The sequence below is a fragment of the Drosophila ficusphila genome, unplaced genomic scaffold (genome assembly GCF_018152265.1).
Source record: "Drosophila ficusphila isolate 14025-0441.05 unplaced genomic scaffold, ASM1815226v1 contig_470, whole genome shotgun sequence".
Lineage (NCBI taxonomy): Eukaryota > Metazoa > Arthropoda > Insecta > Diptera > Drosophilidae > Drosophila > Drosophila ficusphila.
Genome location: NW_025064389.1, coordinates 3,087,377 through 3,231,555, shown reverse-complemented (window position 1 = coordinate 3,231,555; position 144,179 = coordinate 3,087,377). Strand labels below are relative to the sequence as shown.

The 144,179-nt window shown below is 40.3% G+C and overlaps 3 protein-coding genes across 5 annotated transcripts; 1 reads left to right on the top strand and 2 right to left on the bottom strand.

Annotated features, from left to right (window-relative positions):
• The first annotated feature begins 47,827 nt into the window (after positions 1-47,827).
• LOC108094846 (transcription elongation factor 1 homolog) lies at positions 47,828-51,018 on the top strand. The gene is made up of 2 exons (XM_017195653.2): positions 47,828-48,002; positions 50,752-51,018. The coding sequence occupies exons 1-2, from the start codon at positions 47,887-47,889 to the stop codon at positions 50,882-50,884; spliced, it is 249 nt and encodes an 82-aa protein (XP_017051142.1). The 5' UTR covers positions 47,828-47,886; the 3' UTR covers positions 50,885-51,018.
• A 6,070-nt stretch (positions 51,019-57,088) lies between these two features.
• Positions 57,089-76,962, bottom strand: LOC122320359. Its single transcript, XM_043208552.1, has 4 exons — positions 76,823-76,962; positions 74,452-75,151; positions 58,857-63,422; positions 57,089-57,169 (listed from the first exon to the last, which is right to left on the bottom strand). Exons 1-4 carry the CDS (start codon positions 76,960-76,962, stop codon positions 57,089-57,091), a joined length of 5,487 nt encoding a protein of 1,828 aa, XP_043064487.1.
• Positions 76,963-86,559: 9,597 nt separating this feature from the next.
• LOC108086354 (DEAD-box helicase Dbp80) lies at positions 86,560-133,063 on the bottom strand. 3 transcript variants are annotated; one of them, XM_043208478.1, is made up of 11 exons: positions 132,907-133,062; positions 132,743-132,849; positions 120,163-120,294; positions 119,883-120,078; positions 110,992-111,106; positions 110,757-110,934; positions 109,091-109,192; positions 100,047-100,182; positions 91,619-91,781; positions 91,444-91,557; positions 86,560-86,737 (listed from the first exon to the last, which is right to left on the bottom strand). In XM_043208478.1, exons 1-11 carry the CDS (start codon positions 132,955-132,957, stop codon positions 86,598-86,600), a joined length of 1,434 nt encoding a protein of 477 aa, XP_043064413.1. In that variant the 5' UTR covers positions 132,958-133,062; the 3' UTR covers positions 86,560-86,597. The 3 variants fall into 3 exon arrangements, 2 of the variants coding, with proteins under 2 accessions (XP_043064413.1, XP_043064414.1); XM_043208479.1 differs by having other exon boundaries at positions 132,910-133,062; XR_006245621.1 differs by lacking the exons at positions 86,560-86,737; positions 91,444-91,557; positions 91,619-91,781 and adding exons at positions 93,877-94,380; positions 94,449-94,797 and having other exon boundaries at positions 132,907-133,063.
• Between the last annotated feature and the right edge of the window lie 11,116 nt (positions 133,064-144,179).

The following is a 144,179-nucleotide window of genomic DNA, read 5'->3' as shown; positions in this document are numbered from 1 at the left end:
AGCCTGTTATGACTGATTCTGATAAAACAATACTATTTTGTTTAACATCATGCGTATGTTACAATTATTTTCCACTTCTTGTTGCTCGCGTCGCGCGCCGCGTGACGCATGACGCGTGCTGAAAATGATTAAATTTCTCTTGATCTAATGAAGACCCCACCTTAATTTTTTTTTACTGCTTATTAAGCGAAACATAGGGATAATAAATTAATTTTTTTCAATCAAATAAGCTGTGGGGATCGGCATTGAAATGTCGATATAATAATTAATTTGTTACTAATTCTTATAAATAAAAAATTTAATTAAAAAATAAAATTACTTTTTGAAAGCTGAATTCTTGAACTAAATAATAAAAAAAAATTGTAACGATACGATTAATAGAACAAGAGATAATTTATTTAACGTGTTCAAGGATATTAAGAATATTAATGGTTGTTTAATATTGTCAAAAATCATAACTTTATAAAAAAAAAATTTTAAGCAAAATACCGATACACGTGTCTTTTTATTTTGCTTCCTACACTTGGAAAAAAATTTTCACAAAAATCGGAATTGTGACGCAAAAAAAGGTGTACGATTTGTAAAAGAATGTCCCATATGTATATATGTTTATATAGAGTGAGAGTGCGAATCCGGGTACCGTCGTCGGCTCAGTGGAGTATTTTTACCCCCCCTCCTCCTTGTCCCTTGCTCTTGCCACGTAACCTGATACGTTGGGATCTTGGGCTCGACGAGGAGTAGCTACAACGTTGCAGAAAAAAGCACAAACTTGAAATTCGCTGACCTAGAAAACCAAATAAGTCGACAAAATAAAAAAAGGAACTTACAACATTTTAAATACTTATTATTTTTTCCCAATAAACTTAATAATCACTTTGCCCCATGGTTGCCACATCTTAAAAACAAACACACACATACACTAATATTGTCTGTCTTACAGATTCTCAACTTAATACAACAACAACACAAACATCAGTAATTATTATTACACATCCACACTTATATTTACCACTATATTTTCTCCCTATACCCAAATTTTTCCCGAACCAATTTCGTATTACACAAAAGAATTCTTTTAAAGCACAAGATATTTACCAATACCTTTAAATTTAAATAATCTAATATAGGTACTTGTATTAAATATTTTATTTATTAATTTTAATTGCGCAAATACGTAGTCTTTCACCTAATGTCAAGGAAAACCATAGTAGAAAAGACCAAAACCAGACTAGGTCTCAGGATTAGCACCAGCCTACCTGAAATTAGGGAGGAAGAAATTTTGATCATGGATTCGGGTAACGCATCGGGGGGTTCTAGAACCACTAGCACCACCAATAGTGCCGTTAACAATCTAGGGAATGCTTTCACGATCCTAAATACTTCAACTACCACCACCCTGAATACTACATACTTTGAACCCCACTGACATTCTCGCCTTTGTTAAACAGTTGCCTACTTTTGAGGAAACACCAGGTACCCTCCAGAAATTCATCGTGAGCGTTGAGGAAATAATCATGTTAATAAGGGGTACTGCCCAAACCCCGTACGGACAGTTACTACTAAGAACCTTGAGGAACAAGATAATAGGTAAAGCGGACGAAACCTTAGACAACTTAGACAAAATAATAGATTCAACTCAGACCGTAATAGACCTTACCAGAAAGATTCGTATCAGGGCAACCAAAGTGGTAGAAGTGATTATTCTGCTAATACCTATGGGCGAGATTCTCGTGGAAATTCTTATTCCTCAACTAACCCGTTCCGTCAGGGCTCGAACCAAAGCCAGAATCGCCCCAATAATTACAGACTAAATAATGACAACAGAGCAATATATAACTCTGATCAAAGAAATAACTCTGATCGTAATCGTAACAGCAGTTCGCAAAGGTTGGCTTCCATCCTTAACAACATTGATGACACAGCAAATTTTCAACAAGAAGCCTCGACCGACAAGTCGGTTACATAAATAAAAAAACTCATGGTCTATCTCTTTCTTATATAGTTATCACCTTATCTAATTCTCCGAAACCATTAAAATTCCTGGTGGATACCGGTTCCACCTATTCTTTCGTCGACCCAAACCTTATTCCGCAAAGTGCTTTACAAGAATTAGAAAATAATGTCCGGATCACAACAGTCCTAGAGAGCTATTCACTGACCTTAAGAGCTACTTTGCCCATACCTGTAGAATTTAAAGAATATGGCGTAATACAGTTACTACTTTTCAAATTCCACCCATACTTTGATGGTCTGTTTGGAATGGATTTCTTGACGGACCGAAAGGCAAAAATTAACATTAAAAACCTTAAACTTGAAACCCCGTTCACATCAATTAATATAATAACAGAAGTTAATAGAGGAACCGACGAACTCTTTATCCAACCCCAAAGTAAAACCATCATAAAGCTACCAGTTAACCTAAGTAAAGACGACTTTCTCTGTAACCCTTTGGAGATAGACAACAATCTTCTTGTTTCTGGGGGACTCTACACTGCAACAGATGGCAATAGCTTCCTAGAAATAACTAACAGTTCCGAGAGTGGGAGGATCTTATATCTCGACCACCCACTAAGCGTAGAGCCATATAACAAGGAATGCTATTATCAAATAAACGGGGTAACACTCAACCCGAGTTACGAACAAATTAGGGGAAACCTTAGCGAGCACATCGCCACCAATCATTTAAATGCCGAGGAAAAACAAGGCTTGCTCAAAGTTTGTAAAAAATTTCAGGATTTATTTTTCGACGACGCGACACCTCTCACATTCTCCAACACGGTTAAACACTCTATCCCGACTACCGATAATATCCCTGTTCACGCAAAGACGTATAGATACCCATACATACATAAAGAGAAGGTCAGAAAGCAAATATCTAAAATGCTCGATCAGAATATAATAAGAAACAGCTGTTCTCCTTGGGACTCCCCTGTTTGGGTAGTTCCAAAAAAATCAGCAACCCCCGACCAAAAAAAGTGGAGACTGGTTATAGACTTCAGGAAACTGAATGACAAAACCGTCACGGACAGGTACCCAATCCCTATTATTAACGACATTCTCGACGACATTGGCAGAGCAAAATGTTTCTCGACCTTAGATTTAGCCAGCGGGTTCCACCAGATCCAGATGGACCCCAGAGACGTGGCCAAAACAGCTTTTTCAGTAGAAAACGGACACTACGAATTTACAAGAATGCCGTTTGGGCTAAAGAATGCCCCAGCCACATTCCAAAGGGTTATGGACAATGTACTGGGAGAACGATATAATTATATTCTCTGCCTCCCTCCAAAAGCACTTAATAGACATAAACTCCGTGTTTCAGAAATTACGTAAAGCTAATTTAAAAATCCAAATTACCAAGTCAAATTTCTTAAGGAAGGAAATTGACTTTCTAGGACACGTGATAACCCAGGACGGTATAAAACCAAACCCTGATAAAATAGCAGCAGTAAAAAATTTCCCATGCCCCAAAACGACTAAACAGATAAAATCCTTTTTAGGCCTATTGGGGTATTATAGGAAATTTATAAAAGATTTTGCTAAAATTACGAAACCTATTTCCCGACAGCTTAAGGGTAACAAATCCGTCATTATAGATGCAGAATTTATGGAAGCGTTTGAAATTTGCAAACAACCCTATTTCCAACACCCGAATTTCCAAAAACCATTTACTCTTACTACAGATGCAAGTAACTTTGCCATAGGAGCCGTTCTTTCGCATGGCCCGACGGGTCCGACAGACCAATTTGTTTCGCACGCAGAACTTTAAATGAAGCTGAAACCCGGTATTCGACAATAGAAAAGGAGATGTTGGCGATAATCTGGGCGGTTAAGTACTTTCGTCCATATCTGTATGGCAATAGGTTCAAAATTATTACCGACCATAAACCTTTAGTATGGCTGCAAAACTTCAAGGGCCAAAAGCCGAAACTACTCCGTTGGAAACTAACCCTTTCTGAATACGACTACGACATTGTTTACAAAAAGGGCTCGCAAAATGTGATCGCAGATGCCTTGAGTAGAATCGAACCGAACACACTCGTCAACGACGGTGACCCAGAAGTTTTAACCGAGATTTCATTAGCCAAGAAGCCGCTTAACACATTCAACTCACAGGTTATATTCAAAATCGGCCAGACCCCTTCGGTTACAGTAAGCACCCCATTCAAAAATAGAACACGGACACGTGTTACAGAACCATTTTTCACCGAACAAGACCTTGGCCGTTCACTCGACCGACGAAGTTTTCAAGGTAATACAAGAAGCTTACTCGAAATATTTCGCAGACTCCCTTCTGTACAAGATTTACAGATGTCTTACTGTTCTACACGAACCTGTTGACGCTGACGAAACTAATAGTCTAATAAGAACACACCACTCTAACAACAACCATAGAGGAGTAGAAGAGATGTACCAACATCTAAAAAGGGAAATTTATGTACCTCAACTAAAATCTCTAATCTCGCAAGCAACCCAAAATTGTGAAATCTGCCTTACGCTTAAGAACGATAGGTGCCCCCAGAAACCACCATGTGTATTACCGGAAATTCCAAACAGACCCTTAGATATTTTGCACACGGACATTTATACTATAAATAATAATTACAACTTATCAATTATAGATAAATTCTCTAAATTCGCTCAAGCATACCCGCAAACCAACAGAAATTCTATCCTCGTTATTAAAGCCTTTAAAACTTTCTTTTGCCAATTTGGTATACCAAAAAAGTTAATACTTGACCAGGGGGCCGAGTTCTCTGGAGCCGTTTATAAAGACTTCCTAGCACAATATGAAATAGAACTTCATGTTACATCCTTCCAGCAATCGAGTAGTAACTCGACGGTGGAACGTTTACATTCTACTTTAACCGAAATCTATAGCATAATTCTGAGTAAGAGGAAGGAATCAAAACTAACGTTGGAACACGACGAAATACTTTCTGAAACAATAATAGCCTACAACAATGCGATCCACTCTAGTACTAATTTAACCCCATTCGAACTTTTTAGCGGCCGTACTCACATTTTTGAGAAAACAATTAAATTCGATAATGAACACGACTATTTATTAAAGTTAAACGAATTCCAAGCTACACTTTACCCTACTTTGAAAAGACACATGGAAGATACAACAAGAAAACGAATAGACCGCCTGAGCGAAACCAGGGCAGACCCCACTGACCTACCGGCTGGTACTTCTATTTTTCGCAAGGAAAACAGGAGAAATAAAATTACACCCCGGTTTAGCAAACACAAGGTTTTACAAGATGAGGGGGTAACATTACGCACGATAAAACGTCAGAAGCTACACAAACAAAAAGTTAGAAGGGCCATAATACAAACAAATTACACATGAATATAATTTTGAGACTTGGTCATTCACACTCACAATGTAATTTTACAGATTAACCTTGGGGACAACTCAACGGCTCGTTAGTGAAACCTTGGATAAAGATCAACCTCTTATTAAAATCAACTTGGGAACAGCGAGAGTGGTAAAATCCTTTAAAATTTTTAAGCATATTATTCATCTGAGCAACTATGAAGAATCCGCAGCTAAAATACATGAGGTGGTAGGAAACGTACCCAACGAACATGGTTTCAAAGAACTAAAACTTACCCTACATAAAAAATTATCTCAAGTTCAACAGAGGATAAACTCCTTACTTCCGAACAATGGAAGTAGTAGGCCCAGAAGATGACTTATAAACGGATTAGGCCACATAGTAAAAATAGTTTCGGGAAACATGGACGCAAATGACGAAGCAAAGATATATAAGGATCTTGAAATCTTATACGAGAATTCAGAAATAAACAATATTTTTAAAAATGAAACACTTATAAGGTTTGAAGAAAAACCTAAACATATTAACGAGGAACAGGAACTTATAGGCAACTTTATGAATTCCTACCAGAACAAAATCTTTAAACAAATGGATGAGGAGCGTAAAAACATTCAGCTTATTCAATATATAGACAGAATTAACTTCAACATAGACCTTCTTTACAATCACATAAACAATATTGCTGAAAGCCTACTATTTGCCAAATTAAAAATAGTTCCGAAATACTTGCTAAATTCGGTCGAGTTGGAAAAAATTTGAATTTTCCTAGCAGATCAAAAAGTAGAAGTTCACTTAGAACATGAAATATATAATGTGCTTTCATTAGAATCCACTACTGTTAACAAAACACTCATATTTAACATAAAAGTTCCGATACTGTCTTAACAATCCTACAATTTGTATCGCCTCATTGTATTACCGATTAACAAAACTATGTATGTAAGCCTACCAAATGTTATTATTAAAAATGACGTAGAGATTAGGATTATAGATACACCTTGCATAAAAGTGGGTAGTACACATGTTTGCGAAACTCCTTTAACATCGAATATCACAGAGTGCCTCTACAACCTTCTGGACGACAAGAAGGCAACCTGCGAAACAATAAAAAAGGGACAACAACCACAAAGGGATTGATGGTGATCCTTAACGTGGACAACTTAAACATCTCCTCTAACTGCATCTCGAGCAGAATCTTTAGCGGGTCTATGCTTATAAAATACGATAACTGTTCCATTTCCGCTAATGGGACTAAATACGTAGAAGCCACACTACAAGCTAAGGGGGGAGGAGTTACCGCTGATGTCTTACAGATGACATCACCTCCACCCAAGCCCCCTCGGGCAATGTCCCACTAACAGGCGGTGCCGTTCAACCCGGACATCGAACCACCGACTCAGCAGACTCCCGATGTCCAAACATATAAACAACTGGGCCACAGGCATCCGGCCCAAAATGCTGACCTAGGCTGTTTCGCAAACACAGCATATGTACCCCACTCTAAAGCTAGCTCTCATTTGTATTCAGTTCTAAACAAAAGATCAGTCTTATAACGACACTTGAAGGAAGAAGTTGAATTTATTTAATCCACTTAAACTCAAAACCCAGCCACATCTGGACTATCGACATAATTGTACCAGCCACCTCCGGACCACCGACTATAATTCGCGCTCTCTCTCTCCATATTGTCAGCGACGGTGCTAAGCGGGGTAGGCGACAAATGCATTTCCCCTCTTCCTGGCTCTGCCTCACCCCAACTGCCCACATGCCTGGCCACGGTTACCAGCACAGTGACGTCATTAGCAACCGTAAATGCAATGACAACAACAACATCAGTTTCGTCTACATGCCCGATATAGTCGAGCGTTTTACCTGCAGTCTCAGCGAATTTATCAACTGCAGCTAGCGCAGCACCGTCAGATGCTTTAATTAAAAAGCAAGGTTCGTCCATACAGACTGGCATGGATCGCTACATAAACAATAAAAGAAAACTAAGCCCACAGGGCACGAAAATGGGTAACGTCGCAAAAATCAATCGGGCTTTCCCAAGCCAAGAAACTGTGCAAAACTCTAATACTGCAAATAGATTTGAACTTTTGGCTGACACGTCCGATGAAATCCCCTCTACAGTTTTGGATACGGACAAAAAAAAACCGAGGCCGCCTTCGCTTTACATTCGAGAGAAAAACTCCAACAACCTCGTTAATATAATAATCGATCTGATTGGTAAAGATAGCTTTCACGTAATCCCCTTGACTAAAGGAGACATACATGAAACAAAGGTCCAAGTCAAAAGCGAAGAAAGCTTTAGAAAACTGACGGAGCTCCTAGACGCCAAGAAAAAGAACTTCTATACCTACCAGCTAAAAATTAGTAAAGGTCAACAAGTTGTTATAAAAGGAATCGAACCAGACGTTAGCACTGCTGAAGTCGAACAGGCACTAAAAGATAAAGGTTTTAACGTAAAAACAGTCTCAAACATACGTAACCGAAACAAACAACCACAACCTCTCTTTAAAGTGGAACTTGCACCTGACTCTAAGCCGCTAAAGAAAAACGAAGTCCATCCCATCTACAATCTCCAGTTTTTAATGCATCGCAGAATCACGGTTGAAGAGCCGCATAAACGCAATGGCCCAGTCCAGTGCGCAAATTGTCAGGAATACGGACACACCAAATCTTACTGCACACTCCGCTCTGTATGCGTTGCCTTCCGAAGGCTGCATACCTCTGCTAAGTGTGAATTAAAAAATGAGCCAAATAGCAAAAAGTGTAGTAACTGCGGAGGAGGCCACACAGCAAACTACAGGGGCTGTCCAGTATACAAGGAGTATATACTATAAATAAAAACGTAAGTTTTGCAAGCGTTATAAAATCGGGTCATGCGAGCCCCGCTTAAAATGTCCAACCACAACCTACAGTCTCTCACCAACAGGCAGAGCACACAGAAAATAGAATGGAAACGTACTCCGCTTGCAACAAAGTATGGATGAATTCATTTCATTTATGCGAACGACCATGAAAAGTATGTTGACAAATCAGAATATTTTGATTCAGATGCTCCAAACACCTTATCAAAATCATCAGTGACTCCCCTGCGCATTACACTGTGGAATGCCAACGGTGTTTCACGGCAAAAACTTGAGCTAGCACAATTTATGAATGACAATGAAATCGACGTAATGTTACTTGCAGAAACCCACCTTACCAACAAATACATTTTCCAAATCCGAGGGTATATGTTTTACAATACCGATCATCCTGATGGAAAGGCCCACGGAGGCACTGGAGTCCTGATTAAAAACCACATCAAGCACCACTTTCACAACACGTTTGCTACTAACTACCTGCAAGCCACATCTATCAACATACAGTTGGGTTGTCACGATCTAGCTCTAGCAGCGGTATACTGTCCTCCTGGATTCACGATATCCGAAGCCCAGTTTATTGACTACTTCAACTCACTAGGCAAATACTTCATAGCAGCAGGAGACTATAACGCCAAGCCTACGCAGTGGGGATCTCACCTCGTGACGCCGAAAGATAGACAACTGTATTATGCAATTATAAATCCTAGCAACAAACTTGACTGCATTTCCCCTGGATCACCTCCACACTGGCCTAGCGACCCCAAAAAACTGCCAGACTTGATAGACTTCGCAGTCACAAAAAACATCCCACGGAATCTGGTTAGCGCCAGTTCTCTTTCGGATCTATCATCAGATCACTCGCCTGTACTTTTTAGCCTAAACCAACAGCCAGTTAGTAATGACAACCCCGTCATGTTAACCTCTAAAAGCACAAACTGGCTCAAATTCAAAAAATACGTAAGTTCGCACATTGAACTTACACCACAGCTAACCGGCGAAGATGACATCAACAGAACCGTAAGCATGCTAGAGTCAGTCTTGGCTTCAGCGGCTCGAATCGCAACACCATCAAGGCAAAACACAACACATAACAAAAAGCATACAAATGCAGAAATAAAACAGCTAGTCCTAGCACAGTGTCGCTCCCGCCGTGTATGGCAATCTCTTCGATCGCCATCTGCAAAGCAACAGCTAAAAGAAGCTTCACGCAGACTCACCAAGGCACTACCACAAGAAGAAGACAGATCCCAACATCGCTATATAGAACAACTATCTCCATTCAGCTCAAAATTCCCACAATGGAAAGCCCACTCAACACTGAGCCCTCCAACAGTAACGGTTACGCCAATAAGGACCCCTGCAGGCTGCTGGGCCCGAAGCGACAAAGACAGAGCCGACACATTCTCTGACCACCTTAAAAATGTGTTCCAGCTAAACCCAGCAACAAGCGTGCGTAATATAAGATCGCAAACTGAAGACGACTTTCCTATTGCCGAACCAATTGTATTTCGACCATGCGAAGTCATAAAAATTATAAAAGTGCAGATACAACTGAGAAAATCTTTAGGCTGTGATCTAATAACCTCAAAAATGCTTATAGAACTCCCACTATGCGCTGTTGGTACCATATGCCAGCTGTTCAACGCGATGACAAGACTGGGCTGCTTTCCAAAGAGGTGGAAAAAGTCAATCATCATAATGATACCAAAACCAGGAAAAGACCACACCCTCGCCTCCTCATACAGACCGATAAGTTTACTTTCGTGTCTATCAAACCTTCTAACCCGAAACATACCATACCTCAGAAGACATAATATTATCCCAGCATATCAATTCGACTTTCGCGAAAAACATGGAACTATCGAACAGGTGAACCGCATAACTTCAGAAATTCGAAGTGCATTTGAAAATAGGGAATACTGCACTGCGGTATTCTTGGACGTCTCCCAAGCATTCGACAGAGTATGGCTTGACGGCCTAATGCAAAAAATCAAAATAATGCTCCCTAATAACACGCATGATTTCTTGAAGTCATATCTCTACAACAGGCTATTTGTGTTGAGATGCAATACTTCCATGTCAACTGAACGTAACATCGAAGCAGGAGTTCCTCAAGGCAGCGTTCTCGGGCCAACTTTATACCTACTCTACACTTCTGATATTCCTACGATCAGACCACTGACTATGTCTACGTTTGCCGACGACACCGCGATCCTCAGCCGATTTAGATGTCCACAGGTACATTGGAGCGCGAGCGCCAGGAGCGAGAGAAGCGGGTCAGTGGAGGGTACATAAGGGGCGATCACCGTTACCGGGTCACCAACACCACCTCAAAAAGCTTTTACCGGTAACGGGACCCCGAACGAAGAAAGGAGGGAGAGGACGAAAACCAAGGTGTCGTCGGAGGCGACGGATAGAAGTTCGGTCTTTCCAAAATTTTCCTCAAGATGATCGGACGTCAACAACACCGCCAGCTACAGCAGCAACAACGGCAGCAGCAGCCGCAGCAGCAACAACGGCAGCAACAGCAACAACAGCAGCCGCAGCAGCAACAACAGCAGCAGCGACAGCAGCAGCAGCGACAGCAGCAGCAGCTGCGCAAGCGCAAGGTCGGCGCGGAAGGCCGCGGCCGGCGGCAACAGCCAGGGGCGAAGTGGAGGCGTTGGTGCTCGTCGTCAGCACTCCAGCTACTGGCGTCGCCGTTAGTGTCGCGGTCCCCGTCGCCGGCCTGGCGCGACGTGTCGGAGAGGGAGATGTCCTCCGACGAGGAGGTCGAAGGCGGCCCCACCGGCGAGATGGAGACGGTGGAGTTGTCGTCGACGGAGGAGGAGAGCGACGGAGGTGGTGAGACGGTGACCCCCGTGGTCTCCTCAGATGAGGAGGGCACCCGGTGGGCCAACCAGGCCCGGAGGGGTTACCGTCAGGTGAGGCGGGTGGTAGACGAGGAGGGTTATATCCCGTTCGGGTCGGCGGCTTCGTCGGAGAGGCCGGAGAAGGAAGAGGACATCGAGGCCCGCCGACGAGCCACGATCGGCAGGATGGTGGAGCGGCAGATGGAGTGGGTGGCTGCCGTGAGGGAGTGGAGGAGGAAGGTTCAGCAAGCGGAGGATGAGGAGGCCGCGCTGTGGACACCGCACCTCCGCTGGCAGCGCCCTCGCAGCCACCGTTGCCACCCAAGTCGCCGCCGAGGACGCCGACACCACCACCGCCGCCGAGGCCGCCGGAGACGCCGACGCCACCACCACCACCACCACCGCCGTCGATGAAGAGGACACAGCCGAGGACGCCAACGCTATCACCACTACCGCCGCCGAGGACGCAGACACCGCCACCACCACCACCGCCGAGGAAGAGGACGCCGCCGCTGCCGCCAAGGACGCCCACGCGCCCACGCCGCCGAGGAGGCCGACGCCACCGTCGCAGCCGAGGACGCCGCCGCCACGTCCGCGGCTGCAGAGGCAGGCGTTGTGCCCGGTGGCAGCACCGCCCAAACGACCCATGGAGTCTCTGGAGGACAGACGATGATTTGGTAAAGCGAGTTTAGCGAGAAAAATTAAAACTCAAAACGTACCTGGGAGTCCATGGCAAAATCCAGACCAGAGCGGGGAGCCGCGGCGAAGGGGAAGGGAAAGGGGTGGGACGACGGCCGGGCATGTTGGTCTGCCGGGAGGCGCTAGCCAGGGTCAGCGCCCCGGCGCATACATCTGTGGAAGGCTTCCGCGGCTCCACCCGGCTCGATGTGGCTAAAAAGGAGGGGTTAAGTGGTAAAAGAAATCGTAAAATGTAAACAAAACCACGAGGCCAGCGGAAATTGGGAATGGGGTCGCCACGATAACGGCGGTCGATCGATAGTGCGATCGATGGGAGCAAAAAAAATACTGGAAACATCGCTGGCCGGTCACGCTAATTATGACTGCAGCCCTGAGGAGTGGCAACGCCACGATCGATCGATAGGAATTATCGATTGTGCGCGGGAAATACTACGCGGGAGACTTTTTCGAATTGGAAAACGAGGGTCGGAGGAAGTCGCACGCTGGGAGTTTTCGACGGTCAAGATGCCCTAATCAAGAGCCCAACGACGGGAAGTCTACATAAGCTGAGACTTAGGTGCTGAGATTGGAGGAGCTCTCAGCCGTGGCGAGAGGAGGTCGACGAGGAGTGGCAGCGGCCACAAGGATCAAGGAAGGATTTGTGCGCAAGGAGCCATGGGGGTCAAGTTGTCACAGTCGAGATGCTGAACGACCAGGTAGGGTCTAATCGGCTGAGACTGGCCGGCTGAGATCCAAGGCCCTTGGCCGCATTCAGAAGGTGGAGGTCGATGTGGGAAGAAAGCAATTCGAGGACGTTTTCCCCAGGATATTCCGGAGCCCGAAGCTTTTTAAAGTTTCCGAAGGAAGGGGGAGATGTAAGGAGTTGTAAAACTCCTTACAATTTTGAGTGCAGGGGAGCTGCATGGCAACAGCGGGATGCGCTGTGTGCGGTGGGAAAAAGGGAAATACCAGTGAGTCTGCGGACTTCGGACCCGCGCAAAGTGGAGAGACCGTGAACTAACGGTACCGTTCTGGACTTTGTACCCGTATAACGGTGAAGTCCTGGACTTTGTACCCGTATAACGGTGAAGTCGGCGGACTTTGGACCAGCACGAAGAGGAATGACCGTGAACTAACGGGACTGGTCCTGCACTTTGGACCCGATCACGCCACTTGTCCTGCACTTTGGACCCGATCACGCCACCGAGGAAGGGAAATTGCGGGACCAGGATAAAAGGAGGACGCGCGCACACTTCTGGACAGTCAAGTGAAAGTCGTGCGAGTGACCGTGTCAACGCGAGTAAAGCCCAAGTGAACAATAAGTGCCAGGATATCCGGAATCAAGATCGCCGAGTCGAGAAGCCCAACGACGGTTACGTCTACATAAGCTGAGATTGCCAAGCTGAGATCCCGAGGGTACAGGGTAAGTTGTAGGGTGCGTCTACGATTCTCGAAAACTTCGATATTGGTGGAGTCCGAGTAAGTGGATGTTGTGCGAAAGGTACCCAGCGTCGGTTCGCATGAGAGATTGAGAACCTGCTGAGGGCCAGCTGACGAGAATCCGAGGGAGTTGTGCGAAAGGTGCCCGGAGTCGGTCCAGACGAGAGTGAGGACCTGCCGAGGCCAAGCCGACGAAATCCCGACCGACTTCAGGGTGGAGCGTAGAGTGTTGACTGCAGCAACGCTGCTTAGCCCTCCAGTAAGGTTTTCTGCTCAACATCCGCCAAGTTGTGAGAGAATCGTAGCGAACCTAGTACGCGACCGGTGCCCGAAAGACTCGGCAAGGCAGGAACTCTTGACAGACGCACCCGTCCTAGCATGCCCAGATTTTACTGAGAAAATGACTCTTCAAACCGATGCTAGTAATTACGGACTAGGCAGTGTTTTAACCTAGACCATCAACGGACAGGAACGAGTGATAGCCTACGTGAGCCCTAATCTAGACGCGGCCGAGCTTAACTACTCCCCAATGGAAAAGGAATGTTTGGCAATCGTCTGGGAATTCGCAAGCTCAGATGTTATTTCGAAGGTTATTGTTTCAACGTAATCACCGATCATTTAGCGCTTAAATGGCTGAACCATATAGAGAACCCCACGGGAAGAATAGCCAGATGGGCGCTAGACCTTCAACAATATCAATACGATGTCCAATACCGCCGGGGAAAATGCAACGTAGTCGCCGACGCTTTGTCTCGGCAGCCGCTGGAGAAACTCCAACGGATTACGACCAGCAACCAGCGGTGCAAGTGGATTCAACGCAAACTACAGGACATCAAGGATAACCCACAGAAGTTTCCGGATTACGTCATCGAAAACGGAGAACTGTATCGCCACTTAGGACATCGTCCCGACGACCAGGACTACATACCCTGGAAGCTATGTGTACCAGGCGAGCATCGCCAACGAATTTTACAAGAATGCTACGACGCGCCCACGGCAGGCCACTTGGGGGTACGGAAGACCATTCTCCGTATCTCCCAGAAATACTACTGGCCTGGCATGTTCCGCGACGTCGGAGCATATGTACGAAAATGTGTCTTGTGCCAAAAGTTTAAAGCAGACCAACGAAGACAAGCCGGCATGATGCTCACGAGACAGGTAGAGGAACCATTTGCAGTACTATGTGCAGACTTCGTAGGCCCGCTGCCCCGTTCCAAGCAAGGAAACAAGATGTTACTTGTTTTCTTCGATGCGTTCACTAAATGGATTGAACTGATCCCTCTACGCAAAGCAACCTCGGCGTCTCTGATTTGAGCCTTCCGTGAGCGAGTCCTAGGTCACTTTGGAGCACCGAAGAAAATGGTGTGCGATAATGGCACCCAATTTACTAACAAAGCATTTCGAACATTTCTATCAGGTCCTCGCGAAAACCCCACCGAAAGGGCGAACCGTACGATCAAGACGATGATCACGCAGTATCTAGGCGACCAGCAAAACACATGGAACACTCTCATCCCCGAAATCACTCTTGCATTGAACTCTAGTGTCTCCGACTCGACAGGATACAGCCCGGCATTCCTGCTACAAGGCAGAGAACCGCGGTTACCCAAAGCTTGGTACGACCAAGTCACCCCGGGAACGGGAACCGTTCCACAGACGCCCACACAGAGAGCCGACCACTTACGAGAAATCTATCGTCCAGGGGAACATACAGAGAGCGAGCAAGGATCAGGGTAGTCAGTACAATCTCCGCCGCAGGGAATGGCGTCCGGTCCTAGGATCTTTTGTTTTGGTGCGACAGCACCACCTTTCAAAGGCTTCCGAGGGATTCGCGGCCAAGTATGCGCCGAAGTTTGATGGACCATATAAAGTTGTGGCTTTCACCTCTCCCAATATCGTTCGGTTACGCCTCCCCGGCGAACGAAAGGGGCGGTTAGCCAATATCGCAGATTTGAAAGCTTTCCATTCTCCCTCCTTTACAGGAATCAGCGAATCCGAAGATGACAACGACGAAGACGCAAGCGGCCCGTGCCTACCTATTCCAGCCGAAGAAAATGAGGCGACGACGCCAAGTATCAACGGGGGGTGATTATAAGCATAAACCAACAAACTATTGTTAGCTTTAAGACTTCATTCACTGATAGGAAATCTGTTAGCTGCTGCCCGACCTTAGGATTATTTTTCGCATACATATCTAATATATAAAATTCTCGTGCCACAGTTTTTGTGACCTTACTCCTCCGGAACGGCTATACCGATTCTCATGAAATTTTGTGAGCGTATTGAGTAAGTCTGACAATTACCCAACGTCTATTTTTCATCCTCTTAAATCGTGTTCGACATACCAAAAATCGCATATAAAGTGAGTTTCTACCTCATCACACTGACAAAAACACTTTACCATAGCATTTGAAATCAATTTAAACTGGGGCAAAAATCCTTCATCATTAAGTAAAATCATTAATTCTATTTATGAGTGTTTTGTCCAGTGAGCTATGCCAAGAAAACGCAAAGCGGGTACTTTGAGCCGTGATACAAGTAAATCTCGATACATGCGAAATAGAAGATCCGAAAGAATAGCGCAATTGCATCAAGAAGAGCCAGAAGATACACGAACTGAACGCAATGAAGTCAGAGAAGAGCCAGAAGTTGCACGAGCTGAACGCAATGAAGTCAGAAGATTAGAACAACGACAACCACGCCGTTTCACAGTCAATAGACGCAGAACAAATGACCAACAACGACAACAGGTACATCGAGCATTTATATATGATTCATTACTGTCTCACGTGTTCCTGAAGTCGATTCGAACATTTAATTCATGCTTTCAAATGACATCGTTCGGAGCAACAATTAATGATATATAACTATAAGTAATAAAGTATAATAACTTAAAAATAATGTTTGCTGTTTGTTATTTTTATATTCCCTCGTGGCTTACAGCGCTCCAGATGACTTTATAATACATAAGTCTAGAACTGAGTAATTTTTGTACAGAAATTATAAAGTCATCTGGTGGCAAAACGACGTTTGCCGGGTCAGCTATATAGATATTCATATCTTAAGCTAGATAGGGCTCTGTTTTGGAATATTCAGCAGGAAACTATCATGGACCAAGCAAGCATTGTCGACCTATGCAGCAGCAGCGAGAGCGACCCGACTCCACCACATGCTCCGTCACCCAAACCCCGTCTCCGGCGCGAGGCACGGCGCAACCGGACGAGGCCACCTTCGGCCCGGTCATCCAACGGGTCGGATGCAGATCGCGAAAGCGCGAACGCCAGCCCTCCTCACCGCGATGGGGAAATTCCGCATCCTCGCCGTCCTGCCACACCACGCTATGCCCCTCGCCCGGAGGCATATGTTGCGGATGACAGCGACGACGAGTGGGCCAGCGGACCACGCGACCCATGGAGCGACGATGAAACCCGCTACGAAGGCGGTTCGCCTCGGTTTTTGCGACAAACCACTGCACATTGGGCGGAAACGCCGATTTTTTGGCATAAATTCCAATTTTAGAGATACTGGGCTCAAATTTTGCATATATACTTGAACTATTTTTGTCGAATTTCGTATTTTGTTGTTTTTGATATTTGACCACGCCTATGCCCGCCGCCCACATCAACAGTGGCCATATGTCCATTTTTACTTACTTTTTTCATAAACTAAAGTTTTTCATAAATAGAACTACAACTTTTACTAAATATGCTTCCATTAGTTATTAAATGTAATATTTTTAACATTTTTTTTAAATTCCATATTTTTTTTCTAACAAAATTTTTTTTTATAATTCTACATCTAAATCAAAATTAAACATATTTTTAAATTCAAAATCGTATTCCATATTGCCTACTTCGTCAAATGTCGGTGATTCCAAGAGCTCAATAACTTTTTTCGGTAGAGCTTGTATCCTGGAGTTTCTGTGTAAAGAGATTCCGGATAGATACGGATCAGAAGAATCCAGAGCTCTGTGGAAAACGTCTGTCAAATTATTTATTCTACTGTTTTCTCTAGCATGAAATATAAATTTTATCGCACAGCCAATCAAATGTAGCGTCAATACTGCGTCCCCTGCCCAGCCACACATCCAACAAATCGGATTGACGAATGTTGAGTTGTCCTAAAACTATTCAAATATTTTTAATTTGCGCAAGTATGTGCAAAAGGTGTTAACTTTATTTCAATATACATAATAACACATACAACCTCATTTGCAGTTCACGTAATACGACGTAATATCATTAGTTCTAGTCCACAAAACACAGGGTTTGGGGTTATGTTCCATATAAAACATGTATATATAAATCAACTAAATATAACATCCCTGCAGTTCTGGCTGTCACCTGGTGTCTCGTGGCATTCAAGCAATCAATGTGTAGGAAAGGAAAAGGGATATTCCTAAGTTTCCCTCTCTTTCTAACTCTTATACAGTCGAATCCCGATAATTCGTACCCCGCTAAATCGAAAATCGCGATAATTCGTAAAAAATTCTGTTCCCTTGAAAAAAACTCCCTTGAAAAAAGTCTCGATAAATCGAATTCCCGTCTAATTCGTAAAAAATGTGATCCCCTTGCCATTTCGAATTATCGGGACTCGACTGTAATACGATTTCGTTGCTTGCACCCGACAGCGGCCCGACTCCAAATTTGTCTTCTATTCTTTCGTTTTTCTAATTGCACTGTTGTCATTCTCCGTTAGAAACAAAAAATTGGTTACCGATGGAAAATACGGCTGAGGGGCGCTCGACTTATGTATACTCTTTTGATGTTCTTCAAATATTAAATATAATATATAATATATTATATATATTCAACATTATATAAATTATTAAACCAAGATAACCATAACACAACATTGATTGCAAATATAGATATAATATAACTCGCGTGTCATTTATGGTCGGTTATACCCAAAAAAGAAGGGTATACTAAAACGGTGAAAAATAAAATTTAACTGCTCATTCTTTTGCGTTGTGCGTTGACAATTAGTTGTGAAATTATGTACTTAATTTGCGCAACGGGCAGCGGAATTGTTTATGTAACTGTCGTTAAGATATAAGATAAGACAAAAATATTATGTCTTTTACTACAAACTAATTTAAATCTTTTTAGGATTCAGCCTTCATGTACGATAAATTCGTTTGAAAGGTAAGTTTGTTTTAAATTAAAAAAAGTAATACATATATAATATGTAATAATAAAAATATTTTTGTACCATAGATGGGCGCAAAACAGCCGTTGTCCTGCAAATATTCCACATAAATGGTAAACAAAAACTTTTTAATTTCATATTATTTATGTACTTATCTCTTATGTTACAAAATAAGATTTATTAATAAAATAAAAAAAAATAAATATATAAATATTGTTTTTCATATGAATTTGGGGATGACATTTTAGATATTGGCATAGATGATTTCACTAAGGGTATCCTCGCAAAAGCCATCGATGACAACATCGCATCCACGCCATCTACGATATCATCGATGTCTTATACGAATTTTCTCCATACAAAACTCGTATAAGCCATCGATGTCTCGTTCGATGACTCGGACAAAATGGTCATCGAGAGCGACATGCATGTCAAATCCTAGAATGCCATACAAGAGCTTTCTATGAAATGGCATCAGTTCGACACCAGGTGCTACGGACACTGGCATCGGTGGGTCGTCGTCCATGTTCTATTTTCCATACATAAGATTCAAAATATGCACTGTGTTTTAATAATTATAAATTAACAAACGTTGGCCACGTGAAAGAGAAAAAGTTTGGAACACATAACATAGAACAATCACCTGACTTTAAATGGCTACCAAAAAGCCACGGATGGCAATAAAAATATTTTAAAAATATTTTTATAATGGGGCAACATTTTCTTGACGGAATAAAAAAAAAAAGGGGAAATTTAACCAAATAATTTTGGACTTTATGCCAAAAAATCGGCGTTTCCGCCCAATGTGCACGGTATGCCCCATCCCCGTAGGCATACGTCCAGGACAACAGCGACGACAGCAACGGGCCACGGAACGACGACGAGGGAGCCAGCGATGGACGCGACACGCCGAGCGACGCCGGGGTCGGCTACGGAGGCGTTCCACACCAATTCTTCGAGCACATCGAAAGGTACGTCACCCGACACAGCCACTGGATCCAGTTGCTCCAGGTCCACTACACCTCGTGCTGGATCCGGATGCCCTTTCGGCCAACAGAGGATCCGATTATAGAACCTCCAAGCTCACCGGAGCCTAACCTCGCGCTCGTGGGCCCCGACCCTAGCGACGTCGACGATGCCCTGGACCCGACGGCCCCGCAGAGCACCACACTCAGCACTGGGCAATCAACCACCGGCCAGGCTCGTCAGCCAGAGTACGCATAGGCCGCTCCAAACGACGCCTTGGACCTAATGACCCCGTCGTGGACCAGTCCCCGCACTGCATCGCCCACTGGGTAATCAACCACCAGCCGGCTCGTCTGCCAGAGTACGCATACGCCGCTCCTGACGTCGCCTTGGACCTAACGACCCCGTCGTAGACCAGTCTCAGCACTGCGTCGCCCACTGGGCACTCAACCACCGGCCAGGCTCGTCAGCCCGAGCGCGTTCACTCCGCTCCTGACGATGCCCTGGACCCGACGGACCCGCCGAGCACCGCTTTCAGCGCTGTGCTGCGCCAGGACCACTGAACCATCGACATGGTTGGCCAGTCAGAGTACGCATACGCCACTCCTGACGCGGCCCGGGACTTGAAGCCAGCCACAAAAAACCCCCAAGCCGCCTACGGCTCCACAGTTTGTGTCGAAGAACCGGACGACCATGACACCTTTCCCTTGGGAAGCGCCCACGCCACTTGCAATCGGATACCGGTCGCTCTCAGGATGCTGCGAGTAGAGGCCACTTATGCCGCTCACGACGCTGCTCGCCAGCTGAACCATGCGGAATCATCGGACACGGCCAGTGGGAGGGGTGGACTTGTGACACGCCGGATGGGAGAATCCCCATCGACATTGCAGACATCATCCAAGCCCGAGCGCTACAAGCCAGGTCCCGACAGCGGTACTGACTCCAACGCCCAGAGGGAAACTACCGGGTCACCAGCCGCACAAACGGCTCCATTTCCATCCTTTTCGCACGCTGACGGTTGACACGTTGCCAAATCGCGTCGCTTTCAAAAACCGCCACGTTGACAGCCTGGTCAGAGGATCGAGATGGTAACTCGATCTCTTCCTCTCCGGACAGCCGTAGCGAGCAGACGTGCGCTCCGCAACTCGGCTTCTCTTCTGCCCCGGTCCGCCGCAGGGAGCAGACGAAAGCTCCACGACCAGGTAAAACCAAATCACGTGTCTCGAGAACCAACGCGCGTCGCGCATTACAGCCACCGCGGCTTAATCAAACATACATTATACACACGATACAGCCACCGCGGCTTAACAAACAGACATCGGTGCAGCAGCAGGGAAATAAGGCAGGACCGGATCAAATGAAGTTATATATTGTGATCATTTAATTCCAGTGCGTATTTAATTTCGTAGACTTCATAGAAACTAACCCTAACCCTAACCTCTCCGATCCCTACTAGTAGTTAGTGATCCCTCAGGCGTGGCTACGACCATTCCTGGTTAACACAGAGAACGTCGGCGTGCCCCTGTTGGATTTACATCCCGTTCCCGTGCCCGTAGCTAGTATTCCTGAGCCCTCCCAGACACACTCACGCTTTCCTACTCTTACCTACCAAGCATAGCTTCGGTACAGCCAGGTGTCTCACAGGCACGTGGGAGCTCCCCTCCCGCTCCCTTCTCCGGTAGCTTACGGCGCATAGCCCGCTAGAGGGTACGCAGTGTGCCCAAAGCCGGAGTACCATTGATCCAAAACCCGCGCTCGACAATTCCTTTCATAAACAAGTTGCCCTGTAAATTACAAATTTCTTGTAAGGATCTCTGGCACGACTGAGGTCTATCCCGGCCTAAGAAGCATCGTTACAATGTTTGTTTTGTTTATGTTGTCCGACTGCGGGGATTGGGGAGAACTCGACTGACCCAGGGCACGTGGCGGATATGCTGAGCTTTCTTCCGTTAATATTGGCTGTTAATGATGGTTGCGCAAGTATCCCACGATTAGGGTTCTGCTGACCGATGGCTTGTGACGGATGTGTTGCAGACTTTGCAGAGTTTGCGGAATTGGCTGGGTGCATTTCTGGTGTTAATGCACTTAGCCGCATTTCGAGGTCAGCGTTGTTGTTAAGTTTGGCTGAGTGCATTTCTGGTGTTAATGCCCTTAGCCACATTTTGATGTCAGCATTGTTGTTAACTCCTCCCCCTTTAAGCGCGGACGTCCTCGGACGCAATGTAGAAGCGTTTTCGCGTTCCATTTCTTGGTGTTTCGCCTTTCTGTACTTCTGGACCCTCTTGTGCCTCTGTGCTGGATTTGAACGATCGATTTTAAAGCTATTGAGAAGGATGGTGCCAGTAACTATCTCCTGATGGCTTGGTATGTGTTGATTGTCGTGGCTTTGCAGTGTGGTTTTGCGTTCTGAAGAAGCGGGGCTATGCAGGAGTCGTTATTAAGATTAATGATATTATTTTTATTACAAATTGTCTTATCGCTAAATGGTTCACATTCTTGTATTATAGCGTATATGGTTTTGTTGCACATTATTATATTTTCATATTTGATGTCATTTATTACATTTTTCTGTTTAACTGCTTTAATTATCATGGAATTACATGGTTTTGTTCCTACTAAGGGTATGTTTACCATATAGAGCATATTATTTCCGGTTGTTGTTATCTTTATTTTCGCAAATTCAAGTAGTTCTTCTATATTGATAAACATTCCTTCTTCGTTACTTAATATTTCTTCTATTTTATTTACTTCGATTTCTGATAATATGATTGAGTTTACAGTATTAGTTTTTGCCCAGCTTATTGCATTTATAAGATTGTTCAGATCATTTTTAAATAGTTGAAGTCTATACTTTAATATTGATACAAAATTTTCTTTAATATCTTTGTCGTCTAGAGTATGTTTTAATATTGCGTTCGTTACGCGACTTATTTCATTTATTCCTGCAGTTCATTTTTTATTGATTATTACTTGTCGATTATTATTTTCCAATTGTTCGTTCAATTTTGCTATTAGAATTTCATGATCATTTCTGTCCGGTGTACCGGCCAGCCATTTCCATGCTGTTCCTAAAGCATTGATGGATCTAACTTTTCTGTTGCTCGGTCTTAGCCTACGTAAATCATTTTTAATTATATTTAATTCATATTCTAGATATGGGAATAATTGGTGTGAATGGCTAACATTCTTTAATGATTCCTCTAATTTTGAGGTCATTTCTTCGTATTCCTTTATATCAAAAACATGGATTATTCTGCATGTGCTTTCCTGTATTGCGGCGATTCCAGTTTTTATTGGGATTAATTGTGAGTGTGAGTAGTCTAATACGGTTGCCAATCCGTAGCATAGTGGCAAAAAGAACCTGTGGAAAAAATTACGTTTTTATATTATTTTTGTGGACAATTCTTCCTGATTGTGTTTTTACTGTTGTGTTGTTATCTTTTGCTACTATTTCTTTTCGATATCTAGGAGTTATTTTGGAACCTAGCCTTTGGTCAATTTTAATTTATATTGTATCGCCTTCCTCGTATTTTCTTATAGGGTCTCGCTTTTGATTGTGAGATCTTCTTCCTGTTTTTTGCTGATACTATTGCTAACCTGATTTCTGAGACGTTCGAGTTCTATAGGGTTAGAATTAAATTGATTACCAAAGAATATTTCTATGGGTTTCTTTTTCAAAGTTGAGTGAATTGAATGGTTATATTCTTTCACCGCTTTGAAAATCAAATCTTCGAAAGTGGCTTTAGCTTCGTCTCGTTTGAGACATCTTAAAATTTCGGATATTGTTTCTATGAGCACGGACATGCTCTTTAATGATGATCTCGTTCTGGTCAGATTCTAGAGGAATATCCTCTACTTGGATTTGCGTATATCTTACTTTATAACTACTGAAATGAAAAGGGTAAATATTTTGGATTTTTCCCATTATTCTTTCGGAGGTAAGCAAACCGTTTACAATTTTTGGGTCAAGTCTTTCTTTTAAGATTTGTATGAGATCTTCTTCAGAGTATTCACTCTTCTTGACAGTATGTCGATGATACTGTGGAAAGGGTAATTCGAATTCGTAAGATTCTTTGTCTGAAGCCAGTAATAATAATTTGTTCTTGAATACGTTAATTGGAACACTAACACAAGTATCAGATTGTGCGAGGAACTCTCTTCACTATGAATTGAGGCTGTGGTGCTATTTATTTGAACACCTGGAGGATTTCTAGATAGGGCATCTGCTACTACGTTAGAAGTTCCAGGCTTGTAACGGAGTTCATGATTGTATTCTTCGAGGTAGCTTTTCCACCTTTTGAGTTTACCATTATGATTCTTGTTGCTTAACGCAAAAGTTAATGGTTGATGATCAGTGAATATAATAACTTTGGAAGTACCGTAAAGGTACATGCGTAGACTTTGAAGAGCCCACACTATGGCCAACATTTCTTTTTCATTCGTGGCATAGTTCTCTTCGGTGCTAGTTAGTGTACGTGAAATAAAAGTAATTGGTCTGCCGTTTTGTTCAAGAACCGCGCCTATTGCGTAGTTTGAAGCATCTGTTGTGAGCTTGAATTCTTTCGTGAAGTCTGGGTATGCAAGTATAACATCTTGCGAAACTAAAGTATTCTTAATTTTTTTTAAATGCGTTTTTACAATTCTGATCGAAACTATATTTACTTTATGAGAGATATTTTTTGAGGAACGACCATTTTCTCCCCTGAGTAGGTTTGTAAGTGGCTTTGCTAATTTCGCGTAGTCGCGGATGAAGCGTCTGTAATAACTTGATAACCCTAGAAAGGATCTCAAATCCTTTAAGGTATTTGGTAACGGAAAATTATTGATGGCTTTGACTTTTTCCTTATTGGTTTTTACACCATTATTAGAAATAGTAAAGCCGAGGAAATCGACTTCTTCTCTGAAAAACTCGCACTTATCGATTTGTACTTTCATATTGGCTAATGCGAGAGTGGAGAATACTTTATCCAGGTCCTGGATGTGTTCAGCTTCCGATTTGCTAAAAATTATTATATCGTCGATATAGACATAGCATCTCGTTCCAATATGTTCCCGTAGGATATCATCGAGAGCTCTTTGGAAAATCGATGGCGAATTCTTTAAGCCAAACGGTAGTCTGGTGAATTCGAACTATAACAAGTCTGTATTTCTTTTCACCAGATGCATCTGTTTTTTTTGGGTACTATCCATACCGGGGCATTATAAGGTGACCGTGAAGGTCTTATTATGCCATCATCGAGTAACTAATTAATTTGTCTCTCGACCTCTGGTCTAAAGGAGGCTGGGTATGGATAATTTTTTCTATGAGCTAGTAAATCTGTGTTTGTTCTAATTTGCCCTTGTACGGCAGTGGTGTATGTTAATTTTTCGTCTGGTTCCGTAAATAGATCTGAATGTTTTTTTACTATTTGATTGAGCACGTCTTTCTGAGATACTGTCATATGCTCTGTTCGAATTTTAATGTGGTTTACTGTCTGGGTCGCCATTTGTTTTATTTTTACCCTATGATTACCATTTACGATGAGAATATCGTTTTTTACATCAATTACCGCATCGAGATTTTTAAGTGTATCGTTACCCAAGATGCCATGAAATGTTTTAAGGGTAGGTAATAAGAAGAATTTAATTGGATGATCGGGACGATTGAATAAACTAAGGTGAGTGTGGTGGGTAACCTTTGTTTGCCCTCCGACAGAATTTGCAAAAAATGGCTTCTCATTCGGTTTCGGATCTTTACTAAATTTGGCTGGATGTAATTTTGATTAGAGCCTGTGTCAACTAGAAATTTGAACATTTTTCCGTCCCTCGTAGCACAATCAAAGTAGGGTAACGAAGAACTATTTAATCTAAAAAATGAATATCAGAAGTATCGACTGGCTCTAAAGCATGCCCTTCCTTGGTCTGATCGTCCTCTTCATATGGATTAATTGCTCCATTCTGTTCCCAAGCTTCATAATAGTCTTGTTCGGAGTTTTCTTCAGTATATGGGGACACATAGTCATTATCCGCGTATTGTTCGGCTTCTCCAGTGGATACATGGAATTGCCTTTGGTGTTTGAGAGGCCGGTTTGCCTGTGACTGCGGCGGTGGTCGTTTGCCCGCGGAGTTATTGTTTGGACGATTCATATAATTTATACGATTCGACCGAATGGAAGGATCTACGTCCATTGGTACTGGTTTAGGCTCTTGCTTTGGTCCAGTTGGCCGAAGAGGTGGAACCTGGCTGGTGGCGTGAAATGGACGTGGGGTCTGGTATGAACTTTGTCCCATTTGTGGTTGCTGCCTATATGGTTGATACAAATGTGGTGGAGTAGGCTGACTCATGGTGGGCTTGCCATTTGGATGATAATAGAGTCTAGGTTCGAAGTTCTTCCACTGGTTTTTTTTGGTTATTTTATGGTTGCTGTGTTTGTTATAGGCAGGGCTAACAGAGTTATGTTCTTAAAAATGTAAAAATATGTATGGATTTATGGACGAAATATGGACGAAAAAGTTGACAAATATGGAAAAAAGTGGATAAATATAGACGAAAAAAGGGATAAATATAGGTATAAAAATGGATAAACGTAAACGATTATATTGATCATATTAACTTTTTATGACAATGAACAATTAGAAATCGCTACAAACAAAAGTGCGCCGTTTGTCTAAAATATCATTGCAGAACAATATGACATGTTGTGTCAGATTAGTAAAAATAAAACTACGGCGTTTGTCACTCAATATGTGTTTATAATATAAATTTATAATATAATCATATTATGATGAAAATGAACGCTCAATTGTTACATTCGATGATACATATTTTGATTGATTAACGACGCAACGATGTTGTGTTTTTTTTTGTTTAAGGCAAACGACAGAAATTTCATAATATTTGAGCCAAACATATCTTTCTATAGGTTTTCAGACACTTAAATGCTCAAAATATGGATTTATTCAAGTGATTGTGTAAAATATGGATTTATAGGAAAAAAGGCGAAAATATGGAAATAAATATTTTTTCATTTAAAAACATAACTCTGTTAGCCCTGGTTATAGGTTTTAAAATAAATCAAATTAATTTTTTAATTAAAACGAAAAATTTAATTAATTAAATTTAAAAACATAGGTTTTTCTAAATACTGAAAACTGAATGAGCTTATTATTGCACATATTGCATTTGGCAAATTAAAACATTCAGTTTTACTCGGAAAAAAAGAACAAAAAACTAGAAATATAACGGGACATCTCATGGAATAGACTATGAGGTCTGCACACACAGTGTGACGTCGGCATTGCACTTCGACTCTCTCTCTCTCTCGCAGCAGCGTTGTTAAGGCGACAGCTAAAACTAACAGAGAGTTGTGCCCGTGCAAGATTCTTCGTGTCGCTGCTACGCACACAAGCAAGGGTGCCGATCACTGACAAATACATACATTTCTAACAGCGTGTTTTGATGCTTAAATTTGGAACTATGGCACTGTATTTTTTCCGGCACGACGCAATATCCGGTTAAATTTTTCAATTTTCTTGAAAAATTTCATTCTTATAAGCGGTTTGTCGCTAAAAGCGGAAACGCTCTAAGCGGAGGCCCTTTCATATAACTTTGTATGGGGACCAACCAAACCATCGAGTTTTCGACGCACAACCCGGACGGACACTATAAGCGGAGTCGTTATAACAGGATTCTACTGTATTAGATATTTTAGTGCTTATTGGTAAAGATTGTCTTGGTGGTAGACTTGAGGGGTGGTTGCCTAGATCTGGGAGCAAACATGTTTCTATGTTCTTGATTTTCGAGTAATGTGTAGAGATGCAAGGCGTGACTTAAATCTCTTGGTTCTTTAATGCCAAGATGTCTTGGTAAATCACCGTTGAGACCCCTCACAAAGATATCTAGAGCTTTTCCGTGATAGACGCTTGTTAGCGCTCTAATTGCTTCCGGAGACTCCTCCGCTGCTCCGATCTGATTTAAGATCAGTGACAGATTGTGATAAACTGCCTGATAAAATTCGTGTATGGTCAAATATCCCTGCTTCAATGAAGACATCTGATACTCAAGAGTCTTCAAGTCTCTTTTGTCTGCGTAGTGTGCTGTAAGGCACTTTGAAATGGCCAAGCGGAATAGTACAGTTCAATCGCGAGGAACAGATTTTATTCCTTATAAATCGCACTCACGTCGTGGCTTTCATAAAGGCACTGGTAGCGAGTTACACTGTGTGGCTATTTTAGGCACTGGTACGTGACGCGAAAAATGTCCTGATTTTTTTCTATTCCCTTGGTCCCTGTTCGGGCGCCAATTAACCAAATCCTTTTTATTGAGGTCTAAAAATGAACTGACTTATAACAATGGTAAGACTTAAGAATGAAGACACGCTGCCACCGCTGCTGCTGCCGTCGCTGCTGCCGTCGCTGCTGCTGTTGGTGCCGCTGCTGCCGCTGTTGCTGTCGTCGCTGCTGCCGATCCCTTGTTGGTGATGGTTGCGCAAGTGTCCCACGATCGATGTTCTGCTGACCCAGGGCACGTGGCGGATATGCTGAGCTTTCTTCCGTTAATATTGGCTGTTAATGATGGTTGCGCAAGTATCCCACGATTAGGGTTCTGGTGACCGATGGCATGTGACGGATGTGTTGCAGACTTTGCAGAGTTTGCGGAATTGGCTGGGTGCATTTCTGGTGTTAATGCACTTAGCCGCATTTCGAGGTCAGCGTTGTTGTTAAGTTTGGCTGAGTGCATTTCTGGTGTTAATGCCCTTAGCCACATTTTGATGTCAGCATTGTTGTTAACTTATATATTGTAACGAACTGTTTTTGTTGCTTTTTATGCTCCCCACTGGATTGTGCGGCTAGCTCAGTAATAGTTGTTGTTCGTCCCACCAAATTTATATGTTGTGATTGCCCCACCAGTGAATAAGAAGACAACGTTGATTTCTTGACTTCAAACTTGTTTATTGACTTCCAAAACTGACAATTTAATATACTGCTCGCCTCGGTATGATTCCCTCGATGCCTCCTCCTGCTTTGATGCCCTCTCCAGTGCTCCCGCTCGATCGTTGCCGTTGATGTCGGGTGTTTCACGTGATGGAGTCGAACTATCTGGGCTCCACCCTAGTCCCTACTACTCCGTGCTGGGGCTGTTCAATCCTGGGCTCTCGGGGTTTCGCTGCTCCAGGACTCTGGCAGACACAGCAGGGTTCTCGACGTGCACGCCTTTAACACCTTTCGCGGCTTGTCGCTCCAGAACGCACGGATCACGAACTGGTAGACTCTACAGTATGCGTCTGGTTCTTGACTTTTCCTCACCGAGGACACGTTTACTCGATTAAGGACTCGTATGTGTGGACTTAGTCAGGACCCGCTAGGCAATACGCCGGGCTCAATGTCTCCAACTAGGGGTCGTCACAGGCGCCTAATTCGAGTTGTCTGCTGCCTAAAGGACCTCAGCTACCTGTGTCTCAATTCGGAGACTTGCAACTTACAGTCCCGAACGTCTCGACGTAGCAATCTTGCTCCTTGTAGACTCCTTGCGTGGGATCCTTGCGTCCTTCGTCCGCGCCGTTGATCCTTTCTCCTCTTGTTCTTCGTGTTCGTCCTCGCTTGAATCCTTGCTTATATCCTTGCTTGACTTCTCGCTGCCTGATGTATACTTGTGTTTCACTTCTATTTGACTGATCCCGGCTGAACTGCGGGCCCCGCTTATATAGGGCCCCCTTGTCCCGTTAATCCTCGGCGTCTCCTTTTCATCCGGGTCCAAGGTCCAGCGGCGATCCCGTTACTTCTTCGGCTGGACCGAGTCCAAGGTCCACCGTGATCCCGTTACTTCTTCAGTTGGATCGCGTGACCGGGTCCAAGGTCCACCGCGATCCCGTTACTCCTTTGGCTGGATCGCGTGACCGGGTCCAAGGTCCACCGCGGCCACGCTATCCTTTTATCCAGCCCGTGATTATTTGTGGGGAGTTATCCAACTCCTCACATTCCCCCTTACTTCGGAAAGGAAAACGAAGCTCGTACCTCCGCTCCGGCTGTCTCCTCCTGTTTCCTTCGTCGCCGATGTATCCCTCGTAGATCCAGATGCACAGAATTTTCCCCGAGACATTTTTCCCGTAAGCTTTCCCTCGTAGCCTTTCCTCACGCAGACGCTTACCTCGTAGACGTTTTCTTCGTAGACTCTCCACTCGTAGATTTTCTCCTCGTAGACGTTTCCCTCGTAGACGTTTCCCTCGTAGAAGTTTCCCTCGTAGACGTTTCCCTAGTAGACGTTCCCCTAGTAGACGTTTCCCTCGTATACGTTTCCCTCGTAGACGTTTCCCTCGTAGACGTTTTCCTCGTAGACGTTCCCCTGACTTAAACTTCAATTTTGAATTTGCGCGCCTTCTTGATGTAACTCCAATTTGAATTTGCGCGCCTTCGTGTCTATCCTCCGCAGATTTGAATTTTCGCGCCTTCCCGATTATCCTCTGCAGATTTTTGCCTTCCCGACAATCTTCTGCCGATTTGAATTTTCGCGCCTTCCCGACTATCCTCTGGTCACACTGTCAGCTGGTTGATCTGTTTCCACCTGCACACATCAAGTGCAGGGTTGCCACTTGATCGGGGTGAATTAGTGCAGTGTTGCCCAACGCATACCGATATTTCCAATTTTGCACCAATCGATTGCACTTCTAATGGAAACCGATCGCCCCTTATCTAGGCTCCCCCATCCCCGATATGCAATGGATATGCAAATTCGGCCAGTTGTTGTTTTGTTTACGTTATTTTCCTTCGACTCCATTTATTCTGGAAGCAGCTCGCAGCCATGCCCTTTCTTGTCCTTGACAATGTGTCAATGCCCTCCTTGACCACGGGTCAATGCCCTCCTTGACGACTTCGGTGCCCTCCTTCAGATGATAAGTCTGTCGGCTGCTCCTGGCTAGGTGTTTCTCTGTCGGCTCCGGCGTACACTTGACGCCGACACGGATTGCCATCGCCACATCACTCCTGTGTACCATGTATTCCTTAATCTCCAAACGGCCTGGCCTGAAACTTACAGACTTTGGCATATGCCCGACGCTAAACCCGTGTATGCGGTCGACTTTGGCATTTGTCCGACGCTAAGATGATCCTGCTGGCCTAGCCTTACAGACTCTGACTTATGCCCGACACTGAAACTGCCCATGCGGTTGACTCTGGCCTTCATCCGACGCTAAGACTACTTGCCTCCCATACCATTTTCCTTTTGCGTATTTCTTAGTTTTGATTGGATCGCGCCGCCTTCTCGTCCGGTCCGGCGTCTTCTGCCTGTTGTTGTTGTTTAAGCCCGCTTATGTGCACTGTTCGCTCCTTTTGTGTTTTCTGGTGGCGTATTTTGCAAATCACTGGCGATGTGAAGTCCGTGACCTGGTACGGCCCGTCGTATCTTGGTGCCAGCTTTGCAGCGAACCCTTCGACAGCCTTAGATAAATGGTGTTCTCGGGCCCACACTATGTCTCCCACCTTGGGCTTCCACTCTCTCCGCCTCAGGTTGTAGTGCCTGCTTTGGTCCTGGGCAGCCTTCTCCAAATTCCGACGCACGACTTCGAACTACTCCCGCAGCTTCTTTGCATTCTCTTCTGGCGTTTCTGCCGCCTTTCCTGTCCCTATGGTTTCTTTGTCGTACAGGCTGTTTGGTAGACGTGGCTCCCGCCCTTGCGTGAGAAATGCTGGGGAGTAGCCCGCCGAGTCTGACACGCTCGAGTTGACTGCTAGCATAATTTCCGGCCATTTTTCGTCCCAGCCTCTTTGGTCCTGCCCCGTGATCTGTGCTATCATTGTCTTCACCGTTCTATTCGCCCGTTCTGTGGGATTTTCTTGAGGCGTATAGGGTGCAGTGAATTGTTGCCTAACACCCATTTCTTCTAAGAACTTCTTGAAAGCCTTACTTGTGAACTGCACTCCGTTGTCCGTTATCAGCACCTTTGGCACTCCGTATCTGGCTATGATTCTTTCTCTAAATGCCTTTTTTAACGAAACCGCTGTCGCGCTGCGCAGAGGAACGAGTTCCGTCCACTTGGAGAATCTGTCGATCAGCACCAACACCATTTGATTTCCGTGCTTTGATCTTGGTAGCGGTCCCACAAAGTCAGCACACACTGTAGCCCAAAATTCCTCCGGGACCTGTGTTAGCATTTTCCCTGCGGCCTGGAGTTGACTTGGCTTATATTTTAGGCATGTTTCACATTTTCGCACGTGTTTCCTGGCGTCTCTATGCATGCCTGGCCAGTAGTATCGGGCTGCTAGGCGTGCTATTGTTTTCCGAGTGCCACACCGCAACACCGACTCTCGCTTGTTGAGCGGCACACACAGCTTCCAGGCTACTACGTCCTCGTTGCCAGCTCGATGTGGTATGTGTCTGTACAGGGATTCGCCTTCCACCACGTAGTCCGGGAATTTTGTCCAGTCTCCACTGTCGGCTGCTCCCTCCTTAGCTATTCTCACCGTTTCTTGTAATGGTTGTCTGGATAGAGCAATGGCTACCACGTTCATCTGGCCTTTCCGATAGCTGACCTCAAAGTCGTATTGCTGCAACTCCAGGGCCCACCTTGCTATCCTTCCGGACGGGCTCTCTATGCTGTTTAACCATTTCAATGCCATGTGATCAGCTACCACCTTAAAGTGGTATCCCTCGAGGTATGGCTTCAGCTTTCGTATGGCCCAGACGATGGCTAAACACTCCTTTTCCGTGGTGGAGTAGTTCTTCTCTGCTCCGTTCAGGGTTCGCCCCTATTCCGTAGTCACTCGCGTCTGTCTGTAGAGTGAATGGCTTTCCAAAATCTGGGCATGCCAACACCGGATCCGCCACCAATCTCCTCTTCACTTCTTCGAATGCTTCTTGATGTTCCTGTGTCCACACCCATTTTGTGCCTTTACGGAGTAGGTTGTTTAGTGGATTCACTATTCTTGCGAAATCTGGCACGAATCGACGGTACCACGAAGCCACTCCCAGATTCTGCCTTAGTTCTTTTGTTGTCGCTGGCGGTTCTAGCTCGGCTATGGCTGCTACTTTTTCGGGGTCTGTCCCTATCCCTTGGCTTGTTACTCGGTGTCCTAGGTACAGCAACTCTTGTCTGAAGAACTGGCATTTCTCCGGATTTATTCTTAGATTTGCTTCCCTCAGTCGTTTGAACACTTCTCGTAGATTTTTCTTGTGCTCCTCCAAAGTCCTACCGATCACGATGATGTCGTCCTGGTATGCAAATGCGTGAGGTGACATTTCTGGACCGATCACCTGATCCAACGCCCTTTGGAAGGTTGCCGATGCTGAGTGTAATCCCAAAGGCATCACTTTCCACTGGAAGAGTCCTTTTCCGGGTACTGTGAACGCCGTGAATTGTCTACTTGACTCTTCCAACGGGATCTGCCAATAGCCGTCCTTCAGATCTAGACTGCTGATGAACTTGGCCTCCCGGAGTTGGTCTAAAATGTAGTTTTGATGGAATTTGCGTTTATTTGTCGGAAGTCGACACATAGTCTCCATTTTCCGGTCTTCTTCCTGACCATGACTCTGTGTCTCGAGTGTTCTATGCATCCCATTTTCAGCAGTTCATCCACCTTCTCGTTTATTTCGCCTTGGATCTTCGGATTCTTTGGGTAGTATCTTTGTTTGATTGGTTTATCGTCCTTCATGGTTATACTGTGTTCTGCTATGTTGGAGGTTCCCGACATTCCTTGAAAACCTTTTAGCTCTGGTTTCAAAAAGCTCTTGATGTCTTTCTCCTCGATTTCGCTTGCAACCACTGCCACTGACAATTTCTCTTCCAGCCACCCGTTGAGTATCAGCAAACTCATGTCCAGTCTCTTGTTTCCGAATTCGACCGTGGCCTCGAGCCGCGATAATATCTCGCTGCACCTTCCGTCTACCAACCTAACTTGTCGTCTTGTTTCCTCGATCCTCCCTACTTCAGCCAGCCTTTTCGCCAACTCCTCGCTAATAAAGCTTGCTGTGGCTCCTGTATCTATGGTGGCCTTGAATTTCTGCTGTCCGATGGCCACTATTGCTGATAGCTGCTGTTCCTCCTCGATCAGTTCGCCCGTTAGTTTGGAGAGGCGGAGGTCTGCGATCCCTGCTCGCCTCTCTGCGGCGAGGATCGCTGGCCGTTTCCCATGTTTTGGCAGCACTCTACGCTTCGTATGCCCACCTTACCGCAGACCCAGCAGAAAAGTAGTCGCTGCTGTCGGCACCCTCGCGCCCAGTGTCCGTGTCCTCCGCATCTTCTGCAGGCCTCTTGCGGGTTCCTGCCGTTCCGTTGACTTTGCTGTCTCTGATTCGGATTCGGTGGTCTCCATTGTGTATTCGGCGGCTGGGCTCGTGGGCTTGCGATCTGTGGCGTCCAATGGCCTCTTGTGGACGTCGCCGGAGCATCAGATTCCTCACATCTTCTGCAGGTGACTTGTGCTTGAGACTGTCCTTTGTTCCTGCTGAATTTGTTTTCCTGCACAAACGCCTCTCGCTCCTTTTCGAGTTCCTCGTATTCGTCTGCCAGGATCATCAGCGACTCCAGATCGTCAATTTTATATGTTCTTAGGGAGATCCTAAGGTCTGGGGTGCAGTTTTCTTTTATCACTTCGAGGGCTTCTTTCGTAGAGTATCCGAGTGGCCTCATCAACGTTTGCATGTCGACCATGTAGTCTTTGAATGATTCTCCGAAGGCTTGTTTTCTCTGCTTCACTCGGTCCGCCAACTTGGTAAAGAAACCCCTCGGCAGGAAGTATGTCTGGAAACTTTCGTTGAACTCGCTCCACGTTTTCCAGTGTTTGTTGTTTGAGATGAACCATTTCAATGCCTTCCCCTGTAGGATCTCCGGCATAGCTCGCGGAACCATGTTCAAATTCAAGCCGTAAGTGTTTGCGGACCACTCTACTTTTTCCAAGAATTCTAGTGGCTTTTCCGTTCCGTCGAACTTGAATGACCATTCTCTGACCTGTTTCGCGATCTTTGCGTAGTCTGGCAGGTTTGGCCTTGGAGTCCCTTGTTCTTCTCTCGTTCTTCCGGTTCTTTTGCTTCTGCCCGACTCCTTCATGCTATCAAAATCCAGGCTAGCAATTAATTGCTCGGGCTCTTGGTTTGATATTTTGAAGGATGGCGCTGGCTTCTGACTATATGTAGCTTCCAGGCTTATCCATATTTTGGCCATTTCTGGGTCGTTTTCCGTTTCATCATAGTATGCGGCTAGTGCTTTTCGCTTATCCTCGGATCTGCCTTCTAGCTTGATGTTCAGTTTCGCCGCCACTCTTGTGAAATTCTCGGACTTCAGCAGGTATATCCAGCTCTTCCCCATCTCTGATGCTTCTGTTCACTTGATAGGACAATCACGTTGGGCGCCAGATGTAACGAACTGTTTTTGTTGCTTTTTATGCTCGCTACAGGATTGTGCGGCTAGCTTAGTAATAGTTGTTGTTCGTCCCACCAAATGTATATGTTGTGATTGCCCCACCAGTGAATAAGAAGACAACGTTGATTTCTTGACTTCAAACTTGTTTATTGACTTCCAAAACTGACAATTTAATATACTGCTCGCCTCGGTATGATTCCCTCGATGCCTCCTCCTGCTTTGATGCCCTCTCCAGTGCTCCCGCTCGATCGTTGCCGTTGATGTCGGGTGTTTCACGTGATGGAGTCGAACTATCTGGGCTCCACCCTAGTCCCTACTACTCCGTGCTGGGGCTGTTCAATCCTGGGCTCTCGGGGTTTCGCTGCTCCAGGACTCTGGCAGACACAGCAGGGTTCTCGACGTGCACGCCTTTAACACCCTTCGCGGCTTGTCGCTCCAGAACGCACGGATCACGAACTGGTAGACTCTACAGTATGCGTCTGGTTCTTGACTTTTCCCCACCGAGGACACGTTTACTCGATTAAGGACTCGTATGTGTAGACTTAGTCAGGACCCGCTAGGCAATACGCCGGGCTCAATGTCTCCAACTAGGGGTCGTCACAGGCGCCTAATTCGAGTTGTCTGCTGCCTAAAGGACCTCAGCTACCTGTGTCTCAATTCGGAGACTTGCAACTTACAGTCCCGAACGTCTCGACGTAGCAATCTTGCTCCTTGTAGACTCCTTGCGTGGGATCCTTGCGTCCTTCGTCCGCGCCGTTGATCCTTTCTCCTCTTGTTCTTCGTGTTCGTCCTCGCTTGAATCCTTGCTTGTATCCTTGCTTGACTTCTCGCTGCCTGGTGTATACTTGTGTTTCACTTCTATTTGACTGATCCCGGTTGAACTGCGGGCCCCGCTTATATAGGGCCCCCTGGTCCCGTTAATCCTCGGCGTCTCCTTTTTATCCGGGTCCAAGGTCCAGCGGCGATCCCTTTACTTCTTCGGTTGGCTGGATCGCGTGACCGGGTCCAAGGTCCACCGCGACCACGCTATCCTTTTATCCAGCCCGTGATTATTTGTGGGGAGTTATCCAACTCCTCACAATATGAACATGGTCGAGGCGACGACGTCTCGCGAGGAGCTGACTTAGTTGGTCAGTCCTTCGGAACGGTGGCTTGCAAGGAAGTTGCAATTGCATCGGGATGGGGGACTGGCGAACTAAGGAGAAGCTAAGGAAGTGGGAGGCTTGTCCAGATTACTGGCCAATTGCTCCCGATCGCACAATTAAATTATGAAAATGGTTGAGGCGACGAGCTGGCCTAGTTTCCGGTCACTCTGAACGGTGGCTTGTAGACGAATGCAATTGCATCGGAAACTAGAGATCAGCTGAGGAAGTGGGAGGCTTGTCCAGAAATATTCTGGACAATTGCTCCCTGGTCGCAGTATCAAGTTATTGAGCTGTGATACAAATATAGTCTGTGATAAATAGGCTCATTTGCTTTGAAGTTTTTGTTTGTCACAATAATTTATTTATTTATACATATATTTTTTATTTTAGTTGTCTGTCTGAATTCGAGGTCGGATTCCTGGGTTTTTCTTCCTCCTGTGGGTTTCCAATTTCTAGTCGGTTTACAACTAAATTGGTACTCGTGGCCCGTGGAACCACACGCGATGCACGAGTCCCTCGATTTGCGATGGAAACTGCAGATGAGGAGGAAGACCAACAGCAGTCCAGAAGCAGCTGGAGTCCTTAACTGGCAGCTATCACTTAAAGTGATAGCTAGACCAGTTGACGAGCGGCTGCGAGAGGGGCGGATTTTTGAAGATTTTTGGAGTGAATCTATGTAGGCGTACAATGGTCGGAAGTCCTCCGGCGACAAATAATTCCATCTCCCCACGGTAGACCTGGATGATAAATAGGAAAAAAGAGATTAGTTATCTGGTGGCTCGAAGAGTTTAAAAGTTAGTGGTGATTGTTGGTTATTATTATTTATTATAGGAGTTATGTTTTTGGTCGTTTCATAATTTATTTATTTATTTATTCTGTTATTTAATATTCTGTTATTGATTTCATTACTTATTTTGCCATTGGTTTATTATTTATTTTGATATTTATTTACTTATTTATTTATTTATTGTTTATTTATTTCGTACAAATTTATTTATTTATTGCAATTATTTATTAGTAAATTTTGTTGGTTATATTTCGCGTAATATACAATTGTGTTGTTGTGGTATTAGGTATTACAAAATTTATATAATTAAATATGCCAAGAGAAACAAATGCTGGGGATAGGCACGACCACGAGTTAAGGTCGATGGGTCCTCCTGGAGGAGATGAAGACGCGCTTTGGTCTACGGACGTAGAGGGTGCTGCAGGGGGAGAGCGCGTGTCGATGGCTGGAGGATTGCCGAGGACGCCGGTGGAGCGGTTTCGGGAACGGATCAACCTCCCGAATCCCGTCGAGCCAAGGCAGCTCGATTTTGCCAACTTCGGTTTGGAGGAGAAGTCCGCGGCGAACTTGGCGGTCGCGCAGGCGGCGGAAACATATAGGAAAGCGCAGGAGGCTGGAGTCAGGCAGTCGTTGAGAGAGGAAATCCGAAGCGGTTTCCTGGAAATGATGAAGCTCTTCAACGATGCGATCAGGCCAGCAAATCCTCTGCCTCCTCCCAGCAACAGCCACCAGCAGCAGAAGCGTCAGCCCAGCAGAAACATGGCACGACTCAAAGGCCGCACAAATAATCCATCCAATAAAATATTTTGCCATGTTGCAAAATAGCTATCAGTTGCATCAGATAGTGCAAAATTCCGGGTCAGATTTGATTTTATATGAATAGAGAGCTACTGTTCGTACAATTCTACTCCGACTACTGTCGTTAAAGTCTTATCAGTCAAGTATCTCTGAGTCCATAGAACATTAAACACTCCAAACAAAAAAAAACAGGAATTCAAATTCAAATTCAAATTAATTATCAAGTAATGTTGAAAATAATAAAAATGTATACAAAAACAAATTTTCGGGAGAAAATTAACTGGATTAATTCATACCTGGCTCGAAAGAGCCAATAGAAAAAAAAAAAATTGTTATCAGGCAGGCTCCGGTTTTCACTTTTTTTTTCGTTTTCGTTTTTGGGCGAAAACGTACGTTTTCGTTTTAGGTGCTCCGGTTTTCACAAACTTTTTGTCATCGTTTCATTATCGGAACGGTTCATTTTTTCATCGTTCCTCACTGTTCAAACAACTGAAATTAATCATATTTATTTATAAAAGCTTATTTAACTTTTCTTTAAAAATATTTTAGCTTCGTTTTCATTATATAAGAATTTTTAAGTGGTTGTTTTGTTCCACTACAAGTACGGCAGCATTGACGATAACTTTTGGCAATAGATTTATCGGCCCCTCAGCAAAACGAAAGTTGTTGTTGCCGACGGCAAATATTTTATGTATGAAATCAAGATGGGGTCAGAAAATAATTATTTAAAAAATAAATACGAATTAGATTGACCTACTGATGATGTGAAATGAACATCAATAGATCAAGGAATTAACTATTTTTTTCCTTTTGCAATTAAGAACCGATTTAATGTAGAAAAAGGCATTTACTTTTCATTTCGACAAAAAAAACTTGCCCGTTTTTGAAAACGAAAAATCTTGTGAAAGTGAAAACGGGAGCACCAATTTTCGTTTTTGAAAACGAAAACGAGAGAATCTTGTGAAAGTGAAAACCGGAGCCTGCCTGTATAACCAGGAAAGCAATGAGCAATTCATAAGTTATCCTGAACTCTAAGGAGTCTGGATCAATAAAAAAAATATCAAACGCAATATAAACATGACTCATTATGAAATGATAAGAAAAATATCAAACGCAATATAAACATGACTCATTATGACAATATACAGTGGCGGATTTACGGGGGTGGTTTTAGGGGTTCAAACCCCTACCAAAAAGCCCCGCAGAGCGGTAAAAATGAATTGAAACTATTCGTTTTTTTCGTATACGTATTTTTTTTCAATCGAAAATATTGAATATGAGTTACATATGTAAATAATTTTAAACTAATGGTAACTTGAGCATTTGCTCTTGTTGCGTGGCTTCGCATCATTACGAAGTCAAATGTTATAAGATGGTCATCTTGTTGGGCCGTTTGTTTCCATCGATGCTGCAGGGGGCGGATAGCCTTCCGCACTCTATTCGTCCTACTTCCATTGTTGGTGTAGTCGGCGGCCTGGCTACCACACTTCGCTCCCTCGTAGGGAGGGAAGGCCTTTTGGACTCAGGCGGCGCCGGTGCTGGTCCTCGCACAGGCTGGTAATTTAAACAAAATTTTTTTTATTCAACTTTTCGATGCCGTTTTTAATTTGCAGCTTCACATATTTTTTGTATTTTCACTTATACATGACGGAGGGGTCTTGTTTCCTTGAAGATTTATACCGTTGTATGACATTTTGCGAGCGAAGCGAGTCTCAGTGCGTGCGTTCTCTTCAAAAATTACAATCCAAAAGACTTTTTAACTACGATTTGACACCATCGTTATCCCTTTTTCTCAACACAACACTGAGCCACACTGACGACTGCATATACAGTCGTCTCACTCTTCTACTATCGAGCAATTTACAAGGATTCACCTTGCAACACTAAGCCATTCGCTTAAACAGTTGCGAGAGCAATTTAATAATTAACTACGCTCCGACACGGCCACTCCTGACCACTTACACGTCCTCGTGTAATCACCATTAATCACCAATTTTTTAATTTTACAAACTTTACTTCATTGTTAGTTTCATTAACAAATTACTTAACTCAAAACATGACATTTAACCATTTTCAACTCCATTATTCTATTTCAGTTTACTTTTGGTATTACAGACTAATTAATTAACTTACTTAATTATTTTAGTTTTCTTTTTATACTTTCAATCTTTATTTTTAACCTTTTCGAACAGGTACCGCCACATAGCATCGACGGTTTCACATTACATCTCACCAGTGCCACACTGGTCACACCACACGCTAATGCCACATTAGCCAATACAGTCTGTTTCAACTGTTTTTTCATCAGTGCCACACTGATCTCAACACGCTAATGCCACATTAGCCAATACAGTCTGTTTCAACTGTTTTCTCATCAGTGCCACACTGATCTCAACGGTCTTTTTCACCCGTATTACATTCTACTAGTGCCACACTAGTCTCCACCAGTGCCACATTGGTCATCACGGTCTTCACCCGCTACATCAACTGAATTCAAATCATCTTCGTCGATATCCAGCTCGCTGGGTACCTGTCCATCCGGCATTTTTCGTAAACTCTCGTGAGGATATTTATACTGCCTCTTACTTGTGATAGACTTTAGTTTATACCGAGCACCGTCTAAGACTTCCGTTACGACGAAAGGTCTACGAAATTTCGGATCTAACTTGGTTTGCTGTCGTTCACTATTTTTTATTAAGACGTAATCTAAACCTGACAACTTTTGCTTTACCCTTGCAAATCTTTTTTTCATATTGTGCTGCGCATTGCATTTTCTTATCAGCTTCCGATCTTTGTTTATCTATCTCCTCTTCCTCACAAATGGGAACTCGACCTAATGGCCGTGAGCACTTGCCAATTAATAACTCCAATGGACTGGATTTTGTAACTCGATTGACAGTACAATTTAACGCTAACTGCACTTCACCTAAAGCATCCTGCCAAGACCGTTCACTAGATTCTACCACAGTCAACAAATTTTTCAAAGTACTAATGACTTTTTCGACCTAACCATTGGAACGACTAGCACCAGTTGCTATTAGGTGACACTGAATTTTCACTAGAGTTACAGAAGTCCATAAATTTACTACCCGTAAAGCTTCGTCCCTGATCAGCTATCAACCGAGTGGGCACACCGAACAAAGCAATCGAGGATTTTAACGCGTCTATACAACTACTTGAATCAAGTCTGAACGTATGATACAGATGAACATATTTTGTGTACCCATCTATCTGCACTACGATGTATTCCTTACGGTCATTTTTGTCACTAAATTTGCCGGTGATATCTATGTGCAACGTGTGCCATGGTATACTAATCTTTGATATCGAATGTAATTCGGCTTGAATTTTTCCCGATGCCGACTTTGTCACTCTGCAAGTTATACAATTTTAAATAAATTATCGAACATACTTCGACATTCCCTCGAACCAGTAATGGTCGTACACCTTATCAAGAGTTTTTTTTTTAATAATTGTATTGATTGATTTTTCTCTGTGCCATACAATTCTGTTTCTAAAGTATTAAAGTTATATTCGGTGTCAGGTACGACACAGGCGTTAACTGTTTTATCTTTCACTAACTCTACCCCATTACTTGACACTACTGCCGAATATCCCTGGGCCAAGATTTCACGCCCAATTACCATTTCGATTTTCATACAAGCGTCATCGACTACGTGAAACATTATTTCGATACACTTTCCATTAATTATTACGTTACTTAAAATTTGTATTGTACTCACTAGGTAAGCATTGACGTAATTAAATCTCTTTCCACTCAGCTTAGGCGCTAGACTCTCTTTAACCTAGGAGCACTCAGCTCCGGAATCAAAAGTATACACGAATTTCTCACCTAGATGGAGCATGGATGCTTTTGGTTCTTTCACTATACAAATCTCTATTCGCTTAGGGATGCGTGTTCCCCGATCCAGATCCTTCTCCAGCAGCTCTCTTAGGACACTTGGTTGCGATATGCCCTATTTCGTGACAACGGTAACAAGTGATGTGTGTCTTAGTGCGCTGGGCCATTCCTTGATCCGCTCCACGTTTTTCTTCAGATGATGGCTGCTTCTTCATTCGGCATTCCGCTTTTTTGTGTCCAAGTTGACCACAGGAGTGACAAGTAATTTCAAATGACTTAAAGCGTTTAGCACTTGGTTCCTCGTGCGAGTAGTTGCATCGTTTTGAGTCCAACGCATACACTTGTAACTCAGATTGCAACTCGCGTCTGTTGTGAATCCTAGCTGTGTACGCAACTCGATGCAATCGATGGTCATGACTTGCCAAATGTCTAAGTACTACCGATGCCGCAATCTCTTCTTTGTCAATATCACGCCATTTTGTGACGAGTGACGTAGTTTTACGGCTCGCATAAACGGCGACACTCTCACTGTCATTTGGTCGACTATTCAGCAAGTTTAAAATTGTTGCTGCTGGCGTCTCGGTATTTTCAAATCGTTGCTCAAACAATTGTCTAAATTGAGGCCACGTGATTCCGGCATAACACACCTGCGACAACCACTGTGATGCACTTCCTTCTAGAGACTTCGTTAAGGCCAAAATTAATGCACTACCTTGCAGCGAGGTCTCGCTCAAAATAATGTCTACGGTCGCGCACCACTGCACTGCATCGGCTCCGACTATATCTGCATTAAATTTTGGTAACACAATGTCGACCTTTTGTAGGGGCTCGCCAGACGTAGCTCGCAGCGCTCCAGCAAGTTGTAGAAAATTTTAGTTCTGCTGCTCTAGCAAAACGCGAAATTGTTCTTCTAAAGTTATAGATCGGGAGTTAGATCCCACTTCTGATGACGGAGGGGTCTTGTTTCCTTGAAGATTTATACCGTTGTATGACATTTTGCGAGCGAAGCGAGTCTCAGTGCGTGCGTTCTCTTCAAAAATTACAATCCAAAAGACTTTTTAACTACGATTTGACACCATCGTTATCCCTTTTTCTCAACACAACACTGAGCCACACTGACGACTGCATATACAGTCGTCTCACTCTTCTACTATCGAGCAATTTACAAGGATTCACCTTGCAACACTAAGCCATTCGCTTAAACAGTTGAGAGAGCAATTTAATAATTAACTACGCTCCGACACGGCCAATCCTGACCACTTACACGTCCTCGTGTAATCACCATTAATCACCAATTTTTTAATTTTACAAACTTTACTTCATTGTTAGTTTCATTAACAAATTACTTAACTCAAAACATGACATTTAACCATTTTCAACTCCATTATTCTATTTCAGTTTACTTTTGGTATTACAGACTAATTAATTAACTTACTTAATTATTTTAGTTTTCTTTTTATACTTTCAATCTTTATTTTTAACCTTTTCGAACAGGTACCGCCACATAGCATCGACGGTTTCACATTACATCTCACCAGTGCCACACTGGTCACAACACGCTAATGCCACATTAGCCAATACAGTCTGTTTCAACTGTTTTTTCATCAGTGCCACACTGATCTCAACACGCTAATGCCACATTAGCCAATACAGTCTGTTTCAACTGTTTTCTCATCAGTGCCACACTGATCTCAACGGTCTTTTTCACCCGTATTACATTCTACTAGTGCCACACTAGTCTCCACCAGTGCCACATTGGTCATCACGGTCTTCACCCGCTACATCAACTGAATTCAAATCATCTTCGTCGATATCCAGCTCGCTGGGTACCTGTCCATCCGGCATTTTTCGTAAACTCTCGTGAGGATATTTATACTGCCTCTTACTTGTGATAGACTTTAGTTTATACCGAGCACCGTCTAAGACTTCCGTTACGACGAAAGGTCCACGAAATTTCGGATCTAACTTGGTTTGCTGTCGTTCACTATTTTTTATTAAGACGTAATCTAAACCTGACAACTTTTGCTTTACCCTTGCAAATCTTTTTTTTTCATATTGTGCTGCGCATTGCATTTTCTTATCAGCTTCCGATCTTTGTTTATCTATCTCCTCTTCCTCACAAATGGGAACTCGACCTAATGGTCGTGAGCACTTGCCAATTAATAACTCCAATGGACTGGATTTTGTAACTCGATTGACAGTACAATTTAACGCTAACTGCACTTCACCTAAAGCATCCTGCCAAGACCGTTCACTAGATTCTACCACAGTCAACAAATTTTTCAAAGTACTAATGACTTTTTCGACCTAACCATTGGAACGACTAGCACCAGTTGCTATTAGGTGACACTGAATTTTCACTAGAGTTACAGAAGTCCATAAATTTACTACCCGTAAAGCTTCGTCCCTGATCAGCTATCAACCGAGTGGGCACACCGAACAAAGCAATCGAGGATTTTAACGCGTCTATACAACTACTTGAATCAAGTCTAAACGTATGATACAGATGAACATATTTTGTGTACCCATCAATCTGCACTACGATGTATTCCTTACGGTCATTTTTGTCACTAAATTTGCCGGTGATATCTATGTGCAACGTGCGCCATGGTATACTAATCTTTGATATCGAATGTAATTCGGCTTGAATTTTTCCCGATGCCGACTTTGTCACTCTGCAAGTTATACAATTTTAAATAAATTATCGAACATACTTCGACATTCCCTCGAACCAGTAATGGTCGTACACCTTATCAAGAGTTTTTTTTTTAATAATTGTATTGATAAATTTTTTTCTGTGCCATACAACTCTGTTTCTAAAGTATTAAAGTTATATTCGGTGTCAGGTACGACACAGGCGTTAACTGTTTTATCTTTCACTAACTCTACCCCATTACTTGACACTACTGCCGAATATCCCTGGGCCAAGATTTCACGCCCAATTACCATTTCGATTTTCATACAAGCGTCATCGACTACGTGAAACATTATTTCGATACACTTTCCATTAATCATTACGTTACTTAAAATTTGTATTGTACTCACTAGGTAAGCATTAACGTAATTAAATCTCTTTCCACTCAGCTTAGGCGCTAGACTCTCTTTAACCTAGGAGCACTCAGCTCCGGAATCAAAAGTATACACGAATTTCTCACCTAGATGGAGCATGGATGCTTTTGGTTCTTTCACTATACAAATCTCTATTCGCTTAGGGATGCGTGTTCCCCGATCCAGATCCTTCTCCAGCAGCTCTCTTAGGACACTTGGTTGCGATATGCCCTATTTCGTGACAACGGTAACAAGTGATGTGTGTCTTAGTGCGCTGGGCCATTCCTTGATCCGCTCCACGTTTTTCTTCAGATGATGGCTGCTTCTTCATTCGGCATTCCGCTTTTTTGTGTCCAAGTTGACCACAGGAGTGACAAGTAATTTCAAATGACTTAAAGCGTTTAGCACTTGGTTCCTCGTGCGAGTAGTTGCATCGTTTTGAGTCCAACGCATACACTTGTAACTCAGATTGCAACTCGCGTCTGTTGTGAATCCTAGCTGTGTACGCAACTCGATGCAATCGATGGTCATGACTTGCCAAATGTCTAAGTACTACCGATGCCGCAATCTCTTCTTTGTCAATATCACGCCATTTTGTGACGAGTGACGTAGTTTTACGGCTCGCATAAACGGCGACACTCTCACTGTCATTTGGTCGACTATTCAGCAAGTTTAAAATTGTTGCTGCTGGCGTCTCGGTATTTTCAAATCGTTGCTCAAACAATTGTCTAAATTGAGGCCACGTGATTCCGGCATAACACACCTGCGACAACCACTGTGATGCACTTCCTTCTAGAGACTTCGTTAAGGCCAAAATTAATGCACTACCTTGCAGCGAGGTCTCGCTCAAAATAATGTCTACGGTCGCGCACCACTGCACTGCATCGGCTCCGGCTATATCTGCATTAAATTTTGGTAACACAATGTCGACCTTTTGTAGGGGCTCGCCAGACGTAGCTCGCAGCGCTCCAGCAAGTTGTAGAAAATTTTGGTTCTGCTGCTCTAGCAAAACGCGAAATTGTTCTTCTAAAGTTATAGATCGGGAGTTAGATCCCACTTCTGATGACGGAGGGGTCTAGTTTCCTTGAAGATTTATACCGTTGTATGACATTTTGCGAGCGAAGCGAGTCTCAGTGCGTGCGTTCTCTTCAAAAATTACAATCCAAAAGACTTTTTAACTACGATTTGACACCATCGTTATCCCTTTTTCTCAACACAACACTGAGCCACACTGACGACTGCATATACAGTCGTCTTACTCTTCTACTATCGAGCAATTTACAAGGATTCACCTTGCAACACTAAGCCATTCGCTTAAACAGTTGAGCGAGCAATTTAATAATTAACTACGCTCCGACATACATATATATTTCTTTTTTCTTTTAATCGCACTTTTTATTTCCACATATTTCACTTGATGTCGTTCCAAAATTTTACAGATTAGGTCACGGTCGCCATGTTATAAGTTTTCGAAGCCGCCAAGTAATAAGTTGGTTAATTCAGTTTATTGAGTTGACTTAGTGTATTTGAATATTAGAACCGAAGTTGGAGCGCGACAGGTCTTAGTGTATGAACATCCGATATAGCTCTCCTCTTGGGCATTTGTCCAAAGTATCGACATGCCCTCGGCTGCGCTGTCGGAGACGCCGGCAGCGGAGCAGCCGGCGCTTATGTATTATTATATACACTGCGTATTTGGCAAGCGCGCAGTATAGAGAGTGAGAGAGAGTATTATGCTTACATATTATCAGCTCGGTCGCGCATGCTAGGCATGCCGACTCGGCACTTGGGTTGCGCATGTCAAACATGCAGACTAAGCACATTGGGCTCCCCGTGGCATTCTTGTGTGAGTTCGATAAGTTCCCACTTGAGTTGTTGGGAACGTTTTGATTATGCTACTCTGCACATTTGGCTTATGTATTAACTTGGAATGTTAAGTGCGCAACATTGTAATTGAATATAGCTGGTACAGAGGGTACCCAATATGTGAGCTTTAGACATCTGCATAAGTGGCAAAAAACCCACATTCAAATGCACAATGCTTAAAATGAGTTGAGTGAATTTGAGAGCGAAGCCAACATGGAGTGAAAGGGTTGGCTCTCTTTCACCTACTCATTTGCACAAAGAGCAGGTAGAAGGAAACGAATTGAGTGAATTGAGAACGTTGAAAACAGAGACGTTTCATTCGAATGATTCGAGTTGCAAATGTAAATAAAGGAAATAAACACAAATTAAATGCAGTGAATTTTCTTCGAGTCCGAATAGGCTTTATATTTATGGTTTTTTATTTTATTTATTTCTAAATTAACAATAACTTACAACTAATTTAAATTGGAATGCAAAAACATTATTTTGTTAATATTTTCCGAATTAGTGGCTATTTGACAAGGATATGCTGTAATTATTCTGTAAAAATTTCTTGCGTTTGAAAATGTACGTTCCCCGATGCCGCGCTGCTCGCTGGAATGCAAAATTTTTTGACTTTGTGCTGCAGTTCTCAAAAAAGGAATGTACAGAAATCCTAAGCAAGAACTCGAATGATTCGAGTATTCAAGGTATAGCCAAATCTCTCATTTCACTTTTGGTTTCGTTCATTCACTCTCATTACGTTTGACGTCTCAAATTAAGAGAGGAAAACAGGCTTGCACTCATACAATGTCATTTCATTTGCATCATTCCACTCACTCCATTCTATTCGATTCGAATGTATTCATTTAGACGTATGTTATGAATGTAATCATGCAGACGTCTAGTGAGCATACTACAATGGCAGCCACCAATGCCTATATTTTACACAGATGTATCCAAACAGAGAACGAAAGCAAAAAAAAAACTACTCGCACTCCCAGACTTTCGCGAAACACTAGCCGCAGGGCTGGTGACATATAAAAACAAAAACTTACCGGGTCGTCCAATCAATACAAACAATGCATCTTCACCGCGATGGGCAAATCAGTCTCCAACCTCTCAGTCAGGACGAACAATAAGGGAACGGGAAAAGCAGTCTCCACTCTCTTATCGACCTTTTCAGCATGAGCTCAAACATGGTCAAAAATCAAAGCATCCAATATCGGACTTGCGGTTTGACCAGCTAAACCATTACCCACATTGGTTGGATCGAAACAGTGGAAAAAGATGTTGCAAGCACTGTAAAACTTCACAAACGCAATGCATATGCACGAAATGCAATCTGCATTTATGCTGCACAGCGAATAAAAACTGTTTTGTAGAATACCATAAGAAAAAATAAAATAAATCTTCATTATCGAAAATGTTTTTTTTTTCACTCAAAGCCACAAGCTTGCCTTCAGGCCCGCTTACCTTTTTTCCCAGCTTACAGGTGAACCAAAATTTTTATGTTATTTCTAAGCACAAATTTGAGCTTAGAAGCATTCATTCACTTAAAAAAAAATTATTTGGAAACTTTTTTTCTTCTATTTTGGAAAGTAGTCTTAAAGGGTTAAAGTTTTAAGCGACAAGAATGTTAAGTGGAAATGGTGTGTAAGGTATTAAAATAAGTAAGCACTTCGTTGTTATCTTAACGCTAGCATTCAAATTTTTTGTTTAGGTATTACATTATAGATTTGTGTTCAAAAGCTACTTTCTGTAAAGAAAATGGGAAGAAGGAAGTCGAAAAGGAAACCGCCACCGAAAAGAAAGAATATTGAACCACTTGATCAACAATTTAATTGCCCATTTTGCAACCATGAAAAGTCATGTGAAGTGAAAATGTAAGCAAAAGGCCTGTTCCTAAATTAGTTTTTTTTTTATATCTGCGAAATTGTTTACAAGTGCAGTCCACGTTAAAAACAGCTTAAAAAAATAAAGTAAAATATGCAAATGATGTGTTTTTTTCTAACATTTCGAAATCCGTTGGCGGAAAGTGAAAATTGTGCACCGTTCTTTTGTTATTAACATTTAAAGATGCGATTGGTAGTACTGAAACGCAGGGACTTTAACCGCTTCTTTCTTTGCATCGTTTACTCTAAAAAATAGGAAAACATAAATTTTCATAAGCTAAGATATAATTATAAAGGCACGATTTTAGTTTCCGGGGCGCCAAGATTTGGTAAAATTGCGCTTTAGCGGCTTTTGCTAAAAATGGTCTAGGAATTTTTTTTTTTTTTTTAATGGATACCTTGGGGCCTAAACATTAATAAAAAAGTGGCGGAAAGCTTAAATTTTAATTATTTATGTGTTAAAATTGCAATTATTACTGCCGCGAGGCAACCCGTTTTAGAACATTGCCATGTTTTTCTAGCGAAAAAATTTACCGTTGAGAATGTGTTGTGGATGAAGAGTGCTGCAATTGTGTGAAAATTTAAAAACAAAAGAAATTTAACAATTTTACCATGTCAGGCACTGCCAATTTTACTACTGAACGCTGTAAAGGTTGCGAAATGACTCAGAGTGATTTTATAGTACTGAGTGAATACCCAGAAAAGCTATGGCCAGTTGCTTTTTTGCTATTTTTACAAATAAATACTTAGAAATCAAGCTTTCCGCCACTTTTTTATTAATGTTTAGGCCCCAAGGTATCCATTAAAAAAAAAAAAAAAATTCCTAGACCATTTTTAGCAAAAGCCGCTAAAGCGCAATTTTACCCAAGATTTGAGGACATATTTTGGGTAATTGGCCCAAAATAAATACTTTTTAAGGGGGGGTAAGGTCAAATCATGCGAAAAAAGCCATGTTTTTGTGATTTTTTTTCCTGACGACACAGTTAAAATTTAGTTATTCAACCAACGGTACATTAAAGTATGACATTAGAAGAATGTTTTATCAAATTTTTACAAAAAAATATTAAAAAATATGGTAATGGTAGCAATTGTCCGGACGTGTAGCCAAAAAAAGTTGAATTGCGGTGCCCCTCATAACTCGGTGCTGGATCATCTTAAATCAAAAAATGAAAGTTCATTTGTTAGATAATAGTTATCCCCAGGTAACGCTGTGAAGGTTTTTTGAAAATTGCAATTTTTTTTATTTTTTCGAAGACTTTGAAGTGAAAAACACAATTTTTTGGGAAAAAATCGGTAAATTTTTCATTGCGAAATCAAAATTATGAACAAAAAAAAAAAAACTCGACAGCGTTGCCTCGTAAAATATGTACAGAAATAGTGTTTAAAATTTCAAAAGGATCGGTGCAGTAGTTTTGAAGTTATGAGGGGCACCGACTTTGAAAATAGCGTGTTCGGCAAAATCGATTCAAAGTATTTTTATACGTGAAAATACGCCCAAATACGGTTGTTTAAAACGCTGTAACTCCGTTAGTTTGACTTTAATTGACTCAAAATTTTTACACAATGTTCTCGACATATTAATCATTCAGAAAAAAAAAAAAAAAAATTTAAAACCTTACCCCCCCCTTAATAAAATTTTTTCCCCAGTGTAACGGCCGCACTATAAGCCGATATTTATGGCTCGATATCTCGTAAACGGTGCGAGAAATCGAAAAATTTTATTTAATAAAAAGTGTTTATTTTGGGCCAATTACCCAAAATATGTCCTCAAATCTTGGCGCCCCGGAAACTAAAATCTCCCCATTATAAATAATAATTATTATAATTTTGGTAAAGTTGCGCTTTAGCGGCTTTTGCTAAAAATGGGCTAGGAATTTTTTTCTTTTTTTTAAGGGATACCTTGGGGCCTAAACATTAATAAAAAATCAAAATTTTGACTATTCCTCCTGTCATTACCTGTTTGTATCTTTCCTTTAGGTAATGCTTTTGGTTTTTTGTATGTATTTTTGATAATTTTCATCAGAGATAACTTCCTCACCGCCAGACACTTTTTAAATAGACCTTCAGCAGATCTTCTACAGATCGAAGGAACCCAATATTTTTTTTTAAATATTAACTCCTAAAATTAAATTCTCTAACTTTTCATATATTACATGCACATATTCAATAAAAAGCCTCTCCAGGAAAAATTAAAAAAAAAAACAACAAATTTTTTTGCCCTTACAACTGGATATAACATGACATTAAAAAGTTTGTTACGGTTACAGATTTAAAACGTTTTGTTTCTATAAAGATCGGTTTATTATATAATATTGCTGCCATAGAATGAGAACTTCGACTTAACTGTATGTATACTGTTCAGTGCTGACGCTGGTAGAATCAAACCAACAATATGAAAATATGAATAAAGAACTTTAAACTTTTAATAGGCACTATGTGTCCAAATATGTTGATATAACATTTTGTGGTACTTCCTTAACCTGCAAAATTCTATGGCAGCCCAGTTTGGGTGGTACAGCATTTTAAATTGCTGTCTTGGATTGAATCCAAGGGATACTTATGCAGAGAGACTTTTTCTCGCCCACGTTTTCGCCCTGTAACAAACTTCAACAGAATGTAATTAAGAGTGGAGAGTGGACAAAAAAATAGGTTAAGTTCTCGGAATAATTAGAGCTAAACCAGAAAGCTTAATTTTTATTAAATTTGTGTTGATTAATACCATTTTTATTTAATATTGCAGGGACAAAGGCAGGAACACAGCGAAAATAACCTGTAGAGTGTGCTTGGAAGACTTTCAAACTGGAATTAACTTTCTTTCAGAGCCTATCGACGTTTACAATGACTGGGTAGATGCTTGTGAAACAGCAAATTAAATTAAAATATGCAGTTTATTTTGTAATTTAAATATAAAAATTTATATATAAACTACTGTTAGTGCTTTGTAAGTCTATAAAACAAACAAAACTTAACTATACATAAAATAAAAGAAAATGACGATACCACAGTATTTTTGTCCATAGATTTCAGAGTTAGGCCCAAAGGGACATATTGAAGAGTTGTATATAAGTTAACAATGCAACGGTGATCAAAGATAAGAGCACGACGACGGACGGCGCATGAAGTTATACGAAGGACGCTCGTCGACGGCTGTGATCTGTGCGAGTTAGGGTTACGATTAAGCTCTCCTTCTCTTACGTTTATTAGTTCTGAGCTGACAGCCGAAGAATAAAGGCATCTCTTGTAAATCATGTGTGCTATTTTTTCTAATCACCGTTGGAGTAATAGCTGGAGCCACGACCCGGTTACCAGCTTACAGGAAGAGGATCAACAGCATCATCGTCACTGATCGTGGCCACCACCTGGTCTAGATCGGTGCTCTGCGTCTTTTTACGAGTGCAGAGTCAACTACCAAGTGGCCGGCCGTTGTGGGCAGCAACTTGCCGCAGCGGTTACATCGGAACTAACACTTCCGTGAGCAGCACGTGCCACGGTGGAAACCATCTGCAAGAGCTGAGCAGGTGGAGAATATTGTGGGCAAACACGCTGCCACAATATTAATAACCGTATCTGGCGCCCAACCGAGTCGAAGACCCCGACGAAATCTCGAAAACACGACGAAAAACAAAATCATCATCTTAAAACTGGTACCCCAGATGGGACTGTTCTGGACCGCACAGAAGACTGCGAAAGAGAAGGAAAACTTTCTTAGATTCATGTAAGTGAAACCTTTTTATGAATTGCCAGAAAAAGTTTAAAGAAACGATAGTAAGATAACATATTTAAATTTGTGTTATTTCTTAACAAACATTTAATTTTTGAAAACAGTGTCGGCAGTAAAGTCAAGAAGTTAGAGTGATTTATTTTTTTGTGGGTCTAGTGTTTTTTTTCGAATCAGTAAAATCAATTTCGCGAACGAAGAGGACGGTAAATAGATAAGCGCCTAGCTTGGCGACGGTTCAATATTTTTTGAGACGATTGTATGAGCGATTCAGAGTCTGAAGACTTGGTTGTTCGGCTGAGTTACCTCGCCTTATCTGAAGAGGCCGCTGAACGAATAGTACAGACAAAACAAAGTATGGATCCACAACAACTACAGGCAATCATAAACGCAGCAGTTTCGGCCGCATTACATGTGCAGAAACAGGAGTTTGAAGAGAAATTGAGGGAAGTCACTGATAAGTTTAGCGCTGCGACACTATCTGCTCCTGATATTGCACTATACGTGCCTGTTGCTGTATCCGGTAATGTGCCTTGTGACGAAGGCCTTGATGCGGTAAAATCATTGCCAGAGTTTGATGGCTCACAGGGAAAATATGTTTCTTGGCGGCAGGCAGCACTAGCATCATATGAGCTGTTCAGACGGTTTGACAGGAGTTCAAAGCACTATCAGCCTGTTCTCATAATTCGTAACAAGATTAGGGGATCTGCTGATTCTATCCTTTCATCCTTTAATACTGTTCTCAATTTTGATGCTATTATAAGCCACCTTGACTTTACCTATTCCGATATGCGTCCATTATACTTGCTGGAGCAAGAGCTCACAACACTAAGGCAGGGGCAGATGTCTATCACACAGTTTTATGAGGAGGTTGAGAAGAAACTAACACTTCTAACAAATAAGACAACTATGACATATGATACTGACCATGCCCGATATATGAATGATAAATATAGAGCTGATGCCCTACGTGTATTTGTTTCCGGGCTAAAGAGAAATTTAACCGATGTGCTCTTTGCGGCTCAGCCTAGGGACTTGCCATCAGCCTCGGCAATGGCACAGGAAATAGAGGCAAACCACGAGAGGCATGCCTTTGCCACACAATATGCCAGGTCTGTAGAGGAGAAACATCTTAGACAGGTCCAGAGTCGCCCATTACAGAAGACACCCGAATCCAACCACGAACAGATACTAAAAAAGGGGTGGAAAAATCCATATTTTACAAGGGATCAAGGTCAACGAACCGTTGTTGATAATAGATCATTAGAGAAGAAGGACGTAGATCCAAAATTGTCGATGTTCCGTCAATCGACAAATTTTCAGCGTTCTCAGGGTTCTTCCGCGCTGCAGGCACTGGATGCTTAGAACAGTTTAGACATGAAAGACCGATAAACTCTCAAATGTTGTCTGACTTTAGGCGTCAAAGAGTAAATCATCTGTTTGAAGAAAAAAGGATGGTCAAACCGAGGTTTATTATAATCAGATTGCTAGTGATGCGGTAGATGACATAGACGGTGAAGAAAAAACGGACTATGAAAGTGATGCCGTGCATTTTTTAGGGGATCTTCCCTGCTTCCGTTCATCCAACGAACAGTAGCGGGGGAACCACGAAAGTTCCTAGTTGACACGGGGGCCTCTAAAAGTCGCTTCATGGGTTTGAAAAAATAGAACAGAAATGCCAGTTTTATCTTTTTGGTGTAGAAAGCCCTTTCTTCCTATTACCCGGACTTAAAAATTTTGACGGCATAATTGGCCTTGACCTGTTAGCGCAAGTAGGAGCGACCATTGATCTTAAAAGCAATTCTATTAGATTTAATGGGGGACGTGAGGATCTGTACTTTTAAAAATGCTCTCAGGTCAACTTTACGAAAAACGGACTATGAAAGTGATGCCGTGCATTTTTTAGGGGATCTTCCCTGCTTCCGTTCATCCAACGAACAGTAGCGGGGGAACCACGAAAGTTCCTAGTTGACACGGGGGCCTCTAAAAGTCGCTTCATGGGTTTGAAAAAATAGAACAGAAATGCCAGTTTTATCTTTTTGGTGTAGAAAGCCCTTTCTTCCTATTACCCGGACTTAAAAATTTTGACGGCATAATTGGCCTTGACCTGTTAGCGCAAGTAGGAGCGACCATTGATCTTAAAAGCAATTCTATTAGATTTAATGGGGGACGTGAGGATCTGTACTTTTAAAAATGCTCTCAGGTCAACTTTACGAAGATTGAGGGTATTGTCGTGCCCCCGACAGTGCAAGAAAATTTTCAACAGATTATGTCTTAATACTCAGGGGCCTTTGCTGACTCAAATAAGAAGTTGCCGCTCAACATAAATGTTGTAGCGACTATTCGGACAGAGGATAATGAGCCAGTATATTCCAAGCTGTACCCGTTTCCGATGGGTGCTGCCGATTTTGTCAACCAGGAGATCAAAGACTTACTAAGAAATGGAATTATTCGACCATCTCGGTCTCCCTACAACAACCCTACATGGGTTGTAGGTAAAAAGGCTCCGACGCTTCGGGATCACTTAATAAACGCTTAGTAGTCGATTTTAGAAAATTAAATTTGAAAAATATCGCCGATAGATACCCAATGCTCAGTATAAATATGATACTGTCGAATCTGGGAAAGGCCAAATTTTTCACTACCCTCGATCTTAAGTCCGGATACCACCAGATAGAACTTGTGGAATTGGACAGGGAGAAAACTTCTTTTTCGGTCAACGGAGGCAAGTACGAATTCTGCCGGTTACCTTTCGGACTAAAGAATGCCTCAAGCATTTTTCAAAGGGCAATAGACGACGTCCTCCGGGAGAAAATAGGAAGGATCTGTTACGTCTATGTGGATGACGTTATTGTCTTTTCAGAAACTGAAGGAGCTCATGTTGGTTTTAAAGAGCCTGCAGGACGCCAACATGCGCGTATCCAGGCAAAAGTCACATTTTTTTAAAGAAACAAGCACCAGTTAAGCGCATTTGACAAGCTAAGAAACATTCTTGCTTCAGAGGACGTTATTCTTCATTATCCAGATTTTACGCGACCATTTGATTTGACAACTGATGCTTCATCCTTTGGCATAGGTGCAGTCTTGTCTCAGGGAAATAGGCCTATAACGATGATTTCCAGAACGTTGAAAGATAGGGAATTAAATTATGCCACGAACGAAAGGGAGTTACTGGCAATTGTATGGGCCTTGGATAGTCATCGACACTACCTCTATGAGAAAAGTGACATAAACATATTTACGGACCATCAGCCTTTTATATTTGCGGTCTCTGATAAGAATCCTAATTCAAAACTCAAGCGTTGGAAGGCCCGCATTGAAGAAAGTGGTGCAAAGGTCATGTATAAGCCAGGTAAAGAAAACTGTGTGGCGGACGCTTTGTCGCGACAAGGTATTAACATTTTGCAAAGTTCAGCGGAGTCGGATCGAGCCACTATTCACAGTGAAGAGTCATCAAGACTTGTCATTGAGGCCACGGAAAAGCCACTTAACTGTTTTCAAAACCAGATCGTATTGGAGGAGGCGTCCTCGTCAAATAAGCGACTATTTATAGTGTTTGGTACTAAGACTCGTCATCAAATTGATTTTTCTGATTGGGAGACATTAGTGGACTTAGTGAAAGACATGGTAACGCCCAACGTCGTGAACGCCATACATTGTAAGCTTCCAGTCTTGCCCTGTATTCGGCTCTTCCCGGCCACTAAATTTTGGTATTGTAAGTCTTGGGTGGCGGACGTTACCAAACCGGACGAGCAAAAAGAAATACTAGTTGTGGAGCATAACAGGGCTAACAGAGCTGCCCAGGAGAATATAAAAAAAGTGCTGCTCGACTATTATTTTCCAAAGATGGGCAAAATAGCGGCTGAAATCGTTCTAAACTGCAGGATTTGTCAGAAGGCAAAATATAATAGGCAACCATTAAAGCAGGAATTAGGAATTCCCCAATACCATCGCGGGTGGGAGAGATGTTACACATGGACATTTTCTCAACAGGGGGAAAGTACTTTCTCACTGCTGTCGATAAATTCAGCAAGTTTGCGGTGGTCCAGCCAATAGCATCGCGTGCCATATTAGATGTGAAAATCCCAATCCTTCAACTGGTGAATTTTTTTCTCTAATGTTAGATCAATTTACTGCGATAATGAGGCATCGTTTAACTCCGAAACTATACGATCCATGCTGAAAAATCAGTACGATATCGATATAGCAACTGCCCCACCTTTACACAGTACGTCAAATGGACAGGTGGAAAATAGACGATGTCACGCAGTTATTCCTTCAGGCGACTATAGAGTACAACAGGTCATTTCACTCTGTCATTAATAGAAAACTTGTTGAGATCATCCATGCTAGTGCTGACTTTGCCCCGGATATAATTATGAACCTTAAAAAGGCACAGCAGGAGCAGTTAAATCGCAACAATTCAGCTCGACAGAATAGGGTATTTAACGTAGGTGAGAAAGTTTTAGTAAAAACCAACAAGAGATTGGAAGATAAGCTTACGCCTTTGTATGTCGAGAACAGGGTCGATGCTGATATTGGGACAACGGTCCTAATTAATGGGAGGGTGGTCCACAAGGACAATATTCGATAAGGGCCACTAAAAAATATTGTTTTCTAGGCTTCCTGTACCAAATTGTGGAAGGTACCCAAAACTCTGATAACTTCCAAAGGTAGAGTCTTACCATCGATTTTGAATTGCAGGCTCAGAAGAAAGCTCACACAACCGTAGTCAATTATTTTAATTGTAAATAACTTATCTGATTTCACTATTTCAAAAGTAAATGTTGTAAATCATAGTATACACTTATGTGCTAAAGGCGATTCAAAAGGGTGTTTCACAAAGGCTAACTTGCTGCCTAATGTGGCTAAGATAAAAAAAACTAGCTAGTAAGAAATTATTGAATATTGTAGAATTAATATTTAGTTTGTAAGGTAAATAATACGAATCTTTTCCAATCGCACACAAATGCCAGCTGCAGCAGCGTTAAACTGCTTTGCGTTCTGCGTATTGATAAAGATAGAGATTTATCAGGCGGCGAAGCAGTGCCTCGATAGTGGTGACTCAAATCCTTGCTAACATGGATATGGCCGAGGACGTCCATGTTTTAAAAAGAAGAGTAGTTAACAATGCAACGGTGATCTAAGATAAGAGCACGACGACGGACGGCGTATGAAGTTATACGAAGGACGCTCGTCGACGGCTGTGATCCGTGCGAGTTAGGGTTACGAATAAGCTCTCCTTCTCTTACGTTTATTAGTTCTGAGCTGACAGCCGAAGAATAAAGACATCTTATGTAAATCGTGTGTGCTATTTTTTCTAATCACCGTTGGAGTAATAGCTGGAGCCACGACCCGGCTACCAGTTTACAGGAAGAGGATCAGCAGCATCATCGTCACTGATCGTGGCCACGTCCTGGTCTAGATCGGTGCTCTGCATCTTTTTACAAGTGCAGAGTAAACTACCAAGTGACCGGCCGTTGTGGGCAGCAACTTCCCGCAGCGGTTACAACTAACATTTCCGTGAGCAGCACGGTGGAAACCTCCTGCAAGAGCTGTGCAGGTGGAGAATATTGTGGGCAAACACGCTGCCACAATATTAAACACGCTGCCACAATATTATCTTATACACTTGTCCCTCGCTTAACACGGACTCTTTTAGCACGAACTCGGTCTTACACGGTTACGAATTTGCTCCCATCCCCCTTTGAACACGCTAAAAACCTCGTTCTTACACGATTGCAAAATATCGATAATGAAATGACAGATTTTTTTTTGATAACGAGACACCAAAAAAGAAAACATGTTAAAACAAACTCGCCACCAAATGGATTTCAAATTTGATATGATAGAAACATATGATCTTATTTTTTAACATTTTTAAGTTTCTTTAAAGTTTAACCTGCTAATTAATTACATAAAGCAACTTTTTTAATTTAATACCAACTTTTAATTTTGAAAATATAAATGTTATGCATTTATTAAAGGCATATACGTAATAACTTTTGGTTTATTTTGAACCAATGTATGAAACTTTAATAAAAACATATTAAATATGAACAATAAAAAATTTTTATTGCTATGAACTTTGAATTTTGAGAACGTAACCCCTATTTTGTACTGAATGCATGTTTCGCTTAATACGAGGATTTCTAGGAACGTAACCCCCGTGCTAAGCGAGGGCCAAGTGTACTGATTTTTTTTTGGTTAGCAACAAAGACAAATATTCCTGCTCCGACTGCCCAAAGGCGGAGCCGAAGACAAGCTCATGCATATTAGTCAAAAGGAACCATAGCATTTTCTTGTTTAGAAATTCAAGGCACATAGCCTGAAACCACAGCAAACTTGAATCGGATTGGTTTTTAAAGCCCCCAAAAACTAGAAAGACTCGGTCAAGAACTATAGTCTCGGAAGAGTACTCATACTTTAACCATAGATACATAGATACACTAAAAACTTAGGCAACCTGAGTTTTTAAGCTGAAAATGTGCTACCTTAGAATACCATACGCCAGATAAACCTAAACTATTTGATCTGCAGATTTGCAGAAGGATGTGTTGAGTTAGCGAGCTTTTTCACTAACTATTTTTTGGCAAGATAACACAAAGATTTTATTTGGGTTTTATAAGGTGTATTTGATTAGATCGAAGGGAAATTATAACAAGTTTTATTTCAATTATTTCACTTATGTTTATTAAGTACAATAGAGTTTATTTAGCGGCACAAGGGCGGCGACAAAATAATACGAAATTATGCGCAGACAAACCCGAATTGGTTTGAGCGTTAAATGCAACGATCTAGCAACGATCTTGATAACGACGACAACTATTAACGACTGTTAGCTAACAACGACTTAGCGACGACTGATAAAGACTATTTTTGGCAATGCCGATGCAATGCAGCTGCATGAGCTTAACGAAGAAGTGCGAGATGATAAATGATAAGCAAAGAACAAGCGATGGTTAAGAGAATTGCCTCGCAGGGCAAGCGAATTTAAGAGAGTTTGCCTCGCAGGGCAGTTACAATAGTTTTTAGTTATGATGTTAAGAAAACAAAAAGGGATGCTATTTAAGTTGTTTGGGCTGGACCAAACATTCTCCCCCCGTTGGAAGGCCAGGGCTTTCAACATCATCCTTCGTAGGCAAAGGGCACAATTTGGCGACAGCTCTCTTGGTGGTTCCTGTTGCAGTCTTCAGGACAGCGACTCGACAGATTTCATCCTTTCCCTTTATCAGCTCTAGCACACGAGCTAATGGCCATTTAAGTGGTGGTAGATTTTCATCCTTAATTAGGACGACATCGTTGACTTGCAGACTGGGTTGAGGAGAACGCCACTTGGATCTCTGCTGAAGGAGCGTCAGGTATTCTTCACGCCAGCGTTTCCAAAAGGTTTCCTGCAAATAAGACATTTTCTGCCAACGATCAAGTCGGTTGACATTTAGGTTAGAGAGATCTGGTTCGCAGAAACTGGTAGCAGGACCGCCAGTTAAAAAATGTGCCGGAGTCAGGACATCAAGGTCTGCTGGATCCTCTGATAGGGGCAGCAGCGGTCTAGAGTTGATGATGGCTGAGATCATGCAAATGATGGTGCGCAACTCATCAAATCCTAGTGTGGATTGCGAAATAGTCCGATAAAGATGATGCTTGGCTGTCTTAACTGAGGCCTCCCACAGGCCTCCAAAGTGAGGCGATCTGGGTGGAATGAATTTCCATTCGATGGAGTCAGCTAGACAGAAGCTCTCGATTGCCTTCAAATGGTCCTCAGCTAGGAATAAACGACGAAGTTCGGCAAGCTCGTTCTTGGCTCCAGTAAAGTTGGTAGCATTATCAGACCAAATGCATTTGGGACGACCTCTTGTTGCAATGAAGCGTCTGAGGGCTGCCAAGAATGTTGGTGTGGATAAATCAGCCACTAGTTCCATGTGAACTGCTTTGGTTGCAAAGCATATAAAAATGCATATGTAGCATTTCAACGGCTGGCGTTTTCGTCCTTCAGGCTTATACATGAATGGGCCGCAGTAGTCCACTCCAGTGATAGTGAAAGCCTTGCAAGAATCCACGCGATCCTTTGGCAGGTCTGCCATAACATGCTGAAGTGTACGCGGCCGAGCACGACAGCAGCGAATGCACTTGGTGACCACAGCAGCGACTGTTCTTCTCCCCCCGATGGGCCAATAGTGGAGTCTGATTCTGGCCAGCAACGTCCGAGGTCCTGCGTGAAGGCTTTCTTCGTGGAAGTGCTTGATGATAGCCGAAGTAATTGGATGCTTCCTGGGCAGGATCATGGGATGTCGAGAGTCAAAGGGCAGGCTTGAGTTCGACAGTCTACCTCCGACTCGTAGAAGACCAAAATCATCAACAAATGGAGACAGCGATGACAAGCAGTTCGATGGCTTCAGGACATGGTTGGCCTGAATTGCTTTTAAGTCAGCCCACATGGTAGCTCGCTGCACCGCTCGAACTAGGAGGCGTGTACCATTCTGTAAATCTGAAACAGTCAGAGTGGGTGATCTAAGTCGAAACAAGAATTTGTGTATGTATGCGAAAATTCGCTGCATAGCAGGAAATGAATTTTCAAACTTGCACGTAGATGTCAGATCAATCGGTGATGTCAAAACCAAGCACGTTGACTTGCGCAGCTCCAGTAAGCACTGCTCTTGGGCAGGGGATGGCGGCCAGCTGGATCGCGGTAGCAGCAAGAACGAAGGTCCATGAAACCAGAGATCGGATGCGTTCAATTCCATGGGCAAGGCTCCTCTGGATATGATATCAGCAGGATTTAGTGTAGTGGGTATGTGACGCCATTCCATTCCGCTAGACAGTCTTTGGATGGATGCTACTCTGTTAGCAACGAAAGTTGTGAATCGGGATGACTCACTATTCAGCCAAGCTAGGACTACGGTTGAATCGCACCAGCAGAAGTATGGACCTGAAAATATATCCATTTTTTGAAGCTCGCTCAGAAGATTGGCCAACAGAAGCGCTCCGCACAGTTCAAGCTTCGGAATTGACAGAGTTTTTAAGGGTGCTACTCGAGACTTGGCGCACAATAGTTGAGCATTGGATTTGTCAGCAGATCTGGATACAATATACACGCATGCTCCATAGGCAGACATGCTAGCATCGCAAAAACCATGGATTTCGATTGATCCCTTTGGTAATAGTACGTATCTGGGAAATGTCGTCCTTTCTACGCTGCGAAACTGAAGGCATATACTGGACCAGGTTGAGCTTAAAGATTCGGGCAAGCTTTCATCCCAGTGTAGCTTCTCCTTCCAAAGCTCCTGTAGGAAGATTTTGGCTTTGGTTATGACCGGGCTTATGAGGCCAAGCGGGTCATAAAATCGAGATATTGTCGAGAGCACAGAACGTTTGTTTGGCTTGGTCGTGGAATGCGTAGGCAAGTACGAGAAAAGAAGGACATCTGATGCAGGATCCCAAGCCAATCCGAGAGTTTTGGTTATGTCGCTTCCATCATGAAACTTCAGAAACGATTCTTTCTCATCTTCTGGAACATTTTCGAGAACGACTGGGACATTAGAGCACCACTTTCGAAGCATGAAGTGACCTTTCGCTAGCAAGTCCTTTGTTTGCTGAAGAATCTCCTCGACTTCTTCAATGGAACTGCCTCCCGTGATCAAGTCATCAACATAGAAATCACGTCTGACGATTTGAGATCCTACAGGGTACTTCGACTGCTCATCCATGGCCAACTGATGCATCGCTCGAACTGATAGAAAAGCGCCGGGTTTGGTACCGTATGTTACGGTGTCCAACTTGTAGATGCTGATGTCATCCTGATCAGAACCGCGCCAAAGAATGCATTGCAAATAGCTGTCTGACTTGGCTATTCGAACACAGCGATACATTTTTCCAATATCTCCAGTGAGAGCAACTGCAAAGGTACGAAAACGGATTAGAATATTGAAGAGCTTAGCCTGTATGGTAGGTCCTGCCATCAACACGTCATTCAGCGAAATTCCAGATGATGAAGCTGCTGATCCATCAAATACGACACGTAGTTTGGTGGTCGTGCTATCTTCCTTAAAGACGCAATGATGCGGGAGGAAGAATCTGCAGTGCATTCTATCATCCGGAGGTACAAGCGACATATGGTTGAGTTCCAGATACTCCTTTATAAAGTTCGAGTATTGTTCCTTGACATAAGGACGGCGTTCCAGTTTCCGCTCCAAGCTGAGAAAACGGCGAAATGCTTGCTGGTATGACTCTCCAAGTCCATCGATTTTTCCGGTTTTCGGTAGCTGAACTTCGTATTCACCAGTGGGTAGTCGCAAGAAGGTGTTTTGGAAATGTTCCTCGCATTCCGTTTCTTCTTTGGTGAATTTCGAGCTTTCCAAAGGACAGGATTCTAACTCCCAAAATCGCTGCAGAAGATCATCAATTCCATCTTCAGGCTCTGGCATCTTATCTGAAATAGATTGAGAGGCAACGAGAGTGTGGCAAGTTTGTGCCGTGCCACCAGAGACAACCCATCCAAGTCGAGTTTTCTGCAGAGTAGGAAGATGGGGGCCAAGCTTGATTTGTCCGATACATAACAAATCATAGAACAAACTTCCTCCTATGAGAAGGTCAATTCTCTTCGATTTGTTGAATTCCGGGTCAGCCAATGGTAGATTCGATGGGATATTCCATGGCGATGAGTCGAAATTGAAGTCAGGCTGGTCGTTGACAATGGAGGATGCAACCACGGCTTCAATACTTGCAGAGTAGTTGGTAGAGTTGGATGATAAATTCAGCTGGACAGCATATCCTGTAGTTTTGAAGCTAGAATCTCCAAGACCAGATACAGCAGCAGCAGATTTAATCCTTTTGAGCTGAAGAAGGTGTACGAATCTAGATGTTACAATGTGAACTTGCGAACCTGAGTCGAGTATGGCACGACAAGGTATTGGACTACCAGCTCTGTTTTTAATAAAAACATTAGCAGTTGCCCAGAGCACAAAGTTGCAAAGTTGAGGTCCTTCGAAAGAGGAAGAAGCTGAGTCAGAGGGCAGCGTGCAAGCGAGTGAGTACTGATTGGAAGAACCTTGAGCTATATTAGCTGGGGCCGGCGCAGGCTGAGTTGGCGGTAGCATTGCAGACGACGTTGAAAATGGTGCGTCTCCCAAATGAAGCAATGTGTGATGCTTGGATCCACATTTCCTGCAGCCGCTAGAATTGCACGAGCGCAATTGATGCCCGTCTTTAAGGCAATTTATGCACAGGGACATCTTCTTCACTTCCTTCAGCCTTAGTGCTGGGGAAAGATTTCCAAATCTCGTGCATGTATATATGGAGTGGCCACTATCGCTGCAGAATCGGCATCGTGATGGACTGGTAGCTAGTAGGGCCTTGTTCGAACGATTTTGCCTTCCAGATGAGTGGCTGGATGAATGGGTAGCCATGGCAAGCTCCACATTCTCTAAAGTCTGGCAACGTCTCTCCAGGAACTTCGAAAACTCCTCCCACGATGGTATTTTATCAACCGAGCACGACTCCTCCCACTTGGCTTGGGTAGGTGGATCCAGCTTTTGCACCAAGGCTTGAACAATGAAGCAATTTGCAATTTGCTCTTGATCGCCTAATGCCTGAAGAGCCCGCATGTGACTGATAAGCCTATCAGAAAGTTCTCTCAACTTGCCAACTGACCCAGCTTCGATCGTCTTTAGGCCAAAGATTTGTGCAACATGTGCCTGAAAAACAATGCGTTTATTATTAAATCTGTTATTTAATAATTCAAGAGCGATACGGTAGTTGCTGTCAGAGATTTCCAGTGATTTTATGGTGTCGAGGGCCGCATCCTTGAGGCAGGAGCGCAGGTGCTGCAGTTTTTCGATATTCGAGAGTCCAGGATCCTTGTCGATGATCGTCGAAAACATGGCATGAAAATCGGCCCATTGTGTGTAGCCGCCACTAAATGTTGGAAGTTTAAGATCCGGCAATCGAGATTTTTGAGTTACGAAAATCGAATGGGACGAAAATGGATCTTCCGCGCGAAATGTTGAAGATAAAGGCACAGTCGAATTGCGTTTACGAATTTCTGCACGGATGCGAACTTTAAGGGTGGCTATAAGCTCTTCGAAATTATCGCGTAATGGGCTACCGATTTCATTATAGTCTTCCTTTTCTAAGTTGTCATGAGCCAGGCAAAAACAATCACTTAGTTTGTTCACAAGGTCTTCTCGCACACTAAGATCATTGTCACACATGCCTCTAAGCATTTCCACTGTTAATTGCTTATTTATTGTTTCAGCACGTTGCCAAATTGATTCGGCTTTAAGCTTAAAAAAGGTGGCTTGAGTTTGTGGCGAAAGGGTTTTGTCTTCAACCGACATGTTTCACTTAAGGCAAGACACCCTGTATAGAACCAAACGAACGTAGCACAAAAGGAGAAAAAGAACACGCGATAATACCGCAAGCGCGACTTGCACAGAGGGCAAAATGTCACTCGGCCAACGACCTCCGAATTACACCGAATTACAAGTTGCAAGACTTGTATTAATTTATAATTAATTCACTTCGAATGTTTGTGATTATCTCGCCGGGGCCTCCAAAATGTTGAGTTAGCGAGCTTTTTCACTAACTATTTTTTGGCAAGATAACACAAAGATTTTATTTGGGTTTTATAAGGTGTATTTGATTAGATCGAAGGGAAATTATAACAAGTTTTATTTCAATTATTTCACTTATGTTTATTAAGTACAATAGAGTTTATTTAGCGGCACAAGGGCGGCGACAAAATAATACGAAATTATGCGCAGACAAACCCGAATTGGTTTGAGCGTTAAATGCAACGATCTAGCAACGATCTTGATAACGACGACAACTATTAACGACTGTTAGCTAACAACGACTTAGCGACGACTGATAAAGACTATTTTTGGCAATGCCGATGCAATGCAGCTGCATGAGCTTAACGAAGAAGTGCGAGATGATAAATGATAAGCAAAGAACAAGCGATGGTTAAGAGAATTGCCTCGCAGGGCAAGCGAATTTAAGAGAGTTTGCCTCGCAGGGCAGTTACAATAGTTTTTAGTTATGATGTTAAGAAAACAAAAAGGGATGCTATTTAAGTTGTTTGGGCTGGACCAAACAGGATGCTATGCATAAAAGTGCAAACCAAGGGGCAAGAACTGCCAACTACCGATCCTCGAAGCCATCTGCAGGACCCCTGTTCAAAAGAGTCAAATCTGAAATTAAGGAGGGCTTGTAGAAATACAATACGGTTTTAAACTTTAAAAGAGGTCTTTAATTCTTCCGAATTTTAGAAATTGTGTACAAGTGCGGTCCACGGTAAAACCAGAGCTAAAGCAAAGTAAAATACGCAAGTGACGTTTTTTTTTTTATAAAATACGCAACCTGTTGCCGGAAAGGGAACATTTATCACCCTTTTATTATAACTGAGATATTTGGTTATCTATAAACAGACAGGCTTACCTGTCTTGATTTATTTATATATCTCCCTTCCGCATTTTTCTCTTTATAATTTTGCGGGTATGTACAAAGCGTTACAAAGCTTTTATCTGACAATACTACAAACTACAAAACGACGCTATGCACGATTAGGATAATGCGTTTAACAGTTATAGACGTGTAAACATGGATTAATCATGGAGAGAACAACGCAGAAATTCGACGTAAATTGATTACGTACGACAATATCAAGCGAAAACGTTAGTGGTCGAAGGCCGAGGAATCAACTCGAACAAAGGCCGAGCCCGGAATTGACGGCCAGAAAGTGTTTTCTTTGTGTTTGGTGGGATTGGAGGGGAGTCATCCACTATGATCTGCTCCAATATGGCCACGCTTCATTCTACCATCTACTACTAACAAGCTACTAAGAAGCGCCCAGAATTGCCCAACAGGAAGGGTTTAGTGTTCCACCAGGACAACGCCAGACCACACATTTTATCGCATCCACATTTGCTTTTTATCGAATTTACCATAAAGCCCGGAAATAGGCTTGTGAAAAGTGGATGATCGAGTTCTTCGCAAATAAGGAGGGGGCTTGTACGAGGTATTATGTAGTTGTCGTCTAGATGAAAACAGATTATAAAACAAAACAGCGCAAATTTGAAGTAAATGATGTAAATTGAAGTAAACCCTCTGCAAGTATATACAAAACTTGTTACTATAGTGTTGTGATGACTGCTACTGTGGTCATCGACTCGACAATTGATCCGTGAGAAAGTTAATAATAATAATTTGGAGTTGGTAGCTTTTAGGTCAGTTAATAGATTTAAAAGAAATTTTGTTACATTTGTATTTGTAATTTTCATTTGATGGGAAGTGATATAAGATAATTAATAGGGGTGTTTAAATTTGATGTGAAATTTTACATAACCGTAAAAAATTTGTGGGTGTTAGCGACCTTTCCAATTGAATATTTGGTGTTTTTGCCGGCTCAAGGTCTAGGTGAATTAAAAACACAATTTAAGTTTTTAAACCAATATATTTCGGCTGCTCCTCGGCAACCGTCTTCAGGGAAATTTTTGACACGTCTGCGTAACCGTAAAAAAGATAATAATAGATCGGAGTTGGTAGCAGTAAGGTCAGTTAATAGATTTGATGGCGGGGTAAGACCGAATGGGTTAGCTCTAATGTTTTGGTAGTGTCGGCAGGTATCCAGCAGATGCTTAACGGAAAGTTCTTCTCCGCAGTTAGGGCAGTTTGGCCGACCTTCCCCATTAAGGATGTGCTTATGTGTGAGATTAGTATGTCCGGTTTTTAATCGAGTAAGAATGGCACATTCCCTTCGGTTGATCGAAGCATGGACCTTGATGTCTTTCTTGTCAGGGTTAAATAGTTTATACCACTGCAGTGGTTAATCGACGACCAGTCTTCCAATTCGACATTTAGCAAAATGTTTTTGACGTTTTTCCAGATGTCCTGTTGTACTCCAGGCATGATTGTATGGCACGGAGCCCGTCCGGCTTTGCTGCTTTGTCGGCCAACTCGTTCCCAATTATTCCTATATGAGCCGGGACCCATAATAGTTAATTTTGGCTTTGTTTTTGTTGCAGAGGTGATGAATTTCAGATAAAAGGTTATTATTATTGCAGAATTTTCGTACTCCTTGCAGGGTGGACAGACTATCACTGCAGATTGTATAGTTACTTTAAGTTCGAGAGCAAATCTTATTGCCTTTATAATAGCTACTGCTTCCGCAGTAATAACTGAGGTGAGGTAGTTGACCCCATGAGACAGTTAATCCGTTTAGGTTAACTACTGCAAAGGGCGTTGTGGCGCCGGACTTTGAACCATCGGTGTAAAGCCATTTCCTATCGGAGTATTTATGGGTAACTTCTTCAAATACAATAGCTGCTTAAACGTTGTGATTGGAGTCCTTGATTTTTGGAAATTTTGGAGTGTAGTGTCAATGGCGGAGGAGTGTAATTTCCACGGAGGGGATGGAATGACTTTGTTTCAATGATAGACGATCCTATGCTGTGTTTCTTTATAAAGGTTATACATCTTCGTATCGTGGATTGGACTTTAAACTTTTTACGGTGTTTTAAGGCCACTTCGTAGTCCTTCAGCAGAATGGAGTTTTATGAGCACATAAGTTTTGGAATTAATTTGAAGGTAGTTTGCGCAACTCTGTCTTTAATATCCGGTAATCCTGCTTCGGCAAGGATGCATTTACTTAGGGTAGTTGGGAATGCGCCAATGCTGCGCCTGACTGCAGCATGGTAAGGGGGTAAGATTTTGCTTAAGTTGGATGGCGCGCACCAGCCGTAGATGGGGAGGCCGTTATCAATTGTGGACAGCAACAAAGCTCTTGTCGCTTGTATTAGTGTGGTCCGGTGGATGAGAGATCGCTTAGATGTTAAGAATTTAATAATGTTAAGTCTATTAATAAGTTTAATCTCAAGTTCGCTACAGTGTTGTTTAAATGGGAGTCGTTTATCAATTGTCAGGCCAAGTATTTTAAGAGAAGAAACTCGTTCCATATCTATGTTATAGAACGATAATGGTGGGTATGTACAGTGCTGTTTTTTACAAATATGAAAAACCGCACCGGAGGTGTTACCCAAGATTTGGATTTCATTAAGGACATTTTTAGTATTCTTACATTTGCTAAAAAATATGGCATCGTCTGCATAAATTGACAGTTTAGTTTGCTTGTGTCTTAATATTATGTTATTTAAGGACTGGAAGGCGATCATGAACAATAATACCACAGAGAGGGGCGATCCTTGTGGGATGCCATTGTGGAGAATATAGAATTTAGACAGAGTGTGGTTAACTCTTACTCGAATAGAGCGGTTAATCATGAAAGCCTTCGCTAAGTTAAAGGTCTTTTGACCTACCCTCCACCGGGAAAGATCGAAAGCCCTTTCAAAATCAGTTGCCAATACGGTAACATGATTTTTGGTTGAAAGGGCATCCGATGCGTAATGGATGCAGAAGGGAATCAAGAGTGCTATGCTGTTGTTTAAAAGCTGTTTGGTGGCGGCTGATAAGTTTTTGTTTAGTAATAAATCACATTAACCTTTTGGCTAACATTTTTTCTAGGGTCTTGCTTAAACATGGGAGTAAAGAAATGGGTCTAAATTATGTTATTTCGTGTGTTGGCTTGATAGGTTTTAAGATAGGAATAATTGTAGCAGATTTCCACACATGAGGGTAGGTACCCCTAGCGAGCATAGCGTTGAATATTTCTAATATGCGGTATTTAGCTTCGGTGGGTCACTGTTTGAGCATTGAGTATGAAATTCGGTCTATACGGGGTGTTTTCCCTTTTTGCATACTGAAGGGCATATTCAAGCTCACTAAGAGTAAAATTGGAGTCAAGGTCTTTAAAAGCGGTCGGCAAATTGGTGGGTATGTATTCTCGAAAAAGAATTTTTTGTCTACGGGTCTTGTATTGGTGGGAGAATTTGTCGTCCTTAGAGTAATCCGACCAAAAGTTTCCAAATGCATCGAAAATGTCTGCGGAGTGATGGAGATCTTCGTTGTTGTATTTGATTGTCCTGAGGTTATTTGGGAAATTACCTATTAAGCGATTAAGGTCAGGCCAAGTTTTCTTAGTAGATGATAGAGGGGTCATATTGGAGGTATGTAAATCTTTCAAAGGATTTCCGTTTTGCTTTTTTCGAAATGTATTTAAAAAGAGCATTAGCTTTTCTGTAATAAATTAGGGCAGCGGTGCTCTGAGTTTGTTTGTTGGCGTGCCAAAGAGATTGTTTTGCTTGCCTTAGATCTTGCAGAGTTTTGCTCCACCAAGGAATATTTCTCGGATGTAGGGAGGGTTTGGTTTCTGGAATTGCTACATTAGCTGAGGCTTCGATTCCTTTTATTATTTTGGCGGCAAACAGACTAAGGTCGTATGTTACAGGGAAATTAAAGTTAACTTTGCATTGGGCGCGATTCAGATCCCAATTTGCTTTATCAATTTTGAATTTAGGGGATGGCAGTATGTTTATGGAATTAGTTCGAAATTGAATCTTTGTCTTTAAAGGATAGTGATCGCTTCCGTATAGAGAGTCTTTTACTTACCACTCACCGAAGGGGAGCAACGATGCGGAGGCTAATGTTAGATCGATAGCCGTGAAAGAGTTGTGAGTGGAATGATGGGTAGCGGAGCCGTCATTGAGGAGAATTAAAGATGATTTGTTTATGACTTCTTCTATTTGAAGCCCTCTAGAGTTGTGCCAAGATGATCCCCACAATGGACTCCAAGCATTAAAATCGCCCACATATAGAATAGGCTTGCTTGAGAGATCTACTATTTGAAGAATTTTGTTGGCAGCTACTAATTGAGATGGAGGTATATATGTATTAAAAATGCAGATTTTGGGTTGGGCTAGGATTTCAATTCCTAAAGAGCAGGTATTGCTGTTGATTGGTAAGGGCTTGTGAGTATGCTAACACCGTGTTTGGCATAGGTATTAGAGCTAAAGTTATAAAAATATCCAATAAATTGCTTGGGGTAAGCAATATTCGTTAGGTTGGCATTAATATGTGTAATTCGTGGTAATTGTTAAAATAACCATTCATGTTCCATTGTACGAGTGTAATGGCCATAAGTGGGAAGAGAGAGTGGATGTTATTTGGATTAGTTTTGGATTGACGAAACTATGAATCATTTAAATTAATATTGTGTGAAATTGATGTTCAGCGTGGATTTCTTGTAAGAGTGCATGTGATGCAGAAGATAAGTTGTACTTGTTATTTTGGCTGTTGAGGGATTGTGGTGATAGGGGACTGGAGAATCGGGGAAGGAAAAGGAGAAGAGGAAGGGAAAGGGGTTTTTTTCGGGGCTTCAACGGTGGAAGCCATTTTGATTTTGTCATTTTTGTTTTCGTTTGTGAAGTTTTGGCTACGGAAGAGTATGAGGCGGTATTAACCGAGTTATGTGTTGTTGTTTTGAATATTGTTTTGGCCTCACACATTTTCTGACTGTTTTTATTTTGAGTATATTTTGTTCTTGGTACTTCGGGCATTGTCGGAAAAAGGCCGAATGTTCGCCAGAGCAATTGGCACAGCAGATTTTCGTGCATTTGTTAGGGGAACAGTGTGGTAGGGCACATTCGGAGCAAAGTGGGATGTTTATGCATTTTTTGGTTGTGTGACCGAGGAGTTGGCAAGACTTGCATCTCATGGAGCTTGGTATGTACTCGCAAACTTTAACAGAGTGCCAAAAAATTTCGATTTTGGATGGAAGGTTCACGTCTGCACGCGACGAGAGATAGATGAAGACTGAGCTAAGATATAATTACAAATAACTAGTAAGCCCGGCAAACTCTGTTTCGCCACCAGAGGGCGACAGTTTTATTTAAAATTTCGTTTGGTGTTTAAAAGATTAAGAAATTTTTTTTTTTTTATATATTATATTAGGTTATTTAGTAATGACATACTGGTTTTTACATTCTAATTTCGAGCTTCGCTTGTGAAGTCAAATATAATCGTATCTGGCAATGCTGTATATTGTTTGAAAGTTATTGGCATCACCTTTAAAATGACATATAATTTGTTTACATGAGCTTCCACCTTAAAATTACAATCGATTGAAATGGAGTTTACAAACGCAGAAATTCGGGCAATTTTGAAATTTTATTTCGCACAGGGAAAAACTGCTGCGGAATCTCACAGACATATTATTGCTGTCTTAGGAGATAACAAACTTTCGATTCAAACCGCTGAAACACCCAAGCCTTCCGGACGACCAGTGACCGTTGATACGGATAAAATCATGGAAATAGTGGATCGAGATCGTCATGTGACTATTAGAACCATCGCAGAGGAGCTGCAACTAAGCACGGAAACCGTCCATAGGCATTTAAAGTCGAAAAATGTAACAACAAATCTCGATGTATGGGTGCCTTATGAGTTATCCCAAAGAAAAACCTTTTCGACCGTGTATCAATCTGCGAATCTTTGTAGCACCGTAATAAACTCGACTCATTTCTGGATTGGTTAGTCTCTGGTGATGAAGAATGGATCACATATGACAACATAAAGCGTAAAAGATCCTGGTCGAAGCACGATGAGTCGTCTCAAACGTTGGCAAAGCCAGGACTGACGGCGGAGAATGTGTTGCTGAGTGTATGGTGGGATATCAGAGGTATTATCCATTATAAAGTGTTGCCCTATGGCCAAACCATTGATTCTGACCTCTACTGTGAACAACTGGAGCGATTGTAGATTGCACTTGAACAGAAGCGGCCAGCCATGGTGAATCGTAAGGGCGTTGTGTTCCATAATGGCAACGCCAGGCCCCATACATCTTTGGTGACGCGTCACAAACTACGGGAGCTTGGCATCCACCTTATAGTCCGGACATTGCCCCAAGCGATTACCATCTGTTTTTGGCCATGCAAAATTTTTTCGGTGGACAAAAATTGAGTTTAAGGGAGGATTGTGAAAATCGAATCGCCGAGTTTTTTGCCAGTAGGGACAAGGAATTCTTTAGGAGAGGCATATACAAGTTACCATCAAAATAACAGAAAATCATCAAAGACAACGGTACATATAGCACTTAAATCGGACAATGCTAACTATGTTAAAATCGTCGTCAAAAATCAATATAGAAACCGTTATGCCATTACCAAACAACCTAATATATAAATAATGAAAAAAATTATAACATGGATTTTTTTTATAACCCTTGAATCGAGAATCTAGCGGGAAATAAAATTAGAACATCGTTGTTTTTCATCAGACTAGCAAAATGTTTGGAATATTGAGTTTTCTAACTGCTCTTGAATTGCATATTAAATTTCATCAAAATCGGACAACTATATCATATAGCTGCCATACGAACAATAGTCGAAAATATGGAAAATTAAAAAAAAAAATCGTCATAGTTTCAATGTTGTTTAGCCCTTATGCATTTTTATCAACATATTTGATGACTGCAAGGGTATGTAAGCTTCAGGTTGCCGAAGCTAGCTTCCTTTCTTGTTTTAGATATTGTTTCTGGGTCCATTTCTATTTGATGAAATCCCTTTGCCAAATCGATATTTGTAAAGTATTGGCATTTTCCTAGCTTACCAAGGATTTCGTCCATGTTCGATATTGGATATCTGTCAGGAATCGTTATTTCATTTAGTTTCCTATAATCAACTACTACTCTATACTTAATTTTAACAGAGGCATCCGTTTTTTTTGGGAACGACCCAGGCAGGACTATGGTATGGTGAATTACTTTCCCTAATTAATAACTTATTAAGCATTTCCTGCACTTGGTTTTCGACTTCAATTTCATGCGCTTGAGCAAGTAGGGGAGAGTGGGGTAATGTCGTCAGTGGGGCAGTGTCGTCACTCGCTATTATTTTAAAAAATATAAGGGCTACCAACCCAATTTTTTTAGCGTAAGTGTATTGCACTATTCCTACATTACCGACGGAGTTTGGTAGAATTATAGGTTATGTATAATTATTTATTCATCAGAAAGTGTTTCGGAGCCTCAAAAGTAATTTTTCTCCGGCGCAGAACTATTTTTCTTCCAAGTAAATTTTCGATCAAAGAAGTATAAAGGTAAGTTATTATTGTTGAGAAATGTTTGGCAAACACGAGAAAGTAGGTTGTGTAACAGCTGATTCGAGTTTCGATTTGTTATTCATGTTTTTATCAAAAAATGTCGCGTGGGGCATTGTCGTCACTCAATGGGTGGGGCAAAGTCGTCACTGTATTATCTCAGACTGAAAAACAAACTCGTATCAATTTATTATTGTTTTGTGATTGTTTATGTAAAGTATTAAATATAAAATATAATTTCTTCAAAATGTTCTTCAAACAAAAATAAAATTCTAAAAAAAGAGGTCGCCCAAAGAAAAATCTTTAAGAAATTCAGATTTTTGCTTTTTATCCTGCACTTAGATCTGAATGTGTCAAATTTTTGCAAAAAATATAGTGTTCCACTTTTTTATATGTATGAATATCAATAAATGTGTTTTTGACAAGTTGAAATAGTTTTGTGCACATGGGTACCTATATTTGCATTCATTATTCTATGTGACGACTTTGCCCCAGGGGGGTGACGACTTTGCCCCACGATTTTTCAATTTTCCAATTTTGTCTTCTTTCAGATAACAGTTTCGTATTAATAAACAAATGAGAGGATGTCCAAAATACTTACTGCATTTTATAGCCAGATCTTTTCCGAATCCAACCATGTATATTACATGATAAAAATAAATTATTTTATCAACAAATTTGGCAATTGAAAAAAAAGTGACGACAATGCCCCACTCTCCCCTACTGTTTTGATTAAATTGGGGAGTTATTATTATTGTGTTTAGTACATGTTTAATGGTATTTGTAAATGTTAGTTTATCTCCTTCTTCATATTGAAGATTTTTGAAATTATTTAATAAACTTTTTAATTTTAAAGTTTCCTCCTGATTCAAGTAATCTGACCGAAACAATACAAAATCTTTTTTTATTGATTCCTGAGCTGAATTTTTCTTATTTTGAAGTAATTAATTTGTATATTTTATCAAAAAGGGTTACTGTGTTTTTTTCGAAGTTATTTGAAAAACTCTGTACATAAAATGGTTAATTTGTTTTAAAAATACTATTGCTGGGTAACATAATCAAGTTGTTCAACGTGATAGGACCATTTGATGTCAAAACGTCACATTTAGTATTTTGAATAGGAAGACGAAATATATTTTTATTGATCATATTTATTGTGGATCCCGTGTCGATAAGGCATTTTTATGTGCCACCTTTGTATGATATTTCTATGTACTGGTTGTATATGTTGTTGCCCTTCATGAATCAACGCATAGTACTGATTGTGGTCATAATACTTGGACAATCCGTGAGGGTTTTCACGGAATTGAAAATGATTTAAATTTTGACTTGCGGTGTAGCAGCCTAGCTGGGGATTTTCCGTCACGAAAGAAGACGCAAAGACAATTCGAAATCAATGCAATTTATTGCGCGGGCGCAGCCAACGTAGACGAGAGATTATCAACGACTCACTCACACGAGCAGTGCCAAATTCTGACGACGTTACAAGCTTATCATTATCAGAGCAACAGTAAGAGTAATTTAATTTACGAGCTAGGCTTAGAGTACAAGAACTTCATTGGACTTCAATTTTTCTCTACTTCAGTTTTTTCTCTTTACTTATAATTATGTATTTATAATTTATTATTCCAAATTTGACTGCTCCAACATTCCGGCCCCGTTGAAGGCTTCCGGCACTTTAACATTTTCGTTGCTAATTGGCAGCAACGCCAATTTATGAATTGCTCGCCTAATTACGCCTCCTTTGGTTTTTATGTCGGCCACCCTCACTCGCTTGTCTTCGCCGAGTGATGTCGCCACGACGCGTCCTGTTAACCACCGTTGAGGAGGTAGATTGTCCTCGTGTACGAGGACCAAGCTGCCGACTTCCAAATTGGTGCCTACTGTGCACCACTTGCTGCGCTGCTGCAGGCTGGCCAGGTAGTCCTTGGACCAGGTTTGCCAAAACTGCTGCTTGAGTGCAGACAGCATTCGCCACCGCTTCAAATACTCGAAGCTGGCCTTTCTGCATACTCCGTCTGTGCTGGATTCTGGCGGCAGCGTAAGAAGAGGCTGGCCGATCAAAAGATGCCCTGGAGTTAGTGCCTCTCCATCGTTGGGGTCGTTGCCAGGCGACGCGATTGGACGCGAGTTGAGCAGCGCCTCGACTTCGACCAGATGCGTGCTGAGCTCGTCTGCTGTGAGTCTGGCATTGCCGACTCCTCGGAGCAACCGATGCTTGGCTGCCTTGACTGCTGCTTCCCACAGTCCGCCGAAGTGTGGTGACCTCGGAGGAACGAAACACCACTCGACGCCTCTCTGCGCCGCGTATGATGTCAGCTGGCCTTGGTTCCGACGAAACGCTGTTTGCAGCTCCTCCAGGACTTTGCTCGCTCCCACGAAGTTGGTCGCGTTGTCGCTGTATATTTTCTCCGGAAGACCCCTCCGTCCGACGAACCTTTTAAATACAGATAAAAAACTGTCAGTAGAAAGATCGACAACGAGTTCCAGGTGAACAGCCTTTGACGAAAAACACACGAAAACAGCCACATAGGTCTTGATTGGAGGTTTTCCTCGGAGTTTTAACGAGACATAAAATGGACCGCAGAAATCTACCCCACAAATCAAGAAAGGACGAGCTTGTCTAACCCGATCGGCTGGCAAATTGCCCATTATTTGGCCAAGAAGTACAGGCTTATAACGAAAACAGTGGACGCAGTCTCGAACAATTTTTGTGCACGCCTCTCGAGCATTAATTAGCCAAATCTGCTGCCTCAAAAGCGAGACCATCACTTTAGCGCCTGCATGATAATGCCTGTGGTGTAAATTGTGAAGGAACAACTTAACGAATTGTTATTTTTGAGAGAGCATTAAGGGAAATTTGGCATCATACGGGATTGATGCATTCAACAGTCTGCCTCCAACACGAATTAATCGAAATGCCACCCCATCTAGCTCGAATGTGTGTATGAAGGGATTTAAGCGTTGAAACTGTGGGGCCCATACTTGCGATTTCTCCAACTTTAAAAATTCCGACCCTAACTCAAGTCCTTGAACTATTTGCACAAGCCTTAGGAATGACAATCTTAATTCCCTTGCGGAAATTACCGATTCGCATAGATCCTTTTTCTTTTTAGTAAAACGATGTACATATGCCATAATGCGGAGTAATTTGTCGAATGACGAACATCTTTCTATAAGACCAAGGAAAACGTTTGGTTCACTTGTCGCAACGGAATGCACTGTAGCACTTTTCTTGTTCTCTGACAGCTTCAATTCCAAAGAAACATCAATCTGGTGAAGGTGGGGCCACTCGATGTAACTGCGTAGTAAAAAATCTGGCCCATTTTCCCACAGAGAACATTTCAAGCCGTCCACATCTGTTCCACGCGACACTAAGTCAGCTGGATTCTCAGTTGTAGGAACATGACGCCAAACTGCATTTTCTGATAGCTCTTGGATTTCAGAAACTCTGTTTGCGACGAACGTTGCGAGTGTGGATGGATCCCTTTTAAGCCAATAAAGTGTGACTTGAGAATCTGACCAAAAATTAATGCTTTCAATCTCCAAAGAGTCAAGCAATGGGGCTAACTGAGCCCAGAGCTTTACAAGCAGGTGCGCTGCACATAGCTCGAGCCTTGGAATGGATTTCGTCTTGAGAGGCGACACTCGCGATTTGGCGCTTAACAACCTAGATAAACTTTTTGTCCCAACACTTGTGCGGACATATATACAACAGCCATAAGCTTCACTTGAAGCATCAGCGAAACCGTGGATTTGAACAGATTCATATGCTGGCAGACAGATGTATCGAGGTATTGAGATCTTGTTTAATTCCAGCAAATTCTGCTTAAACTTGTTCCAACTGGTAAGCAGACTCATAGGGACCGATTCATCCCAATCCAATTTTTGTCGCCATAGTTCTTGCAACAAAATCTTGGCCTTAGTTATTAAAGGACACAGTAATCCTAAGGGATCAAATAGGCGAGCTGTGACAGACAAAATGTTACGCTTTGTTGGTGGTAATGAATCAAATGACTTATCTAGGCTATAATGAAACACATCACTTCGCGGATCCCATTTCATACCAAGAGTTTTGACGGATGTAGAATGGTCAAGCGTCAGAGACTTTTCCGGCCCTGTATCTGCCAGAAGGCTGGAATGATTGGTGGCCCATTTGGCCAGATCGAAGCCCCCATATTTCAAAACCTCAGTTACTTCTCTACGAATAATTTTTAACTCTTCTAAACTATCAGCTCCTGTGATCATGTCGTCAACATAGAAATCACTTGCGATAACCTGAGATGCAATCGGGTGTGATTCCGAATAGATCTTTGATAATTCAATTAGACAACGAATCGCCAAAAAAGGAGCTGATGCTGTTCCATAAGTAACAGTGTTTAGCCGATAAGTTTGAAGTTGGTCTGTGCCTTTCTCTCTCCACAAAATAAGTTGGAAGTCCCGATCATCTTCGGCGACGACAACTTGCCGATACATTTTTGAGATGTCAGCTGTTAAAGCATACTTCTTTAATCGAAACTATCCCTCTGAATAGTTGGTCCCACCATTAACGTCTCATTTAACGAGACCGAAGTTGACGTCTTACTTGACGCGTCGAACACAACTCTCAACTTCGTGGTGCTACTTTCAGGTCTCAGGACACATTGATGCGGAATGTAGTAATGGTGTCCTGGAGGAGGTATCGAAAGCAATGACATATGTATGACCAAGGGTAAGATACTCTCTCATGAATTCTTGGTACATATCATGCAAACTGGCGTCACGGTTAAGTTTGCGCTCCAACGCAAGAAATCTGCGCTTTGCTGTTTCGAAAGACAGCCCTAGCACATTCGAATTCATTTTAAATGGTAGCTTTACCTCAAACCGACCCGAGGCAAGTCTTTTTACCGTCTCCTTGAAGTGTTGCTCACAAGCAACTTGTTCAGCTGTATAGACAGCCTTCGAACTCTCTGTGACTTGTTCCAAATTCCAAAATCGTTCAACTAGAGAGTCGAGAGAACCGATATCATCGTTAACAGTGACGCTACAAACTTGAGCATTATTCAACTCTTGCTGAGTGTACTTCCCAGAAACAATCCACCCCAGTAAAGTTTTCTGAATTGATGGGTGGTGGGAACCTAACTTTATTTGGCCTACGCTTAAAAGTTCGAAAAATATTTCTGCGCCAATTAGCAGGTCCACCTTTGCAGGCTTATAAAAGCGAGGGTCTGCCAACTCAATGTTTGCTGGTATACTCCATTGCGCACAGTTCACCTCATGGTCTGGTTGGTATGTCGAAATCGATTTTAAGACCCAAAAATCAGATCCAAAACTATGAGCATTGATCCTAGAATGTATCGATGTGTGGACCTTATGTCGTACTACCGATTCACTATTTCCTACAGTGGTAACGTTTAAGTATGACTCTTCTCTTTTTAAACGCAGACGTTGTGCTAGATCCTCAGCCATAAAGTTTATTTGCGAACCCGAATCTAAAAGAGCTCTTGCTAACTGAAGTTGCCCAAACCTATCTCGTACCTTTACTATCGCAGTAGCAAGAATGACTTGGTCATTGCTCGCGACATGACTTGAATAGGCTTGATTTTGCTGGCCGGCAGCTACTGCGTTGCTCTGAGAGCGCACTTGCGGCACTGATCCAGGAACAGTTGGCTGATGCTCTACATCGTAGCGGTGAAGAAGCGTGTTATGTGGTGTTGAACAAACACGACACTTTGCAGCCTTGCATTTCTTAACTGGATGTCCTTGACGTAGACAATTAATGCACAAACGGTGGTGCTTAACGAAATTAAAACGCTGAATTACCGGGAGAGCAACAAAAGCTTGACAACTGCCTAAACTGTGGTCCGACGCTGAGCAATATTGACATTTTGTCTCAGTCCGTCGTTCTGTCTTTGTGCATGAAAAAGAAGATCTTGAACATCCCTTATTTGCTCCCTGGCTGGTCTTTCCCTTGTTCCTTGTGGATTCCTCAGCAACTAAATGCTGATACCGACGATTTAGCTGAACCACGCAATCGGACCATGTTGGCAAAGTATCGTAATCTAACTGTTCTTCAAAGCGCGATTTCGTACCGTGATCTACTTTGGACATTGCTATGTGAATCAACATGGCGTTATTTATTTCCTTCTCGCTCCCCAAAGACTGTAATGACGCATACAGAGCTGACATTTCATCGATTAGAGACCTTAAACTGGAAGCCGATGGTTTTAGTGCAGGAGGGATTTCAAATAATTGTGACACTGTATCAAAAAAGATCAGACATTTGTTATCATAAACACTTTTTAAACTATCCAATGCCTTTTCGTAATTACTCTCCGAAATTTGAAAAGCCTTAACTGTTCCTAGGGCACCATCAGTTAGACAAGAAAGCAAGTGATTAAACTTCTCGACATTTGTTAAAGATGTATCATTACGCACCAAGCTTTCAAAAAGACTTATAAAGTTTTTAAATTCCGCATGTTTTCCACTAAATTTAGGCAGATTTACTTTTGGCAAATTTGATATCGGACGATGATGATTGTTATCCGCCTGATTGACTTTTTTTAGAATCGTTAACTTGCATTGCAGACCGGTATAATGATTTTGTGATAACACACATATCCTCAACTGACACTCTTAAATCGTTACTTGGATTAATTAAATCGATGTCTGACTGGATTTCCAATAATTTTTCACAATAAGTTTCAAGCAGTTCCATTCGGTATTCGATTTGAACTTTATCGAAGGAGATAGTTCTGTCCTCGAATGCCGTTCTCATACGCCTAATATCAGCCATAACCCTATTGTGTTTTTGCATAGCTGCGAGAAGTTTTTGGCTAGTTTTAGAAGTTCCTTCCTTCACAATTAATTCCTTATCTTTGTCACTCATTTTGAAATTATTAGAATTTATTATTTATTTTCCAAATTTATTTATTAATTATATGCCTCTCACAAAGGCTAAACTGCAATATTTTGCCGAAGGACAACGTTGAAGCAGAATAAAGTAATTTATTTTGGTCACCTAAGGGTTAAAGAATGCGAAATAATTGTATATGTATGTACTTGCAGGTATAACCTCTGCAGCCAACGCCAAAATTAAAACGATAAAAATTTATTCGACAACGCAAAATAGGGCGAAAGATTCCCGCGAATTATTGTAGATCACACAGGGGTTAAAGATGCCAAATAATTGTGTATGTATGTATGTACTCGCAGGTATAACCTCTGCAGCCAACGCCAAAATTAAAACGATAAAATTTTATTCGACAACGCAAAATTGTGTAAAAGCTTCCCGCGAATTGTTGTGGATCACATAAGGGTTAAATATGCCCACAAAACACAGCCAAAACGCACCAATTTTTGATTTTAATTTATTAAAAACGTGTATATAAGTGGCTCATATAAGGGTTAACAATTGTGATACACTGCGTCGAATTCCAACGGGTTCTATTTATTTAAGCGAAAATTCTCCAAAGTGCAAATGTATGTATGTATATGCGCAACTCTAACTTGTACTGCTCTTTATTTGCAAGTACATGCAAACCGCTATGTAAACGTTTCAAAAAACTGTTCTGCGAATCGGGAATCAGAGAGAGAACACAAAACCGTTTATTTGTCTCAACTTTTAAAAATTTTCGCACTTGATTTTTTATTAAAGGCAGTTCACATAGAATAATGGGTATTTTAAGCTTTTATAATTTTCTGAGTGCCAAAAATTAATACAAGTTGCTGGAGTGGGCAACGTATACATGCAACAAAAATGTTCGACAATTAATGTTTGGCACTGAATACCTGGTTGTTTGGCATGTTTGGCACAAACTTTCCTTTTTTATGGTCGAGTCCAACGCTGCACCGAATCCGCCAGCTAGGTTATTCACTCACACTGAGAAAAATGAACGAGTGCGGAGACGACGAAAATGCACTATATGTTCTATTTTCTGTGGTGATTTTCCACGAAAATGCTAACCGAAGTCCCTGCTCGGGCGCCAATGGACAATCCGTGAGGGTTTTCACGGAATTGAAAATGATTTAAATTTTGACTTGCGGTGTAGCAGCCTAGCTGGGGATTTTCCGTCACGAAAGAAGACGCAAAGACAATTCGAAATCAATGCAATTTATTGCGCGGGCGCAGCCAACGTAGACGAGAGATTATCAACGACTCACTCACACGAGCAGTGCCAAATTCTGACGAAGTTACAAGCTTATCATTATAAGAGTAAGAGTAAGAGTAATTTAATTTACGAGCTAGGCTTAGAGTACAAGAACTTCATTGGACTTCAATTTTTCTCTACTTCAGTTTTTTCTCTTTACTTATAATTATGTATTTATAATTTATTATTCCAAATTTGACTGCTCCAACAATACTGTTGTTTATAATAACTAAGTTTACATGCGCGTCTTGAAATCTCGATTTCTCAATAGAGATTTTGGTTTGCTAACTGTCCGATGGTCTTAGTCGTTTGTTAACCGGTAAGTTAGTATTTTTAGATGTGGGTGGTTGTTGTTGTTGGGGGTGTATGCTGTTTGAGGACTTTGAGTTTTATTCGAAATTTGTTTGAAGGGGTTTTTGTGAGTAATTGGTTGTGTGTTCATATGTTTATGAATCTGCTGTGTATAGGTGGGTCTAAATGATTGCATGTATTGATTAAAATTAGGTTGGAATGGCTGAGAGTATTGTGGGTAACTTGGTCTATATTGGTATTGGGTATTTGTATTGAATTTGTGTGGTTTAGAATTCTGAGTAGGGTAACCATTTTTAGTACAGTTTTCCGGACTTTTATTTAATTCAATATTAATATGTTCTTCGTATATTCCCTCATTCGGTAACTTCCTAATCAGTATTTTATTGGAATCTTTTATCGCCTGTACATAAATATGAAAATTTGGTTGGTTACCTTCTAAATGCAATTTCCGCTTCTTCGCAGAATGCTCTCAGATTTCCTTTATAAGGTGTCTCCCTGAAGTTCTCCAGTAGCTTGTAGTTAAGTGCTTAGGCTTAAATTCATCAATCAGTCTAGATCGTAGGGTAGGCCAATCTTCTATATTCGGGAGGCCCAATGATCGTGTCACGTGTCCGTCTAAGTTCCTTTTGATGGCTCCAAGTAGAATTCTCTGTTGTCGAACATCATTGGTTTATTACATAGAAATTACATAGTCAACTCTGCTGAATAAGGTGAAGAGGGTTTCTGGATCACCCTAATTGGCATGATGTCTTTTAGTTGCCGACGAGCTTCAGCAAGGTTGTTGTTGTTTAGCGCCACGATTTGGGGTGTGGCGATAGTTGGTTGCGACATTTTTTTGTAAAGTTCTAATTTCGTTGTTACAGTAAAAATAAAAATTTTGTTTTATTTTTATTTCACTTATTAAAGTTTTGTTTAACTTAATTTTCTTAAAATTTTATGTTATTATTTTTATATTTATATTTTTTTTTTTAACTGTTAGTTGCCTTTGGACTTATTGTGTTGTATTTTTAAAATATATTCTTCCACTTTTTGTTGGACAACCGAATTGGAATTGTAATCCAAGTTTTTAAATGTGTCGCGTAATTTTGAGAACTGAATTATAAAATTTAATTTATTTTCCACTCGAGGTTCTGTTTTTCGGATACTTTTTGTATCCTACCGACTACGCCAGTAAAATTGTTTTTATTTAAATGAGTCGAACTAATATCCCGTCAGTTGACTAAGGACAACGCCAAGGAGAATGAACGAGGATTTGGTTTACGTCTTTATTCGATTGATCTCAGCTTGAGACTAATTTCTTATTATAAAAATCTTACTTGTGCTGCCCTTTGTTTACAAAAGTTTGGGAGCGAAGTCGCCCGCTTGGGATATTGATTGTATACAATAATTTGAGCGTAAGAGTGCCACTTAGGGTTCGGCACTTTGTGATTGCAAGAACTGTTTATGTTATTGAAGAGCGGTCATCGCCTGCTCTGGATGTGGATTGTTTACATTGATTGAGTGTGGGATCGCCTACGCTGCATATTCTTATTTCTTGACTTCAAAGACAATAGGTGGAAAAATATATCTGAGCCCGCCATCAGCAGAATGTAGTTTTAAATCATGATCTTCTCTTATTCCGTCGTTAGTGGTGTATGTTAAGATGTAGAAAAGGTCCGTTTAACCTTATACTTTTGAAAAGATCCCGTAACTGGAGAAGCGCAGCAGTAGTAGTCGTCGTATGAAGTTTTGAAACGAATACATATTGGGTTGGCAAGAAAGTCATGTCGTTTTTTTCAATATTTTCAAAGATGATTTATTTATAGCAGGACTTATAATTAATCAATTATGTATTGGCCGTTTTGTTCGACCACTAATGACCATCTCTCGGGCGCAGCTGCATAATTTCGCGCTTGAAGAACTTTTGGTCTTTTCCAGCAAAGAATCGAGACAAATGGTTTTCGATAGCCTCATCTGAATCAAAGTTTTTACCATTCAAAGAGTTTTGAAGAGAGCGAAACAAATGGTAATCTGAAGGTGCTAAGTCCGGACTATAAGGTGGATGTGGTAGCACTTCCCAATTCAGCTCCGTTAATTTTTGCCGAGTGACCAAAGATGTGTGGGGCCTAACGTTGTCATGGTGAAAGACTATACCCTTGCGTTTAGCTAGTGCCGGCTCCTTTTCTTTAATTTTTTCCGCCAAATTGAATAGCTGGCGACAGTACACATCTGAATTGATGGTTTCATTCCGTCCCAGCAGCTCAAAGTGCACTACACCCTTCCAATTCCACCAAACAGACAGCACAACTTTCCTCTGATGGATATCGGCCTTTGATGTGGCTTGGGCTGGCTCATCTTTCTTGCTTCATGATCTTTTTCGTTGGACATTATTTTAAACAACCCACTTTTCGTCGCCAGTAATGATCCGCTTCAAAAAAGGATCGTTTTTAATCCGTTGCAGTAGAGAATAGCAGATGTTGATACGCTTAGTTAAGTGAATTTCCTTTAAGTTATGCGGAACCCAAACATCGAGCTTGCTTACGTAGCCAAGTTTCTTCAAATGGTTTTCAACCGTTGTACGCGACACTTTGAGCTTCTCTGACATCTCCCGCGTTGAATAACGCCGGTTTTCATCCAGCAAAGCCTGAATTTGTTCGTCAAAAACGGCCGATGGTCGACCAGAACGTGGGGCGTCTTTAACTCCAAAATCTCCAAGCCTGAATTTGGCAAACCAGCGCTGACATTGGCGATCACTCATGGCATCTTTACCATATGCTCACTTTGGTCCTCCATGTTTAGTTTGCTATAGCTTCCACAAATGTTATCGAATAATTACCAAATTTTCGTGGATAGTACCTAAGACAATGAGCTTTAAAAATATACTAAAAAGTGTGACCCTGGTGCTCGATTAGTCGTAAATAAATTAGATTAAAAACGATTACTAAAAAAAATGACGACTTTCTTGCCAACCCAATATAAAAATTTAAATTATCTAAACTCAAAAAGGTGGGGGGCTTACGAAGATTCTGCTCCAAAAAAATGCTCAAAAAATTCCAGATCAAAATTTAAAAACTTACAAGAGTTAGAGGCCCTTACATGGAGCACATGTCGAGCATCGTTCTTTTAAAGCCACAACTTTAAACGCGATTTTCTCAAAACCACGTTTTTTGACCTTACGGTAGTGACTGAAAGCGTTGGGAAAAACCAATCGTCATCAAATTTTGTAAAATGTTCTCAATTGTTTTTTCTAATAAACGAACTACGATCAGCATATTGAAAATTGTTTTTATACCCTTGCAGAGCAAAGGGTATTATAATTTTGGCCAGAAGTTTGCAACGCAGTGAAGGAGACACCTCAGACCCCATAAAGTATATATATTCTTGATCAGCATCACCTTCTGAATCGAAATACGTCTGTACGTCTGTCCGTCTGTCCGTTTCTGCCCAAACTAGTCTCTCAGTTTTGAAGCTATCTTGCTGAAACTTTCCCAAAAGTTGTGTAGTTATTGCACGCAGTATATAAGTCGGAACGAGCCGGATCGGCCGACTATATCGGATAGCTCCCATACGAGAGATTGAAAAAAAAAAATCTCACTCCGTTGTTTTTAATCAGATCGACTTGAATTCTTCAAGATGGCGCTTTCTAACTACTATTAAATTTCGGGTTAAATTTGTTCAAAATCGGATAACTCTATCATATAGCTGCCATAGGAGAGATCGAAAAATATATATAGAATTAATGAAAATAAATTGATAACATCGTTGTTTTTTATCGTACGAGCATGATTTTTTGAATATCAAGTTTTTAAACAACTCTTATATTGAGAAAAAAATTTCATAAAAAACGGACAACTATATCTTATAGCTGCCATAGGAAAGATCGAAAAATCTATATTGAAATAACGAAAATAAATTTATAACATCGTTGTTTTTTATCAGGCAAGTATGGTTTTTGGAATATAGAGTTTTCTTACGATTCTTGAATTACGAATTAAATTTGATCAAAATCGGACAACTATATCATATAGCTCCCATATGATAGTCGAAAATATGGAAAATGAATAGAAAAATCGTCATAGCTTCAATGTTGTTAGGCTTTATGCATTTTGTTCAACGTATTTGAGATCTGCAAGGGTATATAAGCTTCGGCTTGCCGAAGCTAGCTTCCTTTCTTGTTTTTTTTTAATAATAAATTTAAAGCAAGAAAGGAAGATAGCTTCGGCAAGCCCAAGCTTATATACCCTTGCAGTCATCAAATATGTCAAACAAAATACATAAAGGCTAAACAACATCGAAGCTATGAAAATTTTTCCTTTAATTTTCCATATTTTCGACTAAAGATCATATGGCAGCTATATGATATATTTGTCCGATTTTTATCAAATTTAATTCGTAATTCAATAGTCGTTAGAAAACTTTATGTTCCAAAAATCATGCTCATCTGATGAAAAATAAATTTCTATATAGATTTTTTGATCTTTCCTATGGCAGCTATAAGATATAGTGGCCCGATTTCTATGAAACTTTTTTCTCATTTTAAGAGTCATTAAAAATTTTGATATTCAAAAAATCATCTCGTGGGATAAAAAACAACGATGTTATCAATTTATTTCCAATAATTCTATATATATTTTTCGATCTCTCCTATGGCAGCTATATGATAGAGTTATCCGATTTTGATAAAATTTAATCCGAAATGCAATAGTAGTTAGAAAACGTCATCTTGAAGAAATCAAGAAGAAGAAATCAAAAACAACGGCGTGAGAACTTTTCATTTCATTCTCTCGTTTGGGAACTATCCGATATAGTCGGCCGATCCGGCCCGTTCGGACTTATATACTGCGTGCAATAACTACACATTTAAAATTTTCTACATTGTATCTGCATTGTACTGCCTCTCTGCAGCTCCTAAATCCATTAATAACATTTTTTTTTAGCACAAAATCAGGCCTAAAATAAAAAAAAATAAGTTTTTCCTCCTCTCCTTTTTATTTTTGTATCGATTTGTAATATTTTCTTTTTCTCGTTTTCTTAAAATCTACCTTCTTCACTCCTCCTGGGAGCATAGGGAGGATTCATTAATCTTTGGTTTTCGATCGTACTGGTGATTAGCCAGTAGCTACTTATCCTAGTGGTGGGATTGCCACCTGGCGCTATCTAGGAGTGATGAAAGTTCTATTGTTGGGTCCATACTAACGTGGACGAGGGGGTGTGCGGGTCCAGGGAGCCGAAATTTGTTAGTATATGGCGGCCAAATTTCAGCAAAATTGGGCTGCAGCCCCCGCTCGGTTGGGCAGGTAATACGCGCAAAAAAAATATGATTAAAAAATAAATATTGGCTTATATTAACACATTTTCATTTACATAACATAGCCTTAATGCTTTGAACAATATTATAACGGCAAAGAAAAAAACTCTTTGAAAATAAAATAAAATGTCTTCTTTATTGTGATGGCATTTAAACTAATTGCCAATTTTCTCAATGTCATCGGCACTATCTGTATTCAAAACTTCAATTACTTTTTTAAAATGCTTCTCGATATCAGAGCACACTTTCATAGATTTTTCGTCCGTTATAAGGTTTATAGCAATCCCAGACTTTCCTGAAAAAAAAGTTTGTTAGTATTGCAGAATTAATGATTGACAGAGAATGAGAGAATGCTACTGACAAGAGACTCGATTATAAGATAATATGTACTTGCATAAACAATGTCAATAGGCGTAACAACTTTCGAATCTTGACTGGGCGAGTCACTTTTCTTAAAACTTTTCACCATGAAAATTTGCATTTTCAATCCCAATACTCTAGCTCTTGAAGTTCTCGATATCTCAAAATTCCAACAGACAGAAAGGCGCGAACGACCAGAACGCTGATGGGCATAAAAGTGGGCGTGTGAGTTTTAAAAAACTGCAATCGCTGTTTATTCTGTATATAAAATCCAAAGCGAATTTCCAAATTGTTATAACCTTTTTACTGTGGGCGCCACAGATTTTCAACGATCATAGAGAAGGATGGACTGGTCAAGATATATAAAGGATCATAAGCGCCTTCTTCGACCTTTTTTTGTTTTTTGTTTATTTTTTTGGTGTTTTATTTGTAATTTTTGATCTTTCCTATGGCAGCTTTATGATATAGTACTCCGATTTATGAAATTTTTTATAGATACGGCTGTTAAGAATCCCAGGCAGCAAAATGCCACACCGAAAAGTTCACGCGAGAGCCCTAGAGCCGGTAAGCTCTCAGCCCCAAAAAGGCAGAAGGTACCGCAGCCTTGGGGCACAAACAACAAGGTAGTGAAATCCATTATCTACGTCAATGCTGCAGGAAAAAGTTCTGGCCCCTTTCCGCCGAGCCATGCGGCCAAAGGCACGACTGAGGGTGCAGAAAAATGGTCAACGGTTACCAGAAAACCGAAAAACAGCAGTCGCAAAAAAAAAAAACTCCCGCCACGTACAGACGCACTAGTCGTCAAGTGTGGTGTTGGGATGCAGTACACAAAAGTCCTGAAGCTGGTGAAGAATAATCCAACTTTGCAGCAGCATAAGGATTGCGTTAAACTCCTCATCAAAATGATGAAAACGGCCGACCCAGCCACATCCATATTAAAGAAGGCTATGCAGGAAACTCTGTCTGATAAGGCAGAAGTTAAGGATTTGGAGGAGCTAGTCTAGGTAGAGACTAGGGACATAGTTTTCGTGAGTTTTCGTCGAGGGACGACATTCCGCCAGTGGCCATCCTTTCCCTGAGGAAGGCGTACGGGGGCACGCTCACAGCTACGTTGAGCATGCCGCCCGATCTTGAAAAATCCACATTGATTGGGCGCACTGTAGAGTGCGGAAGAATGTAGAGCCAAAGCGGTGCTACAAATGCCTCGTATTTGGGTACATGGCCATGCACTGCCGTGGGCTGGATCACGTGTCCAAAAACTGCAGCAAAGAGTCGTGTTGCATATTATGCGCAAAAGCCCACGGCGTAATCTGCAAACATCACACGCTTAGCAAAAGCTGCCCAGCTTAACAGAAGGCTTTTAAAAAAATGTTAAATTAAATTCTGAAACTAAATTTGAACCATTGCAGAGCGGCCCAGGACTTGCTTACACAAACAGTGCGAGCTTTAAAAATAGACCTGGTCATACTGAGTGAGCCTTACTCAAGTAAGCACGATGGCATTTGGTTCCAGAACACCCAAGTTGGTGCAGCAATTTGAAGCTGCAGTCCGAGACCACTGCAGATCCAATGCCGGCTTTCAGGCAGAAGCTTTGTTAGAGCGACTGTGGGTAGCCTTACTATCTTCTCGTGCTACATTGCACCCAGCGTCGACTCCCAGATATTTGGCGGCATTGTCGACGAAATTCTGGACAACATCCCACCATCATTGCCGGCGACTTCAATGCCTGGGCAACGGAGTGGGGCAGTCTAAACACAAACCTTAGGGGCGTTTGCCCGGTCAGGCCTCACACTGGCTAACACAGGGTCAGCCAACACGTACGAAAAAGCGGGAAAGGGTTCCGTGATCGACATCACGTTTATGAGCCTAACCCTAACCAGAACGTCAGAATGACTGGTCTCAGACTTATATACGGGCAGCGACCATCGTGCCATAACCTTGACAATAAGAGACGGGCGATTCTAGCGCAAAAACTCGACCTCCGAGGCCTGACCTTAAGTTATCATAAGACCTTTCTTATGACGAGCGTAAGAACGCGAACGAAAATGCTGTATGCATAAAGAAAGCGACTTGGTCAGCATGCGAAAGAGACGTGCTGGCGGAAATGGATGCCCACCGGTGTATTGGTGGACCGATGCCATTGCCGAGGCGCGCAGAAATGCTTTCTGCTTATATGCTTTCGAGGCAGGCCTAACTTCGCTACTCTCCAGTCTCTATAAATCCTTGCGGTCGGCTTTGAAAAAGAGATATTGCTGTCGTCGCAGTAGCTAAGCATTTAACTGAAGCCGAAGCAATAACAAATGCGCCAATTGAGCAAGCTTCCATCTGGCTATGTGCTCATTGCCTAAAGCTCGCCGAGCACAAGACGGAATCCGTTTCAAACCGCTCAAATAAAAGTGGAAAGGACTACTATACGGTTCAAGCCTTTCATTAGTTACCTTGGCGTAATGCTGCACCACCGGCTTACGTACAAATTCCACCTAGACGTGACGGGCAATAAAGTTGCAAAAGTAGTTATTAACGGGCCAAAACAGCAGAGTAGGCGCCTTCTTGCCACCGTGGTGAAATCTACAATTATGTATGTGGCACCGATCTGGACTCCAGCCACGACCTCGCCTACATAGTCATTGCGTCATAGTCATTTTTGGCTTCCGGACCATTTCCGACGGCAGTGCGCTTTTCCTAACCGCCATGACGCCCCCAGACCTGCTTGCAAATCAGGCACAGGAGCTGGTCGGCCAACATCCATCGATCGAATAGATCAGAACCCGCGTGGTCTCAGCGTTCAAAAACCAATGGTAGTAGCTTAAAGGGTAGATAGAAATTTAAGATTCTGCCCGATGTGGAGCGTTGGTCAGAAAGAAACCACAATTTGACTTATATGTACATGACGCAACTACTGACAGGACATGTGTGCTTCAAGTCCTATCTTTATAGGGTTGGGCATAGGCATAGGTTTGCGGTTAACCGTGAGAGGGAAACGGAGAATAGGCTCAGGGTTTTAGTGGGTGCAAGACCCACACTTCGGCTCTTCAAGCTTAAAAAAAAAAAAAACAGGCCACTTATTCAATGCAGACTCTTTAGCCAATGCCTGCTATTTACTCAATACCATGCATGCTTCACAATGCACAGAAAAAAATTGCTGCAAAGTATCCAACGTTGGTCGGTCAATTATTCATGCCTCTCCCTACGCAAACGGATACGGAGCCAGCCGTAGGTTTCTGGCCAGAGACTCCATATTCGGGACCCTATCCTCAGCAACCTTATCCGGCTCCATAACAGGTCGGATGAAAAGTCCCCGGTCTGACCCATACTAGATTTTACTAGATTTTTTTCCATATGATTTTCATTCAGTACCAACCTTCAAACGATTAGTGTCAAAATTTGACAGCAATCGGACAATTAGTTCGGGAGTTATATCGATTTGAGTGAAGCTACTTTTGTTATTGTTGAAAAGATGGAAAAAAAAGAATTTCGTGTGTTAATAAAGTATTGCTTTTTGAAAGGAAAAAATACAGTTGAAGCCAAAGTGTGGCTTGATAAAGAGTTTCCGGGGTCTGCACCAGGAAAATCAACCATCATTGATTGGTATGCTAAGTTTAAACGTGGTGAAATGAGCACTGAAGACGGTGAACGCAGTGGACGCCCAAAAGAGGCTGTTACCGACGAAAACATCAAAAAAATCCATAGAATGATTTTGAATGACCGTAAAATGAAGTTGAGCGAGATAGCAGACATTGTAAAGATATCAAAGGAACGTGTACATCATATCATTCGCGAATATTTGGGCATGCGAAAGCTCTGTGCGAAGTGGGTGCCGCGCGAGCTCACAATCGATCAAAAACAACAACGAGTTGATGATTCGGAGCAGTGTTTGGAGATGTTTAAGCGCAATAAAGCCGAATTTTTCCGTCGATATGTGACAATGGATGAAACATGGCTCCATCACTACACTCCAGAGTCCAATCGTCAATCATCTGAATGGACAGCAAGCGACGAACCCAATCCAAAGCGTGGAAAAACGCAACAGTCGGCTGGAAAGGTTATGGCGTCTGTTTTTTGGGATGCGCATGGAATAATATTCATCGACTATCTCCAGAAGGGACAGACAATCAACAGCGACTATTACATTGCTTTATTGGAGCGGTTGAAAGCCGAAATCGCAAAGAAACGGCCGCATTTGAAGAGGAAAAAAGTGCTGTTCCACCAAGACAATGCACCATGTCACAAGTCTGGAAAAACGATGGCTAAAATTTATGAATTGGGCTACGAATTGCTTCCTCATCCACCGTATTCTCCAGATCTGGCCCCCAGCGACTATTTCCTGTTTGCGGACCTTAAAAGAATGCTCGCTGGCAAGAAATTTAAGACCGATGATGAAGTGATTGCTGAAACTGAGGCCTATTTTGAGGATAAACCGAAAGAGTACTACAAAAGTGGCATCGAAAAGTTGGAAAATCGCTATAATCGCTGCATCGCCCTCGAAGGCAACTATGTTGAATAATAAAATTGAATTTTGCAAAAAAAAAATTTTTACTATGGTAAACCGGGGACTTTTCATCCGGCCTGTTATCTTAGAAACGGATGCCTGATACAAGCGTCACTCCCTATAATAAAATTACATGAAAGATGAAAACTTACCAAATCGTCCAGTGCGGCCTATTCGATGTAGGTAAGTTTCGCAGTCCGCATTACCTACAACGTCTACAGGCAAATCAAAATTGACGACAATTGTAACTTGTTCAATATCAATACCTATAAATGATATCAAGTGTTTATTACGTTGAATATATATATATATATATTAAAAAAATACCCCTTGATAAAACATTTGTTGTTATTAGTACTTTTTCAAGTCCAGAACGGAAGCGATCTAAAACAGCAAGTCTCTGTTCAACTGTTAAATCACCAGAAAGCACCGCCACCGAATGTCCATCCGAGGTCATTTTCGCTGCAAGCCAAGCAGCTGTTCTTCGTGTCTATAAAACAAAAGATTAAACTCTGCTGTTAATGTTAAGCATGAATTATTAAATCCTTAAAAACTATGAAATAATATTTAGTAATACAAGACAGAAAGGAAGCTTCGGCGAACCGAAGTTTATACGAATATACCCTTGCAGTCATCGTTTCATCGATTGTTTTTTTGACAAATATTTGATACAGTCCTACGATTTTTATGAAATTCATTGGGAAAAAATTTCAGGAAAAAATCATGTATGATTTTTTAAGAGCACTCCTACTTTTAAAAGAAATAAAACACATAAAAGTCAGAAAAATTAATGAAATCTTGGTTTGAATTTATAGTATGGTCAATATAATTTAATGTTTACAGATAATTTCATTTAAATGTTGGCCGCGACTTCGGCTTAAATGCTCCATCCGCTTAGTCCAATTTTGGCATACTCTTTCCAACGTTTTTGCCGGTATCTCGCGCATGAAAGCTTCGATGTTGGCTTCCAATGCTCGAATTGTTGCGGGCTTGTCCCTATAGACAGGAGCCTTGACATGGCTCCACAAAAAATAATCTAAGGGCGTTAGTAAGGGTAGTGAGTAAGCAAATGTGCAATATAGACCTCTCTCGCCGTACAAAATTAACACTCTACAAGACACTCATCCTACCCGTGCTTTTATATGGCGCAGAAGCATGGGTAATATCACTGACGGATGCAGCAGCGCTTAGAGTGTTCGAGAGAAAAATTCTTCACAAGATCTTTGGTCCCGTTCGGATTGGGGACGACTTTCGCATTCGGATGAACCACGAGCTGTACGAGATGTACGACGACGTGGACGTGGTCCGGCGCATCACGATACAACGTCTGCGCTGGCTCGGCACGTTGTGCGTATGGATAAATAATCTCCAGCTCAGAAGGTGTTTGAAGCGAGAGTCGATTACGGGCGACGACGAAGGGGACGACCAAAGCTCCGATGGAAGGACCAAGTGGAGGAGAACCTGACTGCACTGGGTATTTCCGATTGGAGGAGGCGCGCGAGGAGCAGAGGCGCCTGGAGGGAGACGCTGAGGTCGGCCAAAACCCGAAACGGGTTGTAGTGCCACCTAATGAATGAAGTGCGTTAGATCACACGATCTAGGCGGCCAATTGACCGGACCCAAACGTGAAATAAACTGTTCACCGAATGCACCTGAGAGGTTGGTCCATTGTTTCACGTGCTGTGTGGCATGTGGCTTATTGGAACCACATGTCATGCAGGCCAAGCTCTTCCATTTTGGGCAAAAAAAAGAGCTATCATTGCACGGTATCGCTCTCCATTCACCGTAACATTACAGAGCACTCATTTTAAAGTAAATTTCAATGATTTGCAACCACTGTTCATTTGTTAAACGATTCATGGTTAAAATATAAGCCTAGCTGAAAATATATACCAGGGTTACAAGATAAAAAACTAGCGTTATCTGTAAAAACTAGGGCTACAAAGGAAAGTTGCTAAAAAATCACCCTTTATAATAAAAAACATCGCGTTATAATTTATATCCAGACATTTTTTCGATATCTCAATTATGATGCTGATAAAAAAATATATTTCCAGTATGGGTGCTAAGTTGTCTTCTTCACTGTGTTGCAATCTTCTGACTGAAATCATAATACGCTCTGCAAGGGAACAATAACCATCGATATATTTTAATAAAAAAAAAAAAAGGCGAAAATATCAGTCAATTGTTTGTTACGAAGATAAAAATAATCTTGGGAACATGTGGCATATTATGTTATTGATGCGGTTTATGTTTGCAATTTAGTCTAATTGATTGGCAGTTTTACGCAAGGTAGTCGTTAAGATTTCACTGACTATTATAACACGCTGTACATATAAAACTGTAATATTCAAAATTTTGATCTTATTTGAACAGAAAAGAAAACTTTTTTGCTAATGACCAACCTCCTCTTTTATGCTGATAGATAGTGAATTTTCTCTGTGAATGTTTTTATTCCGTATGTACCATCGTGCACCAGTTATAGTTCTCACTATTTTAGATTGAGCTCTCTGCATTACTTCTAGGTGGCTCTGAGCCATATTTTCAAATTAGTTTGAGAACTGCATTGTACAGAAGTACCTTACCTTGTAGTCCAATTTGAACGGAGAACGGAAATTTATTAACCAATGTAGGTTTCCCGCTTTTAATTTTAACTGTGTTCTCTTAGCTTCGATGTGTTTTCGCCAAATAAGCCTTCTATCAAGGTGTACTCCAAGATGTTTTACTTCAGTTGTTTGTGGAATATCAATGTTGTTTACATATGGTGGGGGACAAGTTTGTCTGTTTAGGGTAAAGGTGACGTGTTTGCTCTCTTGCTCGTGAACCTTTATGCGCCAATCTGCTAGCAATTTCTTTAAAAGCCCGAGATAATCTGATAAATTTTACGTTGCTCTTATGGGGCACCTAGACCGACTTAGAATGACAGTATCACTAGATACTGGGTTGTTATAAGACTGGTTGTCGGAAGGTCTGCTGTGTAAATTATATACAGCAGCAGCTTCAATTGGATGGTATTCAGAGAGAGTGTTCTGTGGAAGCAATGTTTTAATTTTCTAAATCAAGCCGTCCATCCAAAAGCGGTCGAAGGCCTGGGTGACATCCAGAAAGACTGTGAAACAATATTCTCGACTTTAAAAGTATTTTAAATGTATATTACCTCGGAGGTTATTTGGATTACTTGTTCAATGGTCCCGTGTTTCTCGCGGAAACCAAATTGGTGGCTTGGGATAACAATATGGGCCTTTAGGTGTTCTATTTTTTTTAGGATATATTAAATCGTGTCCTGGCACTTTCTTTTTCTTGAGCCTCTATTTCTCTTATCACTTCTCTTGAAGGACTATGATAGGTAGGGTAGCCTCTATTTGCCGCTATTTGTTGTCCTCTCTTCGTTGCTGCGATATGACTTTCCCGTTTGTGTGTGTAATGGCGATTCGCTTTCGATTGGTGGACATATACCCGATATAAGATTTCTACAGTGGATATCGTGTGCTGTTTGGGGAGAGATGCTGCAAATAGGACAAATGAGATCGATTATTTTCATCTTCTAGGGCTGAGCGTAGAAGTTAGTTGGCTGTTTTAAGCCACTCCTTGGAGGCAGGCGATCTATAGCTTGCCCTCTTTCTCCGAAGCCTTGTCTTATTGCGTGGCAGTTCGTTGGATATGCCCAGAAGCTCGACAATTGTTATCACGATTACAAGCCGGTGTATTAGGGGTGGAGTGCTGAGCAGCTAGTGACATAACAACAGACACTAGATCTTCAACTGAGCTATCAATCTCTTCTTTTTGGTACATATTGTAACTTAATGCCATCACAAAAGAGACTCCCGGGGTCGTGATCGATGGTATATATGGAGAATAGTTTCGGGTTATAGGATTTCAAGCTGCAATTACACTCTTTATGGACAGGACAACCTTCGCGATTACTAAATTGTTTGGCATAGTGTTCTCCTTATTTATAGGGCAGGCGTTGAATGTGCAGTAAGTTTTCGTGTGACCGTATTCCTGGCCATTTATGCATAGTATGGGTCCATTTCGTGTGTGGGGTTCCCCAACGGTGATCTTAGAGTGCACTAGATATTTCAGCTTGTAAATTGGGTGAACTTCATTGTTTTTTTTTTAAATGATTACTTTCCGGCGCCAACTCTACATTGAACATTGGCTGTGGAATTTTTCGTACCCTTGGAGAGCAATAGGGTATTATAATTTCAGTCAGAAGTTTGCAACGCAGTGATCAGCATCACGATCTGAATCGAAATACGTCTGTACGTCTGTCCGTCTGTCCTCCTGTCTGTTTCTACGCAAACTTGTCTCTCAGTTTTAAAGCTATCTTGCTGCAACTTTCCCAATAGTTGTGTAGTTATTGCACTCAGTATATAAGTCGGAACGGGCCGGATCGACCGACCATATCGGATAGCTCCCATACAAGAGAATCAAATAAAAAGTCGGATGCAAGCAATTAAAGAGGTATTTCTAAATTGTCAGCAATTCCAAAGCTTTTTGAGCGAGATCAGTCATGTCTCAATGCCAACACGGATTTATGAAGCGCAGATCTACTACAACAAATCTTTTAGAGCTCACCTTCTTCGTGATAAATGGCTTTAGAAATCATTTTTAAACTGATGTCATTTACACAGACTTCAGTAAAGCATTTGACTCTGCAAATCACTTCCTATTGATTCGCAAACTTGACATGATAGGGTTTCCAGCAGATCTTTTAAGTTGGATTTTTAGTTATCTCAGTGGCCGAAAGCAAAGAGTCCTTTTCAAAAATTCCTTAAGTAGTCTCCTCAGAGTTACCTCTGGTGTACCACAAGGAAGCCATCTCGGACCATTACTTTTACCTTGTTTATTAATGATCTTCCATCGATCATTGCGCATTCCAGCGTATTGGAATTTTCAAAACTGGGGTCACGACAATTTGCTGAAATTAAACAGCTCGAAGTGCTAGCTGATGACATTTTGTCGAGTCAATCCGCATAATGTCACCTATTCGCTAAGTGGTAATGCCTTGGAAAGAATATCGCTTGTTGACGATCTTGGCGTCCTCTTGGACCCTAAACTTAAACTAAAATTCTGTCCTCATATTTCGAACATGGTCAACAAAGCTAGGGGAATGCCTGGATTTATTAAATGATGGTCGAAGGAATTTGAGGATCCATACGTTCCCAATATTTTTTTTTTGGTCCGACCAATCCTTGAGTTTGGGGCACCCGTATGAAGTCCCCAATACGGAGTTCACGCTGATCGTATAGAATCAGTCCAAAAAAGTTTTTTAATTTTTGCCTAAACTGGAATGCAAACCTATTCCTACCCTCCTATCCTAATAGATTGCTCCTTATTAACTTGCCCTCCTTTACTAATCGTAGAACGATGCTTGGTACTATATTTATTCATAACCTTATACGTGGTGAAATTGACAGTGCTTACTTGTTAAGTAGACTAAATTTCTCGGTTCCAAATAGATTTACTAGAAATTATGTTCCTTTAGTTTTAAATCTTTGTAGACTTAATTATGACGTGCATGAGCTTTTCAGGGTACTTTGTTCGGACTATAATAGACTGTATTCTATAGTATCTTCTTGTGACTCTCTGGAGCTCCTAAAACGATTAATGCTAACATTTCTGGCGTGAAATTAGATCGTTTAAATTTTAAAATTAAAATAAAATTTAACTTTTCTTTCCTTATCTTTCGTCTTTAATTTTTTTCTTTATTCTCTCAAAATTATCGCGAATCGTGACGTACGATACACGGCTGTCGCCCCTCGGTCGGTTGGGGGGATTGTGGGCCGTGGGACTAGCGCGCAATATTTAAAAAAAAAAAAAAAAAATACTCACGCTGTTGTTTTTAATCAGATCGACTTGATTTCTGCCAGATGACGTTTTCCAATTTGATCAAAATCGGATAACTCTTTCATATAGCTGCCATAAGAAAGATCGAAAGATCGGTTTTTACATTCAAATTTCGCGCTTCGCTTGTGAAGTCAAATATAATCGTATCTGGCAATGCTGTATATCGTTTGAAAGGTATTGACATCACCTTTAAAATGACATATAGTTTACCTGAGCTTCCACGTTAAAAAATTATAATCGATTGAAATGGAGTTCACAAACGCAGAAATTCGGGCAATTTGAAAATTTTATTTCGCACAGGGAAAAACTGCTGCGGAATATCGCAGACAGATTATTGCTGTCTTAGGAGATGACAAACTTTCGGTTCAAACCGCCGAACAGTGGTTTAGGCGATTCCGAAGTGGCAATTTTGATACCGAAACACCCAAGCCTTCCGGACGACCAGTGACCGTTGATACGGATAAAATCATGGAAATAGTGGATCGATATCGTCATGACTATTAGAACCATCGCAGAGGAGCTGCAACTAAGCACGGATATAAAAGGAATTATCCATTATGAAGTGTTGCCCTATGGCCAAACCATTGATTCTGACCTCTACTGTGAACAACTGGAGCGATTGTAGATTGCACTTGAACAGAAGCGGCCAGCCATGGTGAATCGTAAGGGCGTTGTGTTCCATCATAACAACCCCAGGCCCCATACATCTTTGGTGAAGCGTCACAAACTACGGGAGCTTGGCATCCACCCCAAGCGATTAAGGTATGCAGAATGAAATACGAACAAATTGTGCAATACGAATAACAAATTTATTCTATGTCTGACAAAATTCAATTTTTTATATGTCTTTTAATAGATCTTAAGCTATTTTATAAAAAATATTCATGACCTTAGCGAACAGCTTTCTTTAGATTTTCGGGTACTTTGCGCATAGCCTCCTGAATTCCCTTTGTATCAATTTTAGCAATCTCCCTTTTGATTTTTAATTTTAAACAGTCGATGTTTTTTGGTTTGTAATCATTGCTATATACATTTCTTTTCAAATTTGCTCAAAACTTTTCAATTGGTCTTAACTGAGGCACGTTGGGAGGGTTTTGCAGCTTGGGCACAAACTCGATGCCCAAATGGTGTAGGGCCTCCAGTGTCGTTCTGGCATAATTAGCAGATGCTAAATCGGGCCAAAACACCGTATTATCATTAGAATGATATTTATCAATAAATTTTTTAAGTTTCGGAAGACATTTGTCTTTGTATTGCTGCGCATTCACAGCTAATCCTGCCTTAAAAAACACAGGATCGCTTATTCCACGCTCATTAATGGCCAGCCACAATAAAACCTTTTCAGGAAACTTTGTTTTTGTAATTTGAGTAATATTTTCTGGTGGTTAAGTATAAGGGAGCTTAAAGTAATATTTTGGAGTCCATTCATGACCCTCCATTGTAAAATACGTCTCATCGTCCATTATGCAAACTTTAGAACTGCTTGCAGAAAACAAATTTCTAGTAAGCGCACGCAGCCTCTGTTTAATAGTCTCTCTCTGGTCATCTGAGACTTTAGGAACAGTTTTTTTTGAATATTTTATCACTCCCATTTCTTTTATATATTTTTTTACAGTTTTGTCGCTCACGTTGTATTTTTTTGCCAGCGCACGATACGATTTAGCTGGGCGACCCACAATTTCAGCCTTTAATTTGGCTCTAACTTGAGACTTCTGTAGTGCACATTTTTTTCCGGAACCAGGGTCTATTTCCATTTTTTTACACTCTGTATATCCAAAATACCTTTATAAACAAAAGTTTTCTTGAACCCCATAGCCGAAAAGTAATGAAAAATTGCATTTTTTGGCTGAAATGGGTTATTTGCACAATATGTGCAAATCAAATTTCGACGCTATGCTGTGCTCAAAGACATTACCGCGACTAGTTTCATTCAAGAAAGGTACAATTTGTTGTAATGCAAGCTGGAATAGTACTGTTAGTTATCGTGTGTTTTGTTTATCTCTATCATTTCTAATAAACTTTTGCGAACATATTTAATTTTGTTCGTATTTCATTCCGCATACCTTACCATCTGTTTTTGGCCATGCAAAATTTTTTCGATGGACAAAAATTGAGTTCAAGGGACGATTGTGAAAATCGAATCGCCGAGTTTTTTGACAGTAGGGACAAGCACTTCTTTAGGAGAGGCATATACAAGTTACCATCAAAATGGCAGAAAATCATCGAAGACAACGTTACATATAGCACTTAAATCGGTCAATGCTAACTATGTTAAAATCATCGTCAAAAATCAATAAAAAAAACCGGTATGCCATTACCAAACAACCTAATATTTTTCGATCTTTCCTATTGAAGCTATATGATAGAGTTATCCGAGTTCTATAAAATTTAATCCGAAATTTAATAGTAGTTAGAAAACGCCATTTGGAAGAAATCAAGTCGATCTGATCAAAACCAATGGCGCGAGAATGTGGGAGCTATTCGATATAGTCGGCCGATCCGGCCCATTCCGACTTATATACTGCGTACAATAACTACACACCTTTAGTGTTCAGCAAGATAGCTTTAAAACTCAGAGAGCAGTTTACATAGAAACAGACAAGAGGATAGACGGACAGGCGTATTTCGATTGTGATCGTGATGCTGATCAAGAATATATATACTTTATGGGGCTGAGGTGTCTCCTTCAATGTGTTGCAAACTTCTGATTGAAATTATAATATCAGCATAGCAATTTTCAAAAGCGGATACGGTAATAAAAGCCTTCAGTTAGGCAAAAAAAATTCTTCAGATTCTGTACCGTTTGTTCGAAATAAAGGTGTTTTCGTCCCGACTTGTATGGCACACGTTCCAGGCCGTTTTAAAATAGATACAATTTATAAATAACTTTTATTGTTACACTTACATGACAAAATATTATGGCTTGCCCAATACTAATGCAGCCATAGATGTTTTGAATTGCGGTGTATTTTCCATCCTCGTTGTTGCATTGAACATAATATTGTTTAATGTTATCAAGAGATTCTTCTTCTCGCATTAATCTAAAAAATTTAAGTTTGTAATGTAAATTCAATGTAAATTTTAGTTAATTAATAATGTAAAATAAATACGAATAATAAAATAGGGCAACATAAATTAAGCATTGTTTAATGTTATCACAATATTCTTCTTCCTGCCTTAATCTTTAAAGTTAAAATGGATCCTAAATTCCTGTAAATTTAAAAGAGCCGTAAGCAACCAAAAGGTTTAAGATTAGGCTTGCGCCAGGTTTTGCTAGTCGGGGAGTCACTCCTTATTCCTAAAGAAAGGGGAGACGGCACAGCTCAGAAATGAAAACTTGGCGGGATAGTCAAATGTTGTAGAAGGTGTAGGTGCTGTGTAGCTCATAAGCGAGCTGTAAGCGGAAAGGGAAGTGAACAAGAGCTGAAGACAGAAAGTTGTCGGAACTCGGAGGCTACAAGGATAATTGGATAATTGGGCGTGCGCAAGAATCTTTTAAAGGAGTGGTTCCGGACTCTGGAATCGGTGGTGCCGTGTGCAAGAGAAAAAAAAACAAAAATGAAGCTTATATACCGTTGCAGTCATTAAAATATGCCGAACAAAATACATTAAGGGGGAAATACAATTAGAAATTTTTTTTTTTCGAAAAATTTTTTTTGGATTAATGTACTCTAAATATGTCTGGGAATAAGCCTTTAAAAGCATAAAGCCGTCCGGTACTTATTTTCAAAGTTATACGCAATTTAGTGAGGGTGTGTCATATGGCGGACATGCACAAAAGTAAACTTTAAACGCTTCTCCTGAAAAGTAGTGTTTTCAAAGTCGCCGTGCAATGTACAGGTCATAGATTTTATTTTAATCGAATGCGGTTTTTTGCATTATGTTTGAAATTAAATTCCCCAACCCATGAATATAACGGTTTTTCATATTTGTTTGTTATAACATGTTTTTTTTTTACAAAGTCGAAAAAAAGCGGTTTTTTTGAAAAAATTTTTTTATTTTCAAATTTTTTAATGGAAAAATAATTGTTTTCAAATATGGAATAATTCATGGTGTTCGCTGTACTTTTAAGTTTAAAGCCCAGTTGCTGTTTTTTGTTTAAGTCGTGATCCTGCACCTGGAGACTGCACGGCGCAAAGTCCTTCCCTAAAAACACGACTCCACATTATTGATCATAAATGGGCTTAATTACAATATTTTTCAAAAAACTTGACTGATTTTTATTGCTCAATAATTACCTAATAACATGCAAAAAGAATCGATAAGATTCATTTAACACCCTACTTGCAATCCACTCCCAAAGATAGCCCTCATTTCAGGCCTTCTAATTGTATTTCCCCCCCCAAGGCTAAACAACATCGAATCTATGACTATTGTTCTATTTATTTTCCATATTTTCAATTATTGTTCATATGACAGCTATATGATATACATAATTGCCCGATTTTTATAAAATTTAATTAAAAATTAAAGAATCGTTAAAAAAGCAGAAATTCCAAAAATCATGATTGTCTGATGAAAAACAACGATGTTATCAAGTTATTTCCGTTAATTCCCGACAACATCCAATAAACCACCTTGGTTTAGCAAGGAGTTTTCACGGCTTAGGAATTTCAAGTCCAGACTTTATAAAAAATATAAAATTTCAGGTTGTCAGTCTGTTTTTGGAAAATACTCCCTTAATCAAAAAGTTTCCGACTTTTATTAATAAAATCAAAAACACAAAGTTATTCATCAAAATCAATATTGTCCCCTTTAAAGTAGGGGAACGTTGTCAGGGTTGGACCGTTGTCAGGCTTGGGCCATCTCAATATTTTGGATATTCGTTCTAGTACCATCCGTTTTGTGGGTGTCTAGAAACTTCTATCGTTCACTTGAAACTTTTCACGTGACTACTTATTTCGGGATTTCATTTTTCTACGTGTCGTTGTTCTGTGAAAAAAAAGTGCTCGAAAAAGTTTTTTTTTAACCTGGCCGAAAAGGTGGAATAACACAAGATTACAACGTGTCATCCGCAAAGTGAGCATAAAAATACGTTATATAGGTGTTATATTACAAAATACATACTAAGATATAGTTTCATTGATAGATATAGTTTGGCTATATCATACCATAATAGATTAATACCGCATGTCGTCAGGGTTGGGCCACTTTTGTAGTCAGGCTTGGGCCATCATAATTTTTATATTTTATTCGTGTATTTTCGATTTTTGTTGTAATATTTAAGTTTTTTGTAGCAAAAATATGCAAAATAAATTAAATAGATTTCCTTGAAAAAATATTTTGATGGATTGAAAGAAGATGAATCATTTTTATCTTTTTCTTTAGTGTTTCTCGCTACAAACGAAAAACAACTCTGAATAATTTGATATTTACTGTAAAATCCCAAATAATTAAATAAATGAACAAAATAATGTCAGATTTACCTGAATTCAATTTTATTCCACCACGTTACGATATTGTCAACGATTTTCTGAAGGTGGCCCAACCCTGACTACATGGCCCAACTCTGACTACATTTTTTTTTTTCAAACGCCTATAATTTTTTTTGTTTTTGTTTTTTTTTATTCTCTATTTTTGGTGAACACTTTCTCTTGCTTGTACCTTTCCAAAAATGTATAAACTTATTCTAAATTGTCATTCGTTCAGAAGTTATGGACATAGGTCAAAATATGGCCCAACCCTGACAACATTCCCCTACTCCCCATAGACTGCAACGCACTTATGCCAGCGCTTGATCCAATCCTTAAAACACTTTTTAAAGTCAGCTCGCGGTATGGCCGTCAGAGCCATCTTCGATTTTTCCATGATCTCATCTCGGCTGCTGTAACGCGTTGCGCGGAGCGGTTTTTTAAGTCGACTGAACAGGTAAAAGTCGCAGCGAGCCAAATCCGGGGAATTCGGTGGTTGTTGGATGGTATTGGTGCTGTTTTTAGCCAAATGGTCACGGATAATTAAGGCATTATGAGACGGCGCGTTATCGTGCTATAAAATCCATGAGTAGTTTTGCAATAATTCTGGCCGTTTTTGGCGAACAGCTTCACGCAAACGACGCATAACGCCCAAATAATATCCCTTGTTGTTAGTTTGACCTTTGTGACTGTGAGCATTGCCTTCTTTTTTGACTGAAAACGACGTGGTTTCTTTGGTCTAGGCTCATTCGGTGAACGCCATTCACTCGCTTGATGTCTGGAATGTGTGTCATACTCATAAACCCACGTCCCGTCTCCCGTAATGATGCGTTTGATGAATGTTGAGTCGGATTCAGCCTTGGAAATCATGTCTTTGGCGACCTCAACGCGATCCATTTTTTGTATGAAATTCAGTTCTTTTGGCACCAACTTTGCAGCGACGCGTCTGAAACCCAAATCATTAGCCAAGATATCTTGAACGGTTCCAAAAGCAATGTCCAACTCCCCTGCCATCTCTCTAAAAGTCATTTTGCGGTTTATGGCCATCCAGTCTTTGATTTTGCCGATGTTTTCGTCCGTTTTTGAAGTGGATGGCCTGCCAGAACGGTCATCATCGTTGATGGAATTACGGCCACTTTTGAACAGTCCATGCCACTCGCGAACTGTTGTTAGTTTCAAAGCATTGTCACCGAAACACTTCTCCAACATTTCCAAAGTAGTCAAAACATTAATTTCATTTTTAACACTAAATTTAATGCAAATTGGTTGCTCTTGTTTTCTATCCATTTTTTTTAAATAAAAAAAAATCGAAGACACGAAGACAAGGTTAATGTAAACAACACAAAGTAACTTTGACAAATGTCAATCGATGACACTGAAAATTGGTGGGAATATAAACAACAGTTCTACCAATCTGGGAAAATCGTTTGACTGGGAGCGCCACACGGTGGCAAAGCCGGGAACTTTTTGATCAAGGGAGTATATAAGAGCTCGGTCAAACTTTACAAAGATTATTTAGTTCGTTGCAAGTCCAAGTTTTTACGGGATCCTAAAGGGTTTTATAATATTATTAATTCTAAGAGCAGATCATGTTCCTTTCCGCCTTCGCTTTCGATTGAAAGTATGACGGCTTATACTGATCAGGCAATAGCCGATCTGTTTGCCCAATTCTTTCAAACAACTTACTCCACAGTGTCTCATTCAATTGAGCAATATTCATACGCCATACCTAAGTCGAACTTAATATTTTGTCCTTCTTTAAGCGAAAGCTTCCTTCTTTTGGATCTTCAAGGTGTTACACCAGTTTACTCCCCAGGTCCTGTCGGGATTTCTGGGTGTGTTCTTAAACACTGTGCTAATGCATTGTGTAAACCCCTTCTTAAGCTGCTTACCCTATCCCTACAAACTTGTCAGTTTCCCCTTGTTTGGAAGGAGTCATTTGTTATTCCCCTTCATAAAAGGGAAACAAGTCGGCTGCTAGCAATTATAGAAGTATTTCTAAGTTGTCAGCAGTTCCAAAGCTTTTTGACCGAGTAATAACTCCTTACTTGCAGCACCTTTGTAGATCAGTCATATATCCATGCCAAGACGGATTTATGAAGCGCAGGTCTACTACAACAAACCTTTTAGAGCTCACCTCCTTCGTGATAAATAGCTTTAAAAATCATTTTCAAACTGATGTCATTTACACAGACTTCAGTAAAGCATTTGACTCTGCAAATCACTTCCTATTGATTTGCAAACTTGACATGATAGGGTTTCCAGCAGATCTTTTAAGTTGGATCTTTAGTTATCTCAGTGGCCGAACGCAAAGAGTCCTTTTCAAAAATTCCTTAAGTAGTCTCCTCAGAGTTACCTCTGGTGTACCACAAGGAAGCCATCTGGGACCATTACTTTTAGCTTGTTTATTAATGATCTTCCATCGATCATTGCGCATTCCAGCGTACTTATGTACGCGGACGATGTAAAACTGTGTCTGCAGTATAATGAATATTTCCGTCATTCAAACCTTCAAGCAGACCTAAACAATTTTCAAAACTGGTGTCACGACAATTTACTGAAATTAAACAGCTCGAAGTGCTAGCTGATGACGTTTTGTCGGGTCAATCCGCATAATGTCACCTATTCGCTAAGTGGGAATGCCTTGGAAAGGATAACGCTTGTTGACGATCTTGGCGTACTCTTGGACCCTAAACTTAAATTCTCTCCTCATATTTCAAACATGGTTAATAAAGCTAGGGAAATGCCTGGATTGGGCATTCCGTATGGAGTCCCCAATACTTAGTTCAGGCTGATCGTATAGAATCAGTACAAAAAAACTTTTTAATTTTTGACCTACGCCGCCTAAACTGGAATTCAAACCTAATCCTACCCTTATATTCTCATAGACTGCTTCTCATTAACTTGCCCTCACTTACTAATTGTAGAACGATGCTTGGTACTGTATTTATGCATAACCTTATACGTGGTGAAATTGACAGTGCTTACTTGTTAAGTAGACTAAATTTCTCGGTTCCAAGTAGATTTACTAGAAATTATGCTCCTTTAGCTTTAAATCTTTGTAGATCTAATTATGACGTGCATGAGCCTTTCAGGGTAAACACTGTGCCAATGCATTGTGTAAGCCCCTTCTCAAGCGGTTTACCCTATCCCTACAAACTTGTCTGTTTCCCCTTGTCGGGAAGGAGTCATTTGTTGTTTCCCTTCGGCAAGCCGAGCTTCCTTTCTTGTTTTTCCATTATTTATGGCAGCTTTATAATAGAGTTATCTGATTTTGATAAAATTTAATCCGAAATTCAATAGCAGTTAGAAAACGCCATCTGGAAGAAATCAAGTCGATCTGATCAAAAACAACAGAGTGAGAATTTTTTATTTCATTCTCTAGTATGGGAGCTATTCTATATAGTCGGCCGATCCGGCTCGTTTCGACTACAAGTCGTGCAACAACTACACAAATTTTGTGAAAGTTTCAGCCAGATAGCTTTAAAACTGAGAGACTAGTTAACATAGAAACCGACAGGAGGACAGACAGACAGACAGACGGACAGACGTACATACGTATTTGGATTCTGATCGTGATGCTGACCAAGAATATATATACTCTATGGGGTCTGATCTGTCTCCTTCACTGCGTTGCAAACTTTTGATTGAAATTATAATACCCTTTGCTTTCCAAAAAAATCACATTAAAATCTCACGAAATAATCATAAGAATTTCGTGATATTTCTTATTCAATAATCTCGAACCATCCTCTGTGTATGGCAGAAGCACGTGGTGGATAAAATCTTTGATATCAGTAATCGATTTACCTGGTGAGATATAAATTGAGACCATAATAAATTTTTTCCCATAAGCCAGAGAGCATTCTGCAGCACACAAATTCCCAAAGGAGGATGTATGACTAGAAACGAATTGATGGTTACGGGCATGAACGTCATTATGTTTTACCACAACTTGTTGGAGTCTATTTACGTTTTGATATATACCTACACCGACCGCTCTAACATTGGGTCTCTTGTATTGTACAATCAAAGACTATAGAATATCAAGATGTTGCATGACCTCAAAAAAATCGTTCTATGGTGGGTCTTGATATGGAGACCCACATGACTTTGCACTTTTAAAGGCAGCTAAGACCATATACTCAATTAGTTCGCCGCGCTTCATGAAGCCCGGTGGTGTTGTGGTAGATGCTATGCCTCGTGTACATGAAGGCCCGGGTTCGTATCCCCGCCGAGCCCAGCCATATCATAAATTGTTTTTTTTTTCTTTTTTTTTTGTGTAAATTATTTAATTATTTTATTTTTACATATTTTTTTTTAATTTTTTGTTTTTATAATTTTTTTTGCGTTCATGCAAGTGGTGAACAGCCTGATACAATTACTCGGCAAAATCCATAGTCCCCTATTTTAGCTTTGACAAGTAAGTGTGAGTGAAACGGCTACATACAAGCAGGCACGCACTGAAAATAAGGGACCAAAACCGAACGCCTTCGGCAAGCCGAGTGGACTACCTTGTATAATTGTATCATGGTGAGCAGCAAAATACCCTAACACGCGTATGTACACGCGCATGTGTGAAAACTTAACGTCACAATTATCTGAATAAGGAACATTATTAATATTGCACCTATGAATTCTTTAATTTAATTATTATAAACGAAAAATTATGATTTAAATGAAAATTAAAGAAAATAAAATAATAATGCTTTACAAGTCTGATATACCCTTTTACTATTGTAAAGTGTATAAAGCCCGATAAACTGAAAATTGCCAGCTGTGAACAAATTCCCAATTTGGGAACACGACGAATATTAAAAACGAAGACGAAAGCCGAAAGCAGCAGTTCGTCGTGTTTCTATTTTTAGATTTTCCCTTTTTACCCCGACCGACCGCATCATGAAGCTCGAAACAGAAACGAAAATTTTTTTGTATGGGATGCAACATCTTGATATTCTATAGTCTTTGGTACAATGCAACCAAAATTTGTAACATTAACATGCCTGTCATCGTCAAGCCAAGTTTCGGAAAGCAACAATGTGTCCGAATTTTTTAGAACATTACCTCGTAAATCTGATTCATGTTTGTTAACACTTTGACAATTGAATGAAAATATCGTCATATCTCCTTTTTCACCTTGTTTTGGCACAGAAATGATTTCGGCTTAAGGCAGGTTCTCACCTTGTAGGGCCGAAAAATGGACATTTAAAAAAAAAAATTGTTTTGAGAAAACGGTTAAAGATAAAAAGTTGAAATTTGTAAATTTATTTGAAAACATATTTATTTTGCGAAAAAAAATTTCAAAATTGAAAAATCAAAAAAGCGGCGGGAGGGGGGCGTTCCTTAGTTGCAACATTTCGGCAAAAAGGTGTCCCGCTTACGGAAGTGATTAAAGTGTACAGTACTGTGCATAAAATAAACTAGGATCAGAAAAAAAATATGAAAGTTGCAAAAGTTATTAGCTTTTGAAAACAAAATTTCGATTTTCGCGCTTTTTTTCTCACTAATTATTTTCTCAATTAAACAGTTTTCAATATTTTTGGATAATCCTAGTTCATTAGTTAAAGGAAACAATTAGGAACATTTAAAAAAAAATTTGATGACGATTGGTTAACCCAACCGCCTTCAATTACTTCCGTAAGGTCCGAAAACGTGGTTCCGAGATAAACGCGTTTAAAGTTTTGGCTTCCAATGGCCGGTGCTCGACACGTGCTCCATGTAAGGGCCTGTAACTTTTGTAATATTTTAAATTTGGATTTAAAATTTTTTGATAACATTTTCGGAGCAAATATCTATACGATAAGCCAAAAAAAAAATTAATTTTTTGTTTGCCACAAGGTGAGAACCTGCCTTAAGGGGGGTAAAGTATTAAAGGCCAAAAAAAGGGGCCATGTTTGATTTTTTTTGCGGCAAAATGAGTAAGTTTATTTTATTGAGCTTAATTACATGATATTGTTTAACTTTTGTAGAGTATTAGAAAAAAAAATTATTAAAAAATATTAAGAAATAAGCCTGTGGCGGTTAATCTTCCGAAGCGCCTAAAGAAAAAGTTGTTTTGCGGTGAACATCATAGGGCGTTAACGGATCATCTTAAAAATAAAATGTGACATGCGTTGTAAAGATAATGATTTTCCCGAGGTAATCAGGAAGAGTTTTTTTAAAATTTATTTTTTGTCTATTTTTGGGAGCACTTGAAAGTGAAAAGTGCGATTTTAGCTTCAATAATCGCTGTTAAATTGTTTTTTAAAATTAGAAAAAAATTAAAAATTAAAAAACACTCTTCCTGATTACCTGCGCATTTATGTTGAGAATTTGTGTTAAAAATTGACTCAAAAAATAGAAAAAAATCTAAAAAAAAAATTTTTTTTTAAAATAATGGAAAAATCGTCATAGCTTCGGTGTTGTTTAGCCTTTATGTATTTTGTTCGACATATTTGATGTCTGCAAGGGTATATCAGCTTCGGATTGCCGAAGCTAACTTCCTTTCTTGTTTGTCCTTTATTTAAATTACCAAAGTTTATAATTAATATGTGATTACCTTATTATAGTAGGATCTGTAACAATGAGACGAGCAAAATCCATAACTTCTTTATCATATGTCGCAGAAAAAAACAACATTTGGCACTGCGGATTAAGCATTCTGTAATTAAAGAAAATAGAAATAAGTAAACAATTACCATAATAGCTTGTTAAGCCCTTGTAGAGAATATTTTAATATTAGTCAGAAGTAAGCACAGTGAAGGAGACACCTCAGACCCTTATCATCATCACGATCTGGATCGAAATTTGTATGTACGGCTTTCCGTCTGTCCGACTTTATAAAATTTAATTCGAAATTCGACAGCCATTAGAAAACTCAATATTCCAAAAATTATGCTTATCTGATAAAAAAAAAACGATGTTATTATTTGTTTTCCATTAATTCTATATAGATTTTTCGATCTTTCCTTTCTTTTTTTTTTTAATTTTCAAAATTTTAAATCGATATCTTAAATATTCTTTGAGTTTTTTGAGTTTTTAAAGAGCAGACGCTCTTATAACAGTGCAAACGATCATTTTATCTTTAAACGCCTTTTTCTCGAAACAGCATTTTCGAATTTGCTGCAATGATTACTCAAAAAATAATGTTCCGATTACTATCAAATTTTTTTTACATGTTCTATATATAGTTCTCCGAACAATAATTGGATCAAAAATTGAATTATGGCAGGCCAAAAACGATAAAAATTTAGGGTACAATTCGATTTTTTTTTTTTTTAAACGCCGCCATTTTGTCAATTTATAATTTTTTTATCGTGGTTCATTGTTCATTGTACAGACAATATTATCTAGTTTAACGAGATTTTTTTTTTTGATTTCATGCACGGGGAAGGCCGTGATCACTGCAGCAGTTAAGGACCTTTTTTTTAGCGCCGTTGGAGATCGACTATAACTTAAAATTTTTAATTTTTTTCTTTAAAAAATTTCACTGTATATTCTTAACGCATGTATAAATATATTCTGAAAATTTTGAAATGATTGATACCTTTTTTAAAAAATCCCAAATAACACCATTTTTTTAGGCCGTCACTGCAGTGACTGTGCACTGTGACATTAAAAAGAACGACGTTTTCAATTTATTTCCATTTATATATTTTCCGAACTTTACTACCATAGGAAGATGGAAAAATCTTTATAGAAATAACAGAAATAAAATTACAGACAAGCATGATTTTTGCAATATAGATTTTTCTAAGGACTCTTGAATTTTGAGTTCAATTTCATCAAAATCGGACGACTATATCATATAGCTGAAAATTAAGTTAAGAGTTATCCGATTTTGATACAAATTTAATCCGAAATTCAATAGTGGTTAAAAATCACCATCTGGAAGAAATCAAGTCGAACCGATCAAAAACAACGGACAGAGAATTTTCCGATATAATCGCCCGATCCGTCCCGTTGCGACTTATATACTGCGTGCAATAACTACACAAATTTTAGAAAAGTTTCAGCAAGATAGCTTTAAAACCTCACTGCGTTGCAAACTTCTGGTTGAAATTATAATACCCTTTGCTCTGCAAAAGTATAAAAATGATAGTGTCGTAATATCAATACCGTTGTAATAATAATGATAGTTTGTGTAATATCAAGTTTTTTATATACCCTTAATTAAAGAAAAAAATGTCGTACAAATCGGAAAACTTAAAATAAATAAAACCTACTTGTGTATTCGAATACATTGATCATGGTGGCCTTGCGTTGCTATCATAACATCAGCTTCATCTAATACAAAAACAGCTATTTTTTTCATGTCGAAAAGGCGAAATTTTAGTCCCCAATCCAACAATTTTCCAGGTGTTCCGATCAAAATATGTTCTTCGATTTTCTTACTCCGGTCGACTAAAAATAAACGCAGTTAGTTTTGTCAAAATGTTATTAATAAACTATAAAACATACCTTCCTCACCACGGACTGCAAATCTTAACTTAATGTCCGGACAAAATTGACCCATCCGTGCAGCAACTTCACCAGTTTGAATTGCCAACTCGTAAGTCGGAGACAAACAAAGAACCTAAAGTGATTTATAAGTTTATATTATAAAAGTGTGTTTCACGAAAGATGGATTGTTAAGAAAATCACAATTAATAATATTATATAGCTCCATAGTTATAAAATTCATTAATTTACAAAATCATTTATGTAAGTGCAAATATTATGGCGTCTAAGAATCTAGGAGAGACGTCGCACATTGGGACCTGCGGCTGGATGGATTAATTTTTTTTAATTCCAAATTATTTTAAATTTCAAAGCATCCCAATTAGCTATGACATTTTAAACTCAAGATATCATTCTGTTCGTTGCTACGCAACAATTTAAGGTTATATGCCCTAGTTTGAGCAAGACTTTAAAACTGAGAGACTAGTTTGCATAGAAACAGACAGGAGGAAAGACGGACTGACGAAAGACGACAGACCGACAGACGAACAGACGTATGTCGATTCGTAAGAATATATTGAGTTGGCAAGAAAGTCATGTCGTTTTTTTTTCAATATTTTTAAAGATGATTTATTTATATCAGGTCTTATAATTAATCAATTATGTATTGGCCGTTTTGTTCGACCACTAATGACCATCTCTCGGGCAGCTGCATAATTTCGCGCTCGAAGAAATTTTGGTCTTTTCCAGCAAAGAATCGAGACAAATGGTTTTCGACAGCCTCATCTGAATCAAAGTTTTTACCATTCAAAGAGTTTTGAAGAGAGCGAAACAAATGGTAAAGGTGCTAAGTCCGGACTATAAGGTGGATGTGGTAGCACTCCCCAATTCAGCTCCGTTTATTTTTGCCGAGTGACCAAAGATGTGTGGGGCCTAACATTGTCATGGTGAAAGACTATACCCTTGCGTTTAGCTAGTGCCGGCTCCTTTTCTTTAATTTTTTTTCCGCCAAATTGAATAGCTGGCGACAGTACACATCTGAATTGATGGTTTCATTCCGTCCCAGCAGCTCAAAGTGCACTACACCCTTCCAATTCCACCAAACAGACAGCACAACTTTCCTCTGATGGATATCGGCCTTTGATGTGGCTTGGGCTGGCTCATCTTTCTTGCTTCATGATCTTTTTCGTTGGACATTATTGTAAACAACCCACTTTTCGTCGCCAGTAATGATCCGCTTCAAAAAAGGATCGTTTTTAATCCGTTGCAGCAGAGAATAGCAGATGTTGATTCGCTTACCTAGGTGAATTTCCTATAAGTTATGCGGAACCCAAAGATCGAGCTTGCTTACGTAGCCAAGTTTCTTCAAATGGTTTTCAACCATTGTACGCGACACTTTGAGCTTCTCTGACATCTCCCGCGTTGAATAACGCCGGTTTTCATCCAGCAAAGCCTGAATTTGTTCGTCAAAAACGGCCGATGGTCGACCAGAACGTGGGGCGTCTTTAACTCCAAAATCTCCAAGCCTGAATTTGGCAAACCAGCGCTGACATTGGCGATCACTCATGGCATCTTTACCATACACTTCGCACAATTTTTCGCGAGCTTCGACCGCTTTTTTTCCTTTTTGGAAGTAAAAAAGCAAAATATGCCGAAAATGCTCACTTTGGTCCTCCATGTTTAATTTGCTATAGCTTCTACAAATGTTATCGAATAATTACCATATTTTCGTCGATAGTACCTAAAACAATGAGCTTTAAAAATATACTAAAAAGTGTGACCCTGGTGCTCGATTAGTCGTAAATAAATTAGATTAAAAACGATTTCTAAAAAAAACGACAATATATGGGTGACTAGCTGCCCGTCCCAGCTTCGCCCGGGTTTTTTTTTAAAGTTGCAAAAACTTTGGTTGTTCATTATTAGCGGGAAGTAAGGAACCAATTCTGTGATACACCTGTCCTTGGATGGTAAAAGTAGGTGAAAATCCAGGCATTACGACCTCCTTATCTACTTCAAATGACGTCATTTGAAAGCAAGAATTATACCTTCTAATCCTGCTTAAAAACCGGCGCCATTCGTTACTGTCGTATAAAAGTAAAGATTTGAGAGGTTCCTCTGGCTCGCCAAGTAATGGGATTTAAACCTTTCCACCAGAACAGCACATACCTGGAGGTTCTTCTTTCCATTTCAGTGCTTCACAATATCTGCATTTTTTATCCATTCTCCCAATGATATCCGATCGGTGATTAACATAGTCGATCAAAGGGTCATACTCAAAAGAGGCACCATTAAACGTCTCCCACTTTCTCATTGATAACGTACGTGTTCTTTCTGCCTGCCACTCAGCTTTTAAAAGACGTCGTCTTTGTGAATCTTCATCAGACTCTGCCGCAAACAATTGCGCGTGACGTTCGGCATCTAAAACTCGACGTGCCTGAGTCTGTTCCACTGTCTCAGCAGCTCTTTGAGATGCGTGGCGTTCAGCATCCAGGGTCTGAAGGGCCCGAGTCTGCGTATAGGTCTCAGAAGCTCTTTGAGTCGCATGACGCTGAGAATCTAACATCTGACGCGTCCGAGTCTGCTCTTCAGATTCTTGGCCTCTACCAACTTTTGCAGCTCGAGCTCTGCTAGAAATATTGCTTAGATTATATTTACGTTTGCGTGGCATATCGAAAACAATAACGGGAGTTTTAAAAACTACAACGTAAAACAATTTTTGATAAAGCAAACCTTTTTACTTAAAACGTAATGCCTACTGCCTACCCCATAAGAACGATTGCGTGATTATTTCGTTTCGCCACCTGCTGCTTACCACCTAAGAACGATGGCGTGATTATTTATAGCCTATTATGATTTCTAGGTTATCATCTATCACCATACCAAATTTCATCGAAATCCGTTCAGCCGTTTAGGCGTGAAAGAGTAACAGACAGACAGAAACATTTTCACATTTATATATTAGTATGGAAGTTGTAACGAACTGTTTTTGTTGCTTTTATGCTCGCTACGGGTTTGTGCGGCTAGCTCAGTAATGGTTGTACGTTCGTCCCACCAAATTTATATGTTGTGATTGCCCACCAGTGAATGAGAAGACAACGTTGATTTCTCGACTTCAAACTTGTTTATTTGATCTCTAGATCTGACAATTTGATATATTGCTCGCCTCGGTATGCTGCTCTCGACGCTCTCTGGTATGCTTCCCTCGATGTCACCTCCTGGGTTGATCCCTCTCCTGTGCTCCCGCTCGATCGCTACCGTCGATGTCGGGTACCTCACGTGATGGAGTTGGACTATCTGGGCTCCCTACTACTCCGTTCTGGGGCTGTTCAATCCTTGGGTCTCGGGGTTTCGCTGCTCCAGGACTCTGGCAGACACAGCAGCACCTTTAACACCCGTGCCGTTCAACTGCGCGTCCTTGTCGCACTAGAACGCAACTCTCGCCACGAGACGGACCAAGCGCCGGATCACGGTCTGGTAGACTCTACAGTATGCGTCTGGTTCTTGACTCTTCCCCACCGAGGACACGTTTACTCGATTAAGGACTCGTATGTGTAGACTTGGTCAGGACCCGCCGGGCAATACGCCAGGCTCAATGTCTCCAACCAGGGGTCGTCACAGGCGCCTAGTTCGATTCTTGTGCTGCCCACAGGACCTCAGCTACCTGTGTCTCAATTCGGAGACTTGCAACTTTAAGTCCCGAACGTCTCGACGTAGCGATCTTGCTCCCTGTTGACTGCTTGCTTGGGATCCTCGTGTCCTTCGTCCACGCCGTTGATCCTTCCTCGTCCTGCTCTTCCTGTTCGTCCTCGCTTGAATCCTTGCTTGTATCCTCGCTTGACTTCTCGCTGTCTGATGTTTCAAAAAATTTTTGAAAATTTTTTTGACATAGGTAGTTAAGATTTTTCGAATTTTTTGATGAACTGCCCTTTTTTTGATGACAGTCGCGTTTTACAGCCCCAATAACTCGATAACCGTACATCGCAGAAAAAAATCTATAGGAACTAAAAATTTCATCCTTCCTTCTTTTTTGCAAAACTTTCGTAAAATGATAGTTTTAAACAATTTTTCACCACAAAAAGTTCAAATGTTTATAACAAATTAATTTTTCTCCAACTTGGACAATTTTTATTTTCGTTTTTTTTTTATCACAATAAATCCTTCAAATTCTTCTGATGAACATACTAAAATTTCAGAATGGTATCAGAAGTAGATTTTGAGTTATAGAATATTCAAGATCATCATGCACGGTCCGCGCGCTCGGTCTCAGGGCAATTTAGGAAATACGGTAGTTTAAAACATATAAAGCAGACATATAAAATTAAATAATTAAATTATTAGGTCAAAACCTGGTCAGGCAGGTCTTGAGGGTGGTGTCGCTTCAGTCTTCTTCTAGTTCTTGTTCGTGGGTCAGCAATGTCAATGTCTTTGGTACGCATATACCAAGGCGCTCCAGAAATCATTCTAAGGGTTTTAGCCTGCAGAATTCGGATTTTGTTTAAGCTTCTTTTTGCAGCAATTCCATAAATTTGGAGGGCGTAGAAAAGACTAGGCGCTAAGATGGACTTATAAATTTTAACCTTGTTGGCTAGTGAAAGTTTCTTCCGTGGTGCAAGCAGCCATTTCATACGAGCGACCTTGTTTCTGAAGGAATGCTATACGCATGTGATGTGTTTCGCAAAGTTTAGCCTTCTATCTAGGGTGACACCCAGGTATTTATATGCCTGAAAAGAGCTGATTGGGCTTTCATTGAGGTTCACGCCAGGACAGCTACCACGTCGGTTAGTGAAAGGCACCGTCGCACATTTTTCTGCGTTAATGCGGACATTCCAATTTACAGCCCATTGATAGAATGCATCAAGATATGGTCTTCTTGAAGAGCAAAAGTGGCAGCCAATATACTTTTACTTTTTGTGAGAACAGCTGTATCGTGAGCGTAGGTTGCGATCAGCACATCTTCTTCCTCAGTCTCAGTAATTGGAGTGTGTGAAGGCATATCTGTGGCGAAGATAGAGTACAGAGTAGGCCCAAGGACGCTACCTTGTGGGACTCCAGGAGATATGGTTTTGTTTGACGATTTGTACCCATCAGCAGAGACATGGAATGTGCGATCCTCTAGAAAACTGTTTACAACTTAGTATAGCTGAGGTGGGAGAAGTCTCTTCGTTTTATACAGCAGCCCGGGGTGCCAAACTCTGTCAAAAGCCTGTTGTATGTCAAGGAAGGCAGCGATTGCATATTCCTTTTTTTCAAAAGCTTTTAGAGCGAAGTTTACTACTCTATGTAGTTGCTCAGGAGTGCCATGCTGTAGTCGGAAACCAAATTGGAACTTCGGAATCTCGCTGGTAACGTTCTCCAAAGTAAGAAGCCGATTTAAGGTCAGTCTCTCCATGATTTTTCCCAGAGATGGGAGCAGACTGATTGGCCTATATGAGTCTACGTCCGTCGGCGGTTTTCCAGGCTTAAGAATCATGATGACACTCGCCGATTTCCAGGCTTTTGGAAAGTACCCAATACTAAACACGCTGCTGAAAATCGTTACCAGCAACTGCAAGGCTTGGTCTGGGAGCAGTCGGATGGTCCAGTTGTCAAGAAGGTCTTCCCCTGGAGTTTTCTTGCGAGGCAGTTTAGATATTAAGATTTTTACTTCATCCAGCGTGACAGGACTAGTAGATAGACTCATTTGGAATGGGGACTCTAGATATTCTTCTACTTGTCGACGTAGGGTTCCTGGCGAATAATTATAAGGCTTAAAACGCTGCTCAAGGTTGTTAGCGAACACTTCAGCTTTCTCCAGACTCGTACGACATCAGCCACCTGACGCTTTTTAAATTGCTGATTTTGGGGTGAGCTGTGTCTTGTAGCGCTTTGTGATTCACCACAGTGAGTAATTAGTACATGCGTCAGTGCCAAAGTTTTCAAGAAAGCTGTCAAAACTTTCCTGCTTTCTTCGGGCGAGGGCCTTCGTCTTTGTATCTGTAGAATCCGAGGGTCACCTGTCCTAGCAAACTCTCTTCTAACCTTACGTTTTAGATTGAGGAGTGAGGCAATTCTGGTCGGAAGCTGGAGTACTCTGGTGGCTGCTGTGTCATGCTGAAATCTGGGTGATGCCAGCTCAGCAGCCTGACTTATTTTGCTCAACAAAATAAGGATGGCATTGTCAATATCAGAAGCATCCTGAATTTGTAAATTAACCTAACTCAACTGTTCAAGGTGGTCTTTAAAAATGTTTTTGTTTGCACCGCGGGCAAAGAGTCGCAAGCGTTGGGGTTTTCTCAACATCGTAGTATGTAAAGCTGCCAAAATAGGGGAGTGGTTCATGTAGGGTTTTACATTTAACGTGCCCATTGCAAACCCATTGGTTATAAAGAAGTCCAATGCCGATGGTGTAATCATGGGGTTGTATGAGTAGAACGTGGGTTCGCCCGTAGCTAGAACTTGGTATTCTTCATTCGCAATGACTTCCTGCAGCATTTTTCCTCTAGACCAGGTCGGCGAGTTACCCCACCAAGCGTGCTTCGCATTGTAATCTCCACCAGCAATAAATTTGTTGCCTAATGCGGCAAGCATGGATTCAGAGTCAGGTTTTGACCATCTTTCTGCTGGAGGAAGGTATATTGCCGCAAGTGTGACGGTCACCTCTGATGATTGTAGGTGGGCGCTCGAGATCTGTCTGTTATTAACACATATGGGCGGTAGGGGGTTGTGACTTATGGTAGATCTTATAATTATTGCTGAGCCACCTCGGCTATTACCACTTGGATGGTGGGCATGATAGATTTGCTACCCAGGCAGGCATATGCTCTGTCCAACTCGCGAATGTGTTTCTGTGACCAGCATAATATCTAAATTATGTGCGCTGAGGTACAGCCGTAGTTCTTCAGAATTTCGTGCTAAACCGCGAGCGTTCCACAGACCGATGCTCATGATTGGTTGAGTCATTTCGTCAATTGTGCGATAAGAACCTGGACAATTTCTCTGAAAGCCTTGTTGGCCTCTATAGTTTCCTGCATAAGCTTTAAGAGTTGGTCCATTTTTGTATTAATGGCACGAATGGAGTTGTCTACAGCCATGAATTTGTGGCTGAGCTTGGGATCTGAGGGTGAAGTAGCGTCACTCTGCAGTGTAACAGAGGTCTTTGCTTGGAAATTGTTGGGTCGAACGATATCGGCGTAAGAAACTTGGGTTCTTTATGCCTCAGATGGAATAAATCCACGGGAGGTGGGTTTTAGATCATCAGTCTTGGGGAGCCTAGGCTTAGCCTTTAATTTCTTATATTTTTCTACTCTAACAGGGCAGTTTCTATCACTCGAGGCGTGGTCACCTCCGCAGTTTACGCATTCAAATGTTTCGCTAGTACAGAGCACAGAGCCTGTATTATGAGGACCACTACATTTACCACAGACAGGGTCCAAGACGCAGTAATTTCTCGAGTACCCAAATATTTGACATCTTTGACATTGCAATAATTCTTTTTTACGAGTAGCACGTTCTATATTTACTCTGTGTCTGCCAATTTGGGTTATAAGTAGTGCCTCTGCTACGTTCGGACTTTGCTTGAGGTTAACATAAAATACGTTTTGCCTTGTTTTGTAGTTGATTGTGGCCTCAGTGTCTTCCTCGTAAATCTGAATATTCCTCCAGTCAGATTTCTTGGGACAATAGATATTAAGAACTTCAAAGCCGTTGTCAGAAAATGTTTCTTCGATCTATGATTTAGGAACATTGGCATGTATTCCTTTCACCACTATTCTATACGGCTTCTCTTCTTCAAGTTGGTGATGCCAAAACTGACAGAACGTTGATAATTCTATAACCACTATACGGAAAGCGTCAGGGTTAGCTGTATATATTCTGGATGCACCAAATTTAGAAGTACGAATATTGAAGTTGGTGCAACCAATACTTCGGCTAAGGGTCTGCTCCAAGAAAAGCGGGTCGCTTACGTTCGGTACACATATTGCTGGGGGCTTAGATTTGGAGGATTTATCATGCCTAGCAGGGTCAGCAGCATTAATTGAGCCAGCATCCGACAGCTCTTGTTCCATTTGATCCGCTTGAGCAGCCAAAATCTTGAGTCGTTCCCCAGCATTCCATTGTGTGCCATTCTTGCGCAGTCTTTTTTACCACTGGTAAACGGTGGCCACTGCTAATCGCAAAAACGGTCATTGACCTACAAGTCTAAAGCTGTATTTTGTTTGCCTCTCGCGTCGCGCGTCGCGCCAGCGAGAGGCCGTTATCAACTTACGTTTTCTTTTTTCTTCTGTTCGTGTTAAGTGAATATCATGGCATTATACTTGTACGTTAATCGATCAATTGATCGGCTCAATCGCAACCTAGTAATAGGTGCGATAATCTTGAGAGGATGAGAAGAGCAACTGGGACAGATCCTGAAGAATTTCGGTCCCAACTCCACGCCCACAATGTGGACATAAATGCCTTACTCGCAGGTAAGTTAGTTGTCCGATTTTTATGAAATTTTTGTCTCTATTAAAGGGTAGTTTAAAAACTCAATGTTTCTTTTTTTCGATCTCTCCTATGGTAACTATCCGTTCCGACTTATAAACACAACTTTTGGTAAAGTTATAGCAAAATAGTTTTAAAACTGAGAGACTAGATTACATAGAAATAGATAGAGGCACAGACATACTGGCGTAGTTGGTTTTTAACTCAAAAATATGTTTTTTTTTTGTTTTTCTTTTAAGTTATTTAATGTTTAAATCGGCCCATAATACTGAAATAAATACTACAAAATTGGATTCAAAACGTGCAAAAAAAAATTATAAAGTATCGCAAGGATTAACAAAAAAAAACAACTTGAAGAAAAATAACATTCAATAAATAGTTTAAAAAATGTTACGGCCTAACAATAAACAACAAATTACAATAAATACACAAAAATTATATATATGTACCTGTGGGTGATTTAGGTTAACGTTTACTCGACTTAGCATGGCAAGCACAAACGCAGCTGTTTTACCCGTTCCAGACTGACTTTGTGCAATCATATTTTGAGGTGGATCCGCAAGCAGAGTTGGCAGGGCAGTTTCTTGAATTTTTGATGGGGTGTTAAACCCCATAGCGTAAATTCCTTTTAAAAGCTCTCCCTTCCTATAACGTGTATATAACACGATTTAAAAAAATGTATTGTTACTTTTTAAAGGCTTGTGCGAAAAAATGTTTATTTTTACTTACAGGTGAAGTGCCTCAAACGTTTTTACTGAATGTAAGGGCGAATTAGGGTTCTTTTGTTGAATATCAAGCGATAACTTTGTGTTTACCAGCCCCTTTCCCAATATTTTAGTAAGGAGACTTGTTTCAGCTGGACTGAAAAATGAAAAAACAAAATATATTCAATTTATAGTAGCCCTTATTTTATAATAATTAAGTAGTCCTAAGGAACTCTGTTGTCACATACATATCTATGTAAATATTAATGTACAGTGGGGTTTTATTGCCCTCCTTTATCCAGAAAAGCATAAGGAATTTTGAAATCTTTTTATAAATTGTAATAGGTTACCTAGACCGAGGCCAGGTGTCCCACCTTCAATGACAACAGACTTTTTATATCGGTCCGCCATGTAACTAAAAATACATCGTAAGTAGCCGAAATCTAATCGCGAAAACACGCTCAGGTTACACATGCGTACATTTCCGTTAGAGCTCTAAGAGACCCGTCTAGATTAGCGCAATTTGACACTACACTCGTGGACCCCCATTTTAGAAAGACTCATTAGGGCGACGTTTAGATGTAGGTCCAGACCAATAGCAATCGTGTAGTGTTACGCCCCAACCGAAGACGCAAACGACGACATCAAATACGACTTCTATACCGCCCTTACTACCACTCTCACTGACATACCTCGAGGCAACATCACTGTTCTCATGGGCGACTTCAATGCAAAAATAGGACCCAACTCTACCAGAATGAGGTCAGCCACTGGGGGCCACGGTATAGGCACGCGTAATAACAATGGAGATAGACTAATAGAAGTATGCCAAATGTTTCAGTTAATCATTGGGGGAAGTATGTTCCCACACAGAGATATCCACAAATACACGTGGACATCTCCGAGTGGAAATACACGAAACCAAAGACCACATTTGTATAAGCAGAAAATGGAGGAAATCTCTACTGGATGTAAGGAACAAGAGGGGAGCATCGATAGACAGCGACCACGAGCTGATCATTGGGGAGCTCTCAATCACCCGCGAAATGCTGACGACTCAAGGAACCACCGCCCGTCCCCCCTCAACATACACCTACTTGGCGAAACGGACATCAGCGCCAGACTTGCATCAACATTACGCACCCACCTACTACCGCAGCAAGGCCAGACATGGGAACAGACGTGCGATACACTAAAGACCACCGCAGAAGGCATCATTGGCACTCCTCAACAAAGAAGAAACAACTGGATCCCTAGCGCAACGTGGGACACGATCAACAAAAGGAACTCACTGAAATTACTAGTTGACCGTGATAGCAATAGACGCGACGAACACCGCGTACTATGCAAAGCTGTCCTACTGGATAGACTGGCAGATAATGCAGAACGCGCATCAAACGAAAACAACATGCGATCACTATACCAGACAATTAAACAAATCTCAGGAGGCTATAGAAGGAAGACCCAGCCAGTCAAAGATGCCAGAATACTTCCCACTAGCGACGACGACCAAATCCACAGATGGCGCAAACACTTCATGGAAATCAGTAACTCCGACATGCCCAGCAGGAGCGATGACTACAGAAGCGTTGCGCCAGCAAATGGGAACCGGAGAATATCATCCGCCCCACCCTCAGTGAGAGAAATCGGAAATGCAATAAAGAAGCTAAAGAACAAAAAAGCTGCCGGGACGGACGGCATTCCAGTCCAAATCCTCCCAGTTGACACTCAACTGATGGTAGAAATATTGCATCCGCAATTCTCGAGTGCATGGGAGAGCGAACACATTCCCGACTCCTGGAAATGCGGAGTCATAGTGAAATTACCTGAGAAAGGAGACCTTAGCGATTGCAACAATTGGAGAGGGATCACACTACTGAACACCAGTTACAAAGTCCTAGCCACAATTATGAACGAACGCATAACTGATAAATTTGAGCCCACACTAAGAGATGAACAGGCAGGCTTAAGACCACACAGGAGCTGCGTAGATTAAGCCAAAACCTTACGCATCATAACCGAACAAGCTGTGGAATGGAGAGCACCACTGTACCTCCTGTTCATCGACTTCAAGAAAGCGTTCGATTCAATAAATAGAGGTTGTTTGGTAATGACATACTGGTTTTTACTTTCAAATTTCGCGTTTCGCTTGTGAAGTTAAATATAATCGTATCTGGCAATGCTGTATATCGTTTGAAAGGTTTTGGTATCACCTTTAAAATGGCATATAGTTTGTTTACATGAGCTTCCACGTCAAAAAATTACAATCGATTGAAATAGAGTTCACAAACGAAGAAATTCGGAATCTCGCAGACAGGTTATTGCTGTCTTAGGAGATGACGAACTTTCGATTCAAACCGCCGAACAGTGGTTTAGGCGATTCCGAAGTGGTAATTTCAATACCGAAACTCCCAAGCCTTCCGGACGGCCAGTGTCCGTTGATACGGATAAAATCATGGAAATAGTGGATCGAGATGATGATCGGCATGTGACTATTAGAACTGATCACCTCAGGAGATTCCACCCGACCCAACATCAACATAAGACAGCACAAGCGACTGTCAAAAAATTTTTCAACAACAATGATAGATGAACCACTAGTAATATTTCACCTTCTATCAGGATTTTGTGCACCATCTTCATATGTGTTGTTTATCCAGTCGGTATCTTAACATCACACGTACGCGTGATCGCGTCAAAAAATTTCTGTCATTTCTATCACTAATCGCAGCTATTTTCGACCTGACGTTTTCTTGGGAAAAATTTATTGTGCTCCGCCTGTGGCATTGCACTCTAGAAAATTTTTTGTTAACTTAAATAGACGCAAATTATGTTATTTTCACGTATATCTCACGCAATTCAAAAGATTCCATTAGCCTGAAAGGTGGTTCAACTATGTTTGTGGTGTGGTTCAAGTATCCCCACGGGTGATTCATTCGAGACAAAAATTTAAAATGCTCATAAAGTTCAAAAAACGTGACATATTATTTTTACAAAATACCTTAAATGCAAAGGAATGAATGCTCTTTTAGATTCCTATATACAGCAGACCCTAACGTCGAATTGTTCAGACATAATAATGTTCAACAAAAAAAAGTGGTTCACCTATCCCCACTCTCCCCAACGACAGCAAGTCAGTGCGAAAAGCAAACCTTGACACGGCGTTGATGCAGATGATTGCCAAGGATATACAACCGTTCTCTATTGTGGATGACGAAGGCTTTAGAAACTTCGTGAAAGTGTTGGATCCGCGCTATACTTTGCCGTCACGCACGACTTTGCAAAACGTACACATGCAAAACATATACGCGGAGATGGCAGTAAAACTGCAGACCATCCTTGTCAAAGTACAGGTATACAGGTTATTTGACCATTACTGTGCACTCCAGCTGAGATCGGCAGTATTGTCAACGCAGCCACTCCTTTGTGCAACAAACCATTCTGCTGATAACATTGCATCATCAGTGCGCGCAGAACTCATTAGTTGGAATCTGTTGCCAAAAGTCTGCACAATTGTAACCGATAATGCTAGCAGCATGATAAAGGCTTGTGAGCTGCTGGAAAAGAGACATCTGCCATGCTACGCGCATTGCATAAATCTTGTTGTACAGGACTCGCTTTCTCTAAAATCCATTCAAACGGTTTTGACTAAGTGCAAGCGTATTGTCACATTTTTTAAATGCAGCACTATCGCCTACGAGAGGTTAAAAAAAGCGCGAGTCTACAAGCCGTACAGCTTGATACAAGAGGTATGTACCCGCTGGAACAGCGCGTTTAAAATGGTAGAGCGCATACTATTGACCAAGGAGCATATTTCCCCTGTATTTCTAAGTTTGTCCAAGGCGCCGGAGCCCCTGGCTGCAGACGATGTTGCGGTCTTGGAAGATTTAAAAGACGTGCTGGCTCCATTCGATTAAGTTACCTCTCAATTATCTTCGAGTACAAAAGAAACCGTATCTTGCAGGGGCGTAGCTACCGCCGTATTTGCCGTATCAAGTGTGTAAGAGTGAATACTTAAAATTTGATTTTTATTTGTAAAATGGGTAAATAATGTGATAAATAAATATTTCTTCTCACAATATTTTTTATACCCTTGCAGAGCAAAAGGGTATTATAATTTCAGTCAGAAGTTTGCAAGGCAGTGAAGGAGACACCTCAGACCCCATAAAGTATATATATTCTTGATCAGCATCACGAGTAGAATCAAAATACGTCTGTCCGTTTCCGCACGAACTAGTCTCTCAGTTTTAAAGCTGTCTGAAACTTTCCCAAAAGATGTGTAGTTATTGCACGCAGTATATAAGTCGGATCGGCCAACTATATCGGATAGCTCCCATACGAGAGAATGAAATAAAAAATTCTCACGCCGTTGTTTTTGATCAGATCGACTTGATTTCTTTAAGATGGCGTTTTCGAACTGTTATTGAATTTCGGATTAAATTTGATCAAAATTAATGGAAATAAATTGATAACATCGTTGTTTTTTATCCCACAAGTATGATTTTTTGAATATCAAGTTTTTAAAAACTCTTATATTGAGAAAAAAGTTTCATAAAAATCGGACAACTATATCTTATAGCTGCCATAGGAAAGATCGAAAAATCTATATAGAAATAACGGAAATCAAATTGTAACATCGTTGTTTTTCATCAGACTAGCATGATTTTTGGAATATAGAGTTTTCTAACGACTCTTGAATACCGAATTAAATTTCATCGAAATCGGACGAGTATATCATATAGCCGTCATTTGAACAATAGTCGAAAATATAGAAAATGAATAGAAAAATCGTCTTAGCTTCGATGTTGTTTAGCCGTTATGTATTTTTTTTCGACATATTTGATGACTGCAAGGGTATAAAAGCTTCGGTTTGCCGAAGCTAGCTTCCTTTCTTGTTTTCTTTTGTGAAAAATCTTTACCTCCATATAAGGGCCTCCACAAAATTTTTTTATACGGGGCCCCGACAAGGCACGCTACGCCACTGGTATCTTGCATAATTCCCATATCGAATGGTCTTGTGCAGAGTTTACACGAAAAAAGAGAGAAGTTAAGAACCAAAGAAGGCGAGGTCCTCCACTCGGTTGGCCACAATTTTAGACCCTCAATTTAAAAAAGAGGGTTTCAGGTCCCCCTTTAATGCGGAGCAAGCCGTATCTCTGCTAGAAAAAACACTTTCTTCTCTACACCATACCAACAAGGAACCCATTTTAACCACCCAACCACCGGAACCACCAAAACCGAAATCTTCGCTCCTCAATTTTGTAAAACAAAACATAGAGCTTAAACAGAGGTCTAGCAAAGTTGAGTCAATAATTCAGATAAGGCAGTATTTCGAGAAAATGAACATTTATGAAAATCAGGACCCATTGGAGTACTGGAAGGTAAGTTAATAAAAGCTATAAGTACTACTCTTTAAAATTTTTATAATTGCAGCAACATGAATTAGAGATGCCCCAACTGGCTATAAGCGCTAAGCAGGGGCTCTGCATTCCGGCAACCTCGACAGAATCGGAAAGGATGTTTTCCAAAGCGGACCTAACAATCTGTGACCGACGGGCGTCCCTGAAGCCAAAAACCGTCCACAAACTGTTATTTGTCAACAAAAATTGGTTTTTAACCAAAGAAATGTGATTTAATTTCTCCTTCCAAATATGAATTAAAAAGATCTCATTTGAATTTAAACTAAATGCGTTTTTAATTAAAACAGTGGTATTTATGTAAAACCAATATAATAGGGGTATTCCCTAAAAAAAATTATTTTAAGTATGTTGGCTTTACATGGATACCCCTAATGTTTATATATGAGCGATAATATCGCGATAGTATCGAGGTTTAGTCCGCAAACTATCAAAACCCTCGATGTGGCTACCATCGATGTTTTTGCAGCTCTACTCACGGCTTTCGTAGCAGGATTGTTCAAAATGACAAAATTTTGGGAATTAGAGCTGGAAAAACATCAATGTTCACCTACATCGATGTTTCGATGTTTTTCAGAAAAAAATATCGATGTATCTCGATACATCCAACTTTTTTAGCGTGTACTTTTTATTAATATCAAATATTAAAATAATATATTTAATATATTAAAATAATATATTTAATATATTAAAATAATATATTTTATATATTAAAATAATATATTGATTTAATTTAAATAAATAAATAAAATGTGAAAAAGTTGTTTTTTATAAAAAAAATTACGCTTTGGTTGAGATCCATAGTTTTCATTAATATTTTTTCAAATTTCAAAACGAAGCTTTAGGGAGGGTAAGATTTTAAAGGCCAAAAAAAGGGCCATGTTTGATTTTTTTTTGCGGCGAAATGAGTAAGCTTGTTTTTTTGAGTTTAATTACATTTTATTGTTAAACTTTTGAAGTGTATTAGAAAAAAAATTATTAAAAAATATTAAGAAATAAGCCTGCGGCGGTGAACATCATAGGGCGTTAACGGATCATCTTAAAATAAAATGTGATATGCGTTGTAAAGATAATGAATTTCCCGAGGTAATAAGGAAGATTTTTTTTTTAAATTTATTTTTTGTCTAATTTTGGGAGCACTCCGTCTTCGGCAAAATCGATTCAAAGTATTTTTGTAAGTGAAAATACTTCCAAATACGGTTGTTCAAAACACTGTAACTCCGTTAGTTTGACTTTAATTGACTCAAAATTTGTACACAATGTTCTCGACATATTGGTCATTCAGAAAAAAAATAAAAAACAAATGTAAAAAAAAAAAATTTTAAATGCAAAGAGCTCAACGAAAAGCGCTCAACAGAAAACACAAATGATGACAGCAAGGGTCTCTTGCTCGCACCGAAAGCACAAGATGAAAAACGGTCGGCAGTTATTTGCGAGCTCTGCTTAAAGCTCATTGGATACCACCAGATGATTATACTTTTCCTTTTTCGAGTCATAACAAAAAAGGAAAGATCGAAAAACTATATTTTTAAAAAGATAACCTGATTGAAAACGAGTGGCTTGTCTTTTCAGACATAGCAAAGGGATGCTTTTGCAAATACTGTTCTCTTTTTGCGAGTGATACTGGTGAGCCGAAATCAAATTGTCCTTTGAATAAACTGGTGAAGGTGCCATTGACTTTTTTTTCAAAATTGTCTGGAAAAACAGGGGATCTAGCAAATCATGCTAGCAACAAATACCATGAGAATGCGCTTCTTACTGCAAGAGATTTCATAAAATCTTATGAAAATCCAAGATCTGAAGTAGTAAATCTAATTTCTTCGCATCGCATGGCACAAAGATTGCTTCCCATTATTGAAACGATAAATCGTTGTGGGCCTCAAAATTTTGCATTAAGAGGGAACAGAGATGATGGTGAACTTAATTTTCTAATTCCATTACAAATGAAGGAAACTTTCGGCTCTCTTAAAGTATCGAGTCGCTTCTGGTGATGATTTATTGGAAAAACATTTAGAAAGGACGTCATCAAAAGCTACATACATTAGCAAGACTATTCAAAATGAGATAACTGATTACTGCAAAGAAGAAATTCAAGAAATTTTGATAAACAGGATACAAAAGGCTCAATTTTTTGCTATTCTGTTTGATGAGACCACAGATTTGAGTCACATTGAGCAACTCAGTCTTTGTTTGCGCTAAATCGATGAAGGTAAAATTCGAGAAGATTTTCTAACATTTGTTGATGCTTATGATTCAATTCGTGAAGAAGATATTGAAAATGGTGAAAAACGCTTAACTGGGGTAGCATTAGCGCACTGTGTAATTGATCTTCTCCGAAAATTCGGTCTCTCTTTACAAGATTGTGTTGGTATATGCACGGATGGTTGCTCTGTCATAATATCAGAATTCAAATATCAGAAATAAATATTGTCCATGTTTCAACCACACACTTAATAATTCACTCTCCAAAACAACGCAAGTCCCGCAGACAAAAAATTGTATTACACTGATGAAAAAAATTATTTCTTTTGCGAATTCATCGGCGAAACGAAGCCAAGTTTTCAAGAAATTTTTTGGTAGTAAATATTTGAGTGGGTTGTGTGAAACTCGCTGGGCAGAAAAACACGATGGTATAATGCAGTTTGAAAATGTTATCACAGAAATCGTCGAAGCTCTCGAGGAAATTTCAGAATGGCGAAGTTCAAAAGCATCTTCAGAGGCCCTTTCTTTGATTAAATCGATTAATGATTCTGAGTTTGTTGTCTCAATGATTTGTTTAAGTGACATACTTTCGATAACGCGACCTCTTAGCTTACTCTTACAAGCACCAACAATTGATTTGAACCAAGCCTCTGAAGCGACGAAAAATACTTTGAATATTCTCAAGAATTATCAAGAATCTGCAGACACTCAATTTTCAAAATTGTTCACGAAAATCTCGAAAGATTAGGATTTAACATCAGTACTCCTCGGCTTACGATAAAACAAATTCATCGTGCGAACTATCCGATGGCTAATGTTGAAGAATATTATCGTAGGGCAATATTCATGCCATTATTGAATCACATTGTGAATGATCTTCAAGAGAGACTGCCAAAAGAAAATTTAGAAGTTTTCGATTTGAATTTTCTGTTACCGGTCAGAATTGTGAAAACCGTTTTATTAAGTTTTAAAGCTCATAGAATCGCTTGGTGAACGTTACACATGTTTTCTGGGAGAAAGCGGTGCGAATTTGCAAGGGGAGTACAAAGTGTGGTCAGAACTCTGGACTGATAAGAAAACATCAATTCCACAATCGGCAGCGGAAGCCCTAAATGATTGCGACCAATACAGTCGAGTCCCGATAATTCGAAATGGCAAGGGGATCACTTTTTAAACTGTTTTATTTAGGTCACACTAGGGTCAAAATTAGAAATTTAAATTTAAGTACCTTCCTGTTGTCAGATTGATCTGAAATTTGGTAAACACCTTCAGTTCCGATGACAATACAATATAGTAATGTCAATAACATTATATCCAAGATGGCGGCCGCAAAATGGCGGATAACGTAGGTTCTATCAATCCCATCAATATGGGTATCAAATGAAAGGTCCCAACAAGAAGAATACAATGTACTATTTAAAATTAAAACTCAAGATTGCGGCCTCTGCAAAATGGCGGATAACTTAGGTTTTATCAATCCCATCAACATGGGTATCATTGTCACTGTCAAACACATCAGATTAATTCAGATCAGTCTGACAACAAACGGGGTAAGCTATATCTTGTATATAAAAATGAATCGCAGAATGTGTTGGTAAGCGCATAACTCAACAGCGCCTGGACCGATTTTGATGAAATTTTTTGTGTGTATTCCAGGGGGTTTAAGGATGGTTTAGATTCACAATATGTTAAAATAATATTTATTGTTTTATAAAGCAAAACGAGCTAAAGAAAGTGAAGTTGATAGAAACAAAACTGGAGGTTTACCAGCAGAACTGGAAATATTTGTGGGGGCAAAAGTCATGCTACGGTCCAATTTTGACGTTTCGGAGGGATTAGTAAATGGCGCTATAGGCTACATCAACGAAATCGTTTGGCCTCAATTTCGTCGAACTCAGATGTATGCAACAGATGTACCTTCCGTCCGAATTGATTTCGAAAAAGACGGAGTACATCTTATACACCCGAAAGCCATACAGTTTCCAGCTAAGTACAATTACGGGACGGCTGAGAGAAGAATGTTGCCTTTAATACTATCATGGGCTTCTACAATACATAAAATGCAGGGCAGCACTGTGGATCACGCAGTCGTATGTATACTTAGGTGTGAAACTGTTTGAAGAAGGTCAAGCTTACTTGGCTCTTAGTAGAGTAAGATCTTTGCAGGGACTACGTATAGAGAAGTTGGACTGCAACAAACTAACGGGCAAGAAACCATGCAATAATGAAGCACTAAATGAATTAAACAGAATGCGAATTAAAAACTAATAAAAACTTAATCAAATTTGTTAAAAAAAAACTTTTTAATTTAAAAGGTTTTATGTTAAACATACATTGCAATGTTTAAGATAAACGTACTAATTATTGGACCTCTGGGGGCGTCGACCGTTTAAATGACTATTACTCGTGGGAACAAAATGGTAAAAAAAAAAAAATAAATAAAAATGCGAAATAAAAACTAAAAACTAGAAAATAAAAAAAGGTAAAAAAAATTTTTAAGTTAAACCGTTTTATGTAAAACATGTACTAAATGTACTAAAAGCCTAAAAATAATATAAAATAGATACAGACGTGGGAAATTTAAACATATGCTTAGACTAGACTAAAATAAAACCGTGGGGCAAGTCAATTGTGTACAATCGTTGATTAAAATGTTCACAAGAACAAACAAATGTTTCTTTTCATAAAATTTGTAATAGATTCGACATCAAAGATTCTGGCCCATATGTCAATATTAATGGCAAATCTGAACGTGCGCAAGCGGACATTTCGATTTCGTCATTTGAAGAACTCGGCCACTTGGACTCCGATGCCGAAGTCAATCCAGAAGCATTTGTAAGTACTCACTACATTTTTAATAAATTTCAATAGCCATGCTTGTTACTATGTAATTAAATTTTTTAAAAATTCATATAATAATTTCTCCAACGTACTATATGGTAAGTATACTTGTTTTTCTAAATTTCTCTATTTTTCCCAATACTTTTTAAATATTTTTTGATTTTTATTTATATGTTATATATTAATATATTATGGTTTTTATTTTCAGAGTCACTCAGAAACGACAATTACAGTCATCGCCAATATCAAGATGATCTGCGTTCATCGTTCACTGAGGCAAAAAATATAATATACAAAAATACTTATGACAAAGGTCCTTGGACTGTATATAGATTAATAAATGCAAATACCAAATTAAAAAGTATTGTTTTTTACATGTGGAAATTCTGTAAAGCGGGAAGGCCAAAACCCAGTGGATTTTGGCCTGCATTCAGCAGCCGTAGGTCCACTAGATTTTGCCCTGCATTCAGCAGCCGTAGGTCCACTAGATTTTGCCCTGCATTCAGCAGCCGTAGGTCCACTGGATTTTGCCCTGCTTTCAGCAGCCAGAGCATCCACAGGTTTTTGGCCTGCAAACCTCCTTTACCCCTTCCTTTTGTGTGTCACCCCCGTGTATTTTGAAAGGAGAGACGGCAAAAATGTAAGGGGTGAAGGAGGTTTTTGCCCTTCCGCTTGTATGAAGAAACCACTGAAAAATAGCATATTTTCCACATCTTTTTCCCGCTGGGTACTCGTCCAGATTTTGGCCACACTTCCGGTTAGCAATGCTACGGCAGAACGTAGTTTTTCAACTCTTCGCAGGTTGAAAACATGGTTGCGTACAACTATGGGTGAGGGAAGGCTAACTGGCCTAGCATTGCTACATACTCCTTCCGAAATCAGTATTGACATCGAGAAAGTGATAGAAAAGTTTTCAAAAAGAGGGAAAAGAAAAATGGAATTCGTCATTTAGATTACAATTCATTAATTTATTTGTACAGTGTGTTTTGAATAGAAGTGCGTATAATTTTTGCCAGCTGCCTATTTAAAAAAAAATTATGATTTTCCATATTTTCGACGATTGTTCATATGACAGCTATATGATATAGCCGTTCCATTTTTACGATAAAAAACACTCTATTCCAAAATTTATTCTTGTCTGATGAAAAACAACGATGTTTTCATTTTTTCCCGATAATTCTATATAGGTTTTTCAATCTTTCCTAGACAACTATATAATATACATAGTTGCCCGATTTTTTTTGAAATTTTTTTCTCGATTTAAGGGTAGTTAAAAAAAATTATGTTTGTGGGATACAAAACAAAGACCATATCATTTTTTTCCCATTATTCACATATATGTATGTACATATACAGTCAGCGCACAATTTATTCGGACGCTCACTGTTGTAAAGTTTAACTGCATTTTTCACAGAACTTTCGTAATTTTAAAAACAGATATTTTCTGAAGCCATTAGAATAAAAAAAAATTATTTTTTTACAATGCTCTAACATCTAGTGAAAGAAATTCAAAATAAGTGCCTGAAATACGGCCCAAAAATTATTCGTACACTTTTCATTTATTGACTTTTATTTCTGATTGCAACGTAATTCGATGATTTTTTTTTGTTTTGTTTTATATTAGGAAACAGTTAAGAATAGTCATAAAAGTTTTGACAAAACACCTTCCACAATACATAGCGTGATAAAAAAAATTGCTGGACACATGAGATTTAGCTGCAGATCTCAGTAAAGCTGGTAGGCCCAAGATACTAACACCTAGTGAGGAGCGGAAAGACGTATGTATGTACTATGTACATACATATATACTATATGGGGTCTGAGGTGTCTCTTTTACTGCGTTGCAAACTTCGGACTGAAATTATATTACCCTTTGCTATACAAAGGTATAAGAATTGAGGCTACATTTTTAATTTTACTTATTTCGAAGTTTTATCAAAAAACACATCGTTTGCGTGTTTTACATTTTTTACTCTAATTCTAGCGTGGGCCGCACTTTTAGACGATTTCTGATCTGACGACTATTTCTGAAATTTTTGAATATTAAGAGCAAAATCATTGTAACTTAGATGTTGGAAAGCTTTTATACATTGTTTTTTTTTTAATATTAGCCAAAACATTTATGTTGTTTCTGTAAACACTTACTCAGCGACATCAGGTTCACAATCGTCGACAAGTTTGTTTACTTTTAATTCATTGTTTTTGTTTTTTTGAGTATAAACAAGATCCGATTTTAGGTTTAGTTGGTCGACCTGAAATAAACAAGTCATTTTCTTATCGTATTTTTATTTTTCAATGTAAGTGCTTACTACCAGCTTAGAAACTTCCTGATCATCCGCTTTTTTAGCCCAATCTGCCATATTTAACAGTGTTGTCTTAAATTGAAAGCGATTTAAAACAAATTATTTTCATAAAAAAATCGGGTTGAAATCAGAGTGACCAATAAATATTTCCCATAATAAGCACCGGCAAAGGAAAATTCGATACACATCAATATGCGTCAAGGTAGCGTTCAAAACTTAACATATGTATAATGTAGAACTGCTAACACCATGAAGCAATTTTTCAACTAAATTCTAAAAGAAGCCCCGATTCACAGTTATGTATGTTTTTATTATCAATGGATTTCATTGCTTTTAATTTTTTGTTAATAAAAATGGGCATTTCCTCCACAGGAGAATATATGTATTTACATATCTTATACATAAAAATAAGTTGATATTGTGTGTGTGGCAACCTACCGCCTACCACACGCAACCGATTTTAAGGTAATACTTCGGAAATTTGACTCCAGCTATATTTCAGCCCAAAAAAAAAAAATTGGGAACCAAATCAAGGGTTTTTTCGTAAGATAATCACCCCCTTAGGAGGGGCAGAAGGTTTTTTACCTTGGAAAATGGAAATTTCCTCGAAAATCAGCGGAAAACTCTTACATGCATTTCCGCGCTAGGGGAGATTTTAGTTTCCGGGGCGCCAAGATTTGAGGACATATTTTGGGTAATTGGCCCAAAATAAACACTTTTTATTAAATAAAATTTTTCGATATCTCGCACCGTTTACGAGATATCGAGCCTTAAATTTCCGATAATAGTGAGGGCTGGTAGCGGGCGAAAATACTTATTGCACATACATATTTTCCGTGGAACTTTCAATATTTGCGGTACTTTTGGCCGAAGACAGACACTTCAATTTATTCTTTTCAGTTTTTAGCTTTTTTTTATATAACAATTACCTTAAAAAAAAAAAATATAGCATATGCATTGATACATATGCTATATTATTTTTTTGAGGTAATTGTTATAAAAAAACTAAGCAAATAACTGAAAATTGGCGGAATTTTCTTTTTTAAACTGTTTTATTTAGGTCACCCTAGGGTCAAAATTAGAAATTGAAATTTAAGTACCTTCCTGTTGTCAGATTGATCTGAAATTTGGTACACACCTTCAGTTCCGATGACAATACAATATAGTAATGTCAATAACATTGTAAATCCAAGATGGCGGCCGCAAAATGGCGGATAACGTAGGTTCTATTAATCCCATCAATATGGGTATCAAATGAAAGGTCTCAAAAAGTAGAATACAATGTACTATATAAAATTAAAATTCAATATGGCGGCCTCTGCAAAATAGCGGATAACTTATGTTTTATCAATCCCATCAACATGGGTATCATTGTCACTGTCAAACACATCAGATTAATTCAGATCAATCTGACAACAAACGGGGTAAGCTAAATCTTATATATATAAATGAATCGCGAAATGTGTTGGTAAGCGCATAACTCAACAACGCCTGGACCGATTTTGATGAAATTTTTTGTGTGTATTCCAGGGGTTTTGAGGATGGTTTAGAATTACAATATGTTAAAATAATATTTATTATTTTATAAAGCAAAACGAGCTAAAGAAAGTGAAGTTGATAGAAACAAAACTGGAGGTTTACCAGCAGAACTGGAAATATTTGTGGGGGCAAAAGTCATGCTACGGTCCAATTTTGACGTTTCGAAGGGATTAGTAAATGGCGCTATAGGCTACATCAACGAAATCGTTTGGCCTCAATTTCGTCGAACTCAGATGTATGCAACAGATGTACCTTCCGTCCGAATTGATTTCGAAAAAGACGGAGTACATCTTATACACCCGAAAGCCATACAGTTTCCAGCTAAGTACAATTACGGGACGGCTGAGAGAAGAATGTTGCCTTTAATACTATCATGGGCTTCTACAATACATAAAATGCAGGGCAGCACTGTGGATCACGCAGTCGTATACTTAGGTGCGAAACTGTTTGAAGAAGGTCAAGCTTACGTGGCTCTTAGTAGAGTAAGATCTTTGCAGGGACTACGTATAGCGAAGTTGGACTGCAACAAACTAACGGGCAAGAAACCATGCAATAATGAAGCACTAAATGAATTAAGGGGGGCTTCTCATGTAACATGTCAAAAAGTAGTTGTTTTTTGGGAATTTTTTTCACTTGGAAAATGAAAACTTACACGAATAATTTTTTGCATATATTTGAAGACATGTTTAAAGTATGAGAAAAACATTTTTTGAAAATTCTAAAAAACAAAATGGTGGACTTATTCAAGGTCGCCTGTGGCTCGACGCGGCTGAGGGACTTATTGCGGTACAGTGTGGAGCCCAAAGTTTTCATCTTAAACATACAAAAAAAAAATTTTTATTATTCAGCAAGGTTCCCCCAAGTGCATGAATGTCTGCAACTTCAAAAAATTCGATTTTAAAATATTGAAATCACGTCTTGAAAAAAAGTGTCATTTTTTCGTCTTTTTTTTTGCTGAATTGGACTGAAAAGTGTATAAAATAACTTTTTTTTCACAATTTCAGATATTCATGCACTCGTTCAATGTATAATCTGCAAAACACTTTTTAGAAATCAAAAATCGGTTTAGTATTTTTTTCGTAATCGTGTACCGCGTTTTTAAAATCATAGTTTTGAGAAAAAACTATTTAAAGTTTTGAGTTAGTGTGGGTCTTGAACTTGAGGGCGCTCGTTCAATCACTCATATTTTCCATAAGATTGAGAGTTGAGTCATAAAACTTCGGAAATTAACTCTCAAGATGTTATTCTATCGATCCATGAAAAAAAAATCGATTTTTTTAAATTTTACATGAGAAGCCCCCTTAAACAGAATGCGAATTAAAAACTAATAAAAACTTAATCAAATTTGTTAAAAAAAAACTTTTTAATTTAAAAGGTTTTATGTTAAACATACATTGCAATGTTTAAGATAAATGTACTAATTATTGGACCTCTGGGGCGTCGACCGTTTAAATGACTATTACTCGTGGGAACAAAATGGTAAAAAAAATATAAATAAAAATGCGAAATAAAAACTAAAAACTAGAAAATAAAAAAAGGTAAAAAAAATTTTTAAGTTAAACCGTTTTATGTAAATCATGTACTAAATGTACTAAAAGCCTAAAAATAATATAAAATAGATACAGACGTGGGAAATTTAAACATATGCTTAGACTAGACTAAAATAAAACCGTGGGGCAAGTCAATTGTGTATAATCGTTGATTAAAATGTTTGTTTGCCCCACGGTTTTATTTTAGTCTAGTCTAAGCATATGTTTAAATTTCTCACGTCTGTATCTATTTTATATTATTTTTAGGCTTTTAGTACATTTAGTACATGATTTACATAAAACGGTTTAACTTAAAATTTTTTTTTACCTTTTTTATTAACAATTACCTCAAAAAATAATATAGCATATGTATCAATGCAAAAGTGCGCGCGCACTTAATTGTTATAAAAAAAAACCTGAAAAAAATAAAGGCCCTAGACCTGCTCGCAAAATAGGCGCAGGAGCTGGCCGGCGAAAATGCACCGATCGAGGAGATTAGAGCCCGCGTGGTCTCAGCATGGCAAAACCGATGTAGTGGAAGCTCAAAAGGTAGGTGGACGTACAATCTGTGCATCCCGATGTGGAGTGTTGGACAGAAAGAAAGCACGGACAAGTTGACTTCTACATGGCGTAACTTCTGACAGGACACGTGTGCTTGAAATCCTATCTTCATAGGTTTGGGCACGAGACAGACCCGTTCTGCACACACTGTACTGGGGCAATCGAAGACGCAGAACATGTTTTCTTTGTCTGTCCGAGATTTGGAGCTAGAAGGCATGAGCTAAGCTTAGCAATTGGGAAGCCGTTCACGGTCTCTGACCTGATGGATACGATACTGGGCGCACAAAACAATTGGAATGCCGTAAGCAAAATGACAGTCTTTGTCATGAAATCCATGCGTCGCGCTGAACGTCAGCGCAATCGTCTTCTAACCTAGTTTGCGGCTTTTCAGGCCATCTCCCCCTCGCGAAGTAATACCCAAGGTTAACCCCTGCGGTTGTACCGTGAGAGGGAAATGGAGGGTAGGTTCAGGGCCTACACTTCGGGTCTTCGAACTTTCCCCCCCTACAAAAAAAAAAAAAAAAAAAAAAACACTGGTAGCACTCCGGGAGTGCCGGCAGAAGTGAAAACTTCATTATTAACGTTGTGTTTAATTATAAGTATAAATGTACTATCATTTATGAGGTAGAATACAATGTTTATTTATTGCGCTATCGTACACAAATATGACAATTTATATGTTGTTATTTATAATATTATATCGTTATTTATATATTACATTAAATTTTATCTCTCAGAAAAATCAACTTCCATCCATAATTTCGACGACTTTTACACCATCGTTATTATGAGAATCATCATCGCAAATTTTTACAACTGATACAATTGGTTTATGACAACTGAAGTAAGAAACAAACAGTTTTGATCCGAACCTATTTAAGTGTAAGTACAAGGTAGTCTCGTCGGCTTTTTTTTCCCCCTATTGGGCACTACAATGAGTGCGAGTGAGAGGGTGTTTTCCCGTAAGTGCGAAAGAAACAGAAGAAGATGATATCGTTTTACCCTTATGCTGTGCACGGGGTTTAAAAAGGACTGTTATATGACCATAAGTATTAATTTTTCCGAAATTTTTCCGAAATTTTTGGTTTTTACACAAAGCTGCCCTTCAAGACTGGCTCCCATATTGTTCACATTTCAAAATATTTTTCTGCAATATTACATGTTACGCCTTGTATGTGCTTGCTGCAATAATTGCAACAAGTATTTTTCACAAGCACACAAGGGTTAACGTTTTGAGAAAAAATCGTCCGCGGACAACCTCTCACTTCGAAATCCCGAGCGCACTAAACCATAGGGGGGAAAAACCCGAGCGATTTTGCAGCCGACGAGACTACCTTGTTTAACTGTACCATGACTCAGGCACGGTAGAAAGAGTGGGAGATACTAGTTCCTCTCCCTTCCCCTCGATTTTACGCTTTTTCGATCAGCATAACGGGACCCTGACGCGAGTTTGCAAGTTTTTACCCATACAAAAAAAAGTGCTCAGCGCCACTAAAGAAGTTTTCACTTCACAACAAAAAAAAAAAACATATCAAATTCACATACAGCGTGAGTTACTGCCTCATCACACTGAAGCACAACAACAACAAAATACGCGCTACACATTGTTTTTTTACTCAATTTGTATACCCTTGAAAACAAAAGGGTATTATAATTTCAGTCAGAAGTTTGCAACGCAGTGAAGGAGACACCTCAGAGCCCATAAAGTATATATATTCTTGATCAGCATCACGAGTAGAATCAGAAAACGTCTGTCCGTTTCCGCGTAAACTAGTCTCTCAGTTTTAAAGCTATCTTGCTAAAACTTTCCCAAAAGGTGTGTAGTTTTGCACGCAGTATATAAGTCGGAACGGGCCGGATCGACCGACTATATCGGATAGCTCCCATACGAGAGAATGAAATAAAAAATTCTCACGCCATTGTTTTTGATGAGATCGACTTGATTTCTTCAAGATGGCGTTTTCGAACTGTTAATTTCGGGTTAAATTTGATCAAAATCGGATAACTCTATCATATAGCTGCCGTTGGAGGGTTCGAAAAATATATATATCGAATTAATGGAAATAAATTGATATCATCGTTGTTTTTTATCCCACGAGCATGATTTTTTGAATATCAACAATTAACAACTCTTATATTGAAAAAAACGTTTCATAACAATCGGACAACTATATCTTATAGCTGCCATAGGAAATATCGAAAAATCTGTATAGAAAAGCGGACAACTACAGTAGAATCCTGTATAACGACTCCGCGTATAGTGTCCGTCCGGGTTGTGCGAAAAAAACTCGATGGTTTGGTTGGTCCCTATACCAGCCTTCGCTTAGTGCGTTTCCGCTTTTAGCGACAAACCGCTTATAAGAACCAAATTTTTCAAAATAAATTTAAAAATTCAACCGGATATTGCGTTGTGCCGAAAAAAATACAGTGCCAAATTTAAGCTTAAAAACACGCAGTTAGAAATTTATCAGTGATCGGCACCCTTGCGTGTGTGCTTAGCAGCGAGACGAAGGATCTTAAACTGTCACCACTCTTTGTTAGTTTTTGCTGTCGCTTTAACAACGCTGCTGCGAGAGAAAGAGAGAGAGAGAGAGAGTCGAAGTGCAATGCCGACCTCACACTGCGTGTGCAGACCTTATAGCTTATTCCATGAGATGGGGACGTTATATAATATTTCTAATTTTTTTCAGCTTTTTTCCGAGTAAAACTGAATGTGTAAATTCGCCCAATGCAATATGTGCAATAATAAGCTTATTCAGTTTTCAGTTTTCATTTATTAAATTTTGAGTTTTAACTAAAAAATTATATAAGAGCTATAAGCTCCCATATGATCTATAGTCGAAAATATGGAAAATGAATAGAAAAATCGTCTTAGCTTCGATGTTGTTTAGCCTTTATGCATTTTGTTCGACATATTTGATAACTGCAAGGGTATATAAGCTTCGGCTTGCTTCCTTTCTTGTTGTGGTTTTCATTTATCATTTCACGTGAATTAAGTTTCTTTTTTACGTGTTCTACAGTCTTGTAGCTTAACCAGGTTTTTGTAATTGGAGTTTAATATGTCAAGACGATCAAATTTTCGGTCGGCGAACGCGACATGCACGTTCGATTTCGGTTCAGTTTCAGTTTTCAAGGGAAAACTGTGAGCAACGCAACGAATCAAATCGCGTACGCACAGCAAGATCACGTTCAGCAACCCGACCTCCACCGATCCCTGTCAGTTTGCAAGGCGCTGCATTTGCATATAACTCCGCACTCGATTATAATTTTGACGTTATTGTCACACACTTAAATGAGACGGGAATGTGTTTAGCAAGTGGCAAGTTTAGATTCCTTGCTTTGCAACTTCCACCAGAGCCACCAAAGTCCAATCACTTCTTAACAGATGTACAGTCTTTTGGCGCGACAAATATAATAAGGGACTTCTCCATGCCTACGTTTAAGGTAATTATGTCATTTCATTAATACATTTAAACTTAATTTCCCCTTAAGCTATCTCTCATCGTTACAAGGACAAACTTTAAAACACGCCAGATATATGTCGCGTTGTCAAGATCAGGATACCGAGGAAATCAATATGTTTTTCTGCTACCAGAAAATAAAACAAAAAATATAATTTACGCATAAGTTCTTTAGTAACAGAAGTTGATGCGGACGAAGATCAAGACGAAGCCCAAAACCACTATTGCATGCGGACGAAGTGGCGGGCACAACTAGTATATATACATATATATATATATATATATATTAGGGTGTCCCAAAAAAATAAAAGTTGTTTTTTTTTTAATGCATACCCTCTAATTATTTTTGAATCGTTCATGTTAATAATGTTCATGTACCTTGGACCATAGCAACCCGTGCCGACTTGCATTGTTGACTTTGCCGCGCGCGAATATCTTATCGGTGTTAGGTCATTATTGTTTTTTCTTCTTTGTGAACGCATTGTTTTCATTTAGTCGACATGCCACTGGAATTAAGCAGTTCTAGAAAAGGCATATTTTTAATAGGCGATGCTAAACATCAAATTACTGGTTCAAAACTACCATCTAATTGTCAAGTATTGTCGGTAGTATTTTATATTATTCGTGAAGTGAACTTAAGTGTTAGTGAAAGCGCAAATCTCACTATAAGGGAATGTATTATTTATTGGGAAAAAGCCCGTATACCGACTAAAGCTTTCCCTGTTTAAAAAAGTTAGTTGCTTTATACCAAATCTGGAGAGATTTGCAAAAAAAACGCGAACAAAACACAACCCATATTCAAACAGCGTCGCCAAGAGTTCACTTAAGGGGGTCTTCCTATGTGACGGCCTGTTTTTTAGGGTTATTTTAGGATTTTTTTTCTACGACCAGTAAATATTTAGAGCTTCAAGTTTTTTATCATTTATTAACACATATTTGGACAGTATAAATAAAAAATTTCAGCAAAAAATATTCGGTCAAACTAGAGTTACAGCGCTCTGAACACCCCCCGCCTCGAAAAAAGGAGCTCCCACTTCCTCCACGATTCCGGCTGATCGGCTTATCCGAAAAAAAAAAAAAGTAAACGGCGTTTTAATCTGTAGACTTAAATGCACGGAATGAACTACAATCAAATGAATATAAAAAAAATTGGATTTTTGATAGACATTTGAAAAAAAAGTTGCAAATTTGGCGTTTTTTTTTTTTTGTTTTTTGCTATAAAAAAATCGAAGTTTTGAAAATTTTCGATTGATAATAGTTCATTCCATGCGTTTACATATATTGAGTGTGCCCTGTAAATTTCAAGTAATTCGGTCCAGCCGTTTCTGAGATACAATGGAGGAAAGTTTGAAAAACACAGTTTTGAGAAAAACGCGTTTAAAGTTTCTAACTGCCAACTCAGCGCTCCGAACCGCTCTTTCTTTTACCTGCTGTATCTTTTAAACGACTTCGAATTTTCTAAAATCGCTTTACTACCGTATTCTAGACATGTTAAGGTATCAATTTATGAAAAAAAAAAAAAATCGATTTTTTCAAACCGTCACATAGGAAGACCCCCTTAAAAGTTGGACAACTTGTTCGATATTGCACATGCCGATGCCCTTCAATTAATAAAAATAAATGAAGACAGAACAATCTTGGAGCGGCAGAGAGAGCCAGGAATACCCGGTCACTTAGCTGGGTGTTTGGAGATTTCTCTCTGATGTTTATGTAAAGCGGGGATCGGGGCGTAAACAAAGCTTTATCGCTCAGGCGAATTCGGCCGCCGCTCTCCCGCTTAGTATTTAAGGTAGCATGTAAGAAAAATTTATGGAATTAAAAGTTAGTTGAAATTTGAACTCCCTGTCGTACGCACTGCGTAACTTTCGTATCGATCCCGTTTTCGTATTTTCACTAAAAACCATCGCAAAGAATTAACCACTGCAATCGCAAAGTTTTTCGTTTCGGCAATAAAAACGCTTATTGTTTTTTCATGGTGATTAGCAGTTGGTATTATTCTTTTTTCGCATTTTTTTTGGTGTGTGATAAACAATTCAAACAACAAACATTTCCGCGTCGGTGTTTCTACAACAGTCAATCCGCGTCGGCTTAAATAAAGTGTAAAGGTGCCAATAAATAATTATTTGTCGTCGTTGGACTTGTTGCTGCTGAAGAAGCCTTGTCGTCGATGCCGCTGGAGAAGATTTTGTTGCTGCTGCCAAGAAGCCCTTTTCGTCGTCGCCGCTGGAACTGATTACGCAATTCGCACCCTATATACCCAGGCATATGGATACCAAAAGGGAAGTCGCTGATCAGACCGAATCGGCCAGCCAGGTATAGAGTGTAAAAAGTTGAAAGTTAATTTGTGGCGTCTTGTTAAAATTGTGTTCGGCCAATCTTTCAACTTTTTGCATTCGTGTAAAATCGGTAGATAGTGAGCATGCTAACCAAAAAATTTGATTTCGCATGCACTAACAATTTTAATTCGAATATTATACATTCATAAATATTTATATTATATTGCTTATATTTTATATTTTATATTGCTATAAATATTGAATTAAGTGAATCGCTTTGGACCTATAAAATTAAATTCGTCGTTGATCCAATAAGTGCAAATTAATTCCACCAATTTCGTCGTAGTGAGCACCAATTTAGGGTTAAAAATTAAGGCCGAAAATAAAGTGATTTTAACCCTTTCATGCCCAAATTAATCTGGGGACACATAGAAAATATTTAACGCCATAAATGATTAATAGGAACCCCAAGTAACGTTCATATCGATTTTCGATACTCTAAGTCCTTTGGTATGTCCTTACTGCAATGTTGCCTTTAGGCCTTGAAAAAGTCCACACTCTTTATAAAACAATTTTCAAGCCCAACTTTATACTTTTATCATAGTCTTACCTGTTTTAAAGATATGTACGTACTTATTTTATTAGTATTTGTCACTAATTTTAGTTAATCGCACTATTTGCACGGACACTTTTTGGTAAAATTTTTCGGCAGCTGTGGTCGCTTCGAATCATAAGTGATAACTCAGCACACGCTGCAGCTGCATTCGCCAAAATTACCAAAAATTAAACAACATTAATAAGGGGAATCGCCTATAAAAACAAGAAAGGAAGCTAGCTTCGGCAAGCCGAAGCTTATATACCCTTGCAGTCATCAAATATGTCGAACAAAACGCATAAAGGCTAGACAACATCGAAGCTAAGACCATTTTTCTATTCATTTTCCATATTTTTGACTATAGATCATATGGGAGCTATACGATATAGTTGTGCGATTTTGATCAAATTTAACTCGTAATTCAAGAGTCGTAAGAACACTCTATATTCCAAAAATCATACTTGTCTGATGAAAAACAACGATGTTATCAATTTTTTTCCATTAATTCTATATATAATTTTCGATCCCTCCTATGGCAGCTATATGATAGAGTTATCCGATTTTGATCAAATTTAATCCGAAATTCAATAACAGTTAGAAAACGCCATCTTGAAGAATTCAAGTCGATCTGATGAAAAACAATAGAGTGAGAATTTTTTATTTCATTCTCTTGTATTGGAGCTATCCGATATAGTCGGCCGATCCGGCCCGTTCCGACTTATATACTGCGTGCAACAACTACACAACTTTTGGGAAAGTTTCAGCACGATAGCTTTAAAACTGAGAGACTAGTTTGCGCGGAAACGGACAGACGGACAGACGGACAGACGGACAGATGGACAGACGGACAGACGGACAGACGTACATACATATTTCGATTCTGCTCGTGATGCTGATCAAGAATATATATACTTTATGGGGTCTGAGGTGTCTCCTTCACTGCGTTGCAAACTTCTGACTGAAATTATAATACCCTTTTGCTCTGCAAGGGTATAAAAAATCCACAAAAATTTTGAATCGTAACCGATTTTTTTGTTTTTTTTTTTTTTCAAGCTTTGCTCTGTTTATTGAATCTTCTCCTTACGAGACTAACAAATCTTATACTATAACCTAACTATCAGTCATATAGACTGGAACTGTAAAAATGGCCCTGACAAATTATGGCTGGGTTGGAAGGTCATTACGTTGCAGGCGGGTTCTTCTGTAAACCCGAGTCAGATCCCTTGCAAAAGGATTTTGGTGTGCTGAGAGTTTTTCCTTGTATGACGCTTTTTGCTTTTCTATTTCATCTTTTACTGCGAGAATGCCAAGGTCCCTG

Bases quoted from the DNA above. Each gene is read 5' to 3' on its own strand.
- LOC122320359 (XM_043208552.1), bottom strand. From the start codon at position 76,962: ATGATCACAGGAGCTGATAGTTTAGAAGAGTTAAAAATTATTCGTAGA. The intron at 75,152-76,822 runs GTCTCTGACGCT...TGTATTTAAAAG, and splicing joins GCAGATACAGGGCCGGAAAA to GTTCGTCGGACGGAGGGGTC. The intron at 63,423-74,451 runs GTAATTAGGCGA...ATTGTTTTTCAG, and splicing joins ACATAAAAACCAAAGGAGGC to GCACATGTTGCACAAATCTT.
- LOC108094846 (XM_017195653.2), top strand. From the start codon at position 47,887: ATGGGAAGAAGGAAGTCGAAAAGGAAACCGCCACCGAAAAGAAAGAAT. The intron at 48,003-50,751 runs GTAAGCAAAAGG...TTAATATTGCAG, and splicing joins AAGTCATGTGAAGTGAAAAT to GGACAAAGGCAGGAACACAG.
- LOC108086354 (XM_043208478.1), bottom strand. From the start codon at position 132,957: ATGGCAGATTGGGCTAAAAAAGCGGATGATCAGGAAGTTTCTAAGCTG. The intron at 100,183-109,090 runs GTAATCACATAT...TAAATTTTTTAG, and splicing joins ACAGATCCTACTATAATAAG to ATTAATGCGAGAAGAAGAAT. The intron at 91,782-100,046 runs GTAAGTGTAACA...TTTGTTTTATAG, and splicing joins AAGCCATAATATTTTGTCAT to ACACGAAGAACAGCTGCTTG.